The 137,743-nt window shown below is 40.8% G+C and overlaps 3 protein-coding genes across 5 annotated transcripts; 2 read left to right on the top strand and 1 right to left on the bottom strand.

The window, feature by feature from the left end:
* Positions 1–17,295: 17,295 nt before the first annotated feature.
* LOC307016161 (uncharacterized protein) lies at positions 17,296–49,274 on the top strand (the record flags this gene model as incomplete). The annotated part of the gene is made up of 3 exons (XM_079645194.1): positions 17,296–17,449; positions 17,723–18,554; positions 43,673–49,274. 3 exons carry the CDS (start codon positions 17,296–17,298, stop codon positions 43,722–43,724), a joined length of 1,038 nt encoding a protein of 345 aa, XP_079501320.1. The 3' UTR covers positions 43,725–49,274.
* A 355-nt stretch (positions 49,275–49,629) lies between these two features.
* Positions 49,630–87,297, top strand: mmd (monocyte to macrophage differentiation-associated). Of its 3 annotated transcripts, none has more exons than XM_079646565.1 (8): positions 49,652–49,704; positions 50,997–51,096; positions 80,448–80,529; positions 82,469–82,629; positions 83,108–83,182; positions 83,271–83,372; positions 84,806–84,875; positions 85,630–87,297. In XM_079646565.1, exons 3-8 carry the CDS (start codon positions 80,452–80,454, stop codon positions 85,831–85,833), a joined length of 690 nt encoding a protein of 229 aa, XP_079502691.1. In that variant the 5' UTR covers positions 49,652–49,704; positions 50,997–51,096; positions 80,448–80,451; the 3' UTR covers positions 85,834–87,297. The 3 variants fall into 3 exon arrangements, with proteins under 3 accessions (XP_079502689.1, XP_079502691.1, XP_079502690.1); XM_079646564.1 differs by lacking the exons at positions 49,652–49,704; positions 50,997–51,096 and adding exons at positions 79,217–79,317; positions 79,639–79,672; XM_079646563.1 differs by lacking the exon at positions 50,997–51,096 and having other exon boundaries at positions 49,630–49,704.
* A 16,886-nt stretch (positions 87,298–104,183) lies between these two features.
* hlfa (HLF transcription factor, PAR bZIP family member a) lies at positions 104,184–118,561 on the bottom strand. The gene is made up of 4 exons (XM_079644605.1): positions 118,213–118,561; positions 116,661–117,014; positions 110,783–110,985; positions 104,184–107,700 (listed from the first exon to the last, which is right to left on the bottom strand). The coding sequence occupies exons 1-4, from the start codon at positions 118,325–118,327 to the stop codon at positions 107,485–107,487; spliced, it is 888 nt and encodes a 295-aa protein (XP_079500731.1). The 5' UTR covers positions 118,328–118,561; the 3' UTR covers positions 104,184–107,484.
* Between the last annotated feature and the right edge of the window lie 19,182 nt (positions 118,562–137,743).

Here is a 137,743-nt window from a genome sequence, read left to right as displayed (position 1 = left end):
CCGCTTGCAGCCATTCGACACACAAGAGCTCAAATCAATCGGTAAGAAGATGCCTGTTATGACAAAGATTCTTCACTAGTTAAACTAGGCAAAGTTAGATTTGTGTGTTTGATGGCAGCCGGCTGATCCTGAAAATAGCTGTGCATTTTAATGTTAAAACAACCCAAATTGATAAAATAATCACTCTAGAACCACGAGGCGTTGTTTTGTCACAGGCAGGGTGAGTTCACATTTTCTTTTGTTCCATTAACCCTGCATGCTATTAACCACGTGTGGGTGTTGAATTTTAAATATATAGTGTGTGGACATTGTACTTCGGATAGGTGCCTTGCTGCTTTCACATGGGTGTCTCTTGTTACGATTAATAGTTAGTTAGCCTATGACGTAAGGGTATATAGCCCATTTGACGACTTTTTGTTAAGATCTAGAGACATAGCGAATCGGTTAAGGGCCGAGAAAGTGAAAACCAGCGGGGCATAGTGAATCAGTTAAGGGCTAAGACCGAAGTCAGTGAAGAAAGTCCTTTTCAAGAAAGGCTTGGTTAAGGTCTAGGCCTTTATCAGTGGTTAAAACTGTTCTGTTTAAAAAAAGATATTGCGGGTGGGTTACGGTAATCGGAGTTACAGCAGCAGTGCAGTAATAAGACGACGGTCTATTATCAGTGGCTGATAAGTCTCCATATTAGTCCCAGTTTGGCGTGTCCAAATAGCAACAGTTAACCATAGTCGACTATAAAGTCAAATATTACGTGAACAGGTTTATAGCTAGTGCGTAAGGGTTCCTAACTTTAAGTGATGATATCAATAAGATAAAGCCCATTTTTTCATAGTAAACTAGATAGAAATGTGGTTATTTTAAACTAAGTGTTGTTTTGGCTTGTATTTCAGGGTTTATGATACCACACCAGTGGTTTACTTTGTTACTGTTCGTTTAAAGATCACCTAGCCATTGTTTAAACTCCCACCTGGGAGCCGCATGGACAAATCTCTTTGTCTACAGGTCAGAGTGCGAAATAATCGGGTGCCATCTTGTTTACACCCCACATGTGGAAAAACAAAGACAGGGCAATCGCCATTTCGTGAAATGCTAATTCAAAGCACTCCTTTCTTTGTTCTTATGCAGCTGGTTTCACTCCAATGAGGCATTTTCCTGACCTCCATCTTGTGAAGAACGAATAATACTTCTTGTCACAGTTGGAACTAGAAGGCTGAATCAATTTTTGGATATTAGAGAGAAGGATTGTTGTATTTCCAAAGTTTTTGAAGTATTGCTGCTGGCAAATGTGTTTTGGCCGTTTTTGAAGTATTGCTGCTGGCAAATGTGTTTTGGCGGTTTTTGAAATATTCTTCTTTGCAAATGTGTTTTGGCGGTTATGTGTGTTATGTGTGTTTAACCATAGTGTAAATTCCTATTTTAAAGATATTTTTGAGGAAACTAAGTTTCTCCTTGTTAAAAACGAGTCAGTTTTGAAACAGCTATTCCCTAGTGGAACAAGCTGGAATTTAAAATAGCGCACTCTGGTGGTAGTACAGAATGATTACCCAAATAGCGGAAACACCATAACATTGTGAATATTCTTCTTTGCAAATGTGTTTTGGCGGTTATGTGTTGTGTTGTTTAACCATAGTGTAAATTCCTATTTTAAAGATATTTTTGAGGAAACTAAGTTTCTCCTTGTTAAAAACGAGTCAGTTTTGAAACAGCTATTCCCTAGTGGATTAAGCTGGAATTTAAAATAGCGCACTCTGGTGGTAGTACAGAATTATTACCCAAATAGCAGAAACACCATAACATTGTGAATTTGAACCAAATTCATATTTCAAAGTCAAAACTATACTGTACACTGTACAATTTTTATTTTTAACAATTTAAAATTTGCACAAATTTTTATTTTTTAAACAATTTAGAATTTGCAAAATTTTTATATTTTAATTTATTTTAATAATATAAAAAAAAAAAAAAAAAAAAAAAAAATAATAAAATAAAATAAAAAAAAACAACCTGATTTAAAGTTAAGATCGGATGACATAGGATATTAAAATCAGGAACAAAGGTGCTAGTCGGAGGATTAGTGCTTCAATCCTTGATAAACTTCATAATTTCATTCGAATAAGAAGAGAACATGTCACTTAAAGACACTAAGTTGAGACCAGACGCAGAACCATGCACAACTGCAGTTATTAAGGAAAGGGTAAAAATCAGATCAGATGCTACAACAGTTCCAAATCTTAGATGGAAGACATGGACCCAATATAAGAAACTGTTGGAACAGTGGCAAACGAGAGGACTGCTTCCAGCAGATAATCAGCCTGAACCAACGAAAGCCCATAGAAAAGCAGTAATTGACCATGAAAATGGAGAATACCTGCGAGAACAACAAGCATGGATCAAAGCCGGACAACCCTCTTGGTATGGACCTGAAAACATTGCTATGAACAGAGCTGAAAAAAGAAAAGCTATGGTTGCAAGTCTGGTATTCCATCTGGAAGATGCCAGCCAAGGATTCACAAACAGCTTACATGTGGTAGAACTCGGCAGAAGAATGGAAAAGGAACTCAACAGAAGAATGGAAGAGCAGCTCAACAGAGGAATGGAAGAGAGACGAAAAGCAGATGAAGCCCACAATGACATTATTGAAGAGAGACGAAAGGCAGTTGAAGCCCATAATGACATTATTGCCGAAAGACAAAGGGAGGTGTCCGATAGGGTCGCTTGTCTCAAACCAGTGAAGAAGTCAACAAGAACCCAGCTGAACTAGAGTGACTGTTAACGGGAGAACAGTGACGGAGCGACGGAGACTGGCCCAACATTTTCCAGCCAGTACATAAATGGACCCCGACAAAAGACCGGGGCTGTGTTTAAAGGGGAACTTCATTTATTGTTAGCCAGAAGTGCAGTTTTTAATCAAACAATTATGTGATTTATGGAGTCAGATTACATTTTTCTCATAAACACAATTTTATAATCGGTCTGAAGTATCTGTTTTAAGGCGTGAGCTGCAGATTAAATAACATAACACTGATTGAGAGCTTGGATGAAGAAGTTGTAGGGTTTTTACAACAGTTTCAAGAATCAGTCTTTATTTATTCTTGAGTAACTTTACTGATTTATAGTGTTGTGCGTAAGGCAATATCTCATTTGAGTGAGGGGCACCAGCCCTTCATGCAGGTCACTCTCTGTGAGAATAGTTCATATTTTCCCTCCAGTTTGGAGAAATATTATTTTATCATGTTAGTTCAGCAGTGTCAACCAATCCTCTAATCCTCGAGTTATCGAGACGCATTAGCGACACCAGAGGTATTGTTTTTCGCAGCAACGATGATGCATAATACCATTACAAAAGCCATTATTGAAACAAGTAAACTATTAGAAGTGCTAATTGCTGATTTTTTTTTATAGTGAATATGCATTTATACCATCAGAAAACCATAAATCATACGATATTTTTGTACCCCTTGTGGGTACAAGGAGAAGTTATATTTCTTTAATGCAACGTTATGGGTTTTACATGTCCTGTTCAGAATAGAGTAATCATTGCAATATTAATTGAGCATTTTATGCTCAAAGGAGGGAGTGTCATGATTATACAGATATGTTGATTTCAGTGACGTTGTAGTTAATAAATAATAACATGTAGTCAACAAGAGGTATGCCGAAGCTCGGGCCTTCTCCAAGGAGGGAGTGGTCCAGTTTTAGATATTAGACAAATAGAAGTGGATGAATATGTCAGAACTCTGAGTAATATTATGCAAGTTTTGTCTACACAGCAGGCTAGGAAAACTACAGAGATACCAGACGAGACACCAGAAGAGACTCCTGTTCGGCCAGGTGATTGGGTGAGGGTGAAAGTTCACAAAAGACAGTGGGCTGATCCCCGGTGGACGGAAGCGTGAAAGGTTGTAACAAACTTCACACGCGCTCCGGTTTAAAGGTAAAGAAAAAGGAGCAAATTGACACCACCTCACACATTGTCACCCTTCACTGGCAACTTCCAGAACATTATTGGGAGTTAGGACTGATTTGGCAGAGCTGGAACAAAACAATAAATAGAAATAAGATAAAGATAGAAACAGCTCAAAAGACAAATTGTCTATAGATTTTTATAGATTGTACATTAATGTGAAAACCTATTTTTTTTGTTTTACATCTGAAAAAGAGACCAATTTTTTGTATGTTATTTTTGGACTCGTTATTTAAATTCTGTAACGGACACAACCAGGGATAAAATAGAGATGATGACGAGAACAAAGCCAAACCAATTGAGGGGTCCCCTAGGGATAAGAGTCAGAATAGCATTGTTGATTGTGCTCATTACACTTGGCACCTTTCTGGTTGGAAGGGGAGTACAATATTATGTAAGACATGGATCCATTAGTTCACTCATAGAATGCCCACATCACTAACAAGACTCCAGCTGTGTTTCAGAGACTTTCACTTATCCCCAGAGCCAAAAGATCAGCTGAGCAACAAGAGGAGGAGTTAGAAATACTCGGTCCCAAACAAGAGGCGGTTATAATCAAGATGATTCACCCCCTTATATGCAGTTCTTGTATCAAATGATGAGATGGGTTTAAGTGATCGGGATATGTAAGTGATGGGGATTTACAGATTAGGGGAATCTCTAAATACACTGGATCCATGTTTTAGTCTGTACCAGAAACACCCCCTGTTAAGCTATGAACAACCGATTGGTGATCTGAGCACAATTATTGAAAATGATTGTTAGACACAGGCTACTAACCCAAAAGTACAGCTTTGTACGTACAAACTCTATGAACAAAATTTCCCAGCAGACAGTGGCGACATTGCAGATATGTCCAGTCACCAAAGTTACTTATGTTCTAAATAACAGTGAGATTTAAAGTGATGGAGAAAAATGGAGACGTTCCTTTATAGTGTGTGAAATATGTGGTGCTTGAAGCATCTAGGTATTTAAATGTATGGAAGAAAGTGGTTTCCTGAAAGTTAATTGGAGTAAACATGTTACAGTGGGTGAAAACAATGTTTAGGGATATGGTACAATTATTAGAAAACATTAACTGGGCTTAGATGACATTTAACATCAAAGAAAGATAGTATGGTTAGGAAAATGGAGTGGGAAAGATTGGATTTATTTTACCTCAGTGTGTTAACTATAGATAATGCGTCCCGAGATCTCTCTCTCTCTATCTCTCCGCCTGTCAGAACGCTACGACCCCAACTTCCAAGCAGACAAAAGACCTCACCACGGAAGACTCCTCCTCCTCCATCGAACAGACAGAGAAGCAGAGCTGAACCAACAATGACAAGACTTTATCCAGAACCATCTCCACCTGAGGAATTCAGAACTACAGGTGACATAAAAAGGCACACTCTCATCGGTCCCCCACAGGACATGGAGTTCCAAGCTGAGCCACAAGATTTGGACACAAGAGCAGAGTGTGGGACATGAGAGCGGAATACGCCCTCCATGCAACAAAGTAGAGACTAAAGGAGGAGATGAAAAGCAAAGCAAATGGGACACTGAAAAGAGTTACAGCGGAAGGGTCCAAGCGCAGATGGACTGAGGAGAAGGTGGACGGAGGAGAGGAAAGAACGGAGGAGTTGGCCTGGTCCGGCAGAATGTGAGGGGGTCGTGGCTTGACAACCAGAGGGGGAGAGAAGGAAAACGGGAGTGAGTGAGTTTACACATAAACACACTTATTCACCAACGAGAAATACGTAAAGAAAAAGATTTATTAGCCATGAATTAATCAATTGGTGAATTTATAAAGAAAGAAAGAGGAAACTATTAAATAACCCTAAAAACACACTGAGGGTAGAACATATTATTCAATCTTTTCATCATATCAACAAATTATTCTTTAAGAGTTTTTTATTCATGTGTGAATTTGGGTAAGATTTAATTTGTTACAGTATAGACCTACAGTTAAAGGGATGGTTTTAGTAACCACTCTATAAAAGCAGACAAATCTTTATTTGTATGGAAAATGTTAAAGGTAGAGCTAGTACCAAGCCAAAGATAGTATTCCAATCTAGAGTATTGATTTCTCCATTGTAGCATGGTTATTACCTCAGGAGGGAAGATTAAGGTGGAAATAACATTTGTTTTTCGTCCAAGATGTAGAGTTTTAAAATGACACTGGGCAAAGAGCGAAAGCAAAGTTTAATTTAAAAAAAAAACTAATGTAGTTGGGAGCAATACATGCGGGGCCTTGGAGCACTCATTGTGATGGTGCATATTTGTTACAACAAACATCGTTCAGGGAGAAGGGGTCGCTCAACCCACCCTGCAGATGTTTTAAATCTTACTTGCAGCTTCAGAGGGAGCGCACGGCACCAGAGTATGAGTTTTAAAAGACAAGCGCCACCAGCTCCTAAAGGTCATCCATTCACCAGATGACCTGACATTTAGAGATGTTATTTAAAGGAGAAACATATCTGCCATTAATGTAAATTCCTGAATTAAACTACAAACCATTAATGAAATGACTTCTGTTTTTGAAATCCTTGTTAAAGGAGGGAGTAATTATCACATGCTCGGGCACCCAAGGTTCCACACACTGTTAAAGGGGTTAGCATAGCTATTTAAGTAGACCAGAATTGAAAATAAATTAGTATAATGCGTTATTGACATTCCACTGCTTCTCACACCATTTCAGGGACTTTATCACTGCATTAGAACAGACCACCCAAAGGTAATGAGAAGGAACTTTTAAGTGATGAAACTCTACAACTGTTGTAACTGAGCAAAATCTTCTCCCAGAAATGACTGTCTAGAATGCCATACCCCAGAGTAGAACGTACCGATTGATCACGACGGCCCCTTCTAGAGAACATATTACTTTCATACCTTAAATGGTATGAAAGGAGGGAGGGTAAATTTCTCATGAGGAGATAATTACAAATGCTAGCAGAACAAGACGACCCACCCCGTATACAGATGTTGATGACAATGATGAGTTAGTTTAAATGATGGATGTTCGGAGATGAGATTGATCAATGAATGTCCAGCTGATGTGATTCTTTACATTATGAAATCATGTGAAGAAGTGAGCAAAATAAAATGCTAAAATGGAGTGAATCCATTTCAATTTATTTTATACTATTCCAAGATAGTGTATTTTTATTTTCAATTTATTTTATACTATACCAAGATGGTCTATTTTATTTGACTTTACTATTTTATTGCTATTCTAAAATGGTTTATTTCTTTTCACTTTGTAAAAACAAGTGCCTTAACACTGAGCGTGGTATGAGAACGGTTTCTGTGAAAGGAGGGAGGAAGAAATGTTCTGATACCAAGCCATTGCTGCTATTTTGAAGAATGATATTGAATGTAAACACTAGAAGTTATGCACAAGGGAAAACTTTTATGTTTGAACACAGACAAGAATTTATTTTGTATTTTTGTAAAGCCGGCTGTAAAACCATTCCATTTGATTGTATGTTTGTTAATATGAGATGTGTAATATGCAAAGTTCAGATGAAGAACTCATTGATTTCAGTATTATACACACCTTTTAGGTGTGTAAGGAGGGACTGTTAGAAATTAAAATCAATGTTTTAATGGGGAAATGTAGTTTAAACATGCCGTCAGTTTTAATGCTCTTTTATACTGAAAAACCAGAAATTCTTGTGCACAAGCAGTTAAGCTTTTATTCTGAAAATCCTTCATCTCCGGTTAGCATTTAGCATGTGGCTAATATACGATTTCCTGAAGAGGTGAATTTAGTAGCGAAATGATATAGAGTGGTGCAAACCGAAGCCTACTGACTTAACACTACAACTATAGATGTCGAGATACTACCATGCTGAATATTAAATGAAGGTACAGTTTATTTGAATACATTGTTTACAGACGAGAGTAGCATGTGACAACATCCGGAATGACCGGAAACCAAACGAGCCAAGAAGTATTGTTTAGAGTATTGATTACAGCGTTTAGAATGTGTTAAATGAAAAGTGATGAAAGAGAATATGAGGAGAAACGGTGTGTTAAGCATATATTGAATGTGAAAAGAACCTATCCTCTGTTTAAATGCAATAACGGACATTGGAGACGAGGCGAGCCGGCTGGCGGGGAGGAGCCAGCACACCATATATAAACCACCGGAGGAGAGATCCACTCTCTTGGCTTCCCTATCGAGGAGCGGATCACAGCTGTTTGTCTGACTGAACAATATTCTGTCTGTAACACTACCGCGCCTTTTTTAATTAAAGTACCCAATTGAACTTTCACAGAGACTCCATTTAGTCTCCTATTTTAAAGCTTCTCTCCTGGTCGGGAGAATAACGAACACAGTTAACAAATCTCTTATATTTATTGGAGGGAATAAATCAGTTATGAGATCTTCTTCTTCTTCTTTGCTTTAATTTGCGAGTCCAACCAGTCTTGGAGCATTATCGCCTATGACATCACTTACGCGACCCAGAATGCGATTTGGGATTTGTAGTCTTTCTAGTTGCGTATTTTTCATAGTCTTATATTTCAACAGTTTTATGACAAACTGTGACTTTTTTTACATGGAAATTATTGTTTAAGATTGACAAACATCATATGTGTCATTCGTGGCACAATTCAAACGGGATTAAAAGATAACTTTTCTCTCTCCATTGACTTCAATGTATCATTTTCCGCTTCCGGGGTCCCATGGAGGCTCCCGGAAGGGGAGGGACTTCGCCTCTCTATTTCTAAATGGATTAGATTCATTTTTGTTCATAATATCCCACACATAATACTCCATAATGACAAAGTGAAAACGTTTTTGAAGAATTTTTTGCAAACGTGTTAAAAATAATTAAACAAAATATCACATGTAGCCTACATAAGTATTCACACCCTTTGCTTTGACACTGAAAATTGAGCTCAAGTGCATCCCATTTCCACTGATCATCCTTGGGATGTTTCTATTACTTGACTGGAGTCCAACTGTGGTAAATAAAATTGATTGGACATGACTTAGAAAAGAACACACCTGTCTATATGAGGTCCCACCATTGACAGTGCATATCAGAGCACAAACCAAGTCATGAGGTCCAAGGAATTGACTGTGGACCTCAGAGACAGGATTGTATCAAGGCACAGATCTGGGGAAGGGTACAGAAAAATGTCCGCAGCATTGAAGGTCCCAACGAGCAAAGTGGTCTCCATCATTTGCAAATGGAAGATGTTTGAAACCACCAGGTCTCTTCCTAGAGCTTGCTGCCCAAACCAAACTGAGCATCGGGGGAGAAGGGCCTTAGTCAGAGAGGTGACCAAGAACCCGATGGTCACTCTGGCAGAGCTCCAGTGTTCCTCTGTGGAGATGGGAGAACCTTCCAGAAGGACAACCATCTGTGAAGCACTGCACCAACCAGGCCTTTATGGTAGAGTGGCCAGAAGGAAGCCAAAGGCACATGAAAGCCCACATGGAGCACAGAGGACTCTCAGACCATGAGAAACCAAATTGTCTGGTTTGATGAAACCAACATGGATCTCTTTGGCCTGAATGCCAAGCATCATGTCTGGAGGAACCCAGGCACCGCTCATCACCTGGCCAACACCATCCCTACGGTGAAGCATGGTGGTGGCAGCATCATGCTGTGCGGATATCTTTTAGCAGCAGGAACTTTGAGACTAGTCAGGATCAAGGGAAAGATGAATGCAGCATTGGAGATCCTTGATGAAAACCTGCTCCAGAGCACTCTGGACCTCAGACTGGAGTGGCTTCAAGGTTCAAGGTTCTTTATTTGTCAAACGAGCATAGCTACAGTGTAGTTCTGTCGATGAAAATCTTGTGTCACAGGCTTCTCCAACAGCTCCACCAGTTTTTCTATGGTGCACCTGTAGAAGTTGAAGAGTATCCTGGGGTCCATGTTGAACCTCCTCAGCCTGCGGAGGAAGAAGAGCCACTATTGGGCTTTCTTGGTGATGGTGGTGGTGTGAAGAGTCCATGTCAGGTCCTCAGTGATGTGGACACAGAGGAACCTGAAGCTGCTGACTCTCTCCACCGTAGTCCCATTGATGGAGATGAGGGCGTGTGAGATGGAGGTTGTTATCCTGGCACCAAGATGTCAGGTTTTCGACCCCCTCTCTGTACGCCGTCTCGTCGCCGTCGGTGACCTGGCCGATGACGGTCGTGTCGTCAGCAAACTTCACGACGGTGTTGGAGCTGTGTATGGCCACGCAGTCGTATGTGAACAGGGAGTAGAGAAGAGGGCTGAGCCGGCAGCCTTGAGGGGCTCTGGTGTTGAGGATCAGGGTGGAGGATTTGATGTTTCCCACCCGCACAGCCTGGGGTCTGCCCGTCAGGAAGTTCAGGATCCAGTCACAGAGGGTGCTGTTGAGCCCGAGGTCTCTGAGCTTGATGACCAGCTTGGAGGGCACAATGGTAGTGAAGGCTGAACTGTAGTCAATGAACAGCATTCTCACTTAAGTGTTCCTCTGGTCCAGGTGTGGGAGGGCAGTGTGGATGGTGAGGGCTATGGCGTCGTCTGTCGTCGGGACAAGTCTGTGAATGTCCTTGAGTGGCCCAGCCAGAGCCCAGACTTGAACCTGATTGAACATCTCTGGAGAGATCTGAAAATGGCTGTGCACTGACGCTCCCCATCCAACCTGATGAAGCTTGAGACAATCAGCAAAGAAGAATGGGAGAAACTGCCCAAAGATAGGTGTGCCAAGCAGTAGCGTGGCGTGGGAAAAAAAATAGGGGAAGCCAATAATACGTTCTTTTTTGGGGTCGGGGGGGATTTGGTGGTCAATGTAACGCTGTAACCATATGAGTGATTACAGCGTCCGGCAGGGGCAGACTGGCCATCTGTAGAATCTGGAGAACCACAGAGCGGCCGGTCGCCAAGGGCCGTTGACGGCCGGCCCTTTAAAAAAAAAAATGGTTTAACGTCATCATTTAAATTGCGCTGACGGCCGACAGAGGGCGACAGCGGCTGCTAATGCAGTTGTGTGGTTCTTATGTTAAATAAACACACACGAAGAAGAAAAAAGACCGGCCACACGAAGAGAAGGGATTAGACGCCGCGGCAGCCAGGGAGAATGAAAAAACATGGATAAAAATAAAAGAAAACGAAAAGAAAAAGGTGGGGCCGAGAAGGAAAGAGAAAAAAAGGTGAAGTCACTCGCAGGTGAAGCATATAAATGTCGCAAATTGACAGACCTTTTTGGCATGTTATGGTGAAACAGTAGATTGCACTATCGGTTGCAAGAGGAGGCTATAGCCGAAATTGGCTTCCCTTGGTAAAAACAAATTGAGGGATTGACCAATCAGATGAGGCTTCTTCATGCCTCACAATCCAATCAAATCGCATCAACTTTAGTTCGTACTGTAACTGTCATCACCGCCCTTAAAAAGTAACAAGCAACTGAAGCAAGTGCAATTATGGAGGGTGGAGGTTTGGAGTATTTCATCAAAAATAATTGTACTAAATTTCCGCTACACAGCAGCAACTAAAAATAAAATCTGATGACAGGCCAATGCCCAAACTGGAGCTGTGTACAGAGAGGAAAAAAGGAGCGAATCGGACGTAAAACTTTAAATAATAAACAGCGGATTTCTAACATTTGACATTTCATGTGGCCGGACTGGGTCAGTTTCCAGGGCTGAATTTTAGTCCCAGTCCGCCCCTGGTCGTCCGGTATCATTTTACACACATTTGTATCATACAAATGCAGGACTTACACACGCCTGTTATCTAACCGACAGGTCCGCACGCACTCTCCAGCCGAAAATCTAATAAGCATTAATTCACAAACTAAATCAGGAGACCTTTAACGTTTTACGTCCGGTTCGCTCTTTTGTTCCTCGCTGTACACAGCTCCAGTTTGGACATTGGCCTGTCATCAGATTTATTTTTAGTTGCTGCTGTAGCGGAAGTTTAGTAAACATTTATTTGATTAAATACTCCAAATCTTCACCCTCCATAATTGCACTTGCTCTGCTTGCTACTTTTTAACGGCGCTGAGAGTGGTGCAGTGACACTATCTATCTATCTTCTATCGATTAGATTTATGATTCGAAAATTATAAAAGTAGAGTAGACATATGGATATTATCCGGCTGAACAAAGCGTGCATTTGTCTAACAGGTTCGTTTTCCACAGACCTTAATTCGAGCTATTTTCCAAAATCCTATGGAGAAATCCCATTGCTTTTTTGTCGAGGGAACAGGAGCGCAGCTTATTTCCGGGTATTAGGACGCGTCACTGCACCACCAAGTTGATGTGATTTGATTGGATTGTGATGCAAGGGAAGCCAGCCGCCTCTGGCCTTGAAGTTAAAAGCATCAATCTGGTGCACTTTGAGAGCAAAATTAAGAGATCTATGGATACATCTCTCAACACCCATATGAAACAGAACTGTAAGCAGATTTTTCTTTATGGATATTTTACAAATCACTTAAACTGTATTCTTGTTTTGTCATATAGTATTTCATAACTGTTTTTCATTTGTTCTCTCTGACTGTCCATCTCATAATGTGCACATAGAAACTAGCTGTCAATAGGAATATCATACCGGAGGATTATAATTTCTTGCAAAACCCTGTCACAAAAAGAGGTTGCACATTTAAATTCAGGTGTGTGGAGGAAACTTCTGTGTAGCAATGCAGTGGGAGTCACCGACTCATGAAGGAGACACAGGACGAGCAGGAGTTCTGATATAGTTCTAAGACATAACTTGGAAGTTTACTGACATTTACATACCTTGTTTGCCTGGCTCAAGTGGTGGCTCTGGGGTTGTTGTGTGAGCCACCAATTGGGAATTGTCGTCTTTTTTAAGAAATGTTTTTCTTATGTCCATCTTCAAAAACTCTGAGTCCGACTGACAGTTTATTTTAAACATTGTCGCAGCTCACAGGATAGGTATCTGTCAGCCAATAAGACATGTTTATTTCCAACTCCAGACCAACTCTCTGGTTGGTCTGGTGTCTTGCCTCTGTTGCATTCACTGAACACGGGAAATTGCAATCCTGCCGTCCTCTCTTGTGTAATGATGAGGTTCAAGTAAAGCACGGTTAATGTATTATATTATTGACTCAATAATATAATACATGACTTTGAGAGTAGGCAATCTAGGCATATTAACACAATTAATTAAACATACTAATCACGGTGACGGTGTACTGAGATTTATTATTAAAAAATGTATTTGTTTTGCTAGGGGGCCCTTAGTGGCTGCGGGGCCCTAAGCGGCCGCTTATGTCGCTTAATGGGTCGGGCCGGCTCTGGGTGTGAATACTTATGTTTATGTGATATTTGAGTGTTTTATTTTTAATTCATTTACGAAAAATATTTTAAAACCTTTTCCACTTGGTCATTATGGGGTATTGTGTCTCGAATGTTGAGGAAAAAAGGAATTTAATCCATTTTGAAATATGGCTGTAACATAACAAAATGTGTAAAAAGTGAAGGGGTATACATATCTTGTTTCCAGTTGTGTACATTTACAGATCAGGTAGGGAAGGTAGGGAAGAAGACGAGCAAGACAATGAGAGATAGGACAGAAGGAAGGAATAAAGTAAATAAATAAAAAGGCACTAGGAAAAGGAGAAAGAAAGAGCATGAGAAAGGGAATCAACAAATACAAATCTGCAAGAAAGAGAAGAAAACCTTTTTTATGAAGGACATACGGGAAAGATCGGAAAAATGAATATGAGATAAGAACAGTTGGAAGTAAGTAAAAGGGATAACATGGGAAAATGGTAAAAAAAAAACGAAAAGCTTATTTGAATAAATGTTGTAATTGTCTTTTAAATGTAGTTACATTATACTGTCTGCAACCTTGAGATTAATGTTGCTTTAAAAACTTCACACAATGCACAGGGAAGACAGCTAGAAAGTCTCTTGACATGGAAAATATCACAACCTAAAGTACCTGGGTAAAAAAAAACTCACTTTCTACCTTTCTCAACTTCAGTCTAACAAGCTGAAATTCCTCAACCCAATCCATCCCACATTGTTCCAATCCAAAACAATTAAACATAATGAGCTCAGCATTACAGGGATCCTGGTGCAGTCTTATAATGCAGGTTGAGGCAGACCTTACCTGACAGCCATCACACCGGCTCACTCCATCCAAGTGATATTCGGTCATTTTTCTCCAACAACGTGGAACACAGAAAAGCCAAATGTTTTAACCTGGGTCAGGTCATTTGACTGTTAATGTTGTTCTACAGCACTGTGCAGCTGGAGAAGGAACAGATACTGCATAGATAAGATCTGTTCCAAGATCTACTGTATCTTGAGAGCAAAAATAAACGTTGTGGGTATCAGGAGATGGATATGGCGGATCAAAAATAATCTGAGAAGATCTTAGGCATCAGAGTTTATTGTTAATGATTCAGATTGAATATTGCTCATATTCAGAGGAATTTTGTCTGTGGCGTTTTATAGCACGACTGCTGAAAGACTGAATTGTGAACAATGGTGCTTTAAAGGTAATGTGTAACATTTCAGCATTGTCAAAAGAACACTAACGCTATGTAGTTTATTTGCAATACATTTATTATTTTTCAAGATATTAAGCTCAGAACCGATTCAGAAATGGTGGGGATAGAGGCCACGCCAGAGAATAACCAGCGTTCTTAGGATTCTTCCTCTGGGGATAAGGAATGTCTGTAGGAACTTTTATGACGGCTGTGAGGTAGTGCGGTCACCTTTCAATGAGAAGGTCTATACCAACATTATGCAAAATCCACTTTTTCATGTCTTTCATACATAAATAAATGTTGCCAGTGTGTAAAGAGACTCAAAATGATTCAGGAAAAAACAATCTCTTTCTTTTTGTCCTGATCCATTTATATAAAAACCTGTCTGAAAATGAGCTGATCAGATTTTGGCCACTTTGTGATTTCACAATGTTGTTTTGGGTTGTGCAACCATTAGCCAATAACCAACCAAGGTAACACCTGTACCTGTGTTTTTTTAAACCAATCATGTCGCAGATGGGCGTGGCCAGCAGCAGTTTATTAGCATTTAAAGCTACAGAATCAGCGCTTTTGAAACAGGGCTAAAACAGAGGGGTTTTTGGCATGCTACAATGCATGATCTGTTTGGTATTCCAGCCAAACACTTCAGAGAAATATTTTGTATATATATGAGACCTTTAATATATTGATGAAAAACGGTGTAATAGGGGACCTTAAATGACTGTGGCTGTGAGGTAATGCGATCATCTTTCTATCAGGTTGTGGATTCAATCCCAGCCTTGCAACATGTCGGTGTGTCCTTTGGCAAGATACTTTAACTTTATTTGAGCAAATGGCACATCGCTCTTTATGAATGGGATGTGAATGGGTGAATGATGACTTGTAGAACTTAAAGCGCTTTGAGGGGTTGTAAAGACCGGATAAAGCGCCAGATAAACACAGTCCATTTGCCATACGTTAATACAAACTTGAATAAAACAGAATCATATAAGTACATCAGAGCTAAAACATTTCAAGTGCTACTCAACTGGCTTTAGATAAGCCAGTCCTTTATTAGTATATAAGTGCTTTGTTAATAGTTATATCGCTCGAAGTGGAGTCGAAAGAGATGAGTTTTCAGTCTGCGCCGGAAGATGTGTAAGCTTTCTGTTGTCCTGATGTCAATGGGGAGCTCATTCCACAATTTTGGAGCCAGGATAGCAAACCCGCGTGTTTTTGCTGATGGGAACTTGGGTCCCCCTCGCAGCGAGCTGTTTGGCTGATGCAGAGCGGAGTGCACGTGCTGGGGTGTACGGTTTAACCATGTCCTGGATGTAGGAAGGGCCAGATCCATTCACTGCATGGTACGCAAGTACCATTGTCTTGAAGTGGATTCTAGCAGTTACTGGAAGCCAGTGAAGGGAGCGGAGGAGCGGCGTGGTGTGGGAGAATTTAGGAAGGTTGAAGATCAGACGAGCAGCTGCATTCTGGATGAGCTGCAGAGGTTGGATGGCACATGCAGGTAGACCAGCCAGGAGGGAGTTGCAGTAGTCTAGGCGTGAGATGACAAGAGTCTGGACAAGAACCTGCGTCGCTTTCTGGGTCAGCTGGGGACGTATTCTCCTGATGTTGTAAAGAGTGTATCTGAATTCCTTGCAGTCTGACTCGGGGAAACGATAGAGGTGCCGATGTTGATTGTTAGGTCAAGAGTGGGACAATCTTTTCCCAGAAGGAAAAGCAGTTCAGTTTTGTCAAGGTTGAGCTTGAGGTGGTGAGCAGACACCCACTGAGAAATTTCAGCTAGACAAGCAGAGATGCGTGCGACGACCTGGGTCTGTGAGCGGGGAAAGGACATCATTAAATGGGTGTCGTTAGCGTAGCAGTGGTATGAAAAACCATGCGGGCTAATGACTGATCCGAGCGAGTTTGTGTACAGGGAGAAGAGGAGGGGACCGAAAACAGAGCCTTGAGGGACCCCTGTAGTTAATTGACAAGGGTCGGACTCCGACCCTCTCCAAGTAACCCTGTAGGTGCGGTCTTTGTGGTATGAGGTGAGGAGGGAAAGTGCAGAGCCTGAAACTCCAAGTTCTTGGAGAGTGCGAAGGAGGATCTGATGATTCACCGTATCGAATGCAGCAGACAGGTCCAAAAGGATGATGACAGAGGAGAGGGAGGCTGCTTTAGCCGTGTGCAGTTCCTCAGAGACAGCAAGGAGGGCAGTTTCTGTTGAGTGACCTGCCTTGAAACCAGACTGGTGCTATAAGAGTTGGTGAGGTCCTGATAATTTATTCCGGGAAATTACTCTGACCTACTAATTGACCTAACCGAAGTTATTGAGTCTATGTAAGTTTACTGGTTGGCTCAGATCCACCAACGTCAGCAAGATCTCACCTCTGTTAACTCCCCGAAGAACCAGGTTCAATTAACTGCTGTTTCAATTCAGACAACTCTCTTAAATCTGTTTAAGCTGTCACGATCTCTCTGTGTTGTGTTTTGTCTTGTCTAGATCTGTCTTTGGTTTTCTGTCTGCGTTGTGTCTTGTCTAGATCTGTCTTTGGTTTTCTGTCTGCGTTGTGTTTTGTCCTGTTTAGATCTGTCTGTGGTTCCCTGTCGTTAGTTTCCCTGGTGTGTCTAATTTACCCGATTGTGTTCACCTGGTGTCCCTGTGTTTTCTCCTCCCTCCTCACCTGTGTCTTGTTTGTATGATTAGTCTTGTGTGTATTTAAGATATGGCTTGTTCCATCAGATCCAACGGTCGATGAGTGGTAGAGAATGGAGAAGTGGTGTAAAGAGTACGATTTAAAGCGTTTGTGAGTTTTTTTTTTTCTCGGAGCCTACATATTCGTTGTTGTGGGGTTTTTTTTTAACGCCCCCCCCCCCCTGGGGGTTCTTCCCTCATTTTTTTGATGACAGATTCAATGGCAACTGAGCCAGGAATGGACAAGACTACGGCAACGCGGATCATGGACAACGAGAAAGTGGGGGGCAAAACGGACGGAAAGGAGGATACCGACGAAGAACAAGGACAAAACAAGAAAACGGGAGAGGAGGAAACAAGAAAGGAGAAGGGGAGTGAGAAGTACAGTGTAGAACTAACTGTGGAGGTAATTGTGGATGGAGAAGCCGCAGTTACAATGATGGACTTACTAAAGGGAATACAAAAAAAGTGCGGGGTTGTGGACGGGTGCAGAGTGAGAGGGGAGCGGCTATATGAAGTCACCATGCGGACCTGTCTAGGGAAAATGAAAATAATGGAGGGGCTGAGGGTGAACAATGATCTGACTGTCTCGTTCCTAAATCTGCCGTTATATGTACCTGATAGGATGATACTTAACTGACTGGAAGAGTGGGGGGTCGAGCCCATCTCGGCAATCAAAAAAAGAGTGTGGCCGGGCACAGAAATCACAGACGGCACCAGATTCCTAAGAGTAAGGTTCAATGACAAGGTCCGCTCCCTCCCCTATTCCACAAAGTTAGACACAGTGAGGGGGGCGGAGTACTTCAGAGTATTGCACAATCGCCAGGTTCCTGTCTGCCGGCTGTGCATCCAGCCCGGTCACTTCTTTAGGGAGTGCCCGGAGTTTAAGTGCCACAAGTGTGGCCAGACAGGACATTATGCCAGGGAGTGCAGGTTCAGGGCGGAGAGAGAGGAGAAAGAGGAGGAAGAGAAGGAGGACAAGGAGGAAGACGAGGAGCAAGATGAGGATGAGGAAGACGAGGAGGAGGACGACGAGGAAGACGAGGAAGGGGCGGAAGGAGCGAAGAAAAGACCCTTTGAGGAGGTCAGTGATGAGGATGAAGGACTGAGTGGTGGAGGAGTGGTGGGAGGTGAGGATGGAGCTAAGAAAAGTGCAAGGCAGGGCGGCGGAGGCGCCGAAGGGAGCAGCGGCGGGGGAAAGAAGTGTCGGAGTCCTGGAGTGGTGGAGGACATCTCGGAGGCATCAGAGATGGAGGAGGGACTGCTGGAGGAGGACCCTGTGGGCGCCATGGTCTTCGGGAACCCTAATGATGAGCAGAGGGGCCGTGGCATGAGGAGAAACAGGCGTGAGGATGAGAAGAAGACCTCAGCGGAGAACGCCGGGCGGAGTGCTAGACGCAAAGCGGACAAGGAGAGGGAGATGGAGAAAAGGAGAGCGAGTTCAACAGAGGGGGAGCTCGGGAAAGAAATCAGCTTAAGGTAATGATGAAAAGGACGCTTATAATAATAACATCCCTGTTGATGGCAACTATCTACTCCTTTAATGGGAATGGCCTCCAAAGTAGGATTAAAAGAGAACGGGCGGTAATTCTATGTGAGGCCAGTATAATATGTCTGCAGGAAACACATTGGGATGGGGAGTGTGTGGAGGAGGTAAAGAAGGAGTGGATGGGTGAAGTGTTTGCAAATATTGGGAGTGTACGGGATGTCTTCAAACGGATATTAAGCAAAAACATTCATATGGCATACGCATACCTGGAGGAAGACACTTTTCTGGAGAGCTTTGTGGGAGGGTGCGCTCTAGCGGATGTGATTGACGATGTCAGTCTGGTGTTTGAGTATTATAGGGTTGCCTAGCATGTGTGGTGGGGATATGGTGTGGAGTGGCTTGATAAACATAAAGTTTGACTTATGCATAAATGATTACCAGTGTGGGTGTGTTTTTGTTTCTCATATTGTGGTTTTGTATTATTAGTTACTATGATTGGACTATCAAATTAAGTCCTTTTGGGAGTCTGGGCAAATTGCATTTTGCTTGTCTCTTTGTTTGTCATGTCTTGCAAGATTATTGTATAAAATGTATGGCCACAGATAGTTATTTTCTGTCATTTAAAAAAAAAAAAAAAAAAAAAAAGTAATGACTTGGTCTGCGGTGAGTGTTCTGTTCAGTCTTTGTGAATAGTTTAGCCTTGAAATAAAGGAGTTATTTTTGTCACTTTAATCTGCATTTGGGTCCTGCTTCCTACACACATCGTAACATTAAGTACCGACCAGAGATATGGGCCCGGCAGATCCGTTTGAGCAGGAACTACTGGATTATACCTTTTCTTTGTCTGACTGCGCTAATCGATGGATGGGAGTGGTCAGGGTTCAGCAGCAAGAGGCTGCTCTGGCAGATGCATGCAAGCTTACGATGAAGAATCAAGATTTGGTTAAATTCTTAACTGCCTGGCTTTTGGATTACCTCACGGTTTGTTTTCCCGATCCTGATAGACCCAGGTCTCCCAATTCCCTTTTTGATACCACACGCATCGGTGTGGTCCGTCTGGCGTCAGCCCCTGCTTCTCACCCAGTGTTTGCTACAGTCCAGGAGCCATTCGCTGGTACTCGTCTGGCTTATGGAAGTCCACGGAGCCCATACAGCCATGTTTCCGGCTCCAGAACTGGACCTTACTGCCATGGTTCCAGCTCCAGAACCGTTCCACACACCCATGTTTCCGGCTCCAGAACCGGACCTTACAGCCATGATCCAAGCTTCAGTTCCGGTCCCCTCAGCCATGGCTCCGTCTCCAGAACCAGCCCACACAGCCATGGGTCCATCTCCAGAACCGGCTCTAGCAGCCATGATCCAGGCTTCAGTTCCGGTCCCCTCAGCCATGGTTCCGGCCCCAGTTCTGACCCCAGCAGTGATGGTTCCATCCCCAGTTCTGGCCCCAGCAGCTATGGTTACGGCCCCAGTTCCGGCCCCAGTTCTGGCCCCAGCAGCTATGGTTCCGGCCCCAATTCCGGCCCCAGCAGCCATGGTTCCGGCTTCAATTCCGACTCCAGTACCGGCCCCAGCAGCCATGATTCCGGCTCCAGTTCCGACTCCAGTGCCGGCCCCAGCAGCTATGATTCTGGCTCATGTTCCGGCTCTTCGGCCCACTCCATGTCCTGTCCCATTGGGGGTCCCGCTGACTACTCTTCTGCCGGGGGTCCTGCCAACCCTATGTCCTGTGCCGTTGGAGGTTCCGCTGGGGGTCCTGCCAACCCTGTGTCCTGTCCCGTTGGAGGTCCCGCAGACTACTCTTCTATCGGGAGTCCTGCCAACCCTGTGTCCTGTGACGTTGGAGGCCCCGCCGACTACTCTTCTACCGGGGGTCCTGCCAACCCTATGTCCTGTCTCGTTGGAGGTCCCGCTGACGACTCTTCTGCCGGGGGTCCTGCCAACCCTGTGTCCTGTTCCGTTGGAGGCCCCGCCATCACCTGTCCTGCCGAGGGTCCTGCCTGCTCCTGGTCCTGTCCCGTTGGAGTCCCCGCCATCTCCTGTCCTGCCGAGGGTCCTGCCAACTCCTGATCCTACCAACTCCTGGTCCTGCCAACTCCTGGTCCTGTTCCGTTGGGGGTCCCGCCGACAACTCTTCTGCCGGGGGTACTGCCAACCCCTTGTCCTGTTCCGTTGGAGTCCCCGCCATCATCTGTCTCGCCGGGGGTCCTGCCAACTCCTGGTCCTCTTCCGTGGGGGATCCTGCCGAGGCCTATCCCACTGGCTCCGGTTCCTGTTAGGCCGACACCGGGCTCTGCTCGGCCTCTGGAGCTGTCTGGTCTTCGCCCTCGAACCCGGCCCCCTGAGATTCGCGGTCTTCGCCCTCGAGCCCGGCCCTCTGAGAGCCGCAGTCTTCACCCTCGATCCCGGCCCCCTGACAGCCACGGTCTTCGCCCTCGAGCCCGGCCCCCTGTGAGCCGCATTCTTCGCCCTCGAGCCCGGCCCCTCTGAGGGCCACGGCCTTCGCCCTCGAGCCCGGCCCCCTGAGTGCCGCGATCTTCGCCCTCAAGCCCGGCCTCCAGACTTTCCCGGCCGCGGTCCTCGCCCTCATGCTCGGCCCCCTGACTTTCCCGGCCGCGATCCTCGCCCTCATGCTCGGCCCCCTGACTTTTCCGGCCGTGGTCCTCGACCTCATGCTCGGCCCCCTGAGTTCGCCCGCGGTGGCCTTCGCCCCTCCATAACCCCCACCTTGGACTCTGTCTTGCCCCCGGGCCGCCGCCCGAGTCCCTCTTCTCGGCTTCTGCCTTGCCCCCGGGCCGTCCGCCCGAGATCCCTTCCTGGTCCCAATTCAGTTTTGATTTTTATAACATTTTAAAGGTCTTATCTCATAAAAGACCGGTGTTAATAAAAAGCTCATTCAAACTTTCATTCACCAAAAACAGTTCATTTTCTCATTTCGACATTCGTATACTTCAACTAGTCCCGCATGAATTCGGAGGACCCGTCCTCACAGGTGGCAGGGTACTAACTTTCAACAAACATCAATTCATTCCACAATTCACATTTGTATGCTTCAACTAGTCCCGCATGAATTCAGACAACCCGTCCTCACGGGTGGCAGGGTACTAACTTTCAACAAACATGAATTCATTCCACTCATTTCACAAAGAAATTCACTCAGCATTCAACCAAGACATTTTGAGAGATATTTACCAAGTCTGAGAGAACCTTACCGAGAGCTATTAACCCAGCTCTGAGGGACAGAGCCTACCGGGAGAGAGTATACCAGGGGAACCCCCCTCTCTCTCTCCTTGCTCCCAAAAAGAAAGCCTCTTTATGCTCAAAAAACCGGATAGAAAACCCCAAAAACACCTCCTCCATACCCAACCAATGAAAACAACTGGGTATGGCCACTGATGTACAGGACTGGACATATTCTATTGGCTATGGCATAAGACACACCTTCCCATGTTTGTGTAAAAAGGACATGACCAGACATATTCTATGGCTATGACATAACCACCTTTTGAGGCCTCGATGTATTTCTCCTTAAGTCCGGAGCCCGCCTCCCTGTGTACTGCTGTGAGAAGAGAGGGAAGAAACTACCTTCTCCTTTATCAGAGAGTAAGGCATAAATCATTATAGGCCTTACACTCAATTTAACAAACCACTTGTGTTATGTTTATACTGTAAATATAGAAAAACCTAAAATATGAAGCATTTTCATTGTGGGTCATACAAGAATATAATTGATTATACTTGATTATAACTAACTTTCGTTTTAAGTATTCAACATACTATGAAGATCTCAACAGTGCGGATCCAGAAGGTTGTTCTGATGGAGATAACAGGAGAGTTGTTTAAAGACAGCGCGTTCAAGTGTTTTAGACAGGAACGGGAGGAGAGAGACAGGCCTGTAGTTTATAACATCAGACGGGTTGAGAGTGGGTCTCTTTAGGAGAGGGTTTACTCTTGCCTCCTTAAGACTGTTTGGAAAGTGACCAGAAGTTAGAGAAGTATTGATGAAATGGGTGAGAAACGGTAGAATATCAGGAGCGATAGTCTCAAGGAGGTTTGAGGGGATAGGGTCCAGAGGACAGGTGTTAGGACGGGCAGAGGTAATGAGGACAAGAACCTCACTTGGAGAGAGAGGGGAGAAGGAGGTCAGTGTGTGGGTGAAAGGAGGGTCTGGTGACCCAATGGTGAGTAAAGGTGAGTCAGAAAAAGAAGAGCGAATATCATCAACCTATTTTTTCAAAGTGGTTAACAAAGTCGCTTGACATAAGGGAGGAGGGGGAAGGGGCTTTGGGGGGTTCCAAGAGGGTGGAGAAGATGGAAAATAGTTTTTTGGGATTGGAATAGGAAGATTGGATCTTATCTTGAAAAAAAGTGCTTTTTGCCTGAGAGATCGAAGCAGAGAAAGAGGAGAGGAGAGCCGGATAGGTTAGGAGGTCGTCATGGTGTTTGGATTTCCACCATTTCCACTCTGCTGCCCGAAGGATGGTTCTATTAGCACGCAGTGCATCATTTAGCCAGGGAGCAGGAGGGGACTGACGAGCCTGCCGAGATGTGAGAGGACAGAGAGAGTCCAGAGAGGATGAGAGAGTAGAGAGGAGAGTTTCTGCAGCAGAGTTTGGAGGCAGGAGTTGGAACGAGTCAGAGGAAGGGAGGGCTGAGAGCACCGATGAGGCAAGGGTATAGGGGATAGGGAACGAAGGTTGCGGCGGACAGGTGCAGGATGAGAAGAGATTAGTTTGTTATGTTTGGAAAGGGGTAGAGAGAATGAAATGAAGAAGTGATCGGATGTGTGGAGCGGGTTTACAGTGAGGACATACATCTGATAGTTGTGAAATGTTTTACTGCCCGTATCAAACTTGTGGACAGACTAACCGACATTGCCATCCCTGGAGTCATGCGGTCAACATGGATAAAGAAAAAAATCGTCAACACTGTAGTTTTCTAACCTGCTTTAGCAATGCAGTATTGAGAACTGTGGATCTTCTCTGAGGTCTGTGCACATGACAACCCAGTCTCATGGCATTTCGTGTTATAGTCACGACTTTTAATCTATTGATTCGTGTTCACCAACACGATTTTCCCCTTTTTTTTCGTGTCACACAGAACGATTTTAAAAGCAATGTATTTCTATTGGTAGTATGTTTCGTGCCTGTAGCACGTCTTTTTGTCCGTTCGGGTCTTGGAAGACCGGAAGCTGTGTGGTTCTTAAAAACGTGTTTTTACTCAATATCAAGCCACGATTATTGTTTTTATTTTAAATCGTATAATGTCGGACTTTTTTTTTCGTCTGTGAGGAAAAGAAATGGGGCTCAGAGCCTCAGAATACTGAAATCTGTATTTTTTAAAATCTATTTTCCTTCTAATTTGTTATTCTTTTCTAAATTACATAGTTATTTACTCACCAATAACACACAATTATCCTTGTTTTTATTTATTTGTTTCATTCCATAATCTCGGGCTTGTTTGGCGTCCGTCAGGAACTGAATTTCAAAATAAAAATAACCGGAAACAGACGTAGGCATTTCGAGCGATTACCCAAGATCCTCAGCTATGGTTTAAGCTCGCTGATTGGATGTTTTAGCCGCAATGCATGTTGGGATTTGGTGTTTATATGATATGAAATCAGAAAAACATTTTAAAAAAAATATAATAATACTTAATTCCGAGTGTTCTTGCTTTTCTCTTTGAAAGTCATCACATAACGGCATCGTAATACACGGTTCGGCTGCATTACGTTATGCCGCCGAAACTGAATACTTGACGTGGATCATAAATATATCAACAATTAAACAACATCTTCAATTTCTCTTCACACAATACGACTCTTTGCAGTATCAACACTAATTTGGCTGACTTTTACATTTGATCTAATTCGTAGATAGGTTATATTTACACCATAACGGTGCACAGCTGATATAAAAGGACTTGTAGTTTCTAAAGATATTACTGATTTTCTTTGAATATAAGAATTTAAATACTGAGTCTGAAATAGTATAGCAATATGCTGTAAAATTATGTGAAAACATGAATAAAACTACACATCTTCAGATGTTGTACATACATAAGTGTCCTACACTAATAATACAAAGGTATTATGGCTGTGTGTACCTTGTGTGCACCGCCTAGTGGTTAAAGCACGTTATTGAATTATTGTTTTTATGTGTTATATTTGATGAAAAAAATATTAAGAGTACATACTTTCATAGGGGGAAAGTAGAAGGTCAATGATAGAAATATAGAATATAAAAAATCAAGAAGATACTATAAGTGATCTCTGCAATAAAACAGTTTAGTGCAGGATTTACAAAGATATTAATAGGAGGAGGTGCAAAACAGAAAAACGAATTAACCTTTATTTAAACATTAAATAATACTTTAGATTAAGGTCTTCTTTTAAATAAGAAAAAAGCTTTTGGGGGTATCAAAAGATAAATATTAACTTACAAAGTACTTAACGTCTAATATATTGCTTTCCTGCAATGTTAACTATGTTGAAGTACTTATTCTAACTGATATTATACATATGAATTATACTCTTATGAATGTAGATAGTATAAGAAATGTGCAGAATTTGACAGTTTAATGGTGGATGTATACACGCATATTGATAGATGTCTTGTAATGCACTGTTGAGGAACCTGTGACCCAAGTTTTTCATTCATTGCATACACCGTAGTTGTGTATATGATATGTCAATAAACCTTAGAAAATCTTGAAAGGGATGTGCAAAATAGCCATTATACAGTCTTTAATTAAGTATTAGTAGAGAATAACGAGTAATGAATATACTTTATTACTCGTTTCCATTCATGTCAATTGCAGCTAAAATGTTTAGTCTTCTCAAGCACCAACTATCAAATATCTCTCCTGATTGTTGGCACTTGACAATCACCTTCCCTGAATTTTACTCAGGTGTAATTAAAGTCTGATTTAAGGGTTGTTTATATTTCACATCATTAATCAGAATCTGCAAAGTATCTCAAATAAATGTATTGGAGTAAAAATACCAGGTTAACCTCTGTATTGTAGTGGAGTAGAATTACAAAGTAACAAGGAGCTGTCATGTGGGTATTAATGCTGCGCATTATGGACACAAGCGATTTTCACCCATTTATTAATTATATGTTTTACATTTGATAACACCAATGTGTTTAATACTGGCAACTTCTAATTGTGGGAAAAACGAAAATATTCAGTAGAGACGTCCCATAGAACATTTTGCGAAACACAATAGGCTGTTACGTTATCCGATAGGACCCAAACGCAGGACAAGTGTTGGAAAAAAGGTTTATTTAGAGGTGGAGGAGCATAGAGAATAATCCGGCTGGAAATGGCGACTGGTGGCGGCTGGTGATGACAGCACGGCGGCCGGAGAGTGATACTGGAGCACAAGAAGAACACGTAAGAAGAATATACAGTGTTGAGGAAAATAGCTAATAATACAAAGAAGGCTAAGAAGGCTGAGAGTTTTACCACTGTGGGTTAAACAACGATCTGGCGCTGACAGGTTGTGGAGCCTCCGCTGATATGGCATTTGTAAATGCTGATGGGAATCAGGTGTGTAGTAGGGGAGGGTGCACAGCTGATTGCAGCAGGTGGAGGTTTGAGGGTAACCTTGGCGCACTGCCACTCCAACATCCAATCCCAGAGCTTGAAGATTAATCACGGGGACTGTAGTCCTAAACGATAGCTGGGGATTATGGCCATCCTAAACTCAGAAATGTTGACAATCGCAATGATGCTCGAAATGTCCCTGACAGGCCTACGTCTGTTTCCGGTTATTTTTATTTTTGAAAAATTCAGTTCCTGACAGACGCCAAAAAAGCCAGAGATTATGGAAATAAACAAATAAATAAAAACAAGGATAATTGTGTGTTATTGGTGAGTAAATAACAGTGTGTTATTTAGAAAAGAATAACAAATTAGAAGGAAAAAAAGATTTAAAAAATACAGATTTCAGTATTCTGAGGCTCTGAGCCCCATTTATTTTCCTCACAGACGACAAAAAAAGTCCTACATTAAACGATTTAAAATAAAAACAATAATCGTGGCTTGATATTGAGTAAAAACATGTTTTTATGAACCCCACAGCTTCAGGTCTTCCAAGACCCGAACGGACAAAAAGACGTGCTACAGGCACGAAACATACTACCAATAGAAATACATTGCTTTTAAAATCGTTCTGTGTGACACGAAAAAAAGGGGAAGATTGTGTTGGTGAACACGAATCAATAGATTAAATGTCGTGACTATAACAGGAAATGCCATGGGACTGGGTTGCACATGAACAGCAGCTGTCCTGTTGTGGGTGTCTCTGCTGCTGGATGGGACACCGCCCACTGGAAGGAAGTTAAACTCAAAGCTGGGCAAGAAGGTGAGCCAAGCTGTGAGCATGAAGCTCTTCTCACGCAGCAGCTCCGCTCCTTCCTGCCCACAGAGGTGTGGCTGCTCAGGTTTGGATTGAGGTAATGAAGAAATTCACATTAAACGATTACCCTGAATAATAAAACAAGTTGACAGAGAAAGCTTAAGACTAAGAATTCCATTGAGGTTGTGACTGTAAAGACTTATGCCTCCTTTAAAAACAAATAAAACATGCTAATGAATGCTAATTAGGATCAAATGCAAAGTAAAGCTCATGCTAATGGAAATCCCATATGTTTATCAGGTTTACATTTCACGAAAACGCCCAAGTGATTACGATTCAACCCAAGGGTGAACAAGAATCTTTCTGCCAAATTTCAAAGCATTTTATTGAATAGTTATTATTTCAGCCTGGACCAAAAGATCGTCCCTATAGAGCCGAGATGCTATAGCAGCATAGTTTGTTTGGGTCTTTTAGAAACCTTCCATCCATTTGATCGTTTTCAGTCAGAGTTACAATCATTATGGCGCTTTCAGCACCCTTTTTTTCACCAGCCGTTCAGTTTTATTGAAAAACCTCTCCATAATAAGATCCAGAAATGTTTTACAGTGTGACAGTGGCATTCATTGACTCTGCACGTTATGCTCTTTCTTTGATTCTTTCATGTGCAGCCAGTGTTTCTCGAGTGTTGGCCGCCCACAGTCCCAGAGGGTCTGCAGCCTCGTTTCGCCCTCCTTCCATCACATGATAAAGAGAAATCTCTTCCTGAACAGGTCCTCCCATTTTTACATTAAATTCCTCTTCATCAGAACTACCTTGTCCTCTCCTATTCAACAGTACAAAAACACTAATTTAAAGAAGGAACGTGACCTCAACGAAATAATATGTAGTTTGCCAATGATTTATAAGAACGATATATGATCCATAGAGAGTATCAGGGGCTCATCTTGTCAAAAGGTCAAAATTGAAAAAACTAAATTACTTTAGGTTTTAGACAACAGGACTACTTGGTTAGGCTTAGGTAAAGTTATGGATTGTGTTTAAATAGGTATATTTGTCACCCAAGGCTACGTACGTATGTTACATTTGTTGTAAGATAACGTAGGCAGCTTAACGTAAGTCAACGTTGACTTTTGATTAACACGGGACAATAACACTGGATTTCAAGATGAAAAACCTATGTTTTGTTATGGAGCACAACAAAGACACAACAAGTATTACAACCGTATTACCTTATATTTCATAAAATTAAGTAACTACTTACTTTAAACAATAACTTTAATAGCAAAGCGCTTGTTTTTAAAGCAACAACTAAAAAACATGACATGAATCGACCTAACACTTAAAATAATACCACGCAAACAACTATGCAACACTCTGTATTTAGCTTTTAAGCCTTTTTTAAAGCATTGTTTTAGCAGAACCTTGTTCAGTCTCAGCGCTGTTGTCAAGCATATTTACAGAAGTAACTATTTTTTGCAGACAGTCAAAGTTAACAACTAGCTGGTGAACACAGAAGCACACTTACAGTAGCAGCTAAATCATCAATTATTTCCTCAGGAACTTGTGGAGACAAAAACAGAGTTAAACAGAAAGTGAATGTTTGACTTCTAAAAATGATTTTCCAATACAAAAATACTGCATTGTCAATTTCATAAAGGGAGTAACTTATTTCTTCCAGGTTACATTTCATTTTGACTTGTAACTTTGATGTTCATTTTCGTCAATTTAGATTTTTTTAAATATATGTCTTAAAAAATAATGCCTTAAAAAATAATGATTTATTTGAAGATTTTCAGCCTGTTTTTAGAACACATCATAGCACAGAGACAGCTCTGGTTAAAGTCACACATGACCTTCTAATAGCCTCAGACAAGGGACTTGTCTCTCTTCTTGTTTTGCTCGATCTCAGTGCTGAATTTTATACTATCGACCGTGATATCCTATTGCAAAGACTAGAGCACTTAGTTGGCATAAATGGAACTGCTGGTTTAGGTCCTATTTGTCTGAACGCTCTCAGTTACGTTGTGTCAACGGGCTCAGTGCTTGGACCTATTTTGTTCAGACTATATATGCTTCCGCTAGGGGTCGGCAACCCGCGGCCCACGGGCCGCATGCGGCCCTTTAAGCCCTCTGCTCTGGCTCCCTTGAGCTTAGACAAAAATAAGAAGGAAATAAAATAAAAGTATTTGTAGGACTATTTATATTTTGTTGCATGGTTGAAAATGTTTCGTATCTTGTATTTTGAGGTGATACTGTGACACATAAATAAAAAACAAAACGGTTTTAATTAGGTCAACTAAAATATGCGTCACGTCCTGCTACGGTCCCGCGAACGCCTTTTCCTGCGGATGAATAACCTTACCCCCGGCTCGATGAGCGAATGGATAAATCAAAGAACAGTACTGGAGAAACACAGGATTTAATTCTGTGTGGACAGAGTTATATGCTTTCACAGCAAACGATGCTGGTTTATGTTTGATATGTAGAGGGAAGTTGTCAAAGGTGCTGCACTGCAGCCTTTACGTATCGAGGAACAACGGGAACAACACGGAGAGGAAGACAGCTGACGATCTTCAGTCATAATCATAGGTCATAATTCAATGGGGTATGTAATTTATTTCAGAAAACACTTTTTGTTATATTCCATGGAATGCTCTTAACATCCCGATGGCAATGAATATATAAAATGCTTTGACAATAAATACATACAAAAATTAATCTCTGGAAGCCGTAGCGCTGTAAAAAGCACGACCAATCATCTGAGCCGGCCCGGCTAAAATAACTGGATGGCCTACCTGCCTGTCAGCCTGTCAGCCTTCCATCTGTGCACACATTTATCTCGTGGCCTCATTGGTCATGTGTGTGTTGGAGGAGGGGCTCTGTGAGGAAGTCTGAAGGAAGAGGCATATTTTTTCCGGTTGTGTATTTTCAAATTCGAGCGCACTCGAGCTGGTTTCTCCATTCTTACCTACCCTACCTTTAACTATTTTTAGGGTGCAGCTATATGTTTTATTTATTTCAAAGTGGGCCCATTTTAATAATATTTTTTTTCCTTCAAATGTGCAGAGGACTCCCCAAGTGCTGTGTTTAATTTATTTTAAAGTAGGCCTGTGTATTATTTTTAATTCTCCTTATAGGAGTTCTTTGTTTCTTATTAGAGGTGAACAGTTTTATATAATGTAATAAATAGCCTAATAAATGCAAAAAAACTGTAGTTTTTGTCTGATATAACAATAAATACAACTTTATTAGCTATCAAGCTATGAAATATGTTTTGCGGCTCCAGACAAAAATGTATTGGGGAAAAAGCAGCAAAATGGCTCTTTTGGTCAAAAAGGTTGCAGACCCCTGCGCTAGGCAATATTATAAGGAACCATTCTGTACATTTTCTTTGTTATGCGGATGATACTCAACTCTATTTATCCATCAAGCCTGATGAAACCAATCACCTAAATAAAATGCAATACTGCCTTAAGGACTTAAAAACGTGGATGACCTTAGACTTTTTGATGTTAAACACGGTTAAAACTGAAGTTATTGTACTCGGCCCAAAGAATCTACGAAACAAACTATCCAAAGATATACTAGTTATGGATGGCATTAATTTGGCCTCCAGTGAGACTGTAAGGAACCTTGGTGTTATATTTGATCAGGATTTATCTTTTAACGCCCACATAAAATCAATAAGGACCGCCTTCTTTCATCTACGCAACATTGCAAAAATCAGGCATATCTTGCCTCAAAACGATGCAGAGAAACTAGTCCATGCATTTGTTACTTCTAGGCTGGATTATTGTAACTCCTTATTATCAGGGTGTACCAAGAAGTCAGTTAAGTCGCTTCAGCTGATTCAAAATGCTGCAGCTCGTGTACTAACCAGAGTTAGGAAAAGGGACCACATTACTCCTGTTCTGGCTGCCTTACACTGGCTCCCTATAGAACACAGGATAGAATTTAAAATTCTTCTTCTCGCCTACAAAGCCCTTAATGGGCAGGCGCCATCTTACCTTAAAGAACTCATTATACCCTACTGTCCTACTAGGGCATTGCGTTCCAAGAATGCAGGGTTGTTGGTTGTTCCTAGAGTCTCTAAAAGTACAATGGGAGCCAGAGCCTTTTCTTATCAAGCTCCACATTTGTGGAATCAGCTTCCAGTTTGTGTTCGGACGGCAGACACCCTATCCGTTTTTAAGTGTACACGAATTCAGGCGACCTTTCACCTCCACTTAAGTAAATGCATGGTTGCAAGATAAAAATGATTTAAATAAATATTTTAAGTTGCAAACATTAATTTATAAGTTGTGTTGACGCAATAATGTTGGTAATTACATCATCTTAATATTGTGTGTAATTTGAACTCTGATTTCTGCGTTAATTGACTTAAAACTAAATTCAAGTTGCAGTGAGTAATGCAATTGGCTTGATAACTTAATTGTTCTACACCTTGAGTTAAGGATTTCAAGTCCACTCCCACTTAACATGCCTGGACAAGCTCCGACAGTTAAGACAAATATAAATATACAAAGGACATTTTAATGTGAGTGTCATCTTTTTTCATTCAACTACAGTAGATAGCCTTGTTGCACTGTATAGGCAAATTGCTGTTTGACCAACTGTGAATAGTTCTGTGAGAGGGTACAAAGTAGTAGAGGCTACTGTTAGTGTAAAAATACTTTGGTTACTATTGTGATATCGCTTTTTATTAAAAATGAATCTTGTTGAAGCAGATCAAGGACATGCTTCTTGAGGTAGGATCGTTATTTAGAGTTGTCATTGAAATGCAAGTTGTTGGCAGTCACCCATTCAGAATATATTCATTTAGGTAATTTCTCTTTTTTTCCTTTTTCAAAAAATAGCACAATAAAATTGAAGTATGCAGAGAACTATAGCCATCCGCTGCCTTGTCGTGTACGTTGGAGAAAAGGAAGAGGACCTTTTCAAGGAGTTTAGCGACGTAATTCAAAATCTTGAAATAAAATAAAATCCATACACAGTGTAAAAACACAGGACAAAAGCACTGCTCTCTGTCAGTTACATTTTGAAGCATATTGCACTTTTGGCCACACCTCAATCAATAATATCTTAGCAATGTTCAGCATGGATAGGTGTTGACAGCAATGGCATGGGAAAAGGATTGTGTACAATTTGAAAAGTGGCTTCTGCTCTTCACTTAACCAGTTCAAATATTGTATGGAACCTGCAAAAAAGATGAGAAGATACAGTAAAACTTGCACGGTTGTGATTGACAAAATCTGTCCACATGCATTTAAACACTAGGCAAAGTACTCAAAGCCACCTCTGTGTGTCTTCAGGACCACATTGCCATGATGACACACACATGCAGACTCAATAGATGAAAACAATACCAGCGTTGCTTTTGCAGCTGGTAATAATGGCTCTGAATTCGCTAAGAGTGACAGTTTAAAAAGTATGCAATTACCTAATTCATTATCTCTTATGCACTAACCTATTATTCAATATGCTTCAAAAGGACATGAATATCGCCTTCATCAGTGACCGGTCCACCCCAGGATCTGACCATACGATGGCAACCATCGTGGTCGAGGGAAACAAATGAATGAGCAAGCATTCTGCGTTAAATGTGTTCATGTTTAAAATAATGACTGTCGGCAGTGTAAACATCTTTGTTACATCTTTTGTAAAATTGATGTGTGTGATCTGCAGATTGGTTGCTATTGAGAGTTTGTTACTGTAGTTTTACAAAAACTTTACAGATTTTACATATTTGGCACTGATTTTAAATATGCAAAGGCCTCTAACTTCGTTGTGATGGCAGCATTTATTTGCTGTGTCCCCATTTCCCATGGTAATATGGCTAATGTGTCTGGGGCGGGAGATTCATGTGATTGGTTGTTGGTCGAGTTTCAGCCCCCCCGCCGGCAAGCAACAACGCACGCTGCCGTGTGTAGGGGCCGTAAGACAATCTCATTAGAAGTTGTCTTAACTCAATAAACATCGATGCAAACTGTTGCGTTGAATTTCTTTGTTGAGCCAAGGCATTTGTTTTTAGAGTGTATGCTTAAGACCTTCCTTTTTGATAAAGCTTATAGTGATAAAAAAAGAATGATCTAATAAGAGTGCATTGACGTAGACACGTTGTGCCTCTTCACCTATACATTTTAATTCTTACTCTTCCACTTAAATCCTAAAAACTTAGATCTTATATTTAAAACTTTATCCAAAACCTTTCCCCTCTCTGACCTCTCGATGTTCTAGAGGGTAACAGGTTGCAGAGAGGCCTATTCCGGCCGGGGAGTGTGGAATGCAGCCACTGACCTACTCCTATACCTCTAACCAATTCAGGTTCCAGTGGGGACCTTTCTCCCTGTGTGTGCCTCTCCACCTCTGTTTCTTACTTCTTACTTGCTACCCTTTTCCCTCAACCTATCCTAAGGGAGTCCATGTATGTAGACACGTTAGTTTAGCTGCTATAGGCTTGGACTTTCGGGGGGGGACCTTACTTCGTCTTTCTGTCTGTTTGTACCTGTGTACTCTCATGTTCCGATTAACCCAGCTTCCCCCAAATCTCTTTTTTGGGTCCATATACTGTATACACCGGGATCCTGAGTCGAGGCTGATCCTGTTGCTGTGGTCGTGTGTCCTGGATCCTCTATCCTGAGTACTGGATTTGAGTCCTGGACTTTGAGTCGTGGCTGAACCTGTCTCTGCAGTCCTGCCGGACTCTCACCATACTACTTCCCTGATGGCTGCCACAGGATTGTTGACATCCTCGTGGATTCATCTTCTTATTATTGACACATGCATTTCCAAACATTTGGTCTTTCCAAACATTTGGTCTACCTATGTTGTAAATGTATTATCTCTTCGATTTACACACGGCATCTATTGCACGTCTGCCCGTCCTGGGAGAGGGATCCCTCCTCTGTTGCTCTCCCTGAGGTTTCTCCCATGTTCCCCTTTAAACTGTGGCGTTTTTCTCTGGAAGTTTTAATTACTTTTTGTCTATCTTTAACAATAGAAAACATGCTTTCTTACATTATTAGATCAGAGATGTATCAACTGACTTTACAAAATAAAAACACTTTGAGTAGTATACAAGGTTTTTATACTGAAACAGTGCCTTTAAGAACACATAAGACAGATTTTTAAAATGGCAGCTTTGGGTCATAGTTTAACCCGACCATTTTATTCAGTGGTGCACCACATCTGAATTCTCTTTCTGAATTTTAAAGTGTGTGGTCAACAGCAGAGGAGGAAAAAGAATGAGAGGCTTCAGGAAAAAAGGAAAGTTAACACCCTCATGTCAGTCCCATCATGCATCAAGAATGATTACGTCCATTTGTGTGAGGAAGAAAAACATCATGAGCAGTTGTTTGACTTAAACCAGGACTTTTTTTCTGAGTGTGTTTGTCTTTTTCCCACAATGTGATTGCTATCATCTTCTCTGACGCACATGGGTTGCAAAAGATGAGAAAATTGTATACATGGCAAATGTGTCACTGTACAAGAGAGATGAGGGACTGAAGATAGCTGCGAAGCATCTGTGATTATCTGGTAGGAAGCCTGTTTTTTATATAAATAATATATAAAACTCTGGATGGATTTCCTTTTCATAATCTAAGTTTGATTATCAAAGATTTGCTTCAACTTTGCTGACGTTACCCGATCTGTTATATAAATGTCTGACGTGGACATGTAAAGCAGAACTGTGTAAGGGATCACATATGAGGTTAAAATGGGTCATTTCAAGCTCCAGGGGATAATGACGGATCTTACTGTAAAGCTGATGACAGTGTAATCTCTGTATTTAACAAGGATATAAAGCATCGGATAAATCTTAATCTTTTTTGTTATCTTTGAAATTAACTTTTGATCTTCATGTCAATTGTCTGCTCAAACAACAAACCAATCAAACCAAAAAGAGGCCACATTACTTCCATTTTTTTCCAGTTCACATAAGGATTGATTTTAAAGGGGCCATATTGTGGTCATTTTTAGGTTCATATTTGTATTTAGTGACTCTACTGTGACATCTTCTCTGATTGGTTAGCTGGCCGGCTCTGTTGTGATTGGTCAACCGCTTAGCCTGTTAGACCCCAAGCCTGTTTTTCAGGTCTCAGGCTCGAAAATGAAATTTCCAGAACAAATGGCCATAACTAGACTCCTAAAACGGGAACATTAATGATCTTTTTTCTCAAAGTAAGGATAAACCTGTGAGATTGATGTAGAAAAGTCAGAATCAATAAAGATGTTTTTTATTTAAAAAAAATTCAGATTGAACATAGTAAAAAACTGTAAATTATAGTGTCCGTCCAAAAATTCTTTTTTACTTACATAATGAAAACCACCCTTGAATGATGGGATGGTAGACTAAAAGCTTTAGGAATCCAAAGTACAACATATAATAAGTACCCTGTATCAAGATTGATGCAAAACAAGTGACATTTGACCTTTTTAGAGAGGTTTTGCCCAGAGCGAACCTGTCTCACGCTCTGAAAATCTGAAAACGGAAAAATCGGTTTATTGCTTATGGATTATCAGAAATCAGGGGGTAGGTGTGGTGGTCAATGTAACGCTGCAACGCTGTTACCAGATGAGTGATTACAGTGCCCGGGTATCATTTTACACACATTTGTATCATACAGATGCAGGACTTACACACGCCTGTTATCTAACCGACAGGTCCGCACGCACTCTCCAGTCACACCTCTAATAAGCAAACTAAATCAGGAGACCTTTAACGTTTTAAGTCCGATTTGCTCCTTTTTTCCTCGCTGTACACAGCTCCAGTTTGGGCATTGGCCTGTCATCAGATTTATCTTTAGTTGCTGCTGTGCTGGAAGTTTAGAACAATTATGTTTGATTAAATACTCCAAATCTCCACCCTCCATAATTGCACTTGCTCTGCTTGCTACTTTATAACGGCGGCGAGTGGTGCAGTGACACTATCTATCTATCGATTAGATTTATGATTCGAAAATTATAATAGTAGAGTAGACATGTGGATATTAAACCCAGTCTCATGGCATTTCGTGTTAATCTATTGATTTGTGTTCACCAACACGATTTCCCCCTTTTTTTTCGTGTCACACAGAACGATTTTAAAAGCAATGTATTTCTATTGGTAGTATGTTTCGTGCCTGTATCACGTCTTTTTGTCCGTTCGGGTCTTGGAAGACCGGAAGCTGTGTGGTTCATAAAAACATGTTCTTACTCAATATCAAGCCACAAAATTGCTTTTATTTATTGGTTTAATTCCATAATCTCTGGCTTTTTTGGCGTCCGTCAGGAACTGAATTTCAAAATGAAAATAACCGGAAACAGACGTAGTCATTTCGAGCGATTACCCAAGATCCTCAGCTATGGTTTAAGCTCGCTGATTGGATGTTTTAGCCGCAATGCATGCTGGGATTTGGTGTTTATATGATATGAAATCGGAAAAACATTTTAAAATAATACTTAATTCCGAGTGTTCTTGCTTTTCTCTTTGAAAGTAATCACATAACGGCATTGTAATACACGGTTCGGCTGCATTACATATTACAGATTTGCCGTAGTTCTTTATTTATAGAGCCCTGATGAGGAGACCTTTGGAAAAACTGGAAGAAATGCAGCCGAAACTGAATACTTGACGTGGATCATAAATATATCAATAATTAAACAACATCTTCAATTTCTCTTCACACAATACGTCTCCTCGCAGTATCAACACTAATTCGGCTGACTTTTACATTTGATCTAATTCATAGATAGGTTATATTTACACCATAACGGTGCACATCTGATATAAAAGGACTTTGATTTTCTTTGAATATAAGAATGTAAATACTGAGTCTGAAATAGTATAGCAATATGCTATAAAATTATGTGAAAACATGAATAAAACTACACATCTTCAGATGTTGTACATACATAAGTGTCCTACACTAATAATAAAAAGTTATTATGGCTGTGTGTACCTTGTGTGCACCGCCTAGTGGTTAAAGCGCGTTATTGAATTATTGTTTTTATGTGTTATATTCGGTTATATTTGATTAAAGAAATATTAAGAGTACATACTTTCATAGGGGGAAAGTAGAAGGTCTGTGATAGAAATATAGAATATAAAATATCAAGAAGATAATAGAAGTTATCTCTACAATAAAACAGTTTAGTGCAGCTTGTACAAAGGTATTAATAGGAAGATGTGCAAAACAGAAAAACGAATTAACCTTTATGTAAACATTAAATAATACTTTAGATTAAGGTCTTCTTTTAAATAAGAAAAAAACTTTGGGGGTATCTACAGATAAATATTAAGCCTGACAAAGTACTTAACGTCTAATATATTGCTTTCCTGCAAAGTTAACTATGTTGAAGCACTTATTTTAACTGATATTATACATATGAATTATACTCTTATGTATGTAGATAGTATAAGAACTGTGCAGAATATGACAGTTTAATGGTGGAGGTACACACATATTGATAGATGTCTTGTAATGCGCTGTTGAGGAACCTTTGACCCAAGATTTTCATTCATTGCATACACCGTAGTGTTTATGATATGTCAATAAACCTTTGAAAATCTTGAAATCTTGAAAGGGATGTGCAAAATAGCCATTATACAGTCTTTAATTAACTATTAGTAGAGAATAACGAGTAATGAATATACTTTATTACTCGTTTCCATTCATGTCAATTGCAGATAAATGTTTAGTCTTCTCAAGCACCAACTATCAAATATCTCTCCTGATTGTTGGCACTTGACAATCACCTTACCTACATTTTACTCAGGTGTAACTAAAGTCTGATTTAAGGGTTGTTTATATTTCACATCATTAATCAGAATCTGCAAAGTAACTCAAATAAGTTTAGTGGAGTAAAAATACCAGGTTAACCTCAGAATTGTAGTGGAGTAGAATTACAAAGTAACAAGGAGCTGTCACGTGGGTATATATGAATGCTGCTCATTATGGACACAAGCGATTTTCACCCATTTATTAATTTTACATTTGATAACACCAATGTGTTTAATACTGGCAACTTCTAATTGTGGGAAAAACGAAAACGTTCAGTAGAGACGTCCTATAGAACATTTTGCGAAACACAATAGCCAGCATGTGTAGTTCTGGGGGGGCGTTCAAATCCAGTTTTGGTTAGTCTTGCGTGGTTTCGTTCCATTTCAAACAGCTGTTTGACGCTAGGCTTAACCTTGGCGCACTGCCACTCCAACATCCAATCCCATAGCTTGAAGATTAATTACGGGGACTGTACATCCATGGGACTGTAGTCCTAAACGATAGCTGGGGATTATGGGTAGTGTAGTGTCTTCGGCCATCCTAAACTCCTAGAGGCCTACGTCTGTTTCCGGTTATTTTTAATTTGAAATTCAGTTCCTGACGGACGTCAAAAAAGCCAGAGAATATGGAATTAAACCAATAAATAAAAACAAGGATAATTATGTGTTATAGGTGAGTAAATAACAGTGTGTTATTTTGAAAAGAATAACAAATTAGAAGGAAAAAAGATTTAAAAATACAGATTTCAGTATTCTGAAGCTCTGAGCCCCATTTATTTTCCTCACAAACGGCAACAAAAGTCAGAAATTATACGATTTAAAATAAAAGCAATAATTGTGGCTTGATATTGAGTAAGAACATGTTTTTATGAACCACAAAGCTTCCGGTCTTCCACGACCCGACCGGAGAAAAAGACGTGCTGCAGGCACGAAACACATTACCAGTAGAAATACATTGCTTTTAAAATCGTTCTGTGTGACATGAAAAAAAGGGGATAATCGTGTTGGTGAACACAAATCAATAGATTACATTTCGTGACTATAACACAAAATGCCATGAGACTGGGTTGGGATATTATCCGGCTGAACAAAACGTGCATTTATCTAACAGGTTTGTTTTCCAAAGACCTTATTTCGAGCTATTTTCGAGAAAAACCATTGCTTTTTTGTCATGGGAACGCGAGCACAGCTTATTTCTGGGTTTTAGGAAGCATCACTGCACCACCAAGTTGATGCGATTTGATTGGATTTTGAGGCAAGGGAAGCCAGCCGCCTCTGGCTTCCCTTGGCATGGCTCTGAATAATCACAGGTTGGTAGGGGCATGACGTGAGCCTTGTCTGATTGGTCAATCCCTCAATTTATTTTCACCAAGGGAAGCCTGGTTTCGGCAAGCCTCCTCTCGCAACAGTGAGTGCAATCTACTGTTTCACTATAACATCTAGAGGGGCGCTGTTTCACTCTTTGTAAATTACTCTATGAGAATGGGGGAGAGACGGGCCGGCAGCAACAAACAGCAAAGAAGAATTTCCTAAACTAAACAAAGTGTTTTTATTTATTTATTAAAATTATAACTCCAATCCGAAAAAACAGGGGAAGCCTGGCTTCCCTTGGCCTCCAGGAGAAAACGCCACTAGTGATAGCCAATAAAAGTGTTACGTAGTGATGTCACTATGTTACATAAGTAAACAAAGGAGTCAAATCAAAGTGTGGGGGGGTAGTGTGTGGGAGGGAAACTCCCTCTCGAAGGCTAACCCTAACCCTAGCCATGTACTTGCACAAAAACCTGTATAACACACTGCAGGCAAGGGAAAACCCCAACAAACATAATAGGCCCCCTTTAAGGTTTGACTTGTTACTTTTAAAAAACCAGCATACATCTGTAAACCTTATCTCAGATTTGACGAAAAACTAGTAGGCACTACTAACAGTCCTCTATAGGAAACTAAAATTGAATGACAGCGAGTTTGCTGTTGAGCAGCCCTCCTGTTGAAAATTCTGTGCAAACCTTAAAAAGAAAAATTCGAAAACGTTTTTGAATTAAATATTTGACTTGTTTCATGTGTTTCATGTCATTGGGGTGAGGTTAGTGCATGTTGTATTATTTAGATGCAGTGTGTGCATTGTTTATAAGGACTTATATTGCACATCATTTAACTTCTTTTGTTTTTATATATTTACATTACATTACATTACATTGCATTTAGCTGACGCTTTTATCCAAAGCGACTTACAATAAGTGCATTCGACCAGGAAGATACAACCTTTAAGAAAACAGAATCATATAAGTACATCAGGTTTCATAGAGCCAAACATTTCAAGTGCTACTCAACTGGCATTTAGAAAGCCAGCCCTTTATTAGTATATAAGTGCTTTGTTAGTAATTCTATCGCTCGAAGTGGAGTCTAAAGAGATGAGTTTTCAGTTTGCGTCGGAAGATGTGTAAGCTGTCTGCTGTCCTGATTTCAATGGGGAGCTCATTCCACCATTTTGGAGCCAGGATAGCAAACCCACGTGTTTTTGCTGACGGGAACTTGGGTCCCCCTCGCAGTGCGGGTGCAGCGAGCTGTTTGGCTGATGCAGAGCGGAGTGCACGTGCTGGGGTGTACGGTTTAACCATGTCCTGGATGTAGGAAGGGCCAGATCCATTCGCAGCATGGTACGCAAGTACCAGTGTCTTGAAGTGGATTCTAGCAGTTACTGCTATTTGTTATTATTGAATTCTAAATACAACTGTCACAAAATATAAGAGTGAGATAAGACAGGAAATTAGGCAGCAGAGTAATAATACCTTTTGTCGCTAGATATTTAAAAATGTGTACAGCAACAAGTTTCCTATACCACTCGAAGGACAATCCCAGCAAAAGGTTTTCCCTCCGTCTGTAAATAAAGTAAATAAGGGGAGGAAATGAGAAGGTGTGTCTGACAGGAGGTCATTTAACAAACACACTGATGTCATGGGAAGTAGCTTCTTCACAGCTCTTGGTTTCCTTTTCATCTGAACAGCTGAGTTGCTCTGTGAAGCTGAAACTTTTCCGGCCTGCGCCTCATAAACCTCGGACAAACTCCAGTGTTTCCAGGTTCTTCACTCACAGTTCATATACACAGATTTGATAGAGAGGGTGTGGTATCATGACCCAAGGATTGAAATTAATCCAAAGATTTCATTTTGAGAGAGAACAGCTAAAGTTGAACTTTTTCTATGGTTTGTTCTCCCATCTGAAAAAGTCTGACATCTGTTTATAACCAGTTTGAGTATGAGCGCGAAGTCGCTTTGCTAATTGAAACGAGGCCTCTCCCTATACGCACTAAATCAAGTCAGCTGTTGCTTTTTAATTCCTGTGTTCAATTGTGTGTGTTCATGACAAAATTGATAAATGTTTGATTGTCCACTTGAGTGCAATTGGAATATGTTTGATATTAAGTTCCATTTTTTTCCATTTGTACATGAAAAGAGAATTTGAAAGAAAGGAAAAAACCACATGAATATTTTCTCTCTTCTTTGTAGCAAGCTGGTTGTATAGCTCTACGTATGGTCACTTTATTAAAACCTGAAATATCTTAAAGGTCACCTATTGTGCAAAATGCACTTTTTGATTAGCGTTAGCATTTTTCGCATTTAGATGCTTCTTATGAGACTTGTGTTTTGTTTTGGTAAGAATGGTTTATATCGTCAGTTAGCTGAGATTATTTCTGTTAATCTTGTATAACACATTAATAGGTTCTTAAATATTAAGATCCCCTGAGACACAGTGTCCTGAAAAAAAAAAACAGGGTCCCCGCCGGCGGGGACCTTGGGGCTTAACAGGCTGAAACTAGATATCAACGATACTCACCTTGTGCTAAACCCGCGAGAGAGAAAGTGTTTTAGCTCCATACTGTTTCAGAAATAATCCTTGATGTGGTTTGGAACATAATATGGCGTTTAATCATGACAGCGTATAGCTGATTTTGTGCGGCCAGAGTAGACACTCTTCTCTTCACACAGCTCACACTTGCATTCGGAAAGGGGCGTGGCTAGCAGTAGCTTGGTTACATTTAAAGCTACAGACCCAGGATCAGCACTTTAGTAACAGGGCAGAAATAGAGGGGTACGAGGCATGCTGTGATGGTTTGGTATTTTGAGAAAAACACTATGACATGTTTTGTATAGATATGGCCCAATAATATATTGTTCAAATATAGCATAGGTGAGATTTACTAATTGTCTTATTGGTCGCCATGAAATGTCATGATGTTCCAGAGGCATGTTCCCCTTTTTATTATCTTGTGAAAACTTTGGTGATTACCGACTATTACAAGGGTTAGGTGAATGGTAAAAACGTGCTGTAAGTGGGAAAACATAAAACACCAAATACGCAATTTAATTATATTGTAAGAGATTTATTTATTTCCATTTTCTTTGTTTTTTTGTGATATTTTTGTCATGTCATTTTATTGTCACGTTTGTTATGTGTACTATTTTGCTTGTGTTACATTTTGCCCTGGAGAATTAATTGCATTCCCATCATCTGGATTGTGTGTTCATAGCTAGCGATTGTTTGCATGAAAACATTTAGAACTAATAAGGCAATCAAATATGGTGAGCATGCTGAAATCATTGCTGCTCTGACAGTGTGAACAGAGCCCATGTTCTGTACGCTTACTCTATGTTATGGGCCCCATGAAGCAGCAGGTGGCCACTCTGGATCCCCGTCAAGAGACTTTATGCTACTTAATACTTTTACTCCTAAACATTTTATAGGCAAATGGCATACTTAATCAATACATACCAACCAATAAATGATCATATAGTATTATAGGTTAAGCTACCTTATACAATAATCCAATAAACCCCTTTTTACAAAGTACAACATTGAACTGATAAACACATTAATGCACCATTTATTTTTATACAAACATTTTGCATAACGAATATTTTAACTTTTGGTACTTAAAGAGTAATTTCATGCTAATATCTTTGTAGTTTTATTTAAGTACAATTTTGAATGCAGAGCTTTTACTTGCAAATAAGTATTTTTAAATGTTAGTATTGCTACTTTTACTTAGTACTTCCTCCTCCTCTGCTCCTGAGTGAGTGTTACCAGCGTCACTGTGGGCCCCAGTGGGGGAGGTGTGTGTGTGTGTGTGTGTGTGTGTGTGTGTGTGTGTGTGTGTGTGTGTGTGTGTGTGTGTGTGTGTGTGTGTGTGTGTGTGTGTGTGTGTGTGTGTGTGTGTGTGTGTGTGTGTGTGTGTGTGTGTGTGTGTGTGTGAGGAGAGATCTCGGGGTGCTGCTGGACATTCCTCTGAGCGTTGCCGCCTGAGAAGGAGTGCACAAGCTGCTGTGATGACGTACACGAGACAATGGTGAGGAGTCAGTGCTACAGCTCCCTGCTGCTTTGCACTGGGTGTGAGTGTGGGCTGCAGGCTCTGGAACAAAGCTGGAAGAAAAACACACAACTTGTGTCCTCAATCAAGGAAATATACTGTTCTGGAGAGTCGTTTGCACAGATTCCTGAATTAAAATGTGAATGTATTCACTTTGAGCTGATAGACATTTAGTGTTTTCTTGATTTAAATGTCCAGCGACTGTTCCACATGGGAGGACAATGAGGCGAGGGGCCCCTGGGCACAGACATGCTGAATGCCCCACAAGTCCCTTACATAAGAGCAAGACACAGATGTAATATGTTTTTGAATACATTTTTGTGCTCTTTATATAGTATTGGGTAGAAAAAGTTTCTTTTTTTAATCATTTTTTCCTCATTGTGGTCATTAATTTATGTCTTTTGTAAAGTTTTTTTGTCATTTTGTATAGTTTTGGGTTGCATTTTGCATCCCTCTGAAATAAGTTTTGAGATATTATCTTCATGCTCTTTGTATGGTTTTGTGTCTGTTTTTAGTCATTTTGCATATACGTGTAGTTGTTTTGTGTCTCTTTGCCGACATTGGGAGTCTCTTAAAATATATTACCTATTTTTTTTAATCATTTTGTCTCTCTTTATAGACATTTTCTGTCTCTTTGGCCTCTTTTCTTCAAGAGAAAATCCAGTGAGTGACACACAGGCAGGCTGGTGGCTGGTCCTGTGCGAGAGGAAGCCATGAACTCTGGGAGGAGCAGGTTCCCACACCCAGAAGAAGAGACGCACAACGCTCTAACACAAACAGTCCACCACTCAGGAAGGAAAGGGCTCTCTTTGGGCCTTTATCAGATCTGCTGGATCCTTGTCCCGTCCGTCACCCGCTGCTGTCCGAGAGGCACGACCCCACCCTGCAGTCTACTTCTGCGTGATTCAGATGAGGACACTCAGTGCACGTCATTGTCAGACTCGGGGGGGCTTTGATACAGAGTTTAAGTGATTTGAGTAGTTTATTATTATCAGGGGATTGATGCCTGACGTGGATAGATATCACCATGACACTTCCCCAGTTGATAACTAACATGGAGACAAATGTTTTTTGTATTACAAGTTTTATAAAATGGTGTGATTAAATACGCAAATTAGGCATTCCCCTTAAATATCTGCTTATTTTCATACATTCCAAGTATAGACATAAAATCATTGGATAAAACCAGGTTCAAAATACAAAAATAATGACATTTTAAGATCATATTTTTAAGAGCAGACAACTTAATACCAAACCTCTTCCTTTGGGAGTGAATGCTTTTATTAATCAGGCTATACAATACATATAAACAAACCCTCTGTAGAATGCTTCAGAATATAAATAGGACAGTGTACATTAAAATGTACTTCTAGCTATCAATATGAAACTTCTCCAGTTGATGTCTTACATGATCTAGACAACTATTTTTTGTACTACATGTTTTCCCATATTGTATGTTTTAGTATGCATTATCTAATGCTAACTATTGGTGAATTTAGAAGAATTCTATAGATGCAAACAGACAAAGTTAGTAAAATAAATAGCCCAACGTCTCGAATATTGACCGGTGCATGAAAAACGATCCTGCGGTGTCTCTGCTTCAGTGTCTGTTTGTTGACCGTTGCTCATGTGTCTGCACAGAGGTTCTGATGGAGCCTCAGCGCAGCGGGAGCTTCCCTCAGCTGTCTCCTGGTTGTGTAACCGCACCTCCTTGCTGACCTCATGGAACGTCTCTGCAGTAACTCAAACAGCCTGAAGACACAACGGAGACGGAGAAGGATCACGTTCACCACATCGCCTCCCTCCGTTACGTGACCTCTGACCTGCAGGCCACTACAGACTCTATTCAATATTCAACCTTTGACCCAGTCAAGCACACTGGGTCAGTTGCCAGCATGAACGATGGATGTAACCAGAACTGTTTCGTTTTGTAACTGTGACTGAGAGGTTGATTTAAAATCACTCAAATGTATTCTCTCAAGTGTGTAATCTTATCTTTGCCTTCAGCGGGAGTGAACATTCTCGTTTCCCACCATGAGAGAGAACATTTACATGTTATAGGAAGCCAGGCTTACTGGTCTAAGAATCTGGTGCAAAATATCTAATTATACATGTTTTATAGAAACATATCAATAGGTAACTCCCTGATACTTGGGAAGAAAATTAACAAAATAAAAAGCTCTTCTGCCTGTCTCCACCTTTTTTCACTTTGATAAATACCAATATATACTACAAATCAGGAAGTTATATTAAGTTCAAGATTTTATTTAGCACAACACATTTAATAAATATTAATCCTAGGGGTAATTTAAAAAAATGGCGGGTCAGGGTAAGTGCACCTCTCCCTATTAATCAAATTGAATACAAATAAAAAAATGAAGTACCATTCATGGCATCGTTCAGAGTTTTGAATTCATGATATGTTTAATCAAAATACTATGCAGTGTTTCAATATTAGGAAAGTGTCCTTTTATTATTTTTATAACTTACATTTTGTGTAAACCAAAGAGAAAATGGCAATTGTTTCAATGTTTTTTTTTTTCTTTGTCAAATGAATTATTTATCAGTCGTTTTGTCATCCAGGGAATACTTATATATCACAGATGTTTCCCTCTGTGTGTTCATATACAGTATACAGTAGTGGCCACAGTATGACTTGTCTCTTGCTCCTCATTTGTTTTTTGGGATAGTTGATGTTTCACTGTGTGTAATCCAGGGGAGGATGCAGAGAGACTCTTAGCTTCACGCTGTGGAAATGAACAAACAACCTGTTGAGAAAGAGTATAAAGCAGATCTAAACTCGTAACATTCTTCGCCCTCACGGTCCTTGAAGGCTCCTGCAGGGTTTGTCAACACATCCTCTCCATCTCTCCCTGCTGTCAGTCTGCAGGCCTCAGCCAGGCCGCGGGACTCCCTGGCACCAGCGTCTGGCGCTATAGGAAGATCTATCTCCAAGATATGAGCAGGAGACACTCCACCCAGAGGCCTGAAGTACACACAGACAGACGTGTTACATTACTCCTCGAGACCACAACAACACAAACATCCCAAGGACAGAAACGCCTCTCTTCCACTGATGCGCTGCTGTTTTTAAAGCGTTGCTTCAACTCACAATCCATGTCCACACAAACTAACTCTATGCTTTTCTTTGGTAAAAAGTCAGTTTAGTATTTTAAGTCATTTGTTTTTACTTATAAAGAACATTACATTTATGGTCTAAATAAAACATCTGCTATTTGTAGTTAGCCTTAAAATAAAACTAATATTTGTATACATCCTAGATTGTTCTTATTATCTTTTTGTATTTTTTTAGGGTTATTTTGGTGTTTAGCATTTTTTTTGTTTTAAAGTCCAATGTTAGGGTTAAGGTTTATTTTATTTACTAAAACAACCGCCATGTTTTTTCCTATTTCTTTATTTCATTTGAAAATATCTAGGACAATGGATCCGAGCAATTCAATTTAGAAACAAAAACTCACAATTCTTTGAGAAAATAAGACAGAAATGATTTACAGTAAGACAACTTTATATGCTATAAAAAACATATCTCTACATGGACACAGTGAAAAGGCTTGATTGTATATTGAAATGTATCAGAAGGCTCCTTACTATTACCATACTTTATTTATTTTAACTTGAATGGCCCTATACGGCATCATACATATAACACATAAGTAAAGCAGTGTTTTTAGGAAAGAAGAAAAAGAAGAGGGTCTTTAGGAAAAGAAAAGGGTTAACAACTACAGAATTGACAAATGTCTGCGACACCAGTATCATTGGAAAAACTGGGGAAAAGTACACCGTTACCTGCCTAATTAAAGTTGCCTTTATATAGCATGTTGGTTTAATAAGTACAATTTCCATAAATCTGAATACTAATACTCAAAGTGTGTTTTTCCATTGTTCATTTTGCAACAAAAAAAGCACAGTCGTATGAAACACTCCAAATACCAACCACTGTGCAAAAAGTGATCAACACAAGTACATAAATACTTACTATACAGATACCTATACTAGCAATACAGAAATCGGCTCCAACAGGCCCCTGAAGTTGTGAGTTATATCCACATTCATGAAATATGTCCCTTTGGAGTCAGTTATTTCAGACTGATGTTAAACCATTTGTTATATCCCTCTTGTTACATGAAAGGAAATCAATCATCATGAGCAAATAGCGACATGTTATGAAACTGAAAAAGTTGGAAATGGCGCAGTCATCGTATTGAGTGCACTTTGACTGGTCCAGATGCTGACTCCTGGAGTGGCTCATCACTTCTCCCTGACAGATGAGCGCTGTGTGTTGGCCATCAGCTCTCATGTGTGGAGGTCAGCCAGGATCGGGGTCAGGCTTTCTGCAACGAACATCAGGTTCCTGAACATGTAGAGGGATTACATGTATTAACGTGGAGAGTGAGGTCATTCTCTGCTGCAGATGTAAAGTACATCTGCAGCCCACCCTCACTGTTATACACCAGAAGGCAGGAAACATCCCGACGGACTGGATTAGTGCAGGATTTCATGCTCTCCCTGTTTATGTTATGAATACTTTTCTTGTTGGGGGAAAACCACAGTGTGCTGGCCTGTTGGCTCTGCTCTCCTAGAGTGCAGTTGTTGAGGTTTTAAGGTTTTCTGTATGGAAGCCCATTACCGGCGATAAAAACAAAGAAAAGAGGATGAAGTTGAAAATGCTTACCTATGAGGAAAAACTAAGATCCTGTTAGTTATTTCTTTAATGACAACATTGCACCTCAAATTAATGATAAACTACACTAAAACATTTATTTAGTGTTTAAAAAATAATGACTTAGTATCTCAAAACTATGATTTAGTATCTGAAAAAATTACATATATCTCAAAGTTAGGACTTAGTATCTAAAAATAAAGACTTGGTATCTTAAAAAAAGACTGAGTACCACAATATAATGACTAAGTATCCCAAAATAGTGACTCAGTATTTCGAAATAATAACTTAGTATCTTAAAATAGTGACTTAATACTGTACCTCAACATGTTGACTTAGTATCTCAAAATAAAGAGAAACTGACACATCACCCCCATCCACTGTGAAACTGCACAGCACACTCACACATAATTTGTATAGATTAAGTCGATTTTTTAAACTTTTCTTACTTCACAAACTACTTCAAACCAGTGTGAAGTATGTTACTTGGACACGTTAGCAACAACAAAAACAGACAGAAAAGATTGTGTTCATAAGCTTCTTTGTTAGTAGTAAGTGTGAGTTATTGCTTTATTTGTGCTCCTGTGTGTCTGGGTAACAGTTGGCCTCCAGCCTCTTCTGATTCAAGTCCCCCTGCTAACATTGCTAGTTGCTGCCCTCTGCTGTCCATCGGTCTCACAGCAATCTCAAATTCTTGCACCACAACAAAAGTTCCAGCAAACTTCTTGAAACACATACAACTGAAACGCTAAAGTGTCACATCCTCACAAACACACACATTTTCTTGGCTTTGATCATACGCAATCATGGCGTGCTTTGTCATGCTGCAGCAGAGATTATAAACCAGAGCAATCCACTGATTTGTAATCCCACCTCTGATTCCCTTGTAGCCTGCAACAAGGAGTCTGCTGTAATCTTCTCAGATTACATGTTCAACAAAATAATACAAGGTCATAGATTTGAGAGAGAAATGTATTTTACTTCGTCCTGTTGTTGACAAAGTCTTATGCTAGCATGTTAGCATTTTTTCCCCAGTGGCATTTTAGCCCCGCTGTCCGGCCTCTATTTAGCCAGATGGCTTCCTCTGTCAATCCCCACTCACAATCAAGATTAAGATTACACCACACAAACATGCACTCAAATGCATCCCATACACATTAATTAATATCCACTTTCAAGCAGATGATATAACACAGGGTCTGTCGCGGTTACAACTGAAGCTTAAGTTATTAAAGGGAACTGTTGATCGCAGAAATTCAAGGTTGGAGGAGTGGCGCGGATTAAAGTATTTTTACCACAAAGCCCTGTATACGCGGCGCTCATCTGAAACCGAGAGGTGAGAGACAGAAGCGAGGGAGGGGGGAGGACAGTATAGGGAGACAGATTGAAGAGGATAGAGAGGGAGAAAGCCTTGCGGTTTCCAGGCTTGTTTAGTGCTTCTCCGTTCGTAAAGAAACCAGTAGCTTCGACTTTCCCTTCTTCTGAGGCCTCGGAGGCGCTTGTTTTTCCAGGCCTCGGGGCCGCCCAGCATGAAGCGGGCACCATGGGCTTTCTGGAAAACTACCAGGAGATCGACCCTGTCACTTTGAACCTTTGCATCCTGATTGCCAGCTACGTTATCTTGCTCCTCGTCTTCCTGATATCGTGTATCATGTACGACTGCCGGGGCAAAGATCCCACTAAGGAGTACGCCCCGGATCCTCCGCCAGCTCAGTCTCCCATCAGGCTGGTGGTAATGCAGAGCTCACCGGCCCCGGTTGCAAGGTGGGACACGTCCAACATGATCACGTCCTACCACGAGCCAACACATTCGGACTTTAGGGAGAAGAAGAGCACGATGGTCTGAGAGACTCTGCAGACCCACCTTTGTATATACTTGACTCTATTTTTTTTTTGTATATGTTTCTTTTTACTTGCTTCCTCTCTGAGACAATGAAAGGATTTGACCTACGCCGAACCAGTCTTGCACGGTAGGTAGACATGCGTTGATGTCTTTAAGTGCTGTGTGTTTGCATGTGAGATCCCTATTCATCTCAAGGATCTCAAGCCAAAGCCTGCAGTCTGCTTGCGAGAGGAAATGTCACAACTGATAAAGCAGAAGGAATAAAGAGGGGGCTTTTCTGTTGTGTTGACAAAAAAGGGTTTAGGATTAAGGTAGGTGCTATGAAAACACACAGTGAAGTGTAGTATAGGACCAACTTAATTAGAGTCTTAACATCTGTGGTTCTTTTTAGATTTTAAACAAGATATTTTAAGACCAACAACTTCATTCCTCTATTACAACAAATAGATACAAAATTATCACAATCAAGGGTGCATTGCTCTTTATTGACAGCCATTCAGGGATTAGTGTCAAAGTTTGTTTAAGTCTGTCAGTAACCCCTTACATAACTCGAGGAAGTGTGATGCATGGATGTGGTTGTCAAAGCGGCAGACAGATGAGTGAAAGCTCTCCTGAAAGGTCTTGCTTCAACGTCTACTTTCTTATTTTGAGATGTATGTCTTAAATCACTCCACCCACACAACAGAAAGACGTTAAGACTCACATCCATTCAGCTCCCTGCTTTCTTGACACCATGGCTGAACGTTTACCTGTTATCTGGAACAATAAAATGGGAATGATGAACAGATAAGCAGACAAAGGAAAGCTTATATTGCTCTTATCAAATGCAGATATGGTTAATCAAGTCTGTGGAAACATGCAAACCGCATTTTGTGTAAATAAGCATGGAGCACATGATAACTAACTATTTGATAAGTAAACTGATTTGACGTGCATCTGTGTAACCCATCATTAAGTATTGAAAGGTATTTATTATGATGGATTGCTCCTCTTATTTAATATGTATTCTTCCAATGGCCTCCCCCGTGACTTCACTTCGATTATATCCGGCTAAACATTTATGCTTGGTAAGAAACTCTCCAAACAATTTTACAGGTCATTTAAGAACATCTTCTGTGCAGTGCCATGAAGTAATCAGACTGATTAGCTGGCCTGTCCGAGGGTCTGAAATCAAAGTAGGGGCATTTTTTCCTAGAAGCTGATTTACCCAATTTTCTGAATAACGGTACAGAGTGAAACCCGAAAGCCTATCCAACTTTGATATCAACTAAAGACAAGTTTGCCAGGTATCACTCAACGAGACAAGTTCTAGAGTGCAACTGCTGATCACTGAAAAAGCTTATTTCAAGGTATGAAAGTAACTCAAGGTAGCTTGTATGATATATTACGAAAAATTATTTTGTTTTGCCTTTTTCCCAGAAATTTCCAGCTACAAGTTCGAGGAGGATGTCTTGTGCAGTGTCGTTTTTATACTTCACTTCTCCTGGCTCACCATTACGTGGGTTCCATTGAAATTAAGGTTGTATATGAAATATAGTGCATTACATTTACAAACAGTAAATGAGACAACCCAGTCTCATGGCATTTCGTGTTCACCAACACGATTTTTAATCAATTGATTCGTGTTCACCAACACGATTTTCTCCTTTTTTTCGTGTTGCACAGCACGATTTTAAAAGCAATGTATTTCTACTGGTAATGTGTTTCGTGCCTGCAGCACGTCTTTTTCTCCGGTCGGGTCGTGGAAGACCGGAAGCTGTTTGGTTCATAAGAACATGTTCTTACTGAATATCAAGCCACAATTATTGCTTTTATTTTAAATCGTATAATTTCGGACTTTTGTTGCCGTCTGTGAGGAAAATAAATGGGGCTCAGAGCCTCAGAATACTGAAATCTGTATTTTTAAATCTTTTTTTCCTTCTAATTTGTTATTCTTTTCAAAATAACACACTGTTATTTACTCACCAATAACACACAATTATCCTTGCTTTTATTTATTGGTTTAATTCCATAATCTCTGGCTTTTTTGGTGTCCGTCAGGAACTGAATTTCAAAATAAAAATAACCGGAAACAGACGTAGGACTCAAGGACTTTAGGATGGCCGAAGACACTACACTACCCATAATCCCCAGCTATCGTTTTGGACTACAGTCCCCGTGATTAATCTTCAAGCGCTGGGATTGGATGTTGGAGTGGCAGTGCGCCAAGGTTACGACGAGCGTCAAACAGCTGTTTGAAATGGAACAAAACCACGCCAGACTATCTAAAACTGGAATCGAACGCCCCCCCCAGAACTACACATGCTGGCTATTGTGTTTCGCAAAATGTTCCATGGGACGTCTCTACTGAACTTTTTCGTTTTTCCCACAATTACAAGTTGCCAGTATTAAACACATTGGTGTTATCAAATGTAAAACATATAATTAATAAATGGGTGAAAATCGCTTGTGTCCATAATGCGCAGCATTAATATATACCCACGTGACAGCTCATTGTTACTTTGTAATTCTACTCCACAATTCAGAGGTTAACCTGATTGCCAAGTGCCAACAATCAGGAGAGATATTTGATAGTTGGTGCTTGAGAAGACTAAACATTTATCTGAATTGACATGAATGGAAACGAGTAATAAAGTATATTCATTACTCGTTATTCTCTACTAATAGTTAATTAAAGACTGTATAATGGCTATTTTGCACATCCCTTTCAAGATTTCAAGATTTTCAAAGGTTATTGACATATCATATACACAACTACGGTGTATGCAATGAATGAAAATCTTGGGTCACAGGTTCCTCAACAGCACATTACAAGACATCTATCAATATGTGTTTGTACCTCCACCATTAAACTGTCATATTCTGCACATTTCTTATACTATCTACATACATAAGAGTATAATTCATATGTATAATATCAGTTAAAATAAGTGCTTCAACATAGTTAACATTGCAGGAAAGCAATATATTAGACGTTAAGTACTTTGTCAGGCTTAATATTTATCTGTAGATACCCCCAAAGTTTTTTTCTTATTTAAAAGAGGACCTTAATCTAAAGTATTATTTAATGTTTAAATAAAGGTTCATTTGTTTTTCTGTTTTGCACCTCCTCCTATTAATATCTTTGTACATCTGGCACTAAACTGTTTTATTGTCGAGATCACTTACAGTATCTTCTTGATTTTTTATATTCTATATTTCTATCACAGACCTTCTACTTTCCCCCTATGAAAGTATGTACTCTTAATGTTTTTTTAATCAAATATAACATAAAAACAATAATTCAATAACGTGCTTTAACCACTAGGCGGTGCACACAAGGTACACACAGCTATAATAACTTTGTATTATTACGACATCTGAAGATGTGTAGTTTTATTCATGTTTTCACATAATTTTATAGCATATTGCTATACTATTTCAGACTCAGTATTTACATTCTTATATTCAAAGAAAATCAAAGTCCTTTTATATCAGCTGTGCACCGTTATGGCGTAAATATAACCTATCTACGAATTAGATCAAATATAAAAGTCAGCCGAATTAAGGTTGATACTGCAAGGAGACGTATTGCGTGAAGAGAAATTGAAGATGTTCTTTAATTGTTGATATATTTATGATCCACGTTAAGTATTCAGTTTCGGCGGCATTTCTTCCAATTTTTCCAAAGGTCTTCTCATCAGGGCTCTATAAATAAAGAACTACGGCAGATCTGTAATATGTAATGCAGCCGAACCGTGTATTACAATGCCGTTATGTGATGGCTTTCAAAGAGAAAAGCAAGAACACTCGGAATTAAGTATTATTTTATTCTTTTAAAATGTTTTCCGGATTTCATATCATATAAACACCAAATCCCAGCATGCATTGCGGCTAAAACATCCAATCAGCGAGCTTAAACCATTGCTGAGGATCTTGGGTAATCACTCGAAATGACTACGTCTGTTTCCGGTTATTTTTATTTTGAAATTCAGTTCCTGAAGGACGCCAACAAAGCCCGAGATTATGGAATTAAACCAATAAATAAAAGCAAGGATAATTGTGTGTTATTGGTGAGTAAATAACAGTGTGTTATTTTGAAAAGAATAACAAATTAGAAGGAAAAAAAGATTTAAAAAATACAGATTTCAGTGTTCTGAGGCTCTGAGCCCCATTTATTTTCCTCACAGACGGCAACAAAAGTCCGAAATTATACGATTTAAAATAAAAGCAATAATTGTGGCTTGATATTGAGTAAGAAGATGTTTTTATGAACCACACAGCTTCCGGTCTTCCACGACCCGACCGGAGAAAAAGACGTGCTGCAGGCACGAAACACATTACCAGTAGAAATACATTGCTTTTAAAATCGTGCTGTGCAACACGAAAAAAAGGGGAAAATCGTGTTGGTGAACACGAATCAATAGATAAAAAATCGTGTTGGTGAACACGAAATGCCATGAGACTGGGTTGAATGAAAACAGCGTGCTAACCTACCTATGTTAGCTAGTTAGCTTAGCATGGCATCACAATTCAAAACATCCTGAGCTAAAGTAGGCACATGAAATAGTTATCAGTTTGTAATTCGTAAACAATTCATGTCAACACTCATCTTGTCATTATGACAGGGAAAAACAGATTTCTCAGAAAGCTTCATTATCCCACTCAGTGCTAAAAAACACAGTAGTGCCATTAACCAAACAAACATGGACGCCTCATGTGAGACCGGTTTTTGTTCTAGGTTATAATGTGGTGCAGAGATGATGTATGTTTTGAGGACGACCGAGGAGCAGCATCATAAAAGCTCCCTTGATAACAAGCCGATACAATTTTCCATTGGAAATGCATAACTATTGAAGCGCAAATGCAATCACCATGAGTAAAATACATTAGGCTATAAATAAAATATATCACAGTCGCATGACTTCACGTCAACACCTGTAAGCTGAAGGTGCTAATATTTGGTTGGATGATGTATAGTAGTCTCATTTAGCCACTTAATAGCATCTGCCTTTATATTCAAACATATATTTTCATCATATGGGTGTTTACTGACATATTCTATATTCTATTGTATTTGTCAAATATGTAAACCTCCAAAACTCGACAATCAGACAGTTCTCATGATTCTTCTGACAACTACAGTTGCAAACACTGGTAGTTGATGTTTATAAAATGTTTTTTAAATGTTTTCTATTATAGTATGTGTTTATAATAAAATGAGCTTCAGTTAAATTCTGCTGTAAAAACTTGTTGTTTGCCCGTACACGTTTAAGAGGATGTTTTTAGCCTAATGAGCACTTTTCTCAAACTAAAGACCCGCAGCCAAATCTGGCCCTTTTCAAATGTTATCCTATTATCCATTTAGGTTTTCAATAAATGTCTATCTCGCGTAGTTCTAGCTGAATAATATTTGATTAATTGGCATCAAAAAAGGACGTCTGGTGGCCAACAATAATCTCTATGTGGCTGAACGGCATAGAAAATTTGATTATTTTTAAATTGACTTTTTAAAACCTGTTTGTGTACCAAATTATATATTTTTATTAATTAAAAGCACGTCAATAAACTATATACATCTTTAACTTGATGTAATTCTCATACCATTGACACTCTTGAAATGTAATCATGAAAAAGAGCGAGTATAAGCAAAGGGAGAGGCAAGAACGCAAATGTCGGAGCAGATTATTTAACACACTGTGATTACAGCTTTCAGTTTGTGCTGCCAACGATCACAAATAGATTCTGTCGCTCTGAGAACTGTCAGTGAGCATGGGCACAAGAGCTCAATGTAATCCTGCTGCCCGCTTCTGAGAAATGTGCAGAAACTAGAATCTCATTTGCAAAATAGGTTGATAGGTAGGACTTTGTTATTTTTGCAAAGCGCAGCCAAAAAGACGATCAATACATTAAGTAAATAGAAGGGCTCTCGGAGAGCCAAGACTTCCGCTAACATCTTGCAATCCTGCTGTAATCCCACTGACAAACAAACAAACAAACAGTAACTAAAAGATAACCTCCCTGGTAGTGAGTAAGACAAATAACTTCTAATTATTTTAAATGGCTACTGTATATTTCAATTTGTGTCATTTATATGTATACAGACCACTAAGCAGCTGCCACATATTGATTTTTTCCCATGTATTTTAAAGTTCCAGTGGAGACTTTCAAACAGTATTAAATAACTACCGTAGTTGACCTCTATTGCAAACAAGCCTCTTGGTATCTAAACAGCCAGAGGTAATCTTCTAAAGCGATATTTATTGAAAGATCATGTTAAAAACTTAAAAGAATGACTTCCATTTGCAGGCCCAGTTTATAGAGTTTTGAAGAATGCAAGTCTGGGCCTCATTCACCAACCATTTTAAAAAAGTTATTTCTTCTTCCACTTTCACATTCACCCAAAATGTGTTATTTGAAATTTGTTCCTTCGTAAAAAACAAACAAACATTTGAACACTAAAAAACACACTGACGAACATCTCAGTTCTGAAAGGTCTGTGCAAAAATGTTTTAATCTCTGGATTAAAAGAATTATACTTTTTATTATCAGTTGCTTTCAAAAGCCTTATGCACTTTTGCAGAAGTACTTTTATTTCAGATCTACACATTGTGTGTGCATGGCTCGCAGTTTTGCGCCCTTAGTGAGGATTGGTGGGATGTTATAAAAGTCAGGATTATAGCGGGAAGATTTGATCCTAAAAGTTATGATCTGATTTATAAATGTTTTTGTGCAGCTTTTGATTTTCTCTAGATATGGACAATCCGCTATAATAAAAATGAATGATTCTGATTGTGAAGGTTTGTATTTGTACAATCAAAGCAATATCTCCTGTCTGTGGCTCTGAGGTGTTAAGTGAGTACAGGCAGTCAGTCATGCCTCAATGCAGTCTGTAATCCTCAGGCAGAGAAACCAGCGTGCCTTCAGCCACAGCACGCTATGCTCAGCTTGTTAGCTTCAAGATTAATTAACTGGGATACAGCAAAACACTGCAACTACAAGGCTTCTGACCCGCAGTGCTTAGGCTGCAGTCGAAGGCCCAATCCCAAACCACACCCTACACAGCTACCCCTACACATACCCCTCTGGGACGGAGTGAACTCCGTGGAGTGACACTCGCAGCTCAATGAGGCTCCCTCCTGTCAGATGGAGGGAGCACGGCCCAATCCCAAACCGCCCCCACACCCTACCCCTACACGCTACCCCTCCGTTCGCGCGGAGGGTCCGCCATATTAAGTGCTGTTCCAAACCAACGAGTGTGGAGCGGTGTGGAGGGGGAGTGGGAAATAGATATATAGAAACACTAGATGACTCACCCGCGCTGCTGCCCAATGGAGACCGACGTTGCCACATGGCGGCCATCTTGCCACAGGCAGCTCGCTCATTCATAACATTATGTCTATGGTGCACTATTGAAATAACCGTAGATTGCTCAATTTTCCACCAATTTTCAAATGGTTTGGTTTGTTATAAACATCAAATATGTAGTTATGATACTGCATACTTATAATCAGAATCAGAATTTAGGAAGGTTGAAGACCAGACGAACCGCTGCATTCTGGATGAGCTGCAGAGGTCAGATGGCACATGCAGGTAGACCAGCCAGGAGGGAGATGCAGTAGTCTAGGTGTGAGATGACGAGAGCCTGGACCAGAACCTTCGTTGCTTTCTGGGTCAGCTGGGGACGTATTCTCCTGATGTTGTAAAGCGTGTACCTGCAGCAGCGGGTTGTAGCAGCAATGTTTGCAGTGAAGGACGGTTTGTTATCTAGGATCACACCCAGATTCCTTGCAGTCTGAGTCGGGGAAACAACAGAGGTGCCGATGTTGATTGTTAGGTCAAGAGTGGGACAATCTTTTCCCGGAAGGAAAAGCAGTTCAGTCTTGTCAAGGTTGAGCTTGAGGTGATGAGCAGACATCCACTGAGAGATGTCAGCTAGACAAGCAGAGATGCGTGCGACGACCTGGGACTCTGAGCGGGGAAAGGACAGAATTAATTGGGTGTCGTCAGCGTAGCAGTGGTATGAAAAACCATGCGGGCTAATGACAGATCCGAGCGAGTTTGTGTACAAGGAGAAGAGCAGAGGACCAAGAACAGAGCCCTGAGGGACCCCTGTAGTTAATTGACAATGGTCGGACTCGGACCCTCTCCAAGTTACCCTGTAGGTGCGGTCTTTGAGGTATGAGGTGAGGAGGGAAAGTGCAGTGCCTGAAACTACAAGTTTTTGGAGAGTGCGAAGGAGGATCTGATGATTCACCATGTCGAATGCAGCAGACAGGTCCAGAAGGATGATGACAGAGGAGAGGGATGCTGCTTTAGCAGTGTGCAGTTCCTCAGTGACAGCAAGGAGGGCAGTTTCTGTTGAGTGACCTGCCTTGAAACCAGACTGGTGCGGATCCAGAAGGTTGTTCTGATGGAGATAACAGGAGAGTTGTTTAAAGACAGTGCGTTCAAGTGTTTTAGACAGGAACGGGAGGAAAGAGACAGGCCTGTAGTTTATAACATCAGACGGGTTGAGAGTGGGTTTCTTTAGGAGAGGGTGTACTCTTGCCTCCTTGAGACTGTTTGGAAAGTGACCAGAAGTTAGAGAAGTGTTGATGAAATGGGTGAGAAATGGTAGAATATCAGGAGCGATAGTCTGAAGGAGGTTTGAGGGGGTAGGGTCCAGAGGACAGGTGGTAGGACGGGCAGAGGTAATGAGGGTAAGAACCTCACTTGGAGAGAGAGGGGAGAAGGAGGTCAGTGTGTGGGTGAAAGGAGGGTCTGGTGACCCAGCAGTGAGTAAAGGTGAGTCAGAAAAAGAAGAGCGAATATCATCAACCTTTTTTTCAAAGTAGTTAACAAAGTCGCTTGACAGAAGGGAGGAGGGGGAAGGGGCTTTTGGGGAGGTCCAAGATTGTGGAAAAGATTGAAAATAGTTTTTTGGGATTGGAATAGGAAGATTGGATCTTATCTCGAAAAAAAGTGCTTTTTGCCTGAGAGATCGAAGCAGAGAAAAAGGAGAGGAGAGCCTGATAGGTTAGGAGGTCGTCATGGTGTTTGGATTTCCACCGTTTCCGCTCTGCTGCCCGAAGGATGGTTCTATTAGCATGCAGTGCGTCATTTAGCCAGGGAGCAGGAGGGGACTGACGAGCCTGCCGAGATGTGAGAGGACAGAGAGAGTCCAGAGAGGATGAGAGAGTAGAGAGGAGAGTTTCTGCAGCAGAGTTTGGAGGCAGGAGTTGGAACGAGTCAGAGGAAGGGAGGGCTGAGAGCACCGATGAGGCAAAGGTAGAGGGGGAGAGGGAACGAAGGTTATGGCGGACAGGTGCAGGATGAGAAGAGATGAGTTTGTTATGTTTGGAAAGGGGTAAAGAGAATGAAATGAAGAAGTGATCGGATGTGTGGAGCGGGTTTACAGAGAGGTTAGAAGTAGAGCAGTTCCTTGAGAATATGAGATCAAGGACATTGCCAGCATTATGAGTTGGTGGGGATGGAGACAGTGAGAAGGCAAAGGTGGTTAACAGAGATGTTAGTTCGTCTATCTTCTCTTTCTGGAGGTTGAAGTCTCCGAGAACTACAGCGGGAGGGCCAGTTTCAGGGATGTGTGAGAGGAGATTATCTAATTCCTCCAAGAAGTCCCCCAAGGCGCCTGGTGGACGGTAGAACAACAATGGTTAATTGTATAGGATGGGTTACTGTGACGGCATGGAATTCAAAGGTGGAAGGAGTGAAGTTTGGCAACTTGAAGAGGGAAAAGCTCCAGTTGGGAGAGACCAGGAGACCAGTGCAGCCTCCTCTGCCAGTGGGTCTGGGTGAATGGGAGAAGGAATATACTGTGGAGAGAGCTGCTGGGGTGGATGTGTTGGAAGGAGTAATCCAGGTCTCTGTGAGAGCAAGGAAATCCAGAGATTGCACGGAAGCGTAGCCAGAGATGAAGTCAGCCTTAGGAACAGCTGACTGGCAGTTCCACAGGCCCCCTGAAACTAGATGTTGGATCTCAATGATGCATGTGGGATAGACGAGAGCAGGCCGGTTATATCGATTAGGAGATACACGGGGCCAGTGATAATTGCAAGAAGACACATGAACAGGAATGGAGAAAATACACATGATTATAGCATGAGGGGCTAGAAAACCAAATGAAATAAAACACCAGCGATACTTAGCTCAATCAAAGTAGGATTTGCCTCCTCTTTGGCACCCTCGTGACTCCCACAGGACTCTTAATGTCTTTTTCAGTCTTCGTTTGTCTGAAGCTGAAGCTGACGCTCCATGAAAGAGCAACCTAAGATGGACACCTGATTGCTGAGTTCTCAGAGCTGTGGGGCCACGCCCCTCTAATTAGTTAACTATTTTCAGCTGATGGGAGACAGCATATATATCTATGGCAGAGTCCTGTATCGGGTCGGGTACCCGCGAAAAAGGTGATTCGCGGGTGGTATTTTTTCGAACACTTTTTTCCGGGTTCGGTTCTGGGCAAAACAAAGATGATGCGGGTCGGGTCGCGGGTGTTGCATAATAAATATATTAAAATAATAATAATTTAGTTTAATGTTTAAATCCTCAGACCTCTCCCCCGCGGGACCGTGTATAATCATAACCTCTGCAGCGCATCAATCTGCTTCTGAGCGCTGTACATTCTGAATGGCTGAGGTGAAGCTCTCCAGCGGAGAATACAGCATTTTCCAACACTTCCTCAAGAGCGAAATCCAACGTCTGGGAGGCTTTTGGTTTCCTCCTAGATGGAGAAAATAACCAACATCCCACGCTTTTTGAGACAAATATGCAACTGCGTGTGTTAATAATTGCAGGTTTTCACTGCTCAATGCTCATATATGCGGGTTCGGGTCGGGTTGCGGATCCTGTGTCGACGGGTCGGGTCGGGTTGCGGAACTAATTGGTAATATGTGCGGGTAGCGGAGCGGGTTCGGTATTGCACGTTGCCGGTGCGGGGCGGGAGCGGGTCTTGAAAATCAGACCCGTGTAGGACTCTGATCTATGGATATCTATGGATATTTTACAAATCACTCCCCTTTTAAACTCTATTCTTGTTTTACTGCCATATAGACTATAATGATCATATGAAGGTGTGCCGCGGAAATAATCTTTTGAATAATTTGAGACAAAACCGTTTGAGACCCACTGAGATAACAGCGCAATCACACCAGCCTTTTATAGTCAGGTTGAATCTAACCCTGGTGTGTTTAGCCGCTTGGTGTGGTTTGTTTGGGTCGGTGTGAACGCAGTCCAAGACCTCTGAAGTGAACTAAACAACCGGACTCTGGTCCGCTAAAATAGGTGGTCTCGGAACGCTTGCTTGTGAACTCTGGAGCGGTCCATTGCTGGTGTGAACCCAGTCCGCACCAAAACATAGGACGCGTAGTATTTACGTGTCACAAGAACGTGGATGTCTTCAAAAATCTTTAGCGAAAGAGTCTTTCAAGACATCCGCGGTTGTTTAGTTAAAGAGTGAAGCAGAATTAAGTGTTGAACAGTGTCGTGTAAAGTAAAAATGCTCCGTCAACTACCTAAAAGTAAGAACACCTGTCGTCTGTTAAACGCCCCTCCTTACTGCAGAACGTCTCTCATTATATGGTTATAATGCTTTTTTAACGGACGTTGTCTGATTATATAATCATATGCGCGGGCCGCTAGTGTCTGTTGATCTCCAGATTGACAGCAGCATGAGAATAACCTGCCGAAAGTCCCGATGCTCCATGGCCGAGGCTCCGGTAGAAATTGCCGGGATTTGCGTTTTTACCCCCTTAAAGGCCCAGTGAAGTGCATGTTTTTGCACCAAAATGAAATGGCAGTTTCATTCCTTACATATCATTGTGCCTGTTCATGGCTAAAATAATTTTTAATAATTCATAATTAATGAATTAATGAATTATTAATTTTGCCGTCTGAGCCTAACGGAAGTTGCAGACGATAGTGGCTGTGACGTCACAAGATGTACCCAGTTGCGATTGTAAACATGGCGGAGACTCTGGAAAGTGATACTAGTGTGAGAGAAATGATTGATTTGGACAGCTTTTCGGACAGGATAGATGAGGAAAGTGATCAATCTGGTGCACTTTGAGGGCAACATTAAGAGATTTATGGATACAGCTCTCAACACTCATATGAAACATATATTTCAATAATCAAAAAACATTGGAAGGATTTCTTAACCTATTTTATACAACTAATATTACATAGATGAAAATATTTGTTTACATAGATGACCAAACCCACTGAGATAACTTAGGCTACAGTTTACCTCCCTGAGCTGACGTTATCTCTCTCAGTCCCACAGGAGAGCACTCTCCCTCTCCTTATTGTTGAAACAGCTCATCTCCGTTAGCTACGAGCTAGCACCAGATGCTAACAACAACCCTGTAACTCTGTCAGTCTCTCTTTCTCTCTCTCTCGAATCGACCACTGGCCTTTATTTATCATGATCAATCAAATAATCTACGAAACAATGACACCAGCCAGGCTCACCTTCATCTTTTGGGAACAGAAACATCGCCACTTCGGCAGACTTGACATTACTACAGCCAGCGGCAATGCATCGTTTCCCCTGTGTTTTTCATCCCTCTTTCTTCACTGTCGCCTCCATTGTCAGGTTTTCTCGATTGGCAATCACTTCCAGTCGACTCCGACACACTTTCCAGGAAAATACTAGCTCAAAAACGTTGAGAAATTCGACTTTGAAAAAGAGAAAAAACGAACGGTGGTGAATGTAAACAGTGCGGCGGCGTCCATCTCGTGACGTCACGCAGTAGATCGCAAGCCACGCCCACGAAGGCGAAGGTCGACTGCAGATTTCCCCGGAAAATTCAAAACTCGTCAAATTTGTTGCTATTCCAACATTTTTTGATATGGGTTCCAATGGACAATTTTGGTCATTACTATACGTATTAGCATAACAGATCATGCACAGGTGCACACTTCACAGGGCCTTTAATGTCTGAACAATGGTTGAACAGCATTTCCGAACACATGACTTGTGTTTAAAGTTTATAGTCCGTTTGAGTTTTGCCCGTGTGAACGCAAATCGAACCTTCTGAAAAATGAAACAATGTAACAAACTGTGGTCTGGGGCCTCATTTATAAGGCGATATATTGCGTATGCCGGTTTCTACGCAATGTTTGCGATTTATAAAATACTAACTTGACGGGAAAACGTGCGGTCCTCCACGCAAACTCTAACGCATGCGTACGCACTAAGCACAAAAACAGGAGAGACGAGAAACTGCGACACCGTTGGCAGAAGGAAGAATGGAGAGAAATATGTGGAAATAATACCATAAATAAAATGTTAACTCTCATTTATCATATAGCCTATGAAGAATTCATTTTCAAACATTGATTAAAGCCAATCTTAAAAAGATTAAACAAACGCCTGTTTGCGACTCCTCAGTGCACACAAAAACATAACTTGGAGAAATAAATAAATACGGATATGTTATTTAAAACCACCTCGAATATGTTGTCTTAATGTTTTCTCATAAATGATGCGGTAAGCAGGATAGAATTACGTCTAAACTGACGCCGTTTTGCATTTCTATAGGTTGTAGATACGAGCATGGTTTTATACTATCCCGTTTAATCGTGTTTTATTCCGTTTGCCAAGGCTTGATAAGTCGCTCGCAAAACACAGGAAGTATGGAAAGTAAGAACACCATGTGTGGTAAATTGTACAGCTAATATAACACAACACATTAGTTGTATTTCCTTTAACTGGTGGATTATGGATATATAGTTGCTGATCAACAGCTGGAACACAAACCACCAAATACAAACAAATAATTCAGATCCAGTGCATGACTCCACTCCGGAGGGATTCCCAGATCATTTCTTAGTTTCTCATCAAGGGGGTGTCTCCTGTCCCGGGACAAACACAATGCCTGAGGAAGCTTAGGCTATGTGTATTTATTTTGTCATTAGACTTTTTCGGACCACTTATTTATTTAGTTTGGTGACGATCCAACCTCCATGCTGCTACTCTGGTTCAAACTGCATCCACCAAACAATATGATTTATCTCGACCTCCCCAAAATAACCAAAATCTGACATGGTGTGAGATGTCTTTTTTAGCTGTTCTGTCGTCATTTCCTGCGATCTTCTTCCAGCAGTCAGTCAAAATGAATGAATGGGCGTTTCTTTGGCTATTTATATGAAGCCCGCAAAAGCTGCACCGCATTTCGAGTCGATTGTAATTTATAAAGGGAAACCGGCGTAGGAAGTGCCGTACGCACTTTCCTTGCCGGTAAGCAATGTTCGGTGAATCGGAAAATGTCGAAAAATGTATGTACCTATTTTTTGGATTTCTACTACGTAAGCAACCTTCCCACGTGAATCCTACGCACGGCGTTATACATGAGGCCCCTGGTGCGCAACTGAGAAGCGACTATTACCTCATTCACACCAACGCAACTCCGGTTCAAGCTCCGTGCTAGAGCTTTTCAGGTTCAGAACCGGTTCTTCGGTTTAGCTCCGGCTCTTTTCACACTGCCCAGAATCCGACTGGTGCTGCGTCATTGCGTCATCGTTGGCGTCATGACGTAACCGTTTGCGTGCCTGCTTCATAAAGCCAAACCGCGCGGAAACCCCTCACAGCTGACACCGACAACAATGGCCGATTGTGCTCCAGCTTCCTCTGTACCTCTTCAGAAGACCAGATTCCCAGTAGGTAGCTGGTCTCTTCAGTGGACCACTGCTGCTTGTTAAGTTTCTCCATCGTTGTGTACAAACTGGATAAAACGCCGGCTTTTTGTTGTTGTTCAGGAGTTGATCCCGCCCCTGCCCCCGCCTCGACGTAAGCGTGACATATGCGGTGCTTTTGCTCTAGCCGGACAATCTTTTGGTGCTCGAAATGAACCGGATTCCGGAGCTAAGAGGCTGTGTGAACAGGAAAACCCGGTGCTTTTCAAGCTCCAGCTCCGAACCGGCCCTGAAACACCGTTGGTGTGAATGAGGTATATTAGGTGTGAATGCAAGACTAAAGTGAACTATGTAAACACTCAGAGAGTGCTTTAGCTCACCTGAGTCTCAGTCTGAGAAGGAGAGGACCCTCCTCCAGCTTGTTGCGGAACAAACAGCTCCTTATGTCCGTTAGTGCAGCTAGCTAACCAGATGCTAACAACACGGTCCCTGCTGGCACCGGCTCTCTCTCTCTCTCTCTCTCTCTCTCTCTCTCTCTCTCTCTCTCTCTCTCTCTCTCTCTCTCTCTCGATCACACTAAATGCACTATTGGCACACACACACAGAGCCGAGCTTGAATGACACAAGCACACGTTTATTTCCATGCAACTCTCTGATTGGTATGGTGTCATGCCTCTGTTGCATTCACTGAACACGGGAAACTACAGTCCTGCGGCTGCCGAGGCCAGGCGACGCCACTTTTGATTGTCCAGTCTGGTGAGAACATGGTCTCCTCGCTGCAGTGGTGTGAGCTCTCTCACGCCATGGCGCTTGTTATAGTAGAAGGCCTGTTTGCTCTTCTCCGCAGCATCTCGAGCTCTGATGGGATGTCGGCTCGGCCACCTTGGTTGCAGGTTCTTGGCCAGAGTGGGCAGCGTCGTCCTGATTTTCCTGCCCATTAGAAGCTCTGCCGGTCTGACACCCGTACTGCTGTGTGGAGAAGAACGTTAAACCATTAAAGCAAGTAGGGGGTCCTTTTGTCTCAGAATCCCCTTTGCCGTTTGAACTGCACGTTCAGCATAACCGTCTCCTTGTGGGTTGTGGGGACTAGAGGTTGTGTGCTTAAAGTCCATGTCACAGGCAAAGCCTCTGAAGACATCGCTGCTGAACTGCGGTCCGTTGTCACTGACAACCTCCTCCGGTATTCCGTGCCGGGCAAACGTGGCTCTCAGCTTCAAGATCACATGTGCACTAGTCGTGGTAGACATGTGGAGTATCTCCAGGTATCTAGAGTAGTTGTCAGCTACGACTAGGTAACTCTCTCTCTCATGTTCACATAAATCTATGCCAATTCTCTTCCACGGCCTGTCTGGGAGAGGTGTTGACAGGAGAGGCTCTCTGTTCTGTGCTCTCCTCTGCTCACGACACTAATTGCAGCTCTCGACTTTATGTGTGATCTGTGTGGCTATGCCAGGCCACCACACCGAAGTGTTGGCTCTGTCTCTGCACTTGTTAAGACCTTGATGGCCCTCATGTATGCGTTCTAGTATCTCTGACCTCAATCTCCCTGGTATCACTATTCTACTCCCTCTGGTCACTACCCCATCATGCATAGACAGTTCGTTCCTAACGGGAAAGTACTCCCTAACACAGGTGTTTATGTGTGCTAGGTGTTCAGGCCACCCCTCTTGTATGTACCTGATCACTTCTTGGAGCTGCTCGTCCGCTGCCGTCTCCGCGCGGATGCTGTCTATCTTTTTCGGCGATGCTGGAATGCTGCTCATCACAGCTGCTACGTAACACTCCACGTCTGTGTCTCTACTGAGCCCCTTGTCTTCCTGTGGGCTCCTGGACAGTGTGTCTGCCACCACCAGGGTTTTCCCCGGCGCATACTCAGCCTCCGGGTTGAACCTCATCAACCGCATGAGGAGTCGCTGGCAGCGGAGTGGCACATTGTCGAGATCCCTGGAATTCATCAGTGGGATGAGGGGTTTGTGATCCGTAATCAGTTTGAATGCTGGTAGGCCGTAGAGATACATCTGAAACCTCTCACACGCCCACACGCTCGCCAGGCACTCCTTCTCTATCTGAGCGTACCTGGTTTCAGCGTCGTCTGCAGCAGGACACCGCCTATCCCATAACTGCTTGCGTCTGCTGAGACCACTGTGCTCCTGTTAACATCATAATACACCAGGGTAGGTGACGTTGTGAGGAGCTCTTTAACTCGCTCAAAGGCTGCTTGTTGCGCCATCCAGCCCTTCCAGCGTCTCCACCATCTTCCTCTGAAATATCTCAGGTGCGCTGCTTATCCCAAAAGGAAGACGTTTAAAACAGTACCTTCCGTACGGCGTGATGAAGGTGGTCAACCTCTGGCTGTCTTTGTCCAGTGGGATCTGCCAGAACCCTGACGCTGCGTCAAGTGATGAGAAGACTGTGTAGCCGCTGAGCTGAGCTATCATCCCCTCTGATGTCGGCAAGATGAATCTCTCCCTTTTGACAGCCTTATTAAGCTTCTTTAAGTCCACACAGATGCGTGCTTTTCCAGACTTTTTCTGGACTGGCATCATGGGTGCGCACCACTCTGTTGGGTCAGTCACGGCTTCAATGATGTCGTTGGCTTCCATCCTCTCCAACTCCTCTTTCACTGCACCCAGGAGCGGTATGGGGACCCGGCGTGCTGTGCATACTGCATAGGGCTGGGTATTGTCCTTTAGAGCTATCTTCACAGGCTGTGTTTTCAGTAGGCCAAACTCCTGTTCACTGGTGTTGACCTCGCCCACTCGCTTTACTAACCCCATAGCTACAGCTACTGGCCTGCTGAGTAGGTTATTCACACTTTGCCCTCTAATGACATAGAGCCTGCATGTGTATGTTTTTCCCTTGTAGCTGGTCTGAGTTATAAACTGCCCTAAACAGTTCAATCCACCCCCGGGGCCACTCAGCACCTTCTTTGGCCTCTTTAGAAACCTTTTGGCTCCAGTGTTTTGTACACAGTTTCGCTTATGATACTACAATCGGCTCCAGTATCTATTTTAAATTCTACAGGTGTGCTGCCAATCTCTAATGTGACTGTCCATTCATTATCATTGTGAGGCATGCTATTAACTGAGCCCAGATAATAATACTGTCCATCTTCTGATCCCTCACCCTCAGTCACTTCTCTCACCTGCTTGCTCTTGCACACCCTTTCCCAGTGTCCACTTTTCCCACAATTATTGCAAGTAGACCTCCTTGCTGGGCAGTCATCCTTCTGGCTGTGTGGCATTTTGCCGCACCGCCAGCACTTCCTGTGGTCATTCTAACTCTCTCTCTCCTGGCGCCTCTCTCTCTGTGGGTGCCGCCACTTCTGTGTTGCACCTCTGCTATGCCGTTGTGCTACTTCCTGCACGGCGTAAGCCCGCTCCCCTTGCTGGTTAACTTGAGCTTTTACCTCCTCTGATTGAAACGCCTCTTGTACCGTCATCTCCAGAGTGAGGTTAGGGATCAGCTGTAGCCTCTGAGACAGATCCTTGTCTAGAATTCCCACCACGATTCTGTCTCTTATGTTTTCCTCATGAGCCGTTCCGAAGTTGCAATGTTCCGACAGCTCATATAGTGCGCGGATGAATGTCTCTGCGCGCTCTCCCGCGCGCTGCACTCTCTGGTTGAAACATGCCCGTTCATGTATAACGTTGCGTCTCGGGATGAAATATGCGTCAAATTTCGCCAGTACAACATCATACTGCGACTCATTTTCCTCTTCTCTGTAGGTAAAAGAGCTGAGAATGTTCTCTGCTTCCTTCCCGAGCGCATACACCAGCGTGCTTACTTGAACTGGACCTTCTTCTTTGTCCAACTTAGTAGCTGTCCTGTACCGTGTAAACCGTTTCTTCCAGTCTGACCATTCGGTGGGTTTCTCGAAACAAAAACTCTCTGGTGGTTGAAACTTTGCCATCTTCGACCACTTCTGACACCATATAATATCTTGGATATTAACAGACAACGGAACAGTTGGTTATTTAACAGGACGCTTTATTGCCCCCTCCGGTGGTTCATCAATCCCAACATCGACTACCTCTCGTGCCACTCCCACTTACTGTAACTGTCGTAAACATGCCGTAACGTATATGACAACTCCCCTTGTAGTCAGTTAACAATACTATGACATCTCCCTTTTTCCTTTTAACAATATCAACATATCAATAACTATGACAACATCCACTGATAAATTGCGATGTTAACAACCTCGTGATAACCTCTATGTTTTAACTTAGGGTCATCATACCTATGTTTGGTCTAGAAAAAGGTAAATGTGTGCATTTTATTATAAAGTTGTGTATATTTACAGACTGTTGCAAAAACTAAGAAGCTTATAAACATCAGGTTTAAAACTAAAAGACCTCTACAAAAAAGTAACACAATTAAAGATGTTTGGAGTTTTATTTTAGTTATAAATTTACATTCTTTGTCTAAGAGATGCTGATTTGAAACCGTTGTTACATACAGTTACGGCATTTCGTGTTTCTGCCGGAGAGAGGGGAGTTTTTTCCAAATCTTGCAGCTGTATTTACTCCCTCCATCTGACAGGAGGGAGCCTCGTTGAGCTGCGAGTGTCACTACGTCACGGAGGGGGAGTGTGTAGGGGTAGGGTGTAGGGTGTGGTTTGGGATTGGGCCTAAATACAGCGGCAAGCTTTGGGACAAACTCTCCTCTCTCCGCCAGAAACAGAAAATGCCGTAACTGTATGTAACAACGGTTTCAAATCAGCATCTCTTAGACAAAAAATGTAAATGAATACCTAAAATAAAACTCCAAACATCTTTCATTGTGTTCGTTTTTTGTTATGCTCTTTTAGTTTTAAACCTGATTTTTATAAGCTTCTTAGTTTTTGCAACAGTCAATATACACAACTTTATAACAAAATGCACACATTTACCTTTTTCTAGACTAAACACAGGTATACGATCCTAAGTTAAAAAAATACGAGGTTATAACATCGCAATTTATCAGCGGATGTTTGCTGGAAGTACTTGTAAACAGCGTGTTGCCTGAAGGACACACACAGCGTGACTCCGGGCAGGTAGAGACCGGTCTCAAGTCAGCACCGCTGCAGACTCACTGTTTGAGAGCTTGATAGCCCACTCCCGCGCCACACTCGTTGGTTTGGAACAGCCCTCAATGTGGCGGACCCTCTGCGTGAACGCACAAACGGAGGGGTAGGGTGTAGGGCTAGGGTGTAGGGGGCGGTTTGGGAATGGGCCTTAGTTTCCCCACAGCAGACGCACATTAATGACGTCCACTGACGCATCATAAATATGTTGGATAGTGAAAGTGCAGTCGGATTCTCAAAGCACCGCAGTCTCTTATATTTAGAAGCAAAGTGTTTATTGTCTAGACTTGCATAAACTTGATGGGAGAACAGATATCTCCACATGTCTCAACACTTGAGGTCAACTATGGGTCATGCATCTGAAGATGAATCAGTAAACCAATTATAAAGCTGTTTAACCCTGTGTGACGTACACAAAGCCTCTTCTATTCTAAGGTGTCTCCCGCCTATATGCCTGTCCTCACAAGCCCCTTGGAAGATACAATATTAACACATATTTGCTGCAGTCAGGTGCCCACTCTGTTGTGGGCACTCCTTTAGAGTGTTTACCTCTAAAGGAGTTTGATCTTTTTCCAGTTTGTGTTCTTGGTATGAAATAATTATGTGATATCTGAGCAGCTGAATGCCTTATATGCATGGCACTGGGAGCAGGTCAGGTGAGGATAGAATGCTTAAGGCTAATTACATAATATTAGTTTTCTAAATCGTTGCTGTGGAGTTACCAAATGCAGCACCCCAACTTCTCACTACAACCAACAATGCAAAAATACCCTGAAGGAAATCAAAATAATTATTTTTGTTTAAGAACTAGCTTTGAACTTGTCCTGCTTTTTTTAACACCATTTTTTTAAAGCTAGCCTAATTTTTATCCTTATAATTATTTAAATGTTCATACTTTTTCTCCACCATTTGCTCTTGATTTACTTAAATTATTTTCCTTTATTTTTAAACTGCTTTATTTTTTCCGAGGATTATTTTTTGTTTTTCTTGGTAGGAATACAAAACTGCCTATACTTCACCAAGGAACATATTGAACTTTTGCCATCATTGTGTCAATTTTAACTTTGACATGAATCACAAACAGTTCCAGTTTTGGTATGTTCTTGGCATGTTTTCCATATTTATTTTCATGATTTTCTTTCAACTATATTGGACGCATCATCACATTTGTCTATGCACTGGAGTTCGCTTCCAAATGTACAAACTAGTGGATGTAGTGGAGGCTCCTTCAGTTACCTTTTTTTTTAAATGTGGTAAAAAAGGGTTTATATCCTGAAATAGAAAATGTCTAGCCATTTCAAATAATAACCAACATAAGGTTGAAATAAAGGAACTTTACTTTAAACAATGATCAATGACTGGCTTGGATCCAGCCTAAACAGGTTAGATTGGGCAAGTAAACAGAAAATAGTAGCAGGGAAAAAAGCTGGACCAGTCTTTGAAGCCAGCATGCCATCTGTGGTCAGGCAGGTGGCTGATGGTTATGTGCTGAGGCTTGATGGGGTACAGGTGTGCAGTGAGGAGCAAGTGGCGGAAGTTCTGGGATGATTACAGAAGGCCTTGAGATCAAAAGCAACATCAAATCCCAAGTTAAAAAGAAACGGCAGGACGAAGTCAATAGAAGTAAAAAAGAGGACATCATTTCAAGAACGAGATTTGGTCACAAAGGGCTATATAACGCATTATTCATTATGAAAAAACATGCAACAGGCAAATGTGAATATTTGTTTTCACTATGAAACAGTGGAGCACATTTTTTTGCAATGTCCCAAATACCATCAAGAATGTATAATACTAAAGGAAGCACTGGCAGAAATCAAACATAATTAAATATAGTAGAGATTTTAAGAAGGAGTTCAGGGGATGTAGCATACAGGGCAGTATTTAGGTTTTTAAATAGGACGGGAATTGTAGTAATAATTTAGTTTAACACTGTGCTGCTGATCCACACTCCATTCCAGAAGGTGGCGGTAAATGCACCTGAAAGTTGTTTGCCAACCGCTATAAAACAATAGTAGAAGAAGAAGAAGAAGAAGAAGAAGAAGAAGACTACGGCCCATTCCCAAACCGCCCCCTACACCCTACCCCTCCGTTTGCGCGTTCACGCGGAGGGTCCGCCATATTGAGGGCTGTTCCAAACCAACGAGTGTGGAGCGGTGTGGAGGGGGTGTGGGCTATCAAGCCCTCAAACAGCGAGTCTGCAGCGGTGCTGACTTGAGAACGGTCTCTACCTGACCGGAGTCACGCTGTGTGTGTCCGTCAGGAAACACGCTGTTTACAAGTAGTTCCAGCAAACATCCACTGATAAACTGCGATATTAACAACCTCATGATAACCTCATATATGTTTTAACTTAGGATCATACCTGTGTTTAGTCTAGAAAAAGGTAAATGTGTGCATTTTATTATAAAGTTGTGTATATTCACACAATGAAATATGTTTGGAGTTTTATTTGAGTTATTAATTTACATTTTTTGTCTAAGAGATGCTGATTTGAAACCGTTGTTACATACAGTTACGGCATTTCCTGATTCTGCCGGAGAGAGGGGAGTTTGTCCCAAAGCTTGCCGCTGTATTTATTCCCTCCATCTGACAGGAGGGAGCCACGTTGAGCTGCGAGTGTGTCTACAGACGGAGTTCACTCCGTCACGGAGGGGTAGGGTCGAGGGAGTTGTTTGGGATTGGGCCTAAAGAAGAGTACAGAAGGGCTGCAGTCGAATAGTCAAAAAATCAGCTCCTAAATTCTAACCGTATCGTCTATTCCTTGACCTCTGAGTGAAACGTCACGGGGTTAAGGGATAGTGGATTGGAGAATTCGAAAGGATTTAGGAGAAGAGACTGTGGTACTTTAGAGAATCCGACTGCACTTTCACTATCCAACGTGTTTATGATGCGCCAGCGGACGTCATGAATGTGCGTCTGCTGCTGTGGGGAAACTATACAGCGGACTACAACATGGATGTTTAATAAGAACGAGGGACTACTGTAAACTCATCTAGAGACTCTGCACCGTGCTCTGATGCTGTTGTTGTATGCTTTATGAACGTGGACAACAGAAAAACATATTCTTCATGACCAAAGTTGGAATTGAAATAAAAAAGGAAAGTGAAACTTATGCTCGTCACCCTCTCCCTCCGGTCCACATTAATACAAATGACCCCAATACGTATGATTGTATGAAAAGATCTTAAAAATAAATACAAATGTATTTATTATAAACGTGTTAGTCCTTAACATCTATTACTGTGCATCACCACCATTTTTAAAAGTTGAACAACCCCCACACAGCTCAGTGAAGACTGTGAAATGTTGACTTTATTTGATAATTTCAGTAAAAATTAACGTTCATATTTCTCTTTTTGATTATAATACTGATGATGAACGTTCAGAACAAAGCACTTTGGCAACTTACCACATACTTTTTAAAATGCTTAATAAGCACCGTAACTTTCATGATATAATTTCTCGGTCATGATCGGTTGTTTCCGTGAACGACCGACTGTTGTGTGACGATAAATGCTGCGGCTGGCATTGTGGGGCATTTTCTCCTCTCCTTTCGGTGAGGGAGGTCCAGTGGTTCCTAAGCTAAAGGAGGTTATAAAGGAAGTTTGAAACCTCCTTTCCTTCTAGGGAATTCGAACGGCACTTATCATGGCTGCCACTGAGGGACTTCCGGGTCATTTCACTCGTTAGAAAGGTTCCTAAGCTAAATGGACTATTCGACTGCAGCCAAGGCCTGATGCAATGTTTAATTTTAACCCTTGTGTTATGTTCACATTTCGCACCCTTTGGTAATGTTCGGGTCAAATTGACCCGGGACATATTTCGGGGTTTAAAAAAATACAGAACTAAATTCAACATGCACAATTCCTTATATATATTGTCTTTAACTCATTCCCCAGCAATATAAATGAAATATATGATTAGTTTTTGAAAATACTCTTTGCTAGATCAAATTTAACAATGGAAGTGTCCATCGTTTTTTGTGTTAAAAATGTCATTTATGTTAAAAACAAAAAAAATACACTGTAATAAAAACTAGGTTTACATTTCGCTCATGCTTTTCTAGGACAAATGTAAATGAAACATTTTTTCATTAATGTTTATTATTTGTAATCTCTCATATAATAATCAAAGCCCTGACGGAAATAAACCACTTTAGCAGCAATTGGAACACAAGAACCACACATCCAAAAGTATTTGGCTGTGAAATATAGAGAGAATGAAACATCCATATCAATTACATAGAACAGATATAAACACAAAGCAAATAAAAACAATTGACAGTCACCATTCATAAAATACAGTATATCCGAAAAATATATTGATGAGGTGACGCTGCAGAACATAATGTGAGTCAATGGGAAAGTCCGTTTAGGAAACACATGATGTACAGAACTTCTTTGTGTGTATAGCACAGATGTACTTGTTGCAGTTGCTGCATGTAGTCTGTGTCTTGGAGTCCTTTGAGGGTCCACAGACCTCACAGCTGGCTGTGGGGGTCTTCCAGAAGCTGACTGTGGGGATCTTCTTGCGGCTGTGTCCAGCAGCAAGTTCATCTTCCAATTTGCTGTCAAATTCTGAGTTTACCTCCACATTATCCTCATCTTCAGAAATGTCTTCATGTTCCACTTCACCGTGTTCTTCTAATGCATTCCACTCACTCTCATCCATTATTAGCTCCAAAGCTCTCTGAGCAGAATATCTTTTGGCCATTTTGTTGGTAGATAATTGTAGTTCTGCACTACACTGTTACTACACTGAGGTTATGTCTATGTTTAGTCCCTCCTCCGGTGTGCAGTTGCGAGGGGGGACAGTTTCTTTAGTTTTTGTGTTTGTGTGTGTTTTTCTCTGTCTGTCTGTCCTGGTATTGTATCCGGGTCAGATTGACCCGAACCTCTTATGAAGGACATAAATGCGGGTGGGCATTTTTTCATAAGTGGAAAAAAATAAAAACAATTCCACATGTCCTTCACAATAAATAAGCACCGGCCATTGAGTTTCAGGTTGAACGAAAATATCCCTCTATATTTTTTTATTCATTGAAAATGGAAATCGGGTCAATTTGACCCGAACACCACACAAGGGATTAAAATAAAGTTAGGATCAGAAAGATTATTACCTTTACAACTTCCAAATGTTTATTGGGGAAAAAGTATATTTTTCATTATGATAGAGTGGTGCAGAAATAAGTCCTAAAACCCGAAATTGAGTTTGTATTTCAGCACTTCCGTGTTTCCTCGTCTTGAATTCAATGTTTTTTTGAGTGTGTTTTTGTTTAGACACTTGATAGATTATCTGTGGTTTCATAAATGTTTAAAGCTTCTATGTGTTTTAAAACGTTAGTTGCTAACAAGTGACTAAATAAACTAATCAACGTCATCACGCTGAACAATCATTTTTAACTTAGCGGTCGGAAGAATCCCATAGACGTTTTTCCGAGGGAGCCCTTGCTATGCTAACTTCTGGGTTAGCCTACAAAAACATGTCATCGCTGCACCACTCTATTGCTTCTGACAAGGAGGTTAGGTTTTTTGTTTGTATGTCTGTTGATCAGAATGTTTATGGAAGAACCATCTGCCAGATTTTAAGGAAATGTGGTGGAAGGGTATAGCATGGCAATTTAAAGAAGCCTGAGATATGGTTGGTGGTTTAGCAGAAGATATTTCAAAGATATTTTGGTTTTACGCCATCAAGTAAGTAAATACCTTAGTAAAAAAGTGTTACGATTTTAAGTGTCTTAAAAGGGCAGTTGCAAACAAGTAGGTTATAGGTGATATGTGATACCAAAATTCTTGTCAACCCTCCCGATTTTCGCGGGAGACTCCCGATTTCATTGCCTTCTCCCGGTTTCCTCCCGGGGTCATATTTCTCCCGCATTTCTCCCGATTTCTGACAAAATCAGATTTACACACGACTGTTTCCACTCGGACTTTAATACAGCTACACCATTGTTTGGTTTCCATGGTAACACGTCTCTTTAGTATCGCGCGCAACTCAAAGTCTGAGAGGGTGAGGCAGATATTCACAGAAAACAGAACAAGAATCGACAACTACTCTACTTTCTGCTCACTCCTTTCCTGTAAAATACAGGTCCAGCCCACACATATGCTACAGGCCGCAAGGCAGTGCACTTACAACTACAATAAGCATGTTAATGTTAATCTAACAGCTCCGGTGATCTACTACCCCCCTCAAAAAAAGTTTTGAGAAACACTGAAAGGGGGAGCCTCGTTGCGGGGAAATTATACAGATGGCTAGTCCGCCCCTGAAAATGTCTATGCAAACGTTATTATTAATAATAAAAAAAAATTGTTTTAATTATAATTTTTTTTTATCAATTTGTTTTTATAAATTATTATTATTTATTTATTTTTATTTTATTTTTTGTAATCATCTCGCGACCCCCACTTTGGGAACCCCTGCTCTACTGTACCAGACAGGGTGATGGCACATTGCAAGAATAACTCCAATGCCAAACACAGTGCATCAGTTTTTATTTCGACTGTTGAACGGAAAGAGGACATTTGTTCTGCAGGTAAACAGTGAAGTAGTATGAGATTGCACTGAAATTAAAGCTTAAACTTGCCCTTTATACTGGTTTTAATTTAACTGAATAGGGCGAGGTGACGTTCAGAAGGATACAGTTGTAATTTGCCATGTTCTAACAAGCCCGACAAAACTGGCCAGACTTGTTCCCGGTTACCATTGAATATAGAGAGAAGATTGACTTAGGGATTGGGCCAAAATAGGATTCCATATATATATATATTATGGTCACATGTCTAGTTGGAATTCTGATAGAGAGGGGGAGATTGGGGTAAGATGAGCCAGTGGGTAAGTGGACCCACCCCATTTATCTAGGGAACTGAGTTGTTCTATTTGGCTGTGATGAAGGGAAGCACAAGTGGTAAATGTTTTGCTTGTCAAAGTAAATGCTCAACGCAACGCAAATGTATTGAGGGTTAAACGTATGATACAATGGAGAGAGCAGCCACTGATGGCCAGGGTGGAAAATCCATCAGAGCAGTGGCAAAAGACCGAAATATGGACAGGTCGACCCTGTGTATATACATAAAAGGAAAATGGAAAAGGAAGTGAAAAAAAGTAGGGTACAGTTGAACAGCAGAGACAAAGAGGGTCTTCACGCAGGAGAGAGAAGGAACTTGCAGATCAAAAAACTATCTGACCAGTTCCATGGCTTTACTCGGAAGAAATGCTGTGAACTGGCTTTTGAATTAGCAGACAGAAACAACATTCCTGTAGCAACCAACTCAGGTTTGAATTTGAAAAAGTCAATTATTGAATAAACCCTTAGATGGCTCAATTTACCCCTTATATGGGGCAAGTTAAGCGACAAGACCACTTTAATTTAAGAAGTCATATTTTCATGGCCCTTTGTGATAGATGCATCATTTTATTTTGACAGAATACATCCTGTTGTTGTCATTTGACTTTTATCTAATTGTTCCTTGCCAAGAGGACAACATAAGTAGAAATTGTTTCTATCTTGCCCCACTCTCCCCTACATTTCCTCAATTTATGTCAATTGAGTCAGTGCTGGTTAGGCTAAAGACTTTAGACCTCTGTGGCTTGCTTCTTTCCTCAGCTTGAAATCTGTTACTTGAGGCTAGCCGCCACTATAGCATAACACCCAAATCCCCCTACCAACTTTCGGTGGTTGAGACGCATTGTGACTGATTTAGTAACCATGTTTTGATAAAGAATGCATGAAATTAAAAAGAAGATATCTTTGGTTCTGCTCTAACGATTTTGTAAAACTGTTCAGCCCATTATACACTGACTATGTCATAGGAGGGCATTGCTAAATCAGTGCATTACCTATTAGGCTTAATCTGAACATGCTAAGTCTTGAGAAGAAAAGTGTAATGGAAGTGCAGGTATTTTAGAGTACTCTATTCTAACAATGACCAAAACCCAAAAAGGAAATAGGAGAGCACAGACCACCACCATGGCCAAAATATTTTCTCACAATGTTAAACTTATTTTTTTATAGTTTTGATGCTAGCTCAATTCTTAATTAAATCAAATAATGGCTCAGAACGGCATACAATTGTTCTCTAAAGAGACAGGAAACCTCCAATCACAGTGAGTTGGATGGGGATTGTTTACGGCCAGCACAGGAAGGTCTCTGAGCCGCTGACACGCTGCCAGCCTGCAGCTCTCAGGTCTGTATCACATTTGAGGTGTTAGCGAAGCAGCGTGCGGATAAAGCAGACTGTAGCGAGAAACAAGGAGACTCTGTCCCCTGACATATGGCCTCTCACATGCCCCTGTTGTCAGTGCTAATGTCCTTTTTAAAACTACACAATGAGCTTTTTCTCTTTGCCTGGATCAATCCCATTGTTTGTTTTCACTGGTACAGACTAACCACAAAGGCCCAGATAAAAAGAAAAAAGCTAAATCACCATTCTGCTATGAACTTGTTTTAGACGTATCTTTGTCAGTTACATTTCAAGAGAAAGTGGCTATCTGTATCTGCTGACAGCAAAACATTATCAAAGTGCCCATAGGATAACATTTTAAGACCAAATATACTAAGGCTTCATTTGGTGTCTTGTTGTGTGTAGCAGCATTCAATAGCAGAGTGTACTGCATGAACTTCATTAAGCCTGAGGATTGCACTTTGGTCTTACATAAAGCCTCTGTTATATTTAAGAGTCACTGATCAAGTTACTGTGCTGTTATGTAACTGTGCTGCTGTTACAGCCTGTGTGTGTACAGTTCACTGTGTGGTTCTGTCACTTGCTGCAACATTGGGCTGCTGCTGCAATAACTCATGCTGAAGAGACTTCTGACTTTGGTATCTTTCTGTAAAAAACATGTCAAATAGTTACTGTAAGTTGTTAAGGCTTAAGCTACGGTGGATGTTAACGCAATCAGTGTGGTATGCATGCATCAAATCCTCCAATAGAGAGGAACTTGCTTACCAAGAGCATCTTTGGTATCTGTACACATTTTACGAAAAATGCCAGGATTGTCAGATTCAGATTGTGAAAAGTTGAGTTGATAAACATCTAAACACAATTGTTTTATCTAAAAATGCAAGCGATTGTCAGTTTATATGAAAGTACTTTGTAACACAACTTGTTTCACTATTGCATTCCTACACTCAAACAAAATGTCATTCTGCTTAACCACACGCTCAGCGTTGCTAACTAGGCCACTCTACAATATCAAATGTTATGTTATCATGTGACAGGTTTCTATTTTATTTTTTTAAATTTCCAAATAAACTTTGCAAGCTGACATTTTGGAGCTTTTTATGCAATGCTGTCTAGTACTGTACCGCCTCCTATTAAGTCAACTTTTTAGGTCAACAAGTGTTCCTCCTCCTTTACAAACCTTGTATAAAGTCAAAGTCAATTGCCATTACATTTTTCTAAAAAAAATAAATGAAGCTATAGATGGTTTCTAGCTCTCGAAAAAGCTATTAACTCAGCAATTTTTAAATATAAAATAAGTATTTATTAAGTGTTTCTTACAGTAATTTATCAACTCTGCAGTTGTAAATGTATAGACAGGACTACTTTAATTGAAGTATTTATATCTAATCTATGAAGTAAAGGATGTATAATAAATGACACCATTAATTACAAATGTACAACCAATTTGTAGAGGGGGGGGGGGGGGTGAAAAGTCTACAAACATTTAAATACAATCACAAATTGGTCACTTATCATCACAACACATATTAAGTCACTTACAGCAAAACACATACACGACAAATAGATCAACATTATACAGTATTTCTATATTTCTTATTTTCCATTTCACATAAACATTGTGTATTTTTATATTTGCATATTTCTCTGAATGTGAATGTGATGTTCCTATTCTGGACCCCGCCTACCTAAGACCTGATTGGCCACTTAGCCGGTGGTCTCGATGCTCATTGGCTTAAACCACTGCCACTAAATGTCTCACCACTGTTTGGGCGGCGAGGCACAAAAAGAAATCATGTTTTTTGTTGAGCGGCACAGCGGGGAGTAGCCTGTCATTGACCGGCGGAGCTGCTTGCTTGCAGGGGTCTTTTCGGTTTGTTCTGGCTTCTGCTGGTGCTTATGGATATTTCTAGCTTAAAGACGAGGCAGTAAGCCAGTATTTTTAACAGAATGGTATTAAGGAAAAGACTAAAACGGTGCCTTTGTAGTCGTAGTATTGATGCTGCCGATGCCTTGTAGCTGTAGAGAAAGTTAGCTAATGAGTAGCATAACGTTAGCCACAAGCTAATGCTAGGCCTTCCGTTTCCTTTGGCTTGTCAAGACAGTTTATTGTTTTATTCTTCCCTTTGTGGAGCGGGGCTTTGTAGGTCTTTTGTTTGCTGATTTTGTTTATTTGCTTCCTCTGGTGAATAAGGCATTGACATGAAGAGAGTGAACAGCTTTCAGAGGTTTGTAAATCAAAATATCTCACTGTTAAAATAATGTTTTGGGCTGTCAAGCTAGGATTGCTAATAATATTTGCCTTTTAATAATGCCAGGTGTGGTTGGTTAACGTTGCCTCATTCATCCTGACCGTTAGCAGCCAAAACATGCTTTCCTTTCAGGTTAACATGTTGGTTAAAGTTCCTGTATAGCTGTGTCATAATGGGGACAAAGTCATTTAAATTGAATGCAATTTTAATAATGATTCACTTTCAACTCATTTTGATTTCGGTGTTAATCACTGAAATTGGGTATATTTGTTGGTGTTTGATCAGTACAGACAGTACACTTTAATAAACATTTTAAATGTGAATGGAAATTGTTATGTATAGCACAATAATCAGTATTTTGTGAAATGGCCATACATTTAATAAAGTCGTCAACACAAGAGTAGTCTTAGCCATAGTTATACATATATTATTAGTTAAGTCATTACATCTCAAGCAGGTTAAAATCAGACAATAAGGATGTCATGGTCAGTATCTTAGAACAGGTATCTGTGTATGGTTTCTATATTAATATTACAGCCATTTTATTTATTTTCATTCCTATCTCCCTTCTTGAGAGCTTGTGTTTCTCATTTTTGTGAAGAATGTGACTGCGCACATTATATCTCTAATAAGTCAACCTTAAAGCATAATCCTTTATACTACTGAGCACTGTTTTAAAGGTATCCTCCCATTTGATGCTTGATCAAACTACCATTGTTATTTATTTGTTGTGTTTATGTGTGTGTTTCAGGTTCATGAACAGACGGGCCTCTGCTAACTGCCGCTACCAGCCCACCTGCTATGAGCATGCTGCAAACTGCTACACCCATGCAGTGAGTGGATAGGACTAATCTTTTATTTTCTAGGGAAGAGGATGATAATGACGTCATCCAGTGGCGACCGGTGGAAAATATTTTTAGTTGGGGCTGTGGAAATGGTGACCAAACAATACTAGTGGGGTACGGGGGGATGCTCACCCGGATTTTTTGGGGAGAAATGACCCCTTAAATTATGACTTCTGGTGATGTTAGGGGGGGGGAGGGCAAATTGAGGCTTAAAAATATGAGAAGATTGATCAATACCTCCATAATCTTCAGTGTGGTTAGCTATGAATCTTCCAAAACTTCCAAACACCTTGTCCTGGACATAGTTTCTACAGTATAAACTGTGCAACAGTACAGTAGGCCCACACAAACTGCAGAACACCGGGGCTTATTTCCCGCCGTTTCTTTTCTCACGAAACTGTCTCAGGGCTTCTTAAAATGTAATTAACTATTCATGTGTCATACTCATTTAACGGGAAAAAACTCAGCTAACTGATGATATGAACCATGTTTACCGAAACAAAACACAAGTCTCACAAGAAGCTAACCTTTTGCTAAATGAGCCCTGAGCGAATAAATGGAATCTAGGTATAAATCGATCGATATACTTATCGGATATGCACAAACAAGCTTAGCTAACAAGCTGAGATTCTAGAAATATAAGTATCATCACTGAGCGAACAGAACTCGCGACAGGGGAAGCAAATAAAGACATTGACGACGTAGCTTTAGGTAGCAAAACACGGAGATAGGCTCACCTTTTGCTGTTATTCTGATCAAAAACGAGAAACACGGCTGAATGTTAATCCAATGTGTCTGTCACTTTGAAAAAATTATTGATGATCCATAATTCTATTTTTATGTCAAAAATTGAGTTTTCATATTAGCTGCTAATAATAGCTTCCAGAGTGTATGAAAGCTCCCTGTTTTGTCTCCTTGGATACGAGTCAAAAAAACTCACAGACTGCCTTTGGCCGGGCGCTGAAATTGTAGCCCTTGGACCATCAGATCTGACGACGCTGATTTGCTGAAATTATGTTTCGGCGGCATAGTACTTTTCAGGTAGCAACAGTCAGCACTTGGTTGGCTGCTGCTGCACTTAGGGCTCTTTTCTTAGTGCCCAGACGAGAGAGGGTAATGATACACGGGCAAAGATTTCTGCGGCCAGGCAGGAAACACATGACTTATCAGTAACTTTAGACATCGTAACACAATTTTTTAAACAAGATTTTATTGTAGCTTATACATTTTTCTGATACCAACTATATAACATGTACCTTGTTTATTAAAAATAAAAATAAAAATATTTTTTTAAATATATATTTTTATTTTATTTGTAATGACAATCTAAAATGTGGGAAAAGGGGGGGCGGCGCCCCTATTGGCCGGCCGTCGCTGACGTCATCTCAAATTAAAATGATCGCTCTAAAAATATCACAGAAGCCTTCAAATCCCATGTGCAAAGAAAAACATAGTTTGTCCCTATTGCCATAAAATATCTCAATCTGTAAGGACAGCAACTTTTGATGCCATGCAAACATTGTATTTTATACCTATTTATTTACCTTGATTCATCCTAATTTATCTAGTGCTTCTTTTAATGTAGTTTCCATTCAAGGATTCACGGCTTTTATTGTCATGTGTACATAGCTACAGTGTAGTTATGTCAATGAAACCCTTAGGTAACAGGCTCCTCAAATGGATAAAATAGTGCAACTAAATACATATAGAATAGAAATCGTGCAAGAAGAATTTATATACAAGTAATTGGAATATGATATATTAGATAAATAATTAGTAAGTTGCGAACAGATGAATGTTATGGATATTCTTTAAAAAGTTCAGGTGCTTAACAGTCTTATGGCCTGTGAGACGAAACTGTCCCTGAGTCTGCTATTGTGTTTTTATGTATGTATATTATTGAAATAGTTTGATTTCCTCTCCATAGCTCCTCATCGTGCCGGCCTTCGTGGGCATGGCGTTTCTGCACCGTCTGTCGGACAACGGCTGGGAGAAGGTCACTGCCTGGGTGTACGGCATGGGCCTGTGCGCCCTCTTCCTGGTCTCCACTGTGTTTCACATCATCACCTGGAAGAAGAGCCACATGAGGTGAGAAGGAGCATGATGACAACCCACCATAATGGCAAAGAACCAAGACACGTAGCAGAACACACTGTCGTAAAAGACACGTCACAAAATGCAAGAGGACAAAGATAAAAGAGTGAGGGACACAGTCAGTCCTTTCCTTATCTCTTTACATTCCTTGTCACCATGCTGGGGTTTTCCCAGTGCTGGTATGTTGGTGTCAAGTTTCATTTTCAACATTTTGCACACTGTGTTCAAATCATACTTTTGTTTCCTTATTTTGATCTTATGTGCTTATGTGAAACCCTGGGTGTTTCTGTTCAAGAAATTATTTAATCTATTTCCACTGGTTGGATGTTTTATTTTTTACTGTAGTTTCAGAAGTGTGACCACAGACACTCACTTCCTGTGGCAAGAGTTTTCCCTCTTGCAAACGATGTGTCTGCTTTGCATATCTGTCACCTTGAAATAAACAAATCACCTGTTTTATTGTTTGTTTCAGGTCAATGGAACAGTGTTTCCACATGTGTGACAGAGTGGTCATCTATCTGTTCATCGCTGCCTCCTACACACCCTGGTGAGTGTCACACAGAGGACAGTTACACTCAGAGGGCCTGCATGAAGATGAAGGCTTGTTATAGATCTTATTTCTCCTCTCTCCTCAGGTTGAACCTGCGTGAATTGGGCCCTCTTGCAGCACACATGCGATGGTTTGTGTGGCTCATGGCTGCTGCTGGAACCATATACGTCTTCAACTACCATGAAAAGTGAGTTTGAGGTGATAATGGGAATTTAAAAGTCGGAACTACCACTGAACATAGGCTAGGCAAGTTTATTCATATAGCACCTTTCAACACAAGGCAACTCAAACTGCTTTACAAAAATGAAAGACGTTAAGAGCATTAAGAAACATATTACACCTCAGTAGCCCTGTTCACACCGGAGTACTTTTCCCCTTTAGTTCTGCCCTTATGTTGCGTTCACACCAAAAAGAGTACTTAGTGCCGGGAACTTTTACCCCCATTTTTAGTGCCTGCTATAGAGGTGGTACTATCCTGGGGAGAAAAAGTGCCCCAGTTCTGATTGGCTGGGCGAATTGCAAACCACGCCCTGTAAAACTCTGAAAAGTTTTGTGAAGCCGCAATTGTATTTGTGGCAATAGCATTATTAGCATTAGCCCCGCGCACCAACGGAGAGAGAATAACTTCTGGCAACACAAAAGAAAACATGGGAGCGGTGGAGTGATGAGGAGGTGTCGGAGTTCTGGCGATTTACCCGGAAGGCTTCAGTAGAAGCTGCTGGGAGTCCCAGCTGTCACTACCCGATCCCAGCGCCATATAGAGAGAAGTTAGACAGCCATATGCCATACATCTTTGCATACATTCACAGTAAATATTTATTCAGTATGATAGCTGTCTAACAGAAGTTAAATCCATTTCTGACTTATTCTGACAATGTAGTTAACCCCAAATAAAATAACCCAATAAAAAGAGTTGTTAAATAAAAGTGAAGTCACGTTGTAATAACAATAACTCATCCCTTTCGAGTTCTATTTTTCAGCTTTGCCAAAAGCCACTGTGTCAAGTGTCCTTCTTGGGTTGCCGTCCGGAGTTCTCCAATATGGCGGACCATCTCGCACATGCGCAGTACAGATCAAGCAGGGGGACGGATCGGGTAGTGACACCAGCAGCTTCTACTGAAGCCAGTCCCCAACTCCGGGGACTTCCGGCCGGGGACTTCCGGCCGGGGACTCCGGGCGGCATAATACGCCGTGAAGTTGTTTGCAGCCTGCCAGTAAACCCAAAGCAGCAGAAGAAGAAGAAGTGACGTCAGCGGCTCATTTGCGTAATCTTCCCTCAGGGAAAAGTACTCCGGTGTGAACGCGATTGGTACTTAGTGCCCTGGGGTAATAAGTGCCTGGGCACTGAGTACCGCAAAGTACGCGGTGTGAACGCGGCTATTGCTTCAAAATGTCTCATCTTAGTCACAAAATGTAGTGTGGACATGTTTCATGCCCTGAGCGTAGCCCCATGCAGGAAGCTGTCAAAACAAAGATTTAGCAGCCAATCTGACATATGATATACCTGGCTCTGGCTAAACCGCTAGCAGCAGATATTTTTGAGGCTTGTGCGAAGATTTGTTGCGGTCTATTTGTCTTGCCCCATCCACAGAGTCAGTGAAATGTTGTTTGTCTCCACAGGTATAAAGTTGTTGAGCTGGCCTTCTACTTGATGATGGGTTTCTTCCCTGCATCAGTTGTGACATCGATGGTAATATCACTATTCATAAATACATTTACAGTCCCATTCCGTTCATTTCCATGTGCTGAATCGTTCTATACCACTTCAACACGTTTTTTTATTTCATTAGTATTGTGAATAAATACATTGTTATCCATATCTGATAGTGATGTAAGCATGCATAAGCTTTCTTTTGCAGCACGTTGTGGCAATAAATGTGTAGGAAAAAAACATTTGTAGGGATTTTAATATTGGTTCTATGGGGTTTTTGCAGGGTTTGTAATGCATGATAACATTTGTCAACATATCAACCCTTTACTGCTGCCCTCCTGTGGTTTCCATGGATATAGCAGCCTGAAATTGCACTAATACTACTATTGTTCCAATGTTTATTTACTTCATGGAAATAAAACATTCCACATGTTCACTAATGGTGAGATTACATCAGTCAACAAAAAAGGATGTGTAAAGGTAACAAAAACAGGCATAACACAACATAACATTCAAACATGCCGTGTTGTGTTGCATGTGAGAAATAAGATATTGAACTTATACTAAATATTTAAAAAAAAACAGAAAAGATTCCTTACTTTTCTTAAATTTAGTTTTTCTTGTCAGAATTTGCTTTCTTTGTTGTAAGGTGCACTTTTCGAGTTAACAGAAAAAAACGGGAAAAAAAACACAACACACTATCACCAGTCGGAATGACAGCTGGATAGTTGTTGTCGTCATTGGTGTTGCCTAACATTTCTCCTGTATCTCCCCGTGTCCTTGCCTCCTGCAGAGCAACACGGAGGGCATGCAGGAGCTGGCGTGCGGCGGCCTCATCTATGTCCTCGGCGTGTTCTTCTTCAAGAGCGATGGCGTCATCCCCTTCGCCCACGCCATCTGGCACGTGTTCGTGGCGCTGGCTGCGGCCGTACACTACTACGCCATCTGGAAATATCTCTACAAGACCCCCGGCGCGGACCCCCACCTCCAGTCGTGACCACAGCCGGGGCTGGACGCCGCTTCCCCACCTTTTGCTTCTGAAGAAAGCGCCTGCACACTCCTCTACTGCCCACTGAAGCTGCCACCACAGCCCTGAAGTTTACGAGAAAATGACCATGAAATGTTTTCTGTTTTCTAACGTGGAGAACAGATTTCTGACAAACAAAAGCTACATTCAAAGCTTTTTTGTAAAACTTCAACGGAACACAGGGCAGCCAGGGGGTGAATTTTGACTTTTTACAATGAGTGTTTGAGCAATTTGATAGCAGACTTTTGTATCGCTTGAGTCACATGCCACATTGGGGTCATTTGTGATGTCATAACTGGGAGATTTATCATAATTTCAGTGGATTATTTGAACAATAGGAGTATCCAGTGAGGTGCTAAAAATTAGGCAGGGCTGGGAGAACTAATATCACATGGATTCCTTTTTTTCATATTTTGTTTTTAATGGGTATAATGTGGTTCTCTTTTTTTTTCAATACAAATATTATCAAAACACGCAGCTGTGACATACATTTGCCCCAGGGAAATAGTTTGTGGGCAAGATTAGTTTAAAACAAGGAACTCTCGGTACAAAAGGGCATACATCTGACCACACATAAGGCCAACCTTTCATACTCTACCAACAAATGTATCGAGGTCTTACCCAGCCCTTGTTATTAGTTCACACAGGAAAAAACAACGATTGACAGGATTTTTTTCTCCATTTTCTATATTTTCTTTTTACCGTTATCCACCTGACCAACTTCTGTGACAAATGTGTTTCTTTTTTTCTGACCAGTATCCTAATGCAGTTTTCAGGGATTCACAGTTAGTAAGTGTTTAGCAACCCTGCTGGTGATGAACAGCGTTACAGGGTGTGTAAAGTAGGGGACACAGGGGAGGTGGGACTTCGTTACATGAGCCAAATGATGAGAGAAAATCAGTTCAGGTAATATGATGAGAATTCTTCCACTTTCTTATTAATGTGAACAGTGTGCGGTGTAGAGTGTGCATGCACGCCCTTTGTACTGTAGTCAAGTATTACATTTCCACTGATTCTCTCTCTCTCTCTCTCTGTGTTTTGATTTTGCACCACTAGTACGAACAGTGTTTCCTGTCTGTATTCTGAAGCGGGTTTGATAAGTAGAGAAACCTCATGTTTATTTTACTCATGCTGTTGGTTTTTTTAAATGTTGGCACCCGACTCCTAATATTACCTTTCCTCTTAGTCAGCGGAATGATTTCTCATGTTGAAAATATTTCCTTAACCACTCTTGTTTTGTAATGTTTGTATATTCTGTTTTTTTTTTCCGTTGATTATATGATCCTGGCCTTCGACAGGGGAAAAAAGAAGCTGCTTCTTCATCTTGTCTGTTCATTGGCTGTTAATGGTGCTGCATATCCATGAGTGATCTTCCTTTGTCCTGAATATCACCTATCTAATGTGACAATAAAAATGATAATGCCCCAGGGTAAAGATGTTCATTCATAATGGCTTTCTATGAAATGTAGCTTGCATTAACTGTGTTGTTTACAGGCTCTGACCATGTCCATTTCCTGCAGGGTCAAACATTCCTCTTGTTACAGAATTTTAAAAGCAACCTATATGTGTGACATAAAGAGGCGTTTGTCCAAGGGCTGATGAGTATAAGAGCTCAGTAAAGCAAATCTTTTTTTGAAATCTAACTTGGAATATTAAAGGGGCGCTATTAGTTTTTTTTGTGTATTCCCTTTACTTTAGTGTGTTATATAGGTTTTGTGCATGTCAATGGTCTGCAAAGGCTAAAATCCCAAAGTGTGTTGGAAAGAAATGACTGAACTGGCTCCACTCCCACCTCGAGCTTCTATTGGCTAGCGCTCAAACACATTGTACATGATGGGCTAAGGGCTGGGACATCTGTAAGCAGTTTACCAATCACAACAGAGCCGGCCAGCTAACCAATCAGAGCAGACTGGGCTCTGGTTTCAGACAGAGGGGGAAAAGAGGTGCTATGCAAAAATAAATAAATTGAAACATGTCACAGTAGAGGCACAACATACAATGTGAACCAGAAAATGAGCATAATAGGTCCCCTTTTAATTCCATTTATCTTCAAAACCCATTTTTCATATAAAATAACAACCTGAATAAAAGTCTAAAATAAATCACAACATATATTAACTATTTCAATATTGAAACATTCAATATTGAATCCGACAAAGCCTTTTATGCCAATATTCAGTATTTGGCAATGTTTGATTATTAATGGCACATTTCAGTTGATACATGCTCTAAAATCTTTACATTCAGCCAAGATTATTTCCCAGATTTAGATTCAAATTTCAAACTATACTTTTTAAATACGCCTATGAGGAATATTTATCTGGGTAAGGATAATTGGTTATGCTCCTCTTGGGGCTCAACCTTTTTCCTTCGGACTCTGAATTGTGTTAGCTTTATCAGGGGGATCTGTGGTTTGATAGCTAACATAAGGGGCTAAAAGCTGACAATTATCAGGGTTAGCATCTGGGCTGGCAGCCTGGGAAGGACGTCTGGTAATCGGCCAGATAGCTGGGTGTTTTTTGGGAATGAGTGAGCCATCACTTTGGTGGTCCTCTGTCCGTTGAATCTTGATCTGCTCCGGGTCAAAGGACCAAAATAAATATGTATCTGTGTAAATATAATTGGTTCAAGGATAAGAGATCAAAAGGCGCTTTCACACCAAGTATTTTGCCGTACTTAGTTCCCAGTAGTTCATCGGAAAAATCGTGTTCACACCGGAATAAGTCCCTGAGGGAGGATTAGGCAAATGAAGCCGCTGACGTCACTTCTTCAGCCGTGGGTGTTTCTCAGGGTGTTTCTCAGGCCGTTTTTCAATAGCGAGGAAACTGGCTTCCAAGCCAATATTTCAAGGATACTACGTCATCGAGTGCCGCCGAAGGACTGTTCCAATCTCCAGCATACTTGGAATTCCACCGAGGCTACGTCCTTGGTTTGGGGGTAATTTTGAGGCTGCACATGGGTAGACTTTGCGTCCTTCAAATCCCCACAATGCTTTGCGCACGGACCAATTTCAAAAACCCTTGCGGAGAATGGCTGAACCGACGCAGCACAGCACACATTTAAATGTAAGTATGTAATGGCATAGAACATGTGTTTGTAAATATGTTACTTTGTTGCATGTGTTATCACCAAACATGTGTTCCGTGACAGTAAAGCAAGTTCATAATTGGATAGACTGAGGTATTTATTTTCGGTACAGTTTATGTTGAAACCGTTAGAGAGAGTGGCACACTTGTTAGCCTGCTCCATTCTTCTTTGTTTTCCGAAGCCGTGGCTTGGAAGTATACTTGCTTTGTTTCTGAAGGAAGTGACTTGGAAGTATGCGACTACCAAGCCAGGATCCTCGCGATTGAGAAACGGCCTCAATGTCGATTAAAGCTGCTTCAGAGCCACTATTTCAAGCATACTACGTCATCGAGTGCCGCCGAAGGACTGTTCCAATGCCCAGCATACTTGGAATTCTACCGAGCCCGGCGTAAGTTCGTAGCGAGAAATTTTGAGGCTGCACATGTGTAGACTCCGCAGTCTTAAAATCCCCACAATGCTTTGCGCACAGACTAATTTCCAAATTGTTGGCGGAAATCGCCTTCCATTTAAGGCGGGGCCTCGCATGTGACGAACACCTGCACACCTGTTAGCCTGTTCCACAATTCTTCGTTTTCCGAGGCTAGGAAGGATTATTGCCTCGCTTCTGAAGCAAGTGACTCGGAAGACATGTGCTACCAAGCAAGCGTCCTCGACATTGAGAAACACCCCGGGTCTCAATTCAGCCCCTCAATTGAGACCTTCGGACTACGCAGCCTACGCGGTCCACGGAGGACCCAGCCCACGTAGACCGAGCGGCCTACGAAATGAGACGGGCCGTTCTCAATCGCGGGGATGCTTGCTTGGTAGCACATGTCTTCCGAGTCACTTGCTTCAGAAGCTAGGCAAGAATCCTTCCTGGCATTCGGAAAACGAAGAGTGGAACAGGCTAGCAAGTGTGCAAGTGTGCGTCATATGAGAGGCCCCGCCTTACATTTTCCGCCACAGATTTCGGGAAATTGGTCCGTGAACAAAGCATTGTTGGGATCTTAAAGACGCAAAGTCTACCCATGTGCAGCCTCGAAATTACCCCTAAACCAAGTACGCGGCCTCGGTGGAATTCCAAGTATGCTGGAGATTGGAACAGTCCTTTGGCGGCATTCGATGACGTAGCATCCTTGAAATATTGGCTTGGAAGCCAGTTTCCTCGAGATTGAGAAACGGCCCCCGTCTAGCCTATGGAGCGCTTCGTATTTACGTCACGTGATACGTGCTGTTTGGTTGCGCTGCTCCAGCAGCCTGCTAGCAAATTAGCTTACAAGCTAACTCAGCTGAAAAGGATCCAGCAACTTTACTTTTACCTTTTTACTTGAACCATATTTTGGAGATCACAGACGGCGATGAAATAAAGAGGACCATGGCCAGGTAATTAAGATTAAGCTGTTCCTTTAGCCCCCATGTTACATTAGTAAGTTAACAAGTAAATTATATATAGCTGATGTAATTTAATCATATGATTTCATATTTAAGTCTTAATGTTTTCTTAAAGGTGACCTATCATGCAAAATGCAATTTTGTACGTCTTTGATACATGAATATGTGTCCCCGGTGTTCCAGGGAACTCACCAAGTGTCAGAAAACACAACCCTCTCTATTTTCCTCCATACCCAAATCTCTTAAAAAGGGGCTGCAACGGATCTGATACAGACTGATCCAGATTTGAACACTTCTGTGACATCACAGAAGTGGCGCTACGGCTATTGGGCCAACTCCACCAATCAGGAGGAGAAAGCCACGGACATTGCCGTTCGGAAGCGCTGGATACTGTCAAGGGGTGAACACTGAGGCATGAACTCAATTGCACGACTCAAAACTCAGACTCAGATAGCGTTTCAAAATAAAGACTTTACTGGAATTTTGCACAGTAATAAAATAAGGAAAACAAAACACTTTTTCTAGGAAAACTAGAATCGTGATCTATAGCATAGGTCCGTGAAAGGTTCGTGAGGTAAGCCGATACGTAGCTCTTCGAGAGACAACGAACTGACAATTAACAGGAGGGAGCTAACACAATATATACACAGGTAAGTAAAGGGGACACAGTTGGAAACAATCAGGGCGGGGAAAATAATCAAGGACGCAGGAGACAGAAAGGGGCGGGGAGCGTGGAGGCCTGAAATGAGAGGAAGAAATAATTAAGGGCATAGACATAAAGCACAAGATAAAGGGACATGACAACTCTAACATAAAGAATAAACTTTCACTATAAGTTTCTTGGACATGACAGATACGCTGTAGTACATATGCCAGGCCTGTAGATCGTGCTGTTCTCACAGAACCAGCCCATGCAAAGACAGTGTTAAATTGAGCGAAATGAGGAATGGCTAAAATGCATGATCTGTTTGGTATTTTGAAAAATAAAAAGTATAAATATGCCTTATATAGGTATGGTCCTACACTATATTATTCAAATATAGCATGATAGGTCCTCTTTAAATGAACAAAAGCATGTTGTGTAGATTGATTCTTAACAATATTAGTGTTCTAATCTTAATAGCTGTGATTATAACAGTTCATATTCTCCTTCTTCCACCTGTCACACGGAGAGATACCGCAGGTCCTTCCTTCCTGCAGCGGTCAGACTTTACAACCAGCACTGCCCCTAGTAGACCCTCCTACACACACCACAACACAGACTATAACACCCCCTTGCTGCTAAATACAAACCAACTTTGTGCAATATGTGCTATATGTGCAATATATATATGCCATTAATAACTGTGTAATGTATACCTGGCCACTAAATCAATCAATATACAGTGTGGCAAAAAAGAATTTAGTCAGCCACCAATTGTGCAAGTTCTCCCACTTAAAAAGATGAGAGAGGCCTGTAACTTTCATACTAGGTATACCTCAACTATGAGAGACAAAATGAGAAAAAAAAATCCAGAAAATCACATTGTCTGATTTTTAAAGACTTTATTTGCAAATTATGGTGGAAAATAAGTATTCGGTCAATAACAAAAGTTAATCTCAATACTTTGTTATATACCCTTTGTTGGCAATGACAGAGGTCAAACGTTTTCTGTAAGTCTTCACAAGGTTTTCACACACTGTTGCTGGTATTTTGGCTCATTCCTCCATGCAGATCTCCTCTAGAGCAGTGATGTTTTGGGGCTGTCGCTGGGGAACACAGACTTTCAACTCCCTCCAAAGATTTTCTATGGGGTTGAGATCTGGAGACTGGCTAGGCCACTCCAGGACCTTGAAATGCTTCTTACGAAGCCACTCCTTCGTTGCCCGGGCGGTGTGTTTGGGATCATTGTCATGCTGAAAGACCCAGCCACGTTTCATCTTCAATGCCCTTGCTGATGGAAGGAGGTTGTCACTCAAAATCTCAGGATACATGGCCCCATTCATTACTTTCTTTACACGGATCAGTCGTCCTGGTCCCTTTGCAGAAAAACAGCCCCAAAGCATGATGTTTCCACCCCCATGTTTCACAGTAGGTATGGTGTTCTTTGGATGCAACTCAGCATTCTTTCTCCTCCAAACATGTCTAGTTGAGTTTTTACCAAAAAGTTCTATTTTGGTTTCATCTGACCATATGACATTCTCCCAATCCTCTTCTGGATCATCTAAATGCTCTCTAGCAAACTTCAGACGGGCCTGGACATGTACTGGCTTAAGCAGGGGGACACGTCTGGCACTGCAGGATTTGAGTCCCTGGCGGCGTAGTGTGTTACTGATGGTAGCCTTTGTTACTTTGGTGCCAGCTCTCTGCAGGTCATTGACTAGGTCCCCCGTGTGGTTCTGGGATTTTTGCTGACCGTTCTTGTGATAATTTTGACCCCACGGGGTGAGATCTTGCGTGGAGCCCCAGATCGAGGGAGATTATGAGTGGTCTTGTATGTCTTCCATTTTCTAATATTGCTCCCACAGTTGATTTATTCACACCAAGCTGCTTACCTATTGCAGATTCAGTCTTCCCAGCCTGGTGCAGGTCTACAATTTTGTTTCTGGTGTCCTTTGACAGCTCTTTGGTCTTGGCCATAGTGGAGTTTGGAGTGTGACTGTTTGAGGTTGTGGAGTGTCTTTTATACTGATAACAAGGTCAAACAGGTGCCATTAATACAGTTAACAAGTGGAGGACAGAGGAGGCTCTTAAAGAAGAAGTTACAGGTCTGTGAGAGCCAGATATCTTGTTTGTTTGTAGGTGACCAAATACTTATTTTCCACCATAATTTGCAAATAAATTCTTTAAAAATCAGACAATGTGATTTTCTGGATTTTTTTTTCTCATTTTGTCTCTCATAGTTGAGGTATACCTAGGATGAAAATTCCAGGCCTCTCTCATCTTTTTAAGTGGGAGAAATTGCACAATTGCTGGCTGACTAAATACTTTTTTGCCCCACTGTATATATGCCATTAATAACTGTGTAATTTATACCTGGCTGCTAAACCCTTGTTACTGTTACAAGGTATCTATCTTGTATTTTGTAGATTGTGTAACTTGCTGCTGTTAAATACCGTCAAACTATGTGCAATATGTGCTTTATGTGCAATATATACTTTATATACATATGCCATCTTTAATAACTGTAATATATACCTGGTTGCTAAATCCTAAGAACTGCTACAGGATTTGATTTGTTTTTGATCTGTATTTTTGAAAATTATGTAACTTTTTTTTTTTTTTTTTTTTTTTTTAGCATATTGTTTATTGTTTATTATATTATAACTTAGTTTTTTTTTAGCATATTGTTGTGTTGTTTGTTTATTATATTATTAGTTGGGTGGGTAGAAGGGGTTATCATGCACCCCCCTGAAATATACTTTTAATCAGCTTTTTTAGATTGAAAAAATTATGTAGAAAACAATTAGCTATGTTAAAAAGTTGAAAAATTGTCCCACATATATTTTTCTCCCAAATTAGTGTTTATTTACCCTAAAAATCGAGTTTCACTCTTTTTACACCTTTCCTAAGTGGAAAAAGTATGTAGAAAATTATGAGCTATGTTAAAATGTTGTCTGGATGTCCCACATGTATTTTTTATGCAAATTAGTGTCACAATTGCCAAAAACGGAATGTTCACACTTTTCACTCTATCTCAGCCAATATTGCAGATAAATGAACAAATCGTGTGTCTAGACCCATGTTTTGATGGTCAAAGATCACAATACAACTATTCCCAAAGTGATCACATGTATCTGTGGCATGCTATGCAAATTAAGAGACGCCAATATTGCAGTACAGTAAGTGAACACATAAGGTGTCTAGACAGATGTTGTGTATTTAACCAATATTTATTTGCTGTACTAGCCTACAGCAAGGGTCAAACCTCATAATATAAGTATTGATGTGACTACTCTTTCCCATTCCAGATAAGCAGTCAATGTTTGGCTCTCCACTATCTGATTAATGCTCAATCATCGTTTTCAATGCTATCATCAGAGTCAAATTCCTCTTCCTCCTCGTCTTCCTGTTCACGCTCTGTCGTGTCCAGGAGATCAACCAGGGAGGTTGGCAGGACAGGAACACAGGACCACACCGGTCTCAACACTCCATCAGTCCTCATCCATCCCTGCTCCTCATCATAGGGGTTTGGTTTTTCTAAAATGTATTCATCAGCTCGCTTGTACAGGGCGACGCGATGGTTCACACGTTGGACGTGCAGCTTCAGAGCATCATAGCATGGAGGAAGGCGAGCCAGGTCAACCTTAGACTCGGCAGTGAGTTTATCATCCTGCCCCACCATTTTGCGCAGCAACTTGGCACGGACTACGTCCACTGAAGACTCACGACTCTCTCCATATACTGTATCAGACAGGTGAATTGCTCCAACTGCTTCAGCACCTCAGGCTTGACATTCCAGTTGTCACCGAGTTGACTGAACACCCTGTGAAACTTCGGGTTCTTCTCCTGCTTTTTCAAGGGCCCCACCTTCCCCTTCCCTTTGAAGGCACTGGTGCAGTCTTCTCTGCTGAACACATGGAATCCAAGAAGTGTGGCACAGTAGTCTTCTCCCAGGGATTCTGCGAGCTCAGAGTGGTTGAGAAGTTGTCTATGTTTCCCTGACCCTGTATCCAGGTATATAGTCAACCTGATGGCATGAGCGTGGTAAAGAATAATCACAAAGATATCTGTGTCAGGTGTTCAGACTACAGCATTCTTGTATCCAAGGGCAGCAGCATGATGAAGGTAGAGTACCACCCTTGTATCAGTCTCTTCGTGGTTGCTGTAGATTGTGGGGAACTCACTTACCTCAACCTGATACACAATGGCACATTGCACTTTGATCAACAATGACAGAGACTAGACACAAATCACAGATAATCACTTAGAGTATAATTAAACCATCAATCACTTTTAATATGGGCTTTCAATTTACCTTGCCATTTGAGGAGAGACGTTGATGGGCTCTCCCTTCCACGACCAGCACTGCCATTTCTGTTCTTTCCAGCCTTGAAGCTGCCTGTTGATCACTACATACTCGCAGCAGGAGCTGGCAGAGTTGCTTTTTGTTTTGAGAAACATCTAGGAAGTCATATGGCTTCCTGGTTGCTGGTCCAGCCAAAATGATCTTCTCTGAACTGCCACGTCTCAAGCTCTCCTGTGCTTTGATAGATCCTGGATGGTAACTGTCAGTCGAGAACAAAAAGTGCTTTTTGGGCACCATCTGATCAAGTACTTGTAGGCATTTCTCCCCACTGGTTGGGGGAAGGTTTGTGAGGACATGGAGCAGAGCCATGCCATCCTGAATGAACAGGGCATCCTTAGGGTATGGCAGATCCTTTGGGGTGGCGTCCGCCAGAATGTAAAGAAAGGGTCCAATCATAACCACATGACAGACAAATTTATCTGGCCAACACCAGATGATGGGTAGGGCTTTCATACAGACACCAAGATCAAATGTATTCAGGACCCACCTCTGATCTACCTCATCAGTGGCTAGCTCAGAATGCTTCAGTAGCTCACAAACAACTGTATTGTCAGTGATTGGTTGATGGATGGGCCTGAAGTAGTCCACTGTTGATTTTCTGAGTGGAGTACCAGTTGCAGAGGTGAAGCCCCTTAGTCCAGGCACAGGCTGCTGTCCATTGCTTCTGATGTACCTGATAAAGGGCCAGATGTAGCACACTTGCATCTCAGTTGCATAGACTGTGTCATTCTCTGCTGGCGGTGTGAATGATGAGCAATCATTAAACTTTGGGTCGGCGCGAGTGAAGTGCAAGGGTGGGAGTGTTTCTGGTGTTGATTTTCAGGCTACGCTGTTGCAACTTGTCGATGACGGGTAGCATTCGGACCTTGTTGCTCTCAAACCCAGTCTTGAACTCCTGGACCATGATTCCCACTGGGCGTGGTTTTATTCAAGTTGTCCCATTCACAGTGGAATACCAGGTTTCCCTCTCCTATCACAATTGCGGGTGTCCGATAGGATGAGACTTTGTCCAGGACCTTTGCCAGGGCAGTTTACAACTCTAAACCAAATCCGTAGCTCTCAAGGCCCAGATACACAGGCCCGAAATCGGCAGTAAATGGGAGTCGGGCCGAACATGAGCGTGGGCACGCCCTATTCGGAGTGGTGTGCGCCGCATCGTCGGGTCTTTTCTGCCGACCTGACGCCTTTTCTGGAACACCAGCGGAAGTCGGACAAAAGGATAACACTGATTGGCTGTTCAGCTAGCGAATCAGTGCATGAGAAGAGTTAACGGAAGTGAGGGAGGTAAACAAATGATTTAAAATGGAAGATGGAACGCACACGGACGGCTATTTCACCTCATCGGTTTATAGAGCTCCTGTTCGTTCAGGTTTTCAATGGACGAGAGTGAAAATGGAAAGAAAAACGCTATTTGTTGTTTGTTTATATCACGGAGTCTGTTCTTCTTCTCTGTCTTCCGGTTGTTCCGGTTGTTGCCTCTTTTGAATGATGAATACACACTACCGCCGCCTGCTGGTAAGGAGAGTTATTGCCACTCACGCATACGCATTTCATACGTGCTCGGCTCGGATTTGCGGTGTGTTCGAGTGCGCGAAGTCGGCAAATACGCAGAAGAGTCCGGCGACGCAACAGTCGGTGTCGGCGTCGGCGACTTCTCAGGTGACTGGCCGGTGTATCTGGGCCTTCAGAGTGGCCAAGCCTGTGTAATATTGTGGTGAGCTGTTTGCTTCTGAACAAGTGCCTGACAGTCAAACAGAGTAGAATGTGTTTTGGTAACTTCCATTCTCCCTCTGACACTGCACGGCACAGTTCTTGCCCAATGGAGAATACCAGGGGCTTCATCTTTTCATTCGTCTCCATGTCTTCCTTGCCAGCCATAACCATGCTGAGAAACCGGACGAGGTCTGTGGGTAGGAGGTTTTCAGGAGTGAGCTCCATGTCGTCAGCTGTTGGCGGCCACTGTAGGTCTTTGGACTCTGAAAGCCTGCAGAATATTCTGGTGGAGTAGGAGAGCAACGTTTTTGTACTTGTCTGTGGTTCAGAGAGTGTAAGCTCATGCAACGGCATTCGATACCGTGATTTTCAAGCTGTACACCAGCCAGAAAGAAATGGCATCAGCATTGTCGTGGTCAACTCTCGTAGACTGGATATGCTCCTAGATTGGATCTTTCTGTAGCCGTTTCAGGAGTTTCTCTGAGCGATAATTTGTGTTCTTGTACCCATTCAATTTCAGCTCTTCCACATACAGCAAGCGCAAGGAAGATAGCTGTAGGACCTCAATTTGCTGGACTACATGAGTTCCAATGTGTTCCAGTACTGAAACAAATGCCTTTTCATGGGAGGCTGACATGAAAGCTTGGTTGGTATCCTTAGCTCCTGCTTTAAGAATACTGCTGCGCTCGTAGTTGGCTAATACTGTGCGGAAAGATTTAAATTACGACTGATGATGTTTAGCCTCACAAGCAAAGAGGTCTTTGCCCTTCACTTGTCCTTGAAGTCAAACTAGACCAATTTTCTCAGCCCGTGATTCGATTTGCTCCTATGCATTTTCTTTGTTTTTATAAGATGGGAAGTATTCAGGTCTCTCAGTTTTACGATGACCATCTTTGATCCAAACTTTGTCGCAACTAACTAATTTTAGTTCTGTTTTTTTTTGGTGTGAACGCAACTTTTCGGAACTATATCGGAACTATTGTGGGAAAAGTACTCCGGTGTGAAAGCGCCTAAAGACACCCTGTTATACAATCAGAACTTTTGAAAATTATAACAGATGTTCTGAGAGCAGCCATCATGTTCCACAGTTTAACCTGTTTAGCCCTGGGCCTATTTTTCAGGCCTCAGGCTCGAAAATGACATGCCCAGAATGAATGATTATATCTTCACAACTAAAAGGGCTAGCCTATATGAATTATATTTTTTATCAAAGCAATAATACAATAAATAAATCTATCACTACACAACATATTTAAAAAAATGAATGCCATTTTAGTTTTTTGTTACTTTTGTTCTGAAAGCTGAACCTGCTACTCCTCACAGAGAGAAGAGGGAAGAGGCTGTGTGAATTACTTTACATTGTGGATAAGGGTGGATAGCCCCCATTGTTCTGTGTGTCAAAATGAAAGACAGCCCACACATGCAACTAGACATGAGTCTAGTTGAGTTAGCTACTTACCTTGCTTGTTTGGGGGTTGAATGTGTGTGTGTAGCCAAGTTAGCTACTTGTTTGTTTTGGCGGGAAACATTTTTCATACTGCCAGAGCTGTATACTAGCATACCACAGATACATGTGATCACTTTGGGAATAGTATTATTGTGATCTTTGACCATCAAAACATGGGTCTAGAGGTGCCCAGTACGTCAACCGCGGTCGAGGGGCAATGCCGGTAGATCGTGAGTCATTCATAAAAATAAAAAAAATCCAGCTCCGTTAAAATAGACAAAACTGGTCCTGATCCCTCCTCCCTTGGCCTCCCTGCCACTTAATTCAGGAGTTTACTTGATTGACAGAAAAAGCGACCTATCGCTTTCCAGTCTGTTAACCCAGAATGTAAAGTGATACAAAATCAGTCAAGTGCCGGGTAAACTCAAATGAAGTTAAAGAGACAAACAAGAGATAAACAGTGCGGGACCGAGCAAAAAGCTAAAGACATACCACTTCCACCCAGAATGGGAGGAAGAATATTTTTTTGTGATGTCACATTCAAAGGTTATTTGCCTTATTTGTAAAGCAAGCGTCGCTCTGCCAAAGAAAGGTAACGTGGAGAGGCATTATCGGAGTGATCACAAGGCATATGACAGCGACTTCCCTCCGAGTAGCGAGTTGAGAAAGAGAAAGGTCATGTATTATTGCTACAAAAACATTATCTTGCAGTCTTAGTGTCGCCAACTCGTTTCTAACATGCAAACAGACAAACAATTGCGTCTATGGTCGGTGTATTTTCGACTTTTCCAATCGAGAAGAGATCTCTCTCTTCCGTCTGTGTGCGAGGGGCGGGGCAGTTTACACGCACACGGCTGCTAGTATGCAGCAACACACGGAGGAGATGGCGGAGAGAAGTGCTCCAAGGTGTGGTTAAATGCTACCCGTCTTGAGGTGGACAATACTCCTTGCCAAGAGTGTTTAGCATGTAAGGGCGGTAACACGAGCAATTTATCTCAACATTTATCTAAAGTGCACCACATTCAGACGGAGGAATACACCGGGTTCGACTGTCTTTCTAGCCGCTCTGTAGCCACATCCACGAGTAACGTTTCCACGTCAGGTGTTATGTATGCTAGCAGCAACACACAGAGTTAACTCCATTATACAAACATGGGTTAATGATTCGAGGTAACTGAGTTATTTATTTTGTTAAAGTTTCAGCTATTCTGTTTACAGTTCTGTCATCACATTATTTAATACGATTTGTTAAAACATTGTTGTTTCTTTTGATGTGAAATATTATTTATTTAATTTAAATAACAAGCAATGTTAATTTTGTTCACAATTTGTTAAGTTAATTTAATAATATATGTATTTTTGAATCAAGTATTCATCCTTATTGTCTTCGTTGTTAGTTTCCACATGCCTAAAACAACCTGAAGCTAAATCTAAAAGTTGATGGCTAAATTAGAGCGTTTGAGAAATTGTGCAAGGCATACAGTAATAGTCCGAATAGTCGATTAATCGTTTCATTAATCGATAGATTAATTGATTATCAAATTAGTTGTTTGTTGCAGCCCTATTATAGTTATCCCATGTATAAATAAAACGTGTTATTCAGCAACCCTTGCAATTTGGGATTTTATTTTTGGTTGGTAGACCTCGGTGAGCTGGTCATTTCAAAAGTAGCTCACCAGCCCAAAAAGTCTAGGCACCCCTGGTCTAGACACATTATTTGTTCATTTATCTGCAATATTGGCTGAGAGAGTGAAAAGTGTGAAAATTCAGTTTTTGGTAATGGTGACACTAATTTGCATAGAAAATACATGTGGGACATCCAGACAACATTTTAACATAGCTCACTTTTTCCACTTAGGAAACACTCATTATAAGTATATTTCTGTGTCGGTGCAAAATACATCGTTCTTGGTACAAGACTAAAATGCAATTTTCTTGTAATGGCGGCACTAATTAGCATAATAGCATGCCACAGACACATGTGATCACTTTAAGAATAGTTTTATTGTGTTCCTTGACCCTCAAAACATGGATCTGGGTACCTTAATTGTTCAGTTATCTGCAATAATGGCTGAGATATAGTGAAAGGTCTAAAAAGAGTGAAACTCGATTTTTAGGGTAAATAAACACTAATTTTGGAAAATAATATACGTGGGACCATTTTTCAACTTTTTAACATAGCTAATTGTTTTCTACACAATTTTTCCAATCTAGAAAAGCTGATTAGAAGTATATTTCAGGGGGGTGCATGATACCCCCTTCTACCCACTAGACCAGGGGTCGGCAACCTTTATGATATGAAGTGCCATTTAAAAAAATAATTGTTATCAGCGTGCCAACGATCGAGAATTATCAACGGGGGGGGGGGGGGGGGGGGGGGGTGAGGAGCTTGACGCTCGTCAACTATCAGCAGGAGGGCGGGGGAGCCTCGCTGCGGGGAAGCAGCGTGTCAGCGCAACTCACATGATGCCGAATTTAACAAACACATTTAAATAATTGGTTTAAACGGCATAATAATAAGGACGATCGTCCGTTCTGTGATTCTCCAGAGCACACATGCTATGATATTAGGGTCATGTTGAGTGAGATGAGATCGCTGTCCCTTTAAGAGAGAGAGAGAGAGAGGGGTGTGGCTTGTGCATGTGTGTTTGTGGATGGTAGAGCGACAGTGAGAGAACCTATGGAGAGAACGTGTGTATGTTTCTGGAAGTGAAACGAGGAAGCAGAAAAACAGAGGTCTTTTGTGAAACAGAAGAACAGCTAAATAAATGCGACGGCCTCCCAAGAAGAGCTCGCCTCTCTCTAAAGTGGGTTATTGAACCTGAAGCTTGTTGCTTCTGCCCTCCTCGACTACGGTCTGGGAGCCGACAGGAAAGTTCAACACACAGTCCGCCCCTTTGTAGCATATTATGTCGATGAGAGATGAGCAGATCGCCACTGGGCTTTCAACTAAATACACAGGCACGCAAAAACTGCGGCATTTGTACAGCTCCTTATGGGTACTGCAATTAGTGAATTGCTTTCCTCCGTGGTGAAACGATCAGCACTGCACCACGGAGGAAAGCGGCAGAATGTCACCTGGAGACAAAGAGAGCGGGGCTGCGTTGCGTGCATGCCTTCCTTCTGCAGGTAACGGGGAGACGCGCTCTGGCGGCGGTCTCGTTCAGGATCCGAAAATACAATTTAAATATTTGTGCACACTTATTCCACTTATTCCTAGTGTGCCACTGGTTACGGTGCCAGGGGTTGCCGACCCCTGCACTAGACTATATAACTTAGTACTTTTTTTAACGCATTTAAGATGCAACACTAATCTGTCTGTGTCTCTTTCCTGCTGTAACGCTGCAAATTTCCCCTCTGTGGGACTAATAAAGGTATTCTGATTCTGATTCCCCTAAACCAGCCCAGATGATGTCCCACTGACACCAGGTCAGCACCTCCAGGTCCAGCAGCACCGTGACCCCTCACTCTGCTGATATACACAATTAAACATTTTCTATGACCTATTTTTTGTATTAATAAAATTAAACTGAACTGAAGACAGTTTAATGACCTAGAGATATCCTATTAGTCCACTGCTTATGTACACATGTTGTAAATAATGGTTACAACCTCAGTAAATGAAATAAACTATGTGTTTAACAATGACTATTTTAATTCAATTTTGTATTTTCATCTAATCACAAAGTAGAGGTAAGAAAATATCCATCCTCTCTCTGCAGCTTCATGTCTTCTATTATTATAACTTTCATCATTGAGACAGAGGAAATCAATCATGTTATTTAACATCACCAGCACTAAAACAAATATCAGCAAAAGTGTGTTTATCGAGTTGTTTATTTGTATTATATATGCAGCAAGTATATAGAAGCAGTCGTTTGGGGAATCAGACAGACTCAAGCTATAATCGTTAAATATCTATTAAAAGAAAGGACAAATAAAAAAATCAAATTCTGAAACTAAGACACAAGTGCAGTAAGCAAAGGTCTGGGTGGAGGATATTCCTGATCGCCGTTTTGTTTTCTCCAGCACCTGGGGGTGTTCAGCTCTGTCCTGATGATTCGCTGGGCACTTTTCAGATTGGGTTCCTTCTCCAGCAGATCCATTTCTCCAGAATTGTCCTAATTACAAAGAAAAAATTGAATTGATCATATTAAACACAGGGTTGCAAAAGTATTATTGCAAAATGTAACTCTAAGCATACCTTTGTTGCTGATTGGCTAATGGTTACAAGCCAAACAATCGTAAAGTGGCCAACATCTGATCAGCTCATCTTCAGACAGGTTTTTATATAAATGGATCAGGACAAAAAGTGAGCAAATCTTTTTTCCTGAAACTTTCAGAATCTCTTTACACAGTGAGCTCTTCTGGGGACACATGTTTTTGTATAAAAAACATGAAAAAGTGGATTTTACACAATAGGTGACCTTTAAAGCTTTAGCAGTCACCTCGAGTAAGCCATCGTAAGCAATACAGTTGATAACTGCTTTATTTTGTATTTTGTTAATACAAACATTGTATCAAATATCCACTGATAGAAGATGAGCAGGACCATATGTAAAGTTGATTTAATGTGACAAATAATACAGAAGAGCTAAACATGTTATATTATCAAAGTGTTCTCTTAAAGGTGGGGTAGGTAATTTTGGAGAAACCAGCTTGAGTGAGCTAGCATTTGAAAATACACAACCGGAAAAAAATCTGCCACTTCTTTACAGAGCCCCTCCTCCAACACACACGAACGCGCACATGACCAATGAGGGCACGAGATAAGTTTGTGCACAGATGGAAGGCTGACAGGCAGGTAGGCCATCCAGTTATTCTAGCCGAGCCGGCTAAAATGATTGGTCGTGCTTTTTACAGTAGTACGGCTTCCACAGATGACATTTTTTTATGGATTTTTTGTCAAAGCACTTAAGATATTCATTGCTATCAGGATGTTAAGAGCATTCCATGGAATATAATAAGAAGTGTATCTCGAGCCGGTTTCTCAAACTTACCTACCCCACCTTTAATGTTCATATGCAGAGACTCCATTTTGAATGATGATCACGGATGATCTCGGGTATGGCGAGGTATCTCTGAGTTTCCAACTAGAAAGTCCGACCTTAAGGGGCGTTCCAGTTGAATTTCCGACGAGGAACTTAGATATTCACACTTCCCAGTACAACTGGAACACACCATAATTACACTAAAGATCAAAACCTAATCATATGCACAAATAATTTACAAATGTGTAAAATGTCTTGATTCAGATTATCTAATGACTATACTAGACTAGTGCCACTTTTGAATACTTAAAATATACATTTCAATAGTCAATGCTACAGACCAGTCTGGCCAAGTTCCTTTGATAATTATACTTATTTTATAACTGTATACTATATATTTAACCTTTAACAAGGCAAGTCATCAAGCAGAAATGATTAAAATGATTGTGGCAAGGTTGCAGGTGTAATTAAGAATTGGTCATTTTGAGAAACACATGTGTGGTGCAGTGGATAGAGCCTTGGTGTTGGGATCAGGGGGGTCACAGGTCCCACTGCAGTCAGCATGTCGTTGTGTCCCTGGGCAAGACACTTCACCCCAAATTGCTCCTGTGGGGATTGTCCACAGTATTGAGTATGTAAATCACTTTGGATAAAAGCGTCTAATAAGTAATATGAATGAACAGAGAAATTATACACACCGGATAAGAATTGGGATTTTATTAGACACTACAAATTACAGAGAGGCTGAACAGCACAAATAAAAGTTATGCATCCATTCCATGACAATCAAGACCAAAACACCTTTAGTCTGTGTTTTTATACACTCTGAAACAGTCCGTTGGTGTTGCCATGAATACAATGGTTACAAGTCTGTTGCAATGTCCAAAATAAGAAATGAAAAGAGTTGTCAGTGGATAGAATATATATAGAATTTATTTTTGATGCACTAAGAAGCCCTTCAGTGCAGATGTGAACCTATCCGATTGGTGATGAGAACTTTACATTGCTGAGAGACTGGGAAACAGTCAGTGTATTCAAGGCACTGGAATAGACTCAGAATTATGGTTAATGTTTCCGGGTGAGGTAGTGAAATCACTCGACAGCGAGGTACTTTTGGGATACACATGGATTAATTATTGGCTTTTTCCTATGTATATATATATATATATATATATATATATACAATTTCATAAAAATATGCCCCACAGATTCAGGAGGCATTGTTCCAGTCTTCGCTCTTTCGCTCTACGAACCCTGTTCACACTCGCCTGTGCAGATACGGAAGTGGATCCCCATCTAAAGCGCAAAAATACTAAGACGATAGTTTGTGGTTAGAAAAATAACCATTTTACGTCACACACACCTTTGGATTGGATAAATAAAGTTAAATCGAGTCTGGACTGAGATTCAATCTGTTTTCATTGGGCCGATATTGACTCGTTTTTCAAAGATTTTGTTTTAAAATACAGTTTTCACCCTGAAGTAGATCAATTATTAATGCTTTAAAATGTAAAGATGTTTCAACAAAAATACGGAAGCCCAGAGCTGCAACAACTAAAAACTAAATAAATGTGTCATTTGTGTGCTTAATGTGTATAAACGTATATGTAAAACAAATGATCTTATGTTTGAAACTGAATAGCTGCTAAAAATTCAATAACAAACCAAATCAATAAAAAAAACGGAATTTAATTTTTTTTAATCTACAAATCAACATGAAAAACATTGTTTTAAATTGGTAGAAAAACTTAAATTGAAAATTAAATAACAAAAGTTTTTTTCATTTGAAATGTCCTGTCTTAAGCTATTTTTTGTTTTAAAAGTGTGTGCTAAACTAAGCTAATCTGCTGCAAACTGAATTCATATTCAATGCAAACAAATACATTTTGGTAATAATTATTTTATCTTTCAGCGAAAAATAAAATAATATCATAATTTGGATGATTTTGTGGGCTTCCATACTTTCTATGAGAAATGTCAATATCAGCCGTGAAAAACACAAATCCATCCCAGTCTTGGACTGATTGGCGAAAAGCAGCATGCAGCTCTACACTACAACACAACAGACCTTGAGGGAAACTCTACTGTAAGCCTTCATTTAAGAAAAATAAGGAAAGCTTCCCAGTATCCATTACTCAGGTTCAGGGACACGCTACAACTGCATTGGCCGAATCCCACACAAAGCAGAGATATAAACCAGCTTCCCTTCCTTCATTGTAACTTCAAACCGTCAAATGAAATCACAAAGAAATTACTCACAAGCTGCGCGGTTAAAAAAAACAAAACAAGAAAAGCCTTAAGAATATTCAGCATTGTAAAGACGAAAAGTCCTTAAGTGTCGGGGGAATGTCACAACACCAAACATAATGAACAAACGCGTCTGATTTGTGTCGATTTTTTAAAAGTGCCTTACTGTACATTCTCTCTTCTGGACTGCATCTGCTTCCTCAGAGTTTAATGGGATTTGTTATGACATAAGAGCCTAAAAGGAGTGTTGTCATAATATTTGTAGTGATGATGATAAGAATAATGCCCAGGAGGTTTGGGTGCTGCTGAATATCCACAAATCTCTGTAAAACTATCACATATTAAGCTAATATAGAATATCAAAATACCACTATATGTTTTTTTTAGCTATATATTTGTATTCTATAACAATATTCTGGATCTGTTGTGCCTTTAAAATACATAGTTCAGTAATGTATAGGAAAAATACTGTACAAAAAGAACAACTTATAGAATAGGTTCATATAAACATATTATCTCTTGTAACGAATATATCGTCTCTGTTGTGAATCTTTTGGTCTGCAGTAAACAAATCGATCGGGTTAACCACGGTATTGGACAACACCATCCAACTTTTTTTGTCAACATCTTTTACATTCATACAGCCATCCTTAAAGAGGGCAAACATAGAGCTACAATGAGAGACATCTGTATTGATTTCTAAAAAATAAAATAAAACTCATATTAAATCATGCTAAGTTAGGCAGAAGCGGGATTTTATTTTTTACAACTTTGCCCAAACAAATAAAAAGCTTATCGTTCTGTAAAAGAAAAATCCTGCTGTAATCTGAAAACAAGGAGGAGCTAAATGACAATGTCAATAGTAGTATTAATACTAACAATTATATAAACAGAATGCAAATATATATAACCGAAAACAATCTTCCATCTGAGAGAAAATTATTCTGATAAATATGAAGTGGAGGAATTTATTTTGAGTTAACCGGATCAGATTCTGAGACACGTATTAGTGCACGGGGGGGGGGGGGTGAGGAGCATGTTAGGTAGTCATGTCAGTTTACTTCTGGAGAGGAATTATTGCTCAGTGTCAGGATAAAGAAGAAAAGAAAATCTACGCCACGAATGCACAGGGAATCTTTTTGGGAAGTGCTTTCTGAACGTTAATAACATCGAGCTGTTAGAGAAGCTGCGAGGGACAACTGAACAACGACATGATCAGCACGAAAACAGTATAAGATGATGGGAAGAAAATATAATGAAAAAATCAAGATTTTGAGGGGTCTGAGCAGGCTCTCGGACACGTCACATGTTATACCACAGAAGAAAAAGCAGAAGGGAGAGAGAACAGTTTTCAGTCTCTACCTCACGTATAAAATTGGTATGAAAGTGAACGACAAACAGCATGGCATCGACTCTCAAAAAGGTAGCAGGGGGACTCAGCTGGTGGGTTGGCTCATAGCTCAGTACATAAAACAGGAAGTATGTGTGTGTGTAAATATATGTTTCTATATATCCACTATATAAGTGGAACAATGTGTACGGAAACTAAAAGAAGGATCAAAGCTTATGATAGACGTCAGTTATAATACCAGAATCATACAGGTGTGTGATGGGAAATGGGGGAGGTTTGTGGGAAAAGGGGGGGGGGGTGGTGTAGTGCCACCAAAAGAGACACATTGTCCTTTAAACTCGAGGGAAGGCGGGTCGGGGGAGATGAGTGGGTGTGGGATGGGTGTTTTATTTTTTTGGGGGGGCCTCACAGGGGCCCGTGTCGGGCCTCATATTTCGCCACAATGTTCTTGCAGCGGCCCAGCTCCTTCCTGACCTCGGCCACCTCGCAGCGCAGGGCACCGTTCTCCTTCTCCAGGAAGCTGGCCCGGATGGCGATCTGGTTCTCCTTCAGCCGCCGCGCGTCCCGGGACCTCTTGGCGGCCACGTTGTTCTTTCTGCGCCGCATCCAGTACCTGTCGTCCTGAGAGAGCGGAGAGGAGGTGTCAACACTGAACAGAGGGGTTTATTCACAGACTGTATATATCATTAATTGTAATATGAATCAATCATAATAACAAATTGAGGCTCGACAACTCTGAAACCGGCATACTCTAAAGCAAATATTAAAGAGGCTCTAGTGCTTTTGGGGTTTTCCCTTTCCTGTAGTGTGTTCAATAGGTTTGTGTGCATGTAAATGGTCTGCAAAGGCTACATTCCCTGTGTTCCCTCCAGAGGGAGTATATCTCCCACACACTCCCCCCCTGCCTGAAACACCTCCATTGGAATCCTTTGTTTACTTCGGTAACATAGTGACATCACTACATAACACTTGCACTTCTTTTAAATAGTGCTCCAACACATTGTGCGTAAAGCTAAGGGGAGGCACATTTCTAAGCGGTTGACCAATCACAACAGAGCTGGCCAGCTAACCAATCAGAGAAGACTGGGCCCTGGTTTCAGACAGGGTGAATAGAGGTGCTGCAGCACGAAAAATCAAAAATTAAGCTTTAAAGTTCATGAGAACATTTATTTAGGGCAGGGGTTTTCAAAGTGTGGGAAGGTGAGCCTCCCCTCAGAGAACATAAGAACAGCCGCGCCCCCCCTCCCAATTATTATTGCTATTATTATTATTATTATTATTATTATTATTATTATTATTATTATCATCATTATTATTATTATTGTTGTTGCTATAATGCAGGGGTATTCAATTGCATTTCAAAGAGGTCCAGTAAGAGAAAATGTCATTAAATGCTCTGTTTTCGCTGCCATTTGAAATGACTGACTGTTTCTCTCTTCTTGTCTCGTCTCTGTGTGTGTGTTTGAATCTATCGTTCTGAGTCCCAGTCCTCTCTGATGTTACACTGCAACCTGCCTGTATACAGAGTCCAACAACACAGTCTGTCTGTACAACACATGTCCTGCAATACACGTATGCTGCAGCTGCCCAGCTACTCACTGTTTGTAAAAGTAAATAAATAGTATTTTCATTTCAATAATATACTTTCTTTACCCTGCTTCATAAACAATACTGACATCCCTTTGCTCCTCCGAGTCTGGGGGTCCGGGAATGTGAGTACAGCGCGAGGACACAGACAGGGAGGCTGCTTTACTTCACAAAGGAAATGGCAGTCAATATTAACAACATAGGAGCTAAAACGCTTAATAACCTTCATTACGTGTTAGAGAAAGAACATAAGAAAGTTTGACAAAGATGAGGCTGTTAAACGGTCAGCGGAGCCGCTGTGCGTAGAAAGAGAGAGTGAGAGAGAGAGAGAGAGAGAGAGTGAGAGTGAGAGTGAGAGTGAGAGTGAGAGTGAGAGTGAGAGTGAGAGTGAGAGAGAGAGAGAGAGAGAGAGAGAGAGAGACGCTGAGCTGCACCATGCAGCGATCAGCTGATACGGAGCATAGAGAGAGAGAGCTGCGGTCCGCGGGGCTCGGCCTCCGCCTCCTGTCCCCACAAGTCTTATTAATCCCGGCACAAATTGTTATTTGTTCCTACTCGGAACCGAGTTTTGCTTGCCAACCCTGCCACTGTGCTACACGTCCTGCCCGCCCCGTCTAACAGTACAGGAAGCGTCGAGATGCATTTCCTTAGGAATCGACAAGCAGAACCGAAACTAACATTTATGGGCGAAAAACGTCACTTGTCCGTCCATCACGTCAATGGAAAGATGTAATTTGTCCGATATTATAAATAACACGTCCCAGACGATCGGATGTGTGATTTTTCGCACACTGCATGTTGCCACTCGCATAAAGTTAGCTGAAATTAACCAGCTAGATTTCACTGTTTCTCGTTTTATTTCTTTTCTCATGCTGCGCCTCCCCTGAAGCTCTCTGGCGCCCCCCAAGGGAGGCGCGCCTCACAATTTGAAAACCGCTGATTGTCATGTCCTTTCTCTGTTCCCCTCAGCCCCAGAGTCTGGTGCTTGGTCTTGAGGAGTGATTAGTCCCATGATGAAGGCCTGTTGCTCCTGGCAGGGTCACAAGGTCAACTCAGGAAGCTCTGCTGACCCAACGCTGTCAGTTTGAGTTATTCCCACCAGCAAATACCTTTACTGTCTCACAGTTAAAACTTTAATGCACAGACTGCTGAAAACCTTGGAGCTTAATGTCTTAATAAAATACAAAGGTAATGATGTTGTTTCTGGGCTGCTGTACGTCAGAGTGGAGCTTTTACCTTTTGTCTAAGGCTGCGTGAGTCATCTGAACCTGAAGAAAGCAACAATGGCTGCTAAATATAGTGCAACATGTATTAAATTAAAAATGTTTTTTTACCAAAGCTGCAGTACCTTTTCAATCACTTAAGAAACATCAGCACATTAAATCTCTTTCTGTCATATTAAAAACAGAACTCCTGCTTTAAGGTTAGATTATTGATTATGTTGTGATCACATACTTATTGATTTAAATCAGAGATATTTCCATTTTTTGTCTAAACGTTGGCATATTTGGCTGGATTTAATATGAAGTATCAGATAAAGTATTCTTTCAATAAAAAAACACACAAACTTGATACTGGTACCTTACATATTGAATATCAAGCACCATATTTATATTCATAATGATCACTGTTAAATGTTCTAAATAAACTGCACATTTATTAGGTTTTGATTTGATTTTGTTTGTATTTTACTTTAACATATTTTTATTTGACATTTTACAATAACTTCTGACGTTCATATAAATATATGTTTTTGATTTGATCATTTTAATGCAAATTCTTACTTGTGTTAATGCAAATATTTAAAAATAAATGTCACTAATATTTGAATTTATTTCATCATTTCTCATGGAGATCAAGAAACTTAAATTCCAAGATAATATTCTGATAGTTTACAATAAATAAGCAATTTAAGAAATTAAAGAATATTGTAGGTATATGACAGCAGTTTACTACAATCAAGTTTTTCATAGAAAGCCTTTTTCAAACCATCATGTTGCTCAGCCTTGTATCATTTAGTTTGCAGCTTGTCTTCCACCCCTAAGGGTTATTCTGAGCTGCTTACATAACAGCAGGCAAACGCCCCCCCCCCCCCCCCGACAGAGCAGCAGCTCACCTTCAGGTCTTCTGGGATGAACACCTTGCGGGCTTTTTTGATCATGGGCTGCGGCTTCAGCTCCTCCGCGGAGAATTTGCGTTTCCTGGGGTCGAACATCTCCTGTCCGGGCACGCTGGACAGAGCCAGGTCCTGGGGGTCCGGCTCGTAGGAGATGGGCACCTGGATGGACTCTGGGTCGATGGGGCTGGAGGTGTCCCGGGCTGAGAGACAAATACCATACATTAGCATAGTGCACAGATTCATCCCATTTTGTGGAGGAAAAGGCCAAGCACCTCTCATTCTGAGTGTAATTGTAACAGTTAAAGGGCAAAGTGACACATCATTTTGGGGTGATTGGTTATGCAACGTCCTCACCAGCAGCTCTTCTAAGTGAAGCCCTTAAGGCTGGTGGGAGGAGCAGCTGTGTAAGGAGAACTCATAAGGAGCAGGGGGGCTGACAGGGGGGCTCACACGGGGGGGCTCACTGCTACCTTTCCTTGTTTTTTAACTATGATCTTAGGCTGCAACTGAAGACTAATTGCTTGATTTTAGTCTATCAAATGTGAGGAACTACTCTAAAAGTGCAAAGTAATGTTTTAAAGTGCAATTTTTCTATCCAAAACCCACTTTAATATAATTTAAAACCAATAAAAGGCATGGTATTTTCATATTTGAGAGGCTCGAAAATAGCCTTTTCTGACATTTGAAGTTAACGAGGAATTGAAGAAAAATATGTTTTGCTTTTTCAAATTGAAATGTCCTAAAGAAAATGTGAGGAGGAGGTTCTGTATTTACCAAACCATGACACTTTTCACATCAACATCTGCAAATTGCCAATTTTTATTTTCTTGATAATCTGAAAAATGTATTAAAAAATTGTGCATGTTTTCAAAAGCCCAAAGATGTTAAATAAGCTATTCATATTAATTTGCAGTCTATCAACCTACCCAATTGTTTTCCTAATAATGGTAACACATGTGGCCATCTGGAAAAGCTCATTCTGTTTTTCCAGTTTTTATAAAACAAATTATTCAGAAAATACTGTTTCTTAAAAAAAAAAAAAGATAAACAGTATTACAAATGTTTATAGAAGACGAGGAACTTTAAATGCATTTCTTAGCACAACCTTGTTTTGTAAACATTCAACATTCGACAACTGTTGGTACATTTCTAGAAAAAACCCAACAGAAAACCTGTCCAGAGGAGTATATTCCCCATCTTGGCAGCAGGTGGGGCTCTAACACCAGCTTTGAAATTCACAGGTGGGGAAATAATGTGTCTAATAGTTTTATCTCAAACGGAGCAGCTATCAGCAGGTCAGCTGGTCTCATAGCAGCTGTAATCTTCTGAAGGAGATCTGCATGCCTCCACGTCCGTCTTCCTCCTGTGCCAAGCTTCTCTAATTGTTCCTTTTGCGCTGGGCCAATGAGCTGAACTGGATGAGCCGCAGGTCCAGATCAATTTCTCTGTGATCCATTACATTAGGGCTCATTTGTTTTCGTCGCACGGACCAAACCTGCGTTCCCCCCACTCGATAGTAGAAGCTCGATGAGCATGACAACCATCGGGGATATGACTGCAGCAGCAGCGACATTTTCATTAGCTGCTGTTATGCTGCTGCAGTCAGTACATCATGACCCACATTTCTGTGTGAGCTCGCCATGACAGCCAGTCAATGCGGCTGACCTTCAGTGAGAGTGTGTGTTCGTGGTCAGAATGCTTTGGACATTTGAGGAGGGGCCCACAGATGAGAATATATGAGAATCAAACAGCAAGTGTTTGCTGTACATCAGAGGAAGTGATTGGCTCCGTCACAGACATGCCACAACAAACGTGTGAAAGACTATGCAGGACTGTTGAAACTGATCATTGTCAGCTTGTTAAACTGAGCTGTAATGCCGAGAAAATGTGAAAAAAAATCCCCCGATGAAAACATAACAATCGGATATTTGCTTTGAGGAGGTGTTTATGTTGCAGCTCATTTAACACAAGGTATGCTGGGTAAAGATGGAGATTTTCTATTTGATGCATTCATTTAACCTTTATTATTATTATTATTATTATATCATGTAACCCTTAACAACGACATCCCCATCAAGACAATAAGATTAAGAATAATCAAATAAGAATTATAAGACAGATAAATCATTTAAAGTTATGTTAAACCATGACAGTTAAAGGTTGGGAGGTTTAAGATGACATCTGAAATGTCCAAAATATATATTGATTTTAAAAGAGGTTGTGCGCTTATCAAACTACGGTATTTGTTTGTGAACATGTGTTTCTGGAAATTGTTGAAAATTATTCTTTATAAATTGATGAAATGTATTTGAAAAAATGTAAAAATGTGCATCCAGTTTCCCGGATCCCAAATGTACTGTTGTCATTAAAACATTTTTTTCTGTAAATCAACTTATCCATGTTTTTCCCATAATGGGATAAAAACACTTCTGGCCATTTGGAAATATGAAAAAATGTGTCCTGCTTGTTGTAAATGATCAAAGAAATTAAACCTGGGTTTTTTCCCTTTGCATTTAATGTATTTTAAGATTATAAGAAGAATGTTCAAGAATACATTCCTGCGTCCTCTTTATTTCTAGCTATGGTCGTGCTGTTTCCAAAACAACTAAAGAAACTGCTCAGGGTTCAGAGGGTTTGAACCTATTGATCCTTCTGCCTTCAGAAGGTCTGACCACCAGCCATCAATCACCCGACTTGGTGGAGGTAAATCATCCTTAAAGGTAAGACCCACAGCTCCCAGACTGCAAGCTTCTTACCCACTAAAACCAGCCGCTGTGAGTCAATCTGTCCGGCCTGCAAATAGCCAGCAGTGTCGCCTTAATCACCTTTACCGCTCATTTTGATGGCCTTATTAGCGGAGTTAAAACACGGGCTAAAAGTACATGCCCGCTCGTTAACCCGGAATGCCCTTCCACACATTCCAGTGGAGAGGAAGTCGATGATTCACAATCAAATAGTCCCCCTCCTTGCACAGGAAATCTAAAATTAGGCCAGGAAAGGTAGCTGTGAGCCGTGTGAAAGCTGAACTCATGCATACCTCGCTGAACAGGTTTCATTTTGACGTGGCAGTATTTATGTGTTTACACACAACGCCGGCTGCAGGTTGCTGTCACGCTACATGATGGTATCAGAGTGTTATCACGGTGCTGTGTGGTGATAGTACTATAAGCTGTGTTGCAGGTTGGAATGCAGCACTCTGACCTGGGTGGGACCGACAGCAGCCACACACTGAGAGAGCTTTGCCCTTTAGCCCCTAATTGGCTTTAAACTAGTTTCAGCATTTTCGGAAGATCTACCATGGTTTACGTGACCACACAGTGATGTTCTACAATATTTTAATCCTGAAAAAAATAAAGACCAGAAATAAGATTGTTTTCTTTCTACTAACACCTATTGTGTGTGTGTCCACGGATACCTATTCTTCCATAGAGCTGATTGTGATCCAAAAAGCTATTAAAAACAGCTCCTGCATTCCTGACACTGTGTATTGCTCAAATACACTGTCCTGAAGCTTTAAATACACACTAGATAGATTGTGTTTCAATCCACAGCTGAAAATAGTCCAAAACAGATGCTGTTTCCTCCAGTTTGAGTAACTTTTGATAAAAAATACAGTGTTTTAGGAATTAGGAAGTCTTTAAAAAATGTGTTTGAGTCCTTTTTATGTCTTCAACAGATAGTATTATATGTATTGAGAGACAGACTAACTCATCTTTGGTTTTGGACCTTTTAAAAAAAATATTTAACAACATAAATAATGAAATGCACTTGATCATCATTATCATAATTCCTCAAGGTCACTTAGGCAGGACATGTAGGTCCCTTCACCGCATGACAAGACATTACTTTGAAAGAAACTAGGCCAGAGGAAACTGGCTCTGACACTGAGAAAGAAAAACATGTGTACTCAGTATTGAGTGATTGTACTCTGACACATTATTCCTCCACGATGATAAATACAAGTACTCTACATCTAGTTCCTAAAATGTGTTGATGGATATGTTTCGCTGAGCCAACTTTCCTTGACTAACACGCAGGAATGCACCACAACACACCCTTTGACCCCCCCCTTCATCCGAATGCCAACAGCGTGCAGGGGTCACACGTCCTAAACCTGGCCCCGGCACAGACCCTTAAAGTCTGCAGGCTGCTCAGACTGAGAAAAACAGCGAAACGCCCACTCGCTTGTGCGTTGGCTGTGATAACAATGTTATCAGCCGCCTGCTGCGCTGCTTGCAAGCACAGAGGGATGGAGGTTTGTTGTGGGGGGGGCTGGTTAAACGAGACGAGGCTTGGCGAGCTGGAACAGTATTCGGGCACACGTGACCAAAGCACAGCAGGCTCCATGTGATCTCTGCAGGGAACAGCCTGAGCCTGTGCCTTGGCTCTGAGTCCGGGCCAGAGTCGGAGCCGAGCCCGAGAGAGGGAGGGAGGGAGAGGAGGACCGGACGGGAAGTGGAGAGTGTTAAAGGCAAGGGGAGAGCGAGAGGAAGGAAGGTTTGTGCCGTGACAAGCTTCTGTGACAAGCCTGCATGTGTCTGTCACATGGCCCAGTGCTCCGCAGGAGACCCCAGACATGTTCATGTGGGAGGTAAATGTGAAGATGCAGACCAAAACTGAACACACACATCCAGAATGCACACAGATAGAGTGTACCGTACAGGTCGCCTTCATTTATCACTCATCTTATACTTGAGAGGCTAAGGCCAAATTATACTTTTTGCATTCGTGTGTTATTGAGGGGGGGCTGAGGTCCTTATGACTCATCATCCCCTGAGTTCGCCTATATACCCAAATGTGTGACTGTGCAAACTCTGAGCTCAGAAAGCGCTCACTCCGGTTTGGTTCCAAACTCCAGTCCAGTTGGTGAAGTATGCACGTTTGGCTGGTTTGCCAAGAAGAAGAAGAAAAAGACCTCAACCGATTGCTTGTGTTGAAGAGAGATTATGTGGGGAGGAACATTTTAAATGACAATTGTTCTCTTTATTTCTCAGCGCAGGCAGTTTGTCTAATGGTAGAGGATAAGTGTGTGTGGCAGGTGTGTGTGGAAGGTGTGTGTGGCAGGTGTGTGTGGAAGGTGTGTGTGGCAGGTGTGTGTGGCAGGTGAACAAACAGCATCACAAGCCTTTTACAGCATCCCCTGAGGCAGTGGAGGTGTGAACAAGGGTGTGAAAATTAAAGTAGGCCTGTCACAATGATTACGAATTGATTTATAGTACATTATATGGACTTCGATAAGTAACCCTATTAACTAAGGTGCAATTTTGTGAGCTTGACCTCGATCATTTATACGATATTAACTTATGGCACAATATGTGGAAACCACCTGGATAACGTTCTGCTGACCTTGATAACTCCTGTTGTGCCTGTTTGTTTGCTTATATGTCACCAACATGTTATCATTATCAATATTTAACAGCAGGGTTTCACTACTAATATGAGACTTCATAATTGTTTTATTAAAGCCGTTTTATTCAAAGTGATGGCTGTTTGTTTTCATTTCAGGTTTTTACTTGGGATATCTTGATACATTCATTTTTTGTAAATTCTGTTTTAGAATTCAAAATTCATGGCTTTTTGTAAATGTATTTGCAATATTATACTATTATTGTCCTTAAATAGTCTTCAAATGACAATAATATGATTCATTGTAATTATTTCTGGTATACGGAAGAGGATTATATGGACACGTGCAATTTTTGTACATCTGCCGATCAGTGTTTGCTTTATCAAGTTCTCAGAATTCTGACTTAAATCTCAGAACTCATGCTCTAATCTCAGAACAAACAAAAAAATGGTGGCCTTAATCGTCTTCTGTACCGGGAACCAAAGTAATTATTGTGACAGGCCTCAGTTTCGGTGCCATGGTTCCTACCTGCTGAGCCGGGGCTGTGGAGGCAGGTCTGAGGAGCCATGGTGGTGTGAACCGAGGTGGTGGCGCGGCTGCTGAGGTCCACCACGCTGGGTGAAGGTGTGGCGGGGGGTGCAGGCGGAGATGCCCGAGCGCTCCATGCTGCCTGCAGGGCCTGCTCGCCCTGAGCTGTGTTGGCGGGGATGCCGTTCTCCGACAGGAACTCCTCCAGGTCCATGTACTCCAGCTGGAAGTTGTCCCCATCGTACGGCAGCGTCTTGTCCCACAGGGTCGGGCCGAGGAAGGCCGACTGCGGGTGGTTGGCTGTGCTGCTCTCATCGTCCAGCTTCTTCTCTTTCTCCTGGTCCTTCCCAAATCCTGTGAATATTTGCACTAAGTCATTTCATTGTCACAGCACAGGAGGATCACGGGTCAGCGCATGGGTATAAATAGAGAGTATGCTTCAGGGAAATCAACTTCATTATTATTAAGGCTTTTAAGTTGTTCTTAATAGCCTTTGTATATGTATAATATAATTGGTTTATAGATATGAAAAAACTGCAGTTAAAGATTGTGTCGTGATTAATTGCATTGCCAAATGTAGCCATGCTGAGTTGATGTGTGTAGCATAGATGAAAGCAATTATAGACTTGACTAAAAAGACTGCATCAATCAATCAATCAATCAATCAATGTTTATTTATGATTAGTTATGTGTTATGTAATAACAGCTGTGTAGTTTGAACAACATCACTGTGTGTTTAAGAGATTGCAATTAAAATAAAATGATTGGTTGATAAAGGATATGGATAGTAGCCTTAACTGGTAAGTAAATATATACATTTTTCTCAATCTCAAGCATAATTATTATTATTATTTGTTTGCTCTATGCCACCCAACATTTCTGACACTGGTCTAAACTATTGAATTGAAATCTATCCAAATAAACCAAATCCATGTGCATGATTAATTGGGGAAATGTGTTCCCTTAAAGATTAAAAATGACAATGTAGGCTAGTTACAGAAAACACATTTAACAACACAATCAGTTTGTTATGAAAACATACACAAAAGCTGCATAAAAGAAAAGACGCCCTCTGTGGACAGACTGCGATATCACTAATATAAATCCCATAGAAGGTTTAAAGGTTATGAACGCACCTGCGAGCTAAAAACAGCGCTGTCAGTCACAACACGATCAAATTAGTTCATAATAATTTAATTTAGATCGTAAGCAAAAGACAAACTAGCTTGTTAACTTGAGCTGAAGTTCGTGTCAATCTGTCAGTCAACGAAAAAACAGCCAAAACAATCATCATTCTATTTTACTTATCTCTGCTGCCTGGAAAACCAATACGATAACTTTATTTTTCGACAAAGATCGTGTTAACATTATGAGATATCACTCTGCATGATTTAAGTTGATCTGTGTGTTAACTGCGCTGTATCTGTCAAAACCGTCAAAACCCATGGATGTCTACAGAATAAAAACAACCAGCGGATAAACATGACAGAAGGGGAGACGAAAGGCGAGTTAGTGTGGGTGCAAGTTAGCTACTTTAAAAACAAAAACATACCTTCATCGTGATGGAAAGGCAGCTTTAGCGGGTTTTCCAGCAGGGATTTCAGCACGCCGTGAGTCGGCGGCAGGAAAGTTGCGTTTATAGGAAGAGGTCTGGCCATTTTCTCCATATGTCTTGAAGGGCAATTGGAGAACAAAATCTCGCAAAGTCAAAGCCGAATGTCCCCCCCTAAATAAGAGACACGACCCAACTAGCTTGCCGGTCCCTCGGAGATCCTCGCAGACGCGGTGAAAACGACGCCGGGGCTCAGAGCGAAAACACGGGACTCCGCGCAGCAGCAGGACGGTGAGCGGCTGGCTGCCTGTAGACGGAGCTGGCTGGCAAATAGCTGGAGGAGGAGGGCGGGCTCTGACGGAGCCTCTACACTTCATCCACGTGCGGAGCGGAGCGACGCTGCTGACGTCAAAGAACCAGAGGGCGGCAACGCTTACTGATGCTCCCTTCACAGACAGTGGGATATTTAATGTCTGAGGCAAACCAAATACATAAAAAATATATATATATTTCTTCGACTTTGTTGCTAATCTTTTAAAATAATATTTATATTTTTGTTGTCTTTTAACATTTCTTTATCGTTAAAAATAGTAAGTTTATTTTCTTATTTAGTTTTTTCCCCATATATTTCATTATTATTTTTGACGGATTGTCTGTTGTATAAGCTTGTTGTTTCTTGACCCCTCCACTAAAAATGGTTTGTGAGCAATCAAAATAAAATAAAAAGTGAAAAAATGGATACTAGAATGAATTTGTATTATATGAATCATAATGTTCTCCTTTGTTCTACTTGCAGTATAATGCACCACTTAATGCAATTATAATGTTGTTACTTAGTGCTCCTTGTTTTAATACTCTGCATTTATCATTTATCACATTATAATACAGATGCACCTTTTTGGAAAATGTTCTTTCATTGCCTAAAATAAAAACATAATGCTGTTAAAAAATAGATACAAATAAAATGACTACAAATTAAAATCAAGACACCAAACCTTTGGATGGGGGAGTAGATGATTGTCACAAGGGTCCCACATTTGTTTTTTGTCCTGGGGCCAGGTACATGGTGCAGGCTGCTGAACCATGGACAAATGTAACACTCATAACATTAGTTGTTTACTTCGGAATACTTGTGTAAATATTATAAATCAAATCAGGGCCATAGTTTCCCTAATTTTGTGGATTGATGGCATATTTCGATTATCAAACTGACAATTTATGGTCGCATTCCCTTCACATCAATCATATACTGCCTGCTGTAAAATGCTGTCTTTCAACTTTCAATTGCTCTCATGTAATTGTTTGCAAATGCAGCAATGTAAGGCATTTAGAGCAGGTATGCCAAGAATTTATAATCATGAGTGACAGGTCCATTACCATTACCAGACTGTCACTCTTCAGTTTTACGTCGTCTGGATTTCTTTTAACCCCAACAAAATCTGTTTTCCTAACTATATATGGGGGATTTTCTCTAGCATTTTCTCATTTCTCATCCAACAAACAACGAAAAATGTGTGTTATTCCAATTTACATTTGCATATATTAAAAGGTTATTTATCCAGCTTTTAAGCATTTTCATGGCTCAAAACTGGTCTTGACATTAACTGGAAATGACAGGAGCAAAACTGGAAAAAAGCTCATAAACAACACAATCAGTTATTTATTAGATTTTGATAGGTGTAATTGCACATTTTTTAAATACTTGTATCATTTACAATTCCTTTGGATGCAAAACATGTTATAAAATTAATATTTTTATCCAAATGTTTATGAATAAAGCCACTTCATTTGAGCCAGTGACACAGATTTAGATTCCTGACTGGTACAGTTTCTCTTCTCAGATGTTCCTTAATGAGCACAAGCTGTCCAACTTAACCGAGATATCACACATGTCAAGATGTTTTTGTCACACTCATGACACAATAAGCTTCTCAGGGGTGCTACATTTAGGTGAAGAAACAATCTACGGTAGCACCAGCAAAGAATGACGTGAATCTAAACTTGACCTACTTTGAGCCAATGGGTGTTTTCAGACTGCAACTCTATCCGTCATGTCCATTGGAACTAGGCTATATGACTCAGCAATTATACTACGTTAGGAAGCATGAGTTTTCCTCTGCCCACTTTTTGTTTTTAATGTATTATTGTTTTACACAAACAATCCAGAGATAGGAAGAATGACAAGCTGAAGAGAAAAGTAATTACACGAAGAAAAATACGACAAAAGCCCTATGAAAGGATCTGATTGTGCTTAACAGACTGAGACAAATGCCTTTATCTGAAACTGTCCTCATTCCTGTAAAAATGGCACGGCATAGCAAACTAGAGATCATATTTTTTATGACATCAAAGCAAGTCTGCATCACAGGAAGTTTAAGGTCAAAGTACTGCTGGATGGAAATGTCTTCTCCAGGTCAGTTGGTGACTTGGTAATATACAAAAAAAATGTGTTTAGGACTGATCCTTCCCACAGCAACTCTCTAAATGAAACATCAAGATGACATCTGCATCTAACAACTATAAACATAATTAATCACAGGGTTTGTCAACGGGACTGTAGTCCCAAACGATAGCTGGGGATTATGGGTAGTGTAGTGTCTTCGGCCATCCTAAACTCAGATTTTTTTTTCGGATATCATATCGCATTAACACCATATCCCAACATGCATTGCGGCTAAAACATCCCAGGCTTCAAGCTGAGGATCTTGGGTAATCAGTTTAACATCTACGTCTGTTTTCGGTGACTTTATTTACGGCTAAAAAGCATGCTAAAAAGCCAGAGATTATAGAATTAAACGAATTAATAAGAACAAGGATAATTGTGTGTTATTGTTGAATAAATAACAGTGTGTTATTTAGAAAAGAATACAAAATTAGAAGGAAAAAAAGATTTAAAAAATTCAGATTTCATTATTATGAAGCTCTGAGCCCTATTTCTTTTCCTCACAGACGACAAAAAAAGTCAGACATTATACGATTTAAAATAAAAACAATAATCGTGGCTTGATATTGAGTAAGAACATGTTTTTATGAACCACACAGCTTCCGGTCTACCAAGACCCGACGGACAAAACATGGCGTATCATGTGCACGCAAAACTCGGCATCATATCTCAATGGGAATGGTTAGCGTATCATATGTACGCAAAATCGGACTTCTGCGTATCTATTGCATGCATTTCCAATGTGTAAAGTCGTGTCAGTTGTACGCAGACTGAAGAGAGTGGGTTGGTTTCAAATCATGCTCTTGAGTTTTAGAACAACAGCTTCCATGATGCTTTTGGGCAGTCAGAAACTCATGTGCATGCACACTTTGTCTCTCACAAACACAATGATATATGTTTTATGCAAATGTTGTCACTGCTACAGGCAATGTAATATAATAGCCACTCCCAGGTATAGATTCTTTCTTTATTTTAAATGAAGGAATTACATTTTCATCTGGCGACCACCAGAAATGATGTGCGACCCTCTTGGGGGTCTCAACCCCCAGGTTGAGAACCAATTATTTGGAACAGAAAAGTGTTGCAGTAGATTCAAATGAGTTTTTATTATTTGTTAACATTGTAGCAAATTGGCAACATTGAATTGAAGTGTTTTTAATGTACCCATGAATGTACAGACAACTATCACTGGACAGTGTGATAAGTCCCAGGCAATAACTCCTTCCTTTTTTTCGAGTTATGACTAAGGAACATGAATTTTGAGCAAAACGTGGCATTGGGGGCTTGGGGTTATTAAGGACAAAATTGCCTGCAGCTCCAAATATGAACCGTGTTGCACTTATTAACAGGTAGAAGAATCTCTAAGGCCTTGCACCAGTACAAAAATAATGCTTATTTGTTTGGTTTTAAGCGGTTTTTTTACTCTTTATGAGTATAGAAATCCATATTACGTCAGCTGCTCCTAAACAACACAGATACTCCAAATAGTATAAAAAAGGTGTCTTATTAAGAGATCATTTCTTAATATATGGCAAAGAAAAAGTGAAAGTGATGTAACCAACCGTATGGTGTTTGAGGAAGATTCATGGTATACACACAGAGCTGTCATGCATGTTCGATAAAGGCAAAGCGGTCATGGTTGTGAAACCATCAACAACTGAAAGACTTTTCAGATAAGTGATTGATAGCTGCAGGCCAAATGTCAAAGGTCAGGGTTTAGATGGGTCACATGGGCAGTCACCTGCATGTAGGGAGCTGATAGATTGAGCAAGTTATGTCATGCGGTGTGTGCAGGAATGGGTTTTTAACTGTGAGAAACTTGTGTAGAAGACATTAGTGACGTACAAGCCGAACAAAACGTGTGTTGTATGCAAGCGGTCAGCTGAATGGAGCAGCATGCCCTCGAATCACTGAATAAGAGTTAGTCAAGGGCACATCAAAATAAACTGTGAAAATGTGATTTAAGGCTGTGACAGTGCACTACAAAGACTTGTGTGTGGAAGCAATGGGGATTAGCTAAACTGAGGCTAGCTTCTCCTCAGTGTCAGGGACACACAGTCATATTTTTGTTTTGTTATAAGGTTTCCTTTAAAGATAAACAATATATTTTTTTCGAAGTCCTTTCAAAGTAAAATAAATTTGCACTTTTAAAAGGGAATGTCCTTGCATGAAGAATGACATTTGTTCATGTTTATATCCCATGAATAAGAATGTTTAGGTAAGGTTAGGAGAGGATTATATCTTTATAGCTTCACTTTTATATTTTGTGTTCTGCAGGAGTTTTTCTGAAAATACATGAACATGTTTTGTGATCATTGCAAAAGAAATGCTTCCGCATCAACAGTACAAGAGATTTAGGGAATATTACCAGAGTTTGTATGGCTATCTCTTTTAACAATCAATTATTTTTGCTAACTTTGGCCTAAATGCATAAAAAAAACAAAGTTAAACAAGATTTTATGGTGCACAATACACTGAAAATGTGCTCTTTCAACATTGTTTTATATTGCCATCTCTGCATGACTAATATGTGTTTGGTCAACACAGTCTCACTCCCTGACGCAGCGTCCACACGGCGGCGTGCGTTGCCAGTGGGCGTGTCTGCAACTCGACCAACAGCCAATCACATGAATCTCCCTCCCCGGACACACAAGCACGCAGTTTGTTTGGCTAGAGCTTGAACTGGCATATGATTTGATTGGCTGACGCTTCCGTCGAAGCTTCAAAAGTTGAACATTGCTCAACTTTTGAAGCGAGCAACGCGAGCAAAGCGAAGCGACGCGACCACAATGCAGTTCGGCAAAGCATGAACTCACCCCATTCAAAGTGAATGGGCAAAAGCGTTGAAGCTACAACGCACGCTGTCGTGTGGACGTGCCGGTCCAATAGCGACGCTTGGTCAGGGTCCTTTGGCGTGCAGTTGTGACGCGCCGAGTCTCCTTCAGCTTCATAAACGGAGGCAAAGAGCTTTCAACTGATTGCAATGTATTCCCATCGGTGGCGGTATTTTACGCTCAGGGAAGCACCGCATTGGTCCATGTCGCCGGCAGTTAGAGGCAATGTGAGCGTCCATTCCCATTGGATAATGGATAATTTTACACCCGGAAGTAAGTATTCTCCTTACTGTCGATTGATTTTACAGTGATATGATATCTGCACTACTCATCAACTCAAAAACATCAGATTATCCTTGTTAATTACACAACATTGATTGGTTTAAATTGTGTACAATGCTTTTGTGTTTTTCCCCTTCGATTCGGGGAAACAAATATATTTTCGGAGTTTAGGATTGCTGAAGACACTACACTACCCAGAATCCTCAGCTATCGTTCTGCTTTGCTCGACAAACCCCGTGATTAGTCCTCAAGCTCTGTGATTGGTGGACATTCAACTGCATTCTATATGAAAAAAACGTTTCGTAAAAGATAAAATCATACTTTATTCAGCAGTGCTTGCTTTACTCTTTGAAAGTCATCAATGCATTGTAATAAATTGTTTGGCTGCATTAAATATTACACATCTGTCGTAGTTCTTTATTTATCTACAGAGATTGGGTCTAAGAACAGACCAGAAACTATTCTTTAACCGTTCTGTTTTAATTTCACAATAAAGTTAGTTGTAATATTTTGTTTTGATATTATCGTTTAATAGGGGGAAAGTAGAATGATAGAAATATAGAATAGAAAATATCAAAAAGATACTGTAAATGATATCTAGAATAAAACAGTTTAGTGCCAGATGTACAAATATATTAATAGGAGGATGTGCAAAACAGACAAACTAATTAAGCTTTATTAAAACATTAAATAATACTTTAGGTTAAGGTCTTCTTTTAAATACATGTAAGCAAAAAGCTTTGGGGGTATCTACAGATAAATATTAAGCCTGACAAAGTACTTAAAGTCTAATATATTGCATGGTTTGTTTTGGGACTTGACAATCAACTTTCCTGCAATGTTAACTATGTTGAAGCACTTATTTTAACCGATATTATACATATTTATTATACTCTTATAAGATGTATGTAGATAGAATAAGAACTGTGCAGAATACGACAGTTTAATGGTGGAGGTACACACATATTGATAGATGTCTTGTAATGCACTGTTGATTGCATAACTACGCCATAGTTGTGTTTCTGATATGTCAATAAACCTTTGGATGGGGGGATGGTGGACACGTTTGATTCCTGTTTTGGATAGTGTGCCGTTGATGGGTTTAATTCCATTTCAGAGTGCTGTTTGACGCTCGGCGTAAACTTTGCGCAATGCCACTCCAACCTCCAATCACAGAGCTTGAGGACTAATCACGGGGTTTGTCAAGCAAAGCGCATGGTGTAGTCCTAAACGATAGCCGAGGATTATAAACTCCAAAAAAATATTTGTTTCTCCGAATCGAAGGGGAAAAACACAAAAGCATTGTACACAATTTAAACCAATCAATGTTGTGTAATTAACAAGGATAATCTGGTGTTTTTGAGTTGATGAGTAGGGTAGTGCAGATATCATGGTAAAATCACTCGACAGTAAGGAGAATAATTATTTCCGGGTGTACAGTTTTCCGTTATCCAATGGGAATGGACGCTCACATTGCCTTTAACTGCCGCCGACATGGACCAATGCTGTGCTTCCCTGAGCGTCAAATACCGCCACCGATGGGAATACATTATAATAAGTGGATAGCGCTTTGCGTCCATTTATGAAGCTGAAGGAGACTCGGCGCGTCACAACGGCACGCCAAAGGACCCTGACCAAGCGTCGCTATTGGACTATCAGGGAGTGGGACTGTGTTGGTTTGGTTTGAGTAGAATTAATAAATACAAGAGTTAAATTATTTAGTTTTATTGTTCGACTACATTTAAGTCTGTCTGTCATTAAAATGACTGGAAGGCAATTTTTTTTTAAATAAGAATAAATTAGGAAACAATTAAGCTTTTACAAGGCTGTTCCACCATATATCAATATTGCTAATACATAATACATTTTTTTTGAACAGTTTACATAAAAAAAACAGCATTACCTTGGTAGTTGCAGGTAACCTGTGACTTAGGACTTGCTTGAAACTTGGACCAAAGTACTTGAGTTACAAGTCTGTCACTGCCCGGAATCCAGCCATCTATCAAGGTACCATTGGTTTAAATCCGGTCAACAGCCAATCAGCTCGTAGCGGATCAGGTAAATTATAGTAGCCTACATCTGTGACCTGGGTGAAATTGAGTTTTGGACAGAGGAAAACAAGGATTGCCTCATGAGTCTGTATGACACAAGCCCTAAAAATGTATTTTAAACAAGTTCAACCAACCAAACATGCCATATGACAAAATGTGCATATCGCATATCCGCTAGCTAGGTTTTTGCAGGAAGGGCATGCTAATTCTCGTTTTGTTCATTGAAAACATAGTTAGTAGTAAATTATTGGAGTGGTTTTATTTAGTCTTATATCTTGTACTTTCAAGTTTGCCCAAGTTTAGTTTAATATTGTGTCATTACGGTTCTCGTTTCTTCTCAAATAACGAACAATACTTAATAACTACAGTCAACAGTAAACACAATGAAGCAAAGCATAATGATCAGTAAATCTAACCCCAAACCCAACCATCTTGATAAACGTATTGACAATCAATTCCCGCTCTGAGCCTTAATTAGAGTTTGATCTGTAAGCACAGTGGAAAATGTTTCAGTATGATTGAGTAACCGTACCTGTGCTGTTGTGATTTGGTTTGACAGTGACTGATAACATCTGACCTCTTTTCCATTGTAAAACTGTCATTCATGTAACGTTAACGTAAGTAGGAAAATACAAGGCTTAATCTTCCCACCCCTGTGTAAGGGGATATATTATACAAAGTATGTTATATAGGGATTTTTTCTCAGTATCCATGGGCTTTAGCTCACCTGTCGCCATGAAGCGCAAAGTAATCATCTGCCTCTCTTCAGTGACGTCAATGCTGTCTCGATAGTTTCTGCTGATTGGACAGAGACCACTTCACCTCTGTAATAGATATTTCAAACCTAAACCCTTTTCTATTGAGTAAACTGACTACCCTTTTTATGGACATTAATGCACTTTATTTATAGAGCGTTTTTCTCGAAACTCAAAGACACTTTAATGAGTAGAAATGAATAAAAACATAATTAAAAGTTGGGGAGAAGGATTTTGAAATGGATACATTGTGGGACGGGGAGCCAGTGGAGGTTCTGCAGGACAGGGGTGATGTGGTCATGCAGGTCTTAGTCTGTATCAAGTGTAATTAATCAATCATATACACTTTGTAAACTTTGACTCAAGTTTACTTATCAATACTAAACCAAAATTAAATTATACCTCATTTGAAAGTCCCGGTTTTATTCTTACGCATCCGACCTGGAAAACTTTGCAGCCAATCAGATTTGTTACAGTGTACCGTGCACCAGGTCCTTATTCAGAATTCTTATCAGAATTCTCTGAGTTTTTATCAACTTTGGTCGAAAAAAAGATAAAGTAATTATCGTAGGTGACTTTAATATTCATGTTGATGATGATAACAAAATAGCCTTACTGTTGCATTTAACTCTATATTAGATTATGTTGGTTTCCGTCAGAGTGTAAATAAACCAACCCACTGCTATAATCACACTCTCGACCTTGTTCTGATTTATGGTATTGAAATTGAGCAATTAGTCGAACAGCATAATCCTGCTTTATCCGATAATTTCTTAGTAACTTTTGAAATACTGTTATTAGACTACAAAGCATTAGTCAAAAGCTCCTGCAGCAGAAACCTATCTGTTAGTGCTATAGCCAAATTTAAGGAAGAGATTCTACCAATCCTTAACTCGATAGCATGTCTTCATGTAAGGGAGGAAACTTATACAAAATGTACACCACCCCAAATTGATGATGTTGTTGATAGTGCTACAGATGCGATGCAAATAAAATTAGACTCTGTTGCTCCTTTGAAAAAGAAGAAAATAAAACAACACAGATTAGCTCTATGGCATAATGCCGAAACCCGCAAAATAAAGCAAAAGTCAAGACAACTTGAAAGGATATGGCGTTCCACTAAACCTTAAGAACCTCGTTTAATTTGGCATATTACTCTCAATGAATATAAGAAAGCACTGCGTAAAGCCAGAGCAGCATACTACTCTTCATTAATAGATGAGAATAAGAATAATGCAAGATTTCTTTTCAGCATTGTAGCCAGGCTGACAGAGAGCCACAGCTCGATTCAGCCTTCTATTCCCATAGCACTCAGTAAAGATTTGATGTGCTTTTTTAACGATAAAATTGTTACTCTTAGAAACAAAATTAATGACCTCTTGCCTTTGACCAATATAGTGTTATCAACAGCTCCCGGAAACGTAAGTTCTAATATTACACTAGATAGTAAATTAGAATGCTTTTCAGCCATAAGCCTTGAACAATTAAATTCAATGATTCTTTCTTCTAAACCATCAACGTGTATGTTAGACCCAATTCCAACTAAGCTGTTGAAGGCACGTTTTTCCATTAATTAGCACTTCTTTATTAAATATTGTGAATATGTCTTTATTATCAGGCTATGTTCCACAATCATTCAAAGTAGCAATGATAAAACCGCTTCTTAAAAAGCACAACCTCGATCCAGAGGTTTTAGCCAACTATAGACCTATTTCTAATCTCCCGTTCCTCTCAAAAATTCTTGAGAAAGCAGTCGCAAAACAGTTGTGTGATACTTAAAAACAATGATTTATTTGAAGATTTTCAATCTGGCTTTAGAACACATCATAGCACAGAGACAGCTCTGGTTAAAGTCACAAATTACATTCTAATAGCCTCTGACAAGGGACTTGTCTCTATTCTTGTTTTGCTCGATCTCAGTGCTGCATTTGATACTATCGACCATGATATCTTATTGCAAAGACTAGAGCACTTAGTTGGCATAAAGGGAACTGCTTTAGGCTGGTTCTATCTGAACGCTCTCAGTTTGTACGTGTCAACGATGAATCTTCCACGCAAACCAAAGTTAGCCATGGAGTGCCACAGGGCTCAGTGCTTGGACCTATTTTGTTCACATTATATATGATTCCGTTAGGCAATATTATAAGGAATCATTCTGTACATTTTCATTGTTATGCGGATGATACTCAACTATATTTATCAATCAAGCCTGATGAAATTAATCATCTAAATAAAATTCAAGACTGCCTCAAGGACTTAAAAACGTGGATGACCTTAAACTTTTTGATGTTAAACACGACCAAAACTGAAGTTATTGTACTTGGCCCAAAGAATCTACGAAACAAATTATCTAAAAATAGACTAACTATGGATCAGTAGCGTGGCGTGGGGAAACATTTAGGGGAAGCCCATTTTTTTGGGTCGGAGGGGGGGTGGTCAATAACGTAACCATCATTTTACACACATTTGTATCACACAGATGCAGTACTTGCACACGCCTGTTATCTAACCGAAAGGTTCTTTTTTACTTGTTGATTGTGCTTCTTTATGCTAATGGTTCTTGCTAAATCCAGAGCCTCGTCAATCCTGACGCGTCCAAAAAGCTTCAATTTCACAGCACAATCTACGTGATTTTTGGATTTACCGTGCCTCTCAATTGCCCGTGACAGGTTGGCAAGGTCGATGAATCCTGAAGTTGCCCAAGGATTGTTCAGGGAGCATGAATCCTTGTCAAAAAGAAGACATGGCCAGCAAAATAGACGCTGAAGTTTAGCGCTTCCAGTTAGCCACTCCGTGCGGACATGATTGTCCTCATTGAACGTCCGATTCGCTCCCTTTTTCCTCTGTGTACACAGCTCGAGTGCGGGCATTGGCCTGTCATCTGATTAAATGTTTAGTTGCTGCTGTAGCGGAAGTTTAGTAAAGTTATGTTTGATGAAGTACGCCAAATCTCCACCCTCCATAATGCTTCATTTGCTTGATAATTTCTAACGGCGGTGATGACAGTTACAGTATTAAAACTGATGTTGATGTGATTTGATTGGATGGAAGTGTCCAATCAAATCTCTAGCCGCCTCTGAAGGGAAGCAAGAGGTGGCTGGCTTACCTTGGCATGACCCTGACCAATCACAGGTTGGCAGGCGCATCACGTGGGCCTCATCTGATTGGTCAATCCCTCCATTTATTTTCACCAAGGGAAGCCAGATTTGGCTGGCCTCCTCTCGCAACAGTGAATGCAATCTACTGTTTCACCATAACATCTAGAGGGGCGCTGTTTGTTTCACTCTTTGTAAAATACTCAATGAGAATGGGGGAGAGACGGGCCAGCAGCAACACACAGCAAAGGAGAATTATCGAAACAAAACAAAGTGTTTTTATTTATTTATTTAAATTATAACTAAAATCTGAAAAAACAGGGGAAGCCTGGCTTCCCTTGGCCTCCGGGAGAAAACGCCACTGCTATGGATGGTATTAATTTGGCCTCCAGTGAGACTGTAAGGAATCTTGGTGTTATATTTGATCAGGAAAATCAATTTCAAGGACATTAATCCTGTTCTGGCTGCCTTACACTGGCTCCCTATAGAACACAGGATAGAATTTAAAATTCTTCTTCTCGCCTACAAATCCCTTAATGGGCAGGCGCCATCTTACCTTAAATAACTCATTATACCCTACTGTCCTACTAGGGCATCGCGTTCCAAGAATGCAGGGTTGTTGGTTGTTCCTAGAGTCTCTAAAAGTACAATGGGAGCCAGAGCCTTTTCTTATCAAGCTCCACTTTTGTGGAATCAGCTTCCAGTTTGTGTTCGGACGGCAGACACCCTATCCGTTTTTAAGAGTGCGCTTAAGACCTTCCTTTTTGATAAAGCTTATAGTTAGGGCTGATTAGATTCAGCCCCTAGTTTTGCTGATATAGGCTTAGTTTGTCGGGGGACATCTTACTTCTTCCTTCTCTCTGTCTGTACCTGTGTACTCTCATGTTCCGATTAACCCAGCTTCCCCAAATGTCTTTCTTTTTGGTGTCTGTATACGCCGGGATCCGGACTCATGGAGGATCCTGTTGCTGCAGTCCTGTGTCCTGGATCGCGAGCCCTGGATCTTGAGTCGTGGCTGTGGTCCTGGATCATAAGTCCTGGATGGATATCCTCGTGGATTCATCTTCCTATTATACACACATGCATTTCCAAACATTTGGACTACCTATGTTGCAATGTATTATCTTTTCAATTTACACATGGCATCTATTGCACGTCTGTCCGTCCTGGGAGAGGGATCCCTCCTCTGTTGCTCTCACTGAGGTTTCTCCCATGTTCCCCTTTAAACTGTGGGTTTTCTCTGGAAGTTTTTCCTTGTACGATGTGAGGGTCTAAGGACAGAGGGTGTCGTATTGTCATACTGATATTCTGTATAAACTGTGAAGTCCACTGAGACAAATGTAACATTTGTGATATTGGGCTATATAAATAAACATTAATTGATTGTTTGATGTACATAAAAGGCTTCTTTTTTTTTAAATCATAGGCTTTTCTTCTTCCTTATAATGAGTCAATGTTCTATTATCTTGGTGGTTTCTAAACTGCATACTCTTCTAATGCAAGAAGTGGCTGTTTTACATCCTGTGTTACTTAGTTAAATGCCATTAACACAAAATGTATGAATGGAAATATATATATATATTTTTTCTATATTTTCTATATCAAGTCTACGGAAAAAATATATAATGTTTTCTAGTGGTCTAGAAAAAACATGCTTTATTGTTATACAATATCATCAAGATATGAAATGCCCTATATTTTGATGGAAGAATAATCCAGTCCTATGCTCCTCTAGAAACGCAACTGTAGTAAGTTCCTCATTCATGACATGAAAAGTCAGATGTTAAAATAAAGAAAGTACCAAATATGAGGATGATAGACCGACTTGTCAATTACATTGGTGTAATTGCACTGGCAGGTATCAACATGTCTTTGGTCTGAATTTAGCTTAAAGGTCCCCTATTATACTGTTTTTCATCAATATTTTATAGGTCTCAGATATATACAAAACATGTCTCTGAAGTGTTTGGCTCCAAACACCAAACAGATCATTGCAGCATTACCCATAATCCCCTCTGTTTCAGCCCTGTTTCAAAAGTGCTGATTCTCTGCCTGTTACTTTAGATGAAAATAACGAGTCCCTCCCCACGCCCCTCTGAGACATATTTGGTTAAAAATAACACAATGGTGCTCTAGGAGGAGATTTAGGTGATAAGGTGGGGGGGGGGGGGGGGGGGGATGAGCCAAACAGTCATCCCCTTTAACACGTGAAACAGAACCCTGACCTGATGAAAAAAATAGGTCAAGGCAAGTGATTTCAGGCGCAAAGTTTTCCATTCATATCAAATGGGATAACAGAAGGAGGAGGGGAAACAAATAAGCTTGATGAAATATACTGGAATAATCCCGCAGCACCGAGGATTTCAGCCTGCTGCTACTGAAATGATCCCGTATATGCAACAAAACCATTCCTGTTACGTAACACTTAGCCTGAATCCGTGTAATTGCTTTGCTGTTTCCCTGGCTCCTAACAGCAGAGTCTGAAACTACAAAACCATCATAGCAGAGAGTGGCCAGCCAGTCAAAGTCAAAGACACATTTTCACATGCATCATTTTTACATGCATAATGTGCACACATTAAGACCTAAATAAAAACACAACAATCAATATTTACAAAATAACAGTCACTTCAATATTTTGAGAATATACATTAGTGCAAGTTTGTCCATATAATGTGTATTAGTGCACTTGTGCAATATCTTAGGATACTTATCAAAGGAATATCTTTGAATGTGGCTCAAGCTTTCTTTTGGACTCAATGATGAACTGATAAGAGTTTGCCGGTCAAAGGCCAAGTTTACTATGCTCTCACTTTGACCTCACCATATCTCAGGAATGCCTTGAAGCAATTTCATCACATCAAGATGGTTCAAGATTACTGTGATCTCACCAAACACGCTTTGGGCCATAACTCAAGAATTATCAAGATATTTAAGACAATTTCACACAAATTCTAATCTAATCTAAAACACTTGCAACAGAGATGGATATAAACTGCAAATTGACTGATTGGCAGAGACATACAACGATTATCGTTTTGTTACACCTATATGTTTGAAACTGTGTCCATCAAGGTACAACGTATGAATATGTGCAATTTGCCAATTTTGGCCCATCTGAACCAATAGATTAGAAGTCATATTAACTAATAAATTAAGTACAACCCTTCAGCCCTCCTCCCCTACATTCCTTCATCCCCTCTTCCTGTCTCCCATTATATATTTATATCTAATCTGATACAACCCGCTGCCTGGACTTCAGTTTGACCTCCTTCCCCCCTTAATTCAATAACGGCTATAAATAATTATAAAACTGACCTATTGTTGTGACGTGGTCCTTGCTAGTTAACTGCCATCCAATGGACTAATAATACTCCAAAATGGATGGAGAAGTGCTCTTTAACACCATAGATAGTAGGCCTAAAATAACTGCCATCGACATGAATAAACAATTTAAAGAAAATGTTGATGTTTAGCGAACTGACAGCAGGTTTGTTCTATTGAGACACTTTAATTTAGGAGGCAAATCTGCTGAGTGTCGAGTTGATTTTTATGGTTACCCCCAGAGTCAAGGTAAAAATAGATCTTGAAACGTGATCAGCTTGTGTTTAGTGAATAAGTTGCCTCTTAATTAAGACTTAATTATTATAATGGTTGTTAGATTAGCTCTTTTCTTGGGAACAGATTCCCTTTTTCCCCACAGAGTAACAGATGCAGCATCATTACATCAAGCCACATTCTCCCGCCTTTGAAATTTCCGGATGACTCTTCACCTACCTGCTCATCATATCCTCTTGCCAGCAGGTGAGAGATGCCGAGGTTAAGGGTTGTTCATCTCCACATCCCACACATTGCATTAAACACTCGCATCCCTGCGCTCGCCGCCATACACTCAGGTGCCCACACACATCGAGAGGGCTGCAGGTGAAACAAGTGACTGACAGAAACTGTATATTTCTGGAGCCTGTAATGTGCAGAGTCCAATAATAGAGGTAGGTGGGAAAAGTCATGCATGGATGGATGCTCTGCTGGCTTTCTTTACTGTTGGGACTTGTTCAGTCGCTTTGGATAAAAGCGTCTAACAAGTAACATGTAATGTTTAACATGCAGATGGACGAATAAGTCAAAAAGTAGACAAAAAAGAAGGAAATATACAATCAAATAAGATAAAAGGTGTTCTATTGAAGGAATATTTCCTTTTTAGTGAATTTCTCTCAGAATCTGTTCATTTTAAGAGCACAGAACTGCTAAAAACAAGCTCAGATTGTATGAACCCAGCACCCCCTTGGACAAAATGATGTGAGCAGAATTTTCATCCATTAAAGTGATTATTCTCGACAACGCTGTAATTTTTGTTAGAGCAGAGTGACAATTGAATGAGTGATTTGGCATCTCTGATGAGAGTAGTGTTTTTGAAATTTCATTTCATAAAGTACTGTGGAAGTGGGACTTCTTTTTGCACTCAGAATTAATTACCAAAGAGGCACTTTTAGCTAGTTTGGATCTCCATTAGCCTCTGTTGTGGCGCTTGCTAATCTCACAGTCTATATTAGAGAACTCCAACATTACCACCATTTACTGTGGGTGATGTGGAGGACAAATAGTCGGATGAAATTGCAGAAATTAAAGCTTTTGATTGCAGTTTCCATTATGAGACTGTGTTTGTTCATTTGTTGCAGGATTCACATCTATTACTTTTACATAAGATATTTAAGCTTTGGCTAAAAAAATTGGCCCTCTTCTCACAAACACCTTGAACTATGTTGGTATAATTATTTACTTATAGACGTGTGAGAAATTATAGAAGAACCTGGAAAAATGTGTATGGAGACATCATAAATTCAAATGCATTTATAACCATTGAATGCTTTGATGAAAGTAATGTGAATCATATGATACCAATCTTTTCCAAGAATCCTCTCGACAAAGAAAGCTGGAAACATTTGCCACAGTTTCAGTTTATCTTTTGCCTTTTTTATGTATTGAGTAATACACATGTAGAAACCAAAATATTAACATATAAAAGCCCTATTAGGTTTTTTAGGGGTTTCCCTTCCCTAAAGTGTGTTTTATTGGTTTTTATGCATGCAAATGGTCTGCAAAGGCTAAAATCCCAAAGTTCCCTCCAAAGGCAGTTTCTCTCCCACACAAAAGAGAAAAGAGTGAGAAATGTGAAATAAATTAATACATGTTTGCAATGAATTCAGAATACATCAAATGCTTCCCTATACATAAATGTCAGAATAAATAGATATTTTACATTTTCTGTAGTTTTCTTTTTTAACCTTTTTAATATATTTTGTTCCTATCCTTCATTCATTTGCACATTTGGTCTCCATTAGTAAACGTGTCTTCACTGCAAAAGAAGCTTTATTATTTTCTTTCGTGCTGAGCTGTCATTGAATGTGCATTGTCTCCTTTGTTGATGCATGCTTCCTGTCTTTGTCCCCCACTCACCTGGCCAATGTTCACATGGCACACAATCTGTCCTCCAGTGTGGGGGAGGGGCGAGAGGTGACATCAAAAAGGGAAGCCAATACGTAAAAACAAAACAACAGTGCCTGCGAGGATTAAACAATCGTCTCAAACTGGTTTAATATCCCCTAAAGTTCCCTCAGACATGACTTCTTTCACAGTCTGCCAGACTCTGCTAAATGAAGGTACATACGTAAAAAAAGAAAGATTGAGAAAACACACACACAGCTGCTCTGCTCTCAAATTGGACTGTCACGTTTCTCGGCACATGTCTCTCTCGATCTCTTCTCTCAGGGCTGCCAACCTTTGAGTTCAGCTTGGAGTGAAATTTTTTCTTCGGGGGGGGGGGGGGGGAGGGGGTGAACAAAAAAAGGAAATGTTCATGGGTCCAGTGTTACAAATGCATTGAACATGTACAAAGTATTTACATAAAAAATTGACAAACATAACCTGACAGGAATTAACTCTAATAAATTAGAGGTCGCTTCCATAAACCAGTGGCGACGACAGATATTTTGTTTTGGGGGTGCTGTGGGATAACTTGACCTTTCATAGAGGGTGCTCAAAAATTTAGGGTTTCCCATTAATGTACCGGGCGCTACAGTGGAATACTCACATACACAGTGTACCCGCAAATCTTACAAAGAAGGCTTGATAATCAGCTTGCATACGTGTAAGCAGGGGTAAAGTGCTGTTTTTTATAAATGGGGGGTGGACCTTACATGCTATAGGGGGGTTCGGGGGCATGCTCACCCGGGAAGATTTAAAAATATATATTTAAGTAAGATGCATCAATCTGGTGCGCTTTGAGAGCAACATTAAGAGATCTATGGATACATCTCTCAACACCCATATGAAACAGAACTGTAAACAGATGTACTTTTTCTTTATGGATATTTTACAAATCACTCCCCTTTTAAACTGTATTCTTGTTTTGCTGTCATATAGTAGGCTATTTCATAACTGTTTTTCATGTATTCTCTTATTGTTTTATAACTATAATGATCATATGAAGGTGTGCCTCGGAAATAATTGTTTACATAAATGGTGACCAAACCGTTTGAGACCCACTGAGATAACAACAACAATGCCCGGTACCATGCGCTCTCTCTCTCTTTCTTACTCGGAGCGGCATCCCTGAGTGCAGGCATATTGTCATTCAAGAGAGAATACGACGCGTACTTCTTTTGGAAAACATGTTTTTCTTTTAGCCGATTTATCTCGTTAACGTAAATAACTTTAATGGGAGCTCAGACCCCTCCTTATGGGAGCTCAGCGACAGTGCTACGGACCGCGGGTGTCAGGTGGTGACACAAAACAGGAAGTCCTCCGTAAACCAGACCGTCTCCTTTCGTAGACCGCTCGGTTTGCTGTTCCTTCACTTTATTTGTATATACATTTATTTTGGACGAAAACTTAGCGTGAGGGTTGGCAGCCCTGCTTCTCTTCTTGTTTTGTTTCGTCTTCTGACTCTATTTTTTCATTCCTCACCTCTTTTCCAATCCTATAAACAAAAAAACCCTGTTGAGTTGATGATGTGTACCTGTGTGCCAGTGTATTTCCATGTGTATGTCCCTTGTAGGAGAGCACTGTGAGTCAGAAAGCAGAAAACAGGTAGAGAATGTCCGCACGGCGCAGCAGGACATTTTGATTTAGCTCGCTCATTTTTCCATGACACGGAGCGTAAACAATTTGGACCCAGCAGAGCGCCTCATTAAACGACTGCTGTCTGCTCCCATTGCGGTGCTCAGTTGATTGAAGTTATTGGTGTTGAGCCCAGGCTTCCTTCAGTGGGAATGACTGCTGCAACCAGAGAATATGTGATTATCAAACATCATTAACTTGAGTTGGCTTTGATTGGTTTCTCTAATGCTGCAGTTATTACCAATGCTAATAAAATCAACTTAAGAGTGTTAGAGGGTTCCTGCACATGGATGATAGCAGTGGTCAGGGCCGGTCCTAGACATTTTGGTGCCCTACTGTAGGTGAGATTATGATTTGGTGCCGCCCCTCCCTCCAAGCAATACACAATAGAATATATAAAGAATAAATGAAAAATCTCTACAAAAGACCAATACACTACAAAAATTGAAACATATTCAATTGCACCCTCAGTTGAGTCGTTATGCACCCTCATTTGAAAAATGAAAAGTGATTTTTTTTTTAAATATAATAATAATAATAGTAGTAATAATAATAATAATAATAATAATAATAAGAAGAAGAAGAATAATAATAAGAAGAAGAATATAGTTGAAATAAAATAAATTGTAATTGTGGTTGAATAACATTGTCTGCTGCATTTATTTGGTCAATTTAAATGGTAAGTAATGTTATTATGTCAGGTGCGCGTGACCTGTGCTGCTGCGCGTTCATCATCTGCAGGGTGCTTACACAGCAGTCAATGATGGACATCAGAAAATGGTTAAAATAACCAGCCCTTATCGCCAGCAGTAACACTGCATCTACTGCAGGTAATAACAGTTCAGATCATGGGGACATTACGTTACCCGTGGCCACTGTCGTGGACACTAACGCCCTCCCGCCCGACTCGCCGGCTGTGCCCGCCTCGCCCACGGAGGCGGAGCAGCCGCAG

This window comes from Notothenia rossii (assembly GCF_949606895.1).
Source record: "Notothenia rossii genome assembly, chromosome: 8".
Classification (NCBI taxonomy): Eukaryota; Metazoa; Chordata; class Actinopteri; order Perciformes; family Nototheniidae; genus Notothenia; species Notothenia rossii.
Note: the sequence above shows the minus strand (reverse complement) of the source record. Positions and strands in the feature narration are given on the sequence as shown.

Excerpts from the sequence above, each read along its gene's own strand:
- mmd (XM_079646563.1), top strand. The coding sequence starts at position 49,634 with ATGTTTCTTTTTACTTGCTTCCTCTCTGAGACAATGAAAGGATTTGAC. Across the intron at positions 82,630-83,107 it reads TGGAAGAAGAGCCACATGAG|GTCAATGGAACAGTGTTTCC; the intron begins GTGAGAAGGAGC and ends TGTTTGTTTCAG. Across the intron at positions 84,876-85,629 it reads CATCAGTTGTGACATCGATG|AGCAACACGGAGGGCATGCA; the intron begins GTAATATCACTA and ends TGCCTCCTGCAG.
- hlfa (XM_079644605.1), bottom strand. The coding sequence starts at position 118,327 with ATGGAGAAAATGGCCAGACCTCTTCCTATAAACGCAACTTTCCTGCCG. Across the intron at positions 110,986-116,660 it reads CCACAGCCCCGGCTCAGCAG|CCCGGGACACCTCCAGCCCC; the intron begins GTAGGAACCATG and ends TTTGTCTCTCAG. Across the intron at positions 107,701-110,782 it reads TCATCCCAGAAGACCTGAAG|GACGACAGGTACTGGATGCG; the intron begins GTGAGCTGCTGC and ends CCGCTCTCTCAG.